The 124,852-nt window shown below is 29.7% G+C and overlaps 7 protein-coding genes across 9 annotated transcripts; 2 read left to right on the plus strand and 5 right to left on the minus strand.

The window, feature by feature from the left end:
* Positions 1-207: 207 nt before the first annotated feature.
* Positions 208-30,640, minus strand: LOC129908529 (epsin-2-like). The gene is made up of 12 exons (XM_055985101.1): positions 30,041-30,640; positions 10,928-11,028; positions 10,316-10,404; positions 7,661-8,319; positions 7,441-7,600; positions 6,919-7,374; positions 6,734-6,854; positions 6,461-6,672; positions 6,195-6,287; positions 4,382-4,915; positions 3,503-3,689; positions 208-911 (listed from the first exon to the last, which is right to left on the minus strand). Coding segments are annotated over exons 2-11 (2,394 nt in total). The 5' UTR covers positions 10,929-11,028; positions 30,041-30,640; the 3' UTR covers positions 208-911; positions 3,503-3,620.
* Positions 30,641-33,882: 3,242 nt separating this feature from the next.
* LOC129908543 (uncharacterized) lies at positions 33,883-37,653 on the plus strand. Its single transcript, XM_055985121.1, has 3 exons — positions 33,883-34,202; positions 36,905-37,110; positions 37,175-37,653. Exons 1-3 carry the CDS (start codon positions 33,994-33,996, stop codon positions 37,351-37,353), a joined length of 594 nt encoding a protein of 197 aa, XP_055841096.1. The 5' UTR covers positions 33,883-33,993; the 3' UTR covers positions 37,354-37,653.
* A 72-nt stretch (positions 37,654-37,725) lies between these two features.
* LOC129908526 (protein suppressor of underreplication) lies at positions 37,726-46,038 on the minus strand. Of its 2 annotated transcripts, XM_055985095.1 has the most exons (5): positions 45,007-46,038; positions 41,438-41,631; positions 41,194-41,372; positions 40,822-40,948; positions 37,726-40,758 (listed from the first exon to the last, which is right to left on the minus strand). In XM_055985095.1, the coding sequence occupies exons 1-5, from the start codon at positions 45,371-45,373 to the stop codon at positions 37,933-37,935; spliced, it is 3,693 nt and encodes a 1,230-aa protein (XP_055841070.1). In that variant the 5' UTR covers positions 45,374-46,038; the 3' UTR covers positions 37,726-37,932. The 2 variants fall into 2 exon arrangements, with proteins under 2 accessions (XP_055841070.1, XP_055841069.1); XM_055985094.1 differs by having other exon boundaries at positions 37,726-40,948.
* An 8,911-nt stretch (positions 46,039-54,949) lies between these two features.
* LOC129908540 (nudC domain-containing protein 3) lies at positions 54,950-56,200 on the minus strand. The gene is made up of 4 exons (XM_055985119.1): positions 55,989-56,200; positions 55,836-55,917; positions 55,329-55,776; positions 54,950-55,270 (listed from the first exon to the last, which is right to left on the minus strand). Exons 1-4 carry the CDS (start codon positions 56,087-56,089, stop codon positions 54,999-55,001), a joined length of 903 nt encoding a protein of 300 aa, XP_055841094.1. The 5' UTR covers positions 56,090-56,200; the 3' UTR covers positions 54,950-54,998.
* A 3,401-nt stretch (positions 56,201-59,601) lies between these two features.
* On the minus strand, positions 59,602-60,765 carry LOC129908541 (nurim homolog). The gene is made up of 3 exons (XM_055985120.1): positions 60,361-60,765; positions 60,105-60,275; positions 59,602-60,010 (listed from the first exon to the last, which is right to left on the minus strand). The coding sequence occupies exons 1-3, from the start codon at positions 60,685-60,687 to the stop codon at positions 59,741-59,743; spliced, it is 768 nt and encodes a 255-aa protein (XP_055841095.1). The 5' UTR covers positions 60,688-60,765; the 3' UTR covers positions 59,602-59,740.
* Positions 60,766-63,163: 2,398 nt separating this feature from the next.
* LOC129908535 (proton-coupled amino acid transporter-like protein CG1139) lies at positions 63,164-73,657 on the plus strand. Of its 2 annotated transcripts, none has more exons than XM_055985113.1 (10): positions 63,164-63,270; positions 65,387-65,465; positions 65,537-65,602; positions 71,972-72,122; positions 72,189-72,310; positions 72,368-72,594; positions 72,657-72,787; positions 72,848-73,026; positions 73,087-73,262; positions 73,330-73,657. In XM_055985113.1, the coding sequence occupies exons 2-10, from the start codon at positions 65,446-65,448 to the stop codon at positions 73,569-73,571; spliced, it is 1,314 nt and encodes a 437-aa protein (XP_055841088.1). In that variant the 5' UTR covers positions 63,164-63,270; positions 65,387-65,445; the 3' UTR covers positions 73,572-73,657. The 2 variants fall into 2 exon arrangements, with proteins under 2 accessions (XP_055841088.1, XP_055841089.1); XM_055985114.1 differs by lacking the exon at positions 63,164-63,270 and adding an exon at positions 63,279-63,300.
* Positions 73,658-76,640: 2,983 nt separating this feature from the next.
* LOC129908533 (proton-coupled amino acid transporter-like protein CG1139) lies at positions 76,641-111,870 on the minus strand. Its single transcript, XM_055985111.1, has 8 exons — positions 111,447-111,870; positions 81,659-81,869; positions 81,319-81,591; positions 81,078-81,246; positions 80,822-81,013; positions 77,580-77,758; positions 77,340-77,515; positions 76,641-77,276 (listed from the first exon to the last, which is right to left on the minus strand). Exons 2-8 carry the CDS (start codon positions 81,829-81,831, stop codon positions 77,023-77,025), a joined length of 1,416 nt encoding a protein of 471 aa, XP_055841086.1. The 5' UTR covers positions 81,832-81,869; positions 111,447-111,870; the 3' UTR covers positions 76,641-77,022.
* Positions 111,871-124,852: the final 12,982 nt, after the last annotated feature.

The following is a 124,852-nucleotide window of genomic DNA, read 5'->3' on the forward strand; positions in this document are numbered from 1 at the left end:
CCACTTTCATAATCATGGGCACATATTCTTTTCTTTAAAAATATAAAAATAAAAACAAGCTACGCCTATAATTAAAGCTTTAATTTTTGTTTTTTTTTTTTTTAATTTATTTTTATTTTTTTATTAAATGATAATTTGTTTCAGTGTTTAGTTAAATCTTTTACATAAATTATTCTTAACATGTTTAAAATATTAAAATATATATGCTTTTGTTTTTTTTTTATATATAAATATTGAATGATTAAAAAAAATCTATATACTTTACAATTGGTTTTATTGATTTTTTTCTCGTTTCGTTTTTTTTTTTTTATTTGTATTTTAAAATATTTGTTTTTCTTTATGTTTTTTGTTAATATAAAATTGATTTTGGAAAAGTAATAAAATATATTATATTTCTTATAAATTTATTCATCTTAATTACTCATATAGACTTTGACATAATAATTATAATTTATTTTGAATGATTTCAGTTTCACTGTTTTTTTTTTTACTTGTGTCTTAATCTGTATGTATTTTTTTTCTTTACATTCGCCCCCTGGGTAGATAGTATAGTCAACCTTATCCGATTCAAAAGTATTGATTTTATAAATTTAAAACAAAAAAAATATATAACTTTTTAGAAAAATAATTTTTTCTCATTCTTGTTTTTTTTTTAATAAAATAAATGTTACAATTTAAAATTTAGTACATTATATAATATGAGCGAACAATGTTGTTGTGTATAATGTGTTGTGTATGTGTGTGTGTTGTGTGCAGTATGATGAGGGGACTAACTAAAAAGCTGCCGGGACAAATGATTAACGATTTCGTTTACTCAATATAAAAAGGGCACTTTGGTGTCCTCGTTTTTTTTTTTTTTTTTGTTTGTTTTTTTTTTTTTCTTCTGGTTTGTTTTAGTTTAAAATTTTTATCTGAAAGAAGAAAAAAATGTATTTCATATAAAATTTTATTTGGATAAATGGGTACTTAGGTTAAGTTTTTTTTTATGATAATGTACAATTTGAAAACACTAAAATCAGAAACCAATCCAACTGACATATTTATCGCTACTTGTTAGTTGTAAACTTTTTAGGTGGAACAACATCCACACATTGTGTGACCACAAAACAAATATAGGCAGCTTTAAATCATAACCGCAAGAAAAGGGTTGTCTCTGAACAGACATTACATTAGCTTACTAGTAGATGTCATAAGACAACACTGCCTTATCGGGAGGCACGCTCTACAAATTCTGCAGAAACTTTATGAACCAGGATGAAGAGGATACGATTCCACTTCTTATCTGTGACATGTGATTTAGTCAACACCAACATTTAAAATCTATTCCGCTTCATTAAAAGATTTAGATGATTCGACAAGTAGGAAGATACTAAAGATTCATGTGTTATGATGTGGCCATTCTCTAGACTAAGTGTGCCGATATCACAATCGTCAGCCACTTTTACCTAACCTTGTATAAGAAGCCTTAATCTAACCATACTTTTCTAAAAGATTTTCGTGGGCTGATTCCGAATATAAATTATAATTGCACTGGCACGTCACGTTTTTGATATATTACTCATGGGTGAAAGAGTGTTTTTCGCTGTGGTGAAAAAAATTGTTTGTGGAATATCATCATATGACACATGTTTTTTAATGTATTTTTTGATGCTGAATCTAATGACATAAAAATAAAGTCAATACGATTGCTCTAAGAAAAGTTATTGCCGTAAAAAACAAGGGTACTTGTTTTTGACTTCAACATTTAAAACATTATCGAAACCCATGTGAAAAACCTGATGAAATTCGAGATGAAAGGTAGGTTTCATAAAGGTCTTAAAAATATTTTTGGTGAAAGGGTGTTTTTTGATGAGTTGAGTTTGTTTGTTGTACGAACTAAGAATCTACACAGTATACAAAATTATCTTGAGTGAAAGGGTGTGTTTTTTTTTCAAGAAATGATGAAATTGGTACCACAAAAACTGGGACTAAAATGTTACACCAATGAAAATTAGTTCGTTTCATTTATAACAGAAACCAAGAATCAAAGCAGTCTATTCAAATATATTAGGCGAAAGGATGTTTTTTTCTTTTGGAAATAAGCTAAGTCCGGTAAAATCAATAGTATAGAAGTAACCCTTACGAAGTTTATTCAAAATGTTTTCTTTCCCATGAGAATTACGAATAAAATAAATTTATACATTTTTTTTTCATGTGAAAGGGTGTTTTTTTAGGTTAAGAGAAAATGTGGGTGTATTGGAAAAGTAAGTAATATTAGTGGTACCTATTGAAATTCAGCAATTATGTTACTTTTGAGATTAGAAACAAGAATCTAAAGTGCCTATAAGAATATCATGGTTTAAAGGGTGTTTTTTTGATTAAAAACAAAAATGATGGGCCAATTTAATAAAATTTGGCAGTAAAAACGTTGGCTTTGGGGTTGGAAGCAAAAATAAAGAGTTTTCATAAAAAAATTTAGGTGAAAGGGTGTTTTTTTCGAAGAGATAATAAAATCTGTAATCTGTCCCAAAAAGCCAATGTCAACATGACATTTCAATTTTTCAAAATTCTATAATTATTGGATTAGGCCCGGGAGCGTATTGAAGTTAATCAATCTTTTTGAAGAATCTGAACCCTCAGATCTGCTTTAATTCGTCTATAATAAGTCGCCTGCTGTGTTATGTGAACGTTAGAAAAATTCACCATCGACCAATTTATTCAACATTCGATTTTGAAAAAAAAAAAAAAAAAAACAGCAACTCATCATCGATTTTAAAACCGTGTATGACAGAATGACAGTGCCAGACTTTGTCTCTATCTAGGGACTGTTATAAAACCAACGCCAAAATAAAGCAATTAATCTTGCCCACCGGTGCTACTTTGGTCTGAAAAGCCAATGAATCCTTTTGCTTCAGCAGTTCATCAATGTTGGAAAAACCTGCCACTATGCCAGCCTAATAATGAAGTTGTTATTTTTTTTACGTGAAATTTCAAAATTCGTACCTAACGAAATGTAATGGCGTTTTCGATTGGTTTCACTCAAGAATTCACTCATTCTGAAATCGAATGGAACAGGTCAAGTTGCTTCCACTCAATTCTGTTTTTTTATTTTGTGTTTGTGAAATTTCAAATGTCAAATATTGATATTATTTTTTTTTCAAACGAAAAAATTATAAAAATTATAAATCTGAAGACGACGGAAGAAGAAAATGTTAAAAAAAATCATTCCACTGCATTAAGGTACCCATTTTAATCTTTTTATTAATTTTAATTTTAATTTTAATTTAATTTTAATTTTTGAATGACAACAAAAAAAGAATGATTGAGTATTTTTTTTGTTGACATTTTAGTGTTCATGTATTAGTGCTTCTGATTTTAAATCGAGAAGAGAATTTCTCTTCTGAGAAGCGTTCTGTCTGTCAGTTTTGTGCGAATAAAACACTTTCAGAAGGCTTCTGAATGATTCCGGACGCTTCCGGAGAGCCAATCGAAAACGCCATAAGTAAAAATTCTGTTCACTTACCGTTTGTATAGGTTAGTTGTATATCCACATCCCATTCGAAGAACATGTTTTACATTAATAATACTCTTAGTTTAATTTTTTTGTTTTGTTGTTTTTAATCAATCTCTATTTTCCCGAACTATAAAAATGGGTTTGATGCTGCTGCTTCTGGTTTTATCCAAGCCAAATTGTTGTTATTATTATTGTTCTGTAAAATATTTAACAAAATAGGATTAATTATCGAAAATCAAAAAAAAAATTAATTTTTGAACACACTTACAATGTGTTTCTATTTACATGGAATAATAAATATATATTTATCAAAGGTTAGTATGGTGGGTTTCATGCGAGTAAAGCTTTCAAATCTACACAAAATATCTACAAATTTATTTAATTCTAATTTTGATTATCATAATTTAGAGAGAGAAAAGGTGTGTGTGGGGATTAAAAAGGATAGATTTTAGATTTATTGTTTTTTTTTTTTAGTTTACATGCAAAATATACAATTTCAGTTAACAATTTTGGATTATAACAATCAAGTATTATGGTAGAGGAGTTTTATTTTTACCCATTATTTAAGCGTCCAAGCCTCCATTGTTGGCTACAAGGATAACATGGAGAGCACAGCATTATTAATGTAGTTAAAATATAAAAATGTTAAAAATTATAAAAAAAAAATTAAAATCTAAAAAATCTAAATGAAGTTCAAAAATAACAACAAAAAAGAGCTCAAAAAATTATTATGCTTTTTTGTTTAGCAATACAAAGGTTTTTGTCGAGTTTTGATATTTTTGTTTTCTAAGGAGATTGATTTTTGAAAGGAATCTTTGGACATATTTAAATGTCCCAACCAACTGGATAAAATGATTGTTTTTGAATTAAATATGCTTAATTACTCACTCCCGCCAGCTGAAAAGATGAAGCAAACATATTACTCGGATTCATGCTTTGGTTAGGAGTATCGAAATATCCATAACTGAAGAGATTACCATTATAGGCATTGAAATTTGAATAATTGTAGTTTGGAGCATTGGAATTCATATACGGAGGAGGATCATTATTAACGTAACCAGTACCAAGCACTGATAGATAGCTGGTAGGTGGTAGTGGTGGTGGTGGATGACTGGGTGGTGGATTGTTTGCTGGCGGCGGCGGCGCATAAGTAAGATTGCAAATAGTTGGTGGTACAATAAATGGATCATAACTATCAAATACGCTTGTAATGTCGTCGTTGTTGTTGTTAATTAGATTATATTTATTGTTATTGTTATTTTTGTTGTTGTTGTTGTTTTGGTTGGTTGTAGAGAAAGATTCATCATTGTTAATACTACGATAGTTATTGTTATTGTTTGATTCAAATTGACCCGCATAGATAGAATTGCTAGTACAAACAGTTATTTCATCAGAATCATAGTCAATTAAATATTCGTCGCACTAAACATGCAAACATAGAAAAACAAAACAGATTTTTAATTTTTTTTTTTTTAATCAGAAAAAAAAAGGAAAAAACAAACAAAAAAGACAAAAAAGACATTTGAAAAAAAAAATTATTGGGAATAAGAAACAAGATACTTTTTGTATGTTGGCGGTTTTTCTAAATTCTAAGCCCACGTGCGTTTGCTTCTGTTTAATAATCCTAAAAATCTTTGATAAACCTCAAATACTACTTAACTTTTCAAAGTTATGTATTTCAAACTAATTATACAGTTTTGTTCTCAACGCTCAATTTAACAATTCATGTTCAATTCATGTCTATCGCAGAGAAAAATAACGAGAATCGCTGAATAAAAGGAGAATATTAACACATAATTATATTATGCGCTGACAAAAGCCATCTATTATTCGGAATTGAAGCCATGACATGAGGACCTCGAAACGAAGAACAAAAGCATTATCATACAACATTTCTGTACGATCGCAGGTCTCAGAACTCCTTAAAGAAGGCAAAGCAAAGGCATTAGCATTTAATCAATTATCCAAACCCTAGTCAACCCGGTCAAACCCTAGTGTTCGAAATAAGGAGGAAGCATAATGATTTTCCAAAGTTTCCATCGAAATTTATTTATGTCTAAAAAAAAAAACTTGTAAGCAATTTCTTTGGAACTTTTTATTCCCTGAAGATAAAATTCGAAAGAAATTTGTGATAGAAGAACGAATTTTGGGGGAATCAGGGCAAAAACATGTTTGATTCTCTATTCGTTTGTTCGTTACATATTTTTCTACATTTTTTTAATGTGCCAAAAATAGAACTTTCTTAATTCTAAATGTTGGTCATAACTCCACTTTACTATTCATCGACAAACCTAAAGATCCTTCTATGGCTATTTTATTGATCAAATCTCTTTTTTAAGAAAGTTGGAAAATCATTTAAAAAAAAATCATTCAATCCATTTTTTCCTTTAAAAAGAGATCGCGTAAACGTTGAACGAAATTTTGAGAACTTTCTTAATTTTAATATTCTCTTGAAGTTAAGTTTTTTAAACCCATTTATTCTTAGAAGTCGGTAAATATGTATTTTATAACTTTTTTCGTATATTGATCCTTTTTGTAAGTTAGTTATTAACTTTAACCTTGAAGCGCTTTGAAAAATAAGATACCTTTGTTCAACCCTTAAAACCGTTTTGTCTTGCCTTCATATTATTATTATTTTTGTTTTAATTCAAGAAAAACCAAGAGTTATTTGCAACTTGCAAGATCATCATAACAAATTTACCTGTGGCGCTGCATTACTAACTGGTGCCCAAGGATCTTGATTTAAACTAATTGCAAAAGGCTGTTGTTGCTTGAGTTGATTTATGGACGGAACCTATGAATTCATTGTTTAAAAAGATTACTCACATGAACCTCAGAGATCAAGTAGGTACATATTTAGATTGAATATTTTTTGTTTCAATAAACAAGATTACTTATGTTTTTTTGTTTATAAAATTCGAAATTCAAAATTTCGAATAAAATACAAATTAAAACAAATAAACTTACAGGCGGCTGTTGTTGTTGGAATAGATTTGTTTTAGGTGGAATTGTATCACTAAATGGATTGTACGCTGCACTGCCAATTGTATTGCTCGGCGCAACTGGTTTAATTAAATTGTCCAAATTCACTAACGCTGAGTTTTCACCCAAAAACGATTGTGGTGTTTTCAATGATGGCTTCTTGCTCGATAATGGATCTAATTCATCCAAAAGTGATGCTAAATTCAAGTTTTTAAGTTAGTACAAGGAATTAATTTTAAAATACAAATTCTTTTATACCATTGTTATTGTTTGAGCCAAGTGTCGTACTTTGAACCTCTAGTAGTCCTCCAGTCTTATTACGATTCGTGATTATATCAAAGTCATCCAAATCAGGTGAAACCTTTGCCACTGCCGATGCCTAAATTTGTTTAAATTGAGTTCGTAAATAAATTTAATTAAAGTATTTACACATTTTGGAATACCTCATTTCCAGTTCTCTTCCATGGATCGCCATTATTAGCCGAAATCGGTTGAGCTTTTGGTGCCCATGGATCTTCAGGTCCTAACGAGGTTTTCTCCAATGATTTTGCTTCATCTCCAGGCAGCCAAGGATCAACCGAACCACTGCTGGAATTTTGAACTAATGGTAGAGATGGTAATGATGGTGGAGGAGCTGCAGCTGCTGCTCCCATAGCTGAAGTCTTCGATAACCAAGGATCAGATAGTGAGGATGATGAATTGCCATTCATGGTGCCATTTGAAAGGATGTTGCTCTGCAGCCAACCTTCATTGGAGGAACCAGATGCTACAGATGGTGATTGCGTACGTTGTGTGAGCCATCCTTCAGCGCCGCCAGCCGCGCCACCAGATGCTTTAGGAACATTTGCATGCCAAGGATCGATTTGTGGTGACGATGTACCTGACCATGGATCAGAGAGCTAAAATAAAAAGAAAGATAGTGTTAAATAAATTGAAGTATTTGAGCTAATTTATGTATGACTTACTTGACTTGCAGCTCTAGCTGGAGTTCCCCATGGATCAGAGCCACCAACAGCTCCAGCGCCAAGTGGCGGGCTCGATATACTTGTGGCTCCCAATGATATATCCAACAAATCCAGCAAATGGCTCTGTTGCGGTTCATTACCCTTGGGTTCTGGTTTAACTCTGCAAATACAAAAAGCGTATAGACACAATCATCAACTATATTCATTTCTCTAATCTTACTTAAAATCATTTTCACTTTGACTCAATGCCAATTGCAAACGCACATCATCACTGCGACGTTTGGCTTCCTCTTGTTCGGCCTCTTCTCTTGACATTGCCATTGCCAGTTGCAATTGTAATTCTTCTTCGCCAGCTGTCTGTGGACGTACAAATTCCAAATCAGACACAGGCTTTGGTTCTTCTTGCCAATCGGCTGGTTGATTCTCTCGATTGACTGGCCCATCTATGTAACCATCACTGCCAAAGCCACTGGCATTTTGAGAGAAACGTTCTTTTGCTTTGAGCGCTTTGATGCGTTCGTTTTTCAGTCGTTCGTCATCTTTCAATAAATTTACCAATGTTTTTGCTTTCTCTCGGACATGTGTTCCTTGATCTTTGCCCTCTTCAAAGTAAGTAAAGTCACGAAGTGTTTGTATGGCAAATATATTTTCTTTGCACTGTTGGGCGACCTTTTCGGTGCCAGTTTTAATCAAGTACTCAAGGAGAATGAGTGCCTTGTAAACGTGGCGCCAGTTTTTGCCATGATCATTTAAGCGTTTCCAAATCATTTGCATGATCTCGGAAAATGCCACCACATTGTAGGTGAGATCGGCAACTTCGGCCATAATGGTTGCTGATGGTCCCCATGGATCATTGGAAGTTGCCTCGCGTACTTTAACCTGTAACGATGCAATAAAATTGTGGATGGTTTAAGTTTTGTGTGGATGCTTGACGGAAAAATAAATCAGTTGGAGTTCAAGATTGTAAAAAAGATTTACAAAACCTGACCGAAATGTTAGATTTTCTTCAATTTTGTGGACAAATAATTATAATTTAGTTAGGAAACCGTTTTTTTTTTTTTTTTTGATACCAACAGGTTGAATGTTTCTGTTATATTTGTATGAAAGAACCACCAAGAGATTTAGAAGTTGGTGCTCTATTTAAGATAAGTAAAAAAAATTTAGTTCAGCTTAAGTTTTGGAGTGAAATTTGTATGAAGAGTAAAATTTAGTAAGCATGCATTCTAGACTTAGATTAAGTATGTCAAATCGCATACGAACTTTAAATTTCCCATTTTAAATGGCAACTTTAAATTTAATAGAGAGTGAATAAATTGGGCCTTAAAGGGAGGCGTAGTATGGCAAAATATGTGGAAAAGTAGAAGGGATTTTCTGTGAGTTCAAAAATGAAATTCCTAAGAAATTTAAGCTAAGTCACAAAAGTACTGTGAAGCTCAAAGACCTTATCAAGAAAAATAACATTAAAGGATTATATCATCGCATTTCACAGCAATGTTTTACTATATTATCGTTTGAATGTACATAAATTGTGTATTGTTCAAAATGTGAGAGTTCAATGACACTGAATCATCAACTTTATTTGAATTTTTTTTTTTGTTCTTGTAAAGATGAAGTCATTGGTAATTAAAAATGGTCACAAAGTTTCAACCTTTGTGTGTTTGCAAAGTAAAAATATAATTAGTACCTTATGCTCTATAGACTTGAAATAAAGTATTTATGGTAAATATGTACATATTATGTAGACTTATTGTTAAGTAGGTATTAAAGCCTATTGAATAGACCCTTTTGAATGGAAAGCCATATTTTTAAATTCGAAAAAAATGTAATAATTGGTTAGTTTAGACTTTTAAAGTAAACATAGCTTGAGGGATAGAATAAATATGAGCCAAGTATCACAAAAAAAATTTGATTGCATCCTTTTGGCCTTGTGTGCAATTTTGTGTATGTGCATTTTTATAAATACGGATCGAATGGATGGACGGACAGTCATTAGCTTTGGTCTATTGCATAGAAAAATATTTAATACCAACTCTTTTGCTGTTTTCAATGGCCTGAAAAACAGTTCTTGTAAAATCAAGGACCAACGAAAAGTTTCTCTTGAAAAACGACAAAATTGTCAATGAGTTTTAAACAAAATAGCCCAGGCAAATTAGTAAATCAAATCGCATTTTTCGCGGGTCAACATTTTTTTCATGGAACGTGTGCGGGTGTATGTCCTTCCTTATCGTAAAAGTCAATTTGTTGGGATGATAGGACATCGGGGACAGCCGCCATTTTGAAAACAGGTTCGGTGCCGTTTTTATTTCATAACTCCATTTATACTCATTTAAAACAAAAATGTCCAAGTACAGACTTATTCACAATAAAATTATTTAAATTTTTAAAAATTAAATTTACAAAATTGTATTACCCTAAAAATTATGAACAGTTTTAAGAATTTCTTTCTTGTGAATAAGCTATTTATCTTCAAGCTGATAAAAATAAAATGTATGAACTTATCTCAAAAATATTCTTAGTAAAAAACCTAAATATAAAATTATCGCATAGCAAATCGGGGTGAAACCAGATAACGTGTGATAATTAACTGTCACAGTTTTTATTAATCGTTTTTGATTTTTTGAGTTGATCACTTAACGAATCTTCTAATGAGTTTTTTACTTAATTTTATTTGCTGTCAATACTCTTCTACCACATTTTATTTTTTAAGGTATAATAAGAAGATATGAGACGGAAAGTGATCGTGAAATTGATAGTAATTAATCATCTAGCATGAAACAAAAATGTTTATTTTGACTATCACACAGTACATTTTTTTTTTTTATAAAAAATTGAAATTGCTTGACGGAAAAAAAATAACTTAAAAACAACATCTTACCTGAGCATCTGAGTAGTTGTGCGCTAGATTCTTAATGTTTCTTCGAATGCCGGCGACATTGACTTGCATATCGTCCTTTTGTTTTCTCACTTTGCATTAGAAAATAAAAGTACAAATCGAAATTATTATTTTTAATTTTTTTTAGGTACATATATAAAATTAAAACAAAAGATTAATAACAAATATTAATTTAGTAGTAAAACCAACTTAAACTGAAATTATTAAAAATGATTTTTGGTTATTTTGATGCTTTCCAAGAAATTATTACATTCCTTTATTTTTATTAAAATTAAATAATAATGTTTAATTATTTTTTTGTTGTTAAGTTGTTAGGATGAGAAATTGATAAAAAAATGTTGGTTATTTGTAAGGAAATTGTCATTTTATTTAAGCTCTTTTTTTGTAGTGCAATTTTGCAGCACATACATTAAGTAAAAGTCTTAAGACATAACATCATTCGTTAAATTTTATTTTTTAGGCACACGGAAATAAACACGACAATACAAAAAAAATGAATATGAAAAAAAAAAAGAATTATTATTTGTTTTTAATGAATGAGAAACAAAAAATTTAAGAAAAACAAACATTTAAAACATTTAATATGAGACTTACTTTTGAAATTCGATATTTGATTGTTTTTTTGTTTTTATTTTTTTGGGGAATTTAGAATTTGTTTTTTGGTTTTGTTTATGTTGAATGTGCTCCAAAGCAAGCTATGAGTAATACAATGAAAAGAATTTTTTTTATATTTTAATTTAATTTGTTTTTGTAATCAATTCAAGTAATAATATAAATATTTTTTTTAAATTTAATTAACTTCAATAAAATTTAATTTTTTTAATAATACATCTAATAATTAAGAAACAATTTTAACAAAAAAAAAAAAAAAATGGGGCAGCAAAAAGCAACGAAAAAGCAATGAAAACAAATGAATAAAGTTAAAATGCAATCATGTTGAAATGATTGTATTATAAAAATAAATAAAAGAAACAAATTTATAACTCTATTTGTTGGGTTTAAAATTTTGCAAATTAAAATACATATGTTCAATAAATTCAGCATTCGAACTTATTTTCTTTTTAAATGATTGCATTTTTTTTTATGTCCTTTAAAACTACTTTTTTGAATTAAGGCTTGTGAGTGTAAAAGAGATAAAGTAAAATGTTGTGATACTGCTGTTTAAATTGCTCGAAACAAAGTGTAGAGTGTATAATTTTTGTACATCATTCGTGGAAAAAGAATTTTTTTATGTGTAGAAGTATTTTAAAAAACTACATTGATATTGCACTATAACACGGAATTATTTTTACCATGGTTTGTAAGAATAACACATCTAATCCATACAATTGAAAGGTCTATCTAAAGATACCAAACATTTATGCTAACTCTAAAATCCAAAAAATTAAAAATATAATTTAATTCCAGTAACATTGGTATACTAGAGCCTCAATGTTAAAAAAAAGGGCTCGCATAATACGATTTTACTATAGTTTAATTTTTGTTGCAAGTGTTTTTTCAAAAAAATTGAAATTAAAACAAAGCTATTGAAACCAACAACATAAACAGGTAATGAAAACTGTTTTTATAGAAAAATTCGCTCCTTCTCTCTAAGAATTTTATCACCTCTTTCTAATAAACGCATTTTATGTAAAGTACCATGTAAGCAAAGAATAATATATAATTAAATTAGCCGTCAGCGGAACAGAAAAATAGTTTGTGGAAAACATGTTTTTTTTTCCAGCTCATGGACGACAATTTAAAAATAAAAATAAAAAAAGCCCTAATACGCGACACTACATAATATGCAGTTTTGTGCAATAAACAAAACATGTTATGGTTTCCACGCAGTGTGAGTCTGGGTTGCAAAATTCGATACGATTGTTCTTTTTTCGATACACTTGGCTTGGCTAAATTACACAAATACACTATTACTATTTTTGATACAGTTTTGTCCTTCCGTAATGTAATAGGGCTGCCAGACGTCCCGATTTTGGCGGGACAGTCCCGGCATTTTGACCCTGTCCCGATATCTCTCCCGATTTACAAAATGGCCCGATTTTGTCCCGACAATCCGTTTTCATTCGAAAACTTTGGGGAATAAAATCAAAGTCACTGCTATATGAACATTTGATATTTCCTTACTAGGAACATGTGTGAAAGTAAAATGATTGGTCCATTATTTTCTTGACTTTCGTGCATTAAAATTTTAAACATAAAAAGCTTTAAGCTTCAATTTATTCATTCTCAATTATTTAAAAAGTCCACATTAAATTTAAAAAAAACTGTCAAATCGCATAAAATTTTTAAAACTCCTTTCAAAAGGGAACGTTAAAAAGAATGGAAATTGGTGCTGGTACCTAAATTTATTAAAAGATCCATCACTTGATAGTTTTTATTTTTTATGGATGAAGACTTTGTTATTTTTCTTTAAGTTTAGTTTTCAAAACATGAAATTTTTACCAATGGAAAAGTTTGGAATCACACTGGTCTATTACTTTTTTATTTCTTTTTATTTTTATAAATTTTCGGTTTCATGTATTTTTTTGCTGTCCCGATTTGTCCCGACTTTTAAGACCTGTTGTCCCGACATTAATAAAATTTTATCTGGCAGCTCAATATGTAAAAGGTATTCTGGATAAATTTTTTCTTTTCGATTTTTCTAAGATATTGTTAAAACTGCAATATAAGTCAATTACACTTTTGTTTGGAATAGAACATTCAACGGTCAAGGGTGAATTTAAAGTCTTTATTTAATTTTCTTGGAAGAAATAAAATTTTCTTCTAAGGACATTAATTTTTTCTTAACATGTGAGATTTATTAAAAAAAATTGGCACAGGTTAGGTTTTTTTAATTTTTTAATTTACCTCAATTTTCGTAGCCATTGACGATAAGATTAAGATAAGATTACACCTGCAATAATTCTTTTGGAGTTGTAAACGACCTATTCCTTATCACAGTAACAAGGAACAAAATCAAAAATGGCCTCAAAAGTTTTTCTGATCTTTTTGAAAAAAAAAAAAAAAAATAATTTAGTTTTTGGTTTATCTTAAAGTTAATCGTTCATTAAAAATAAATTTTTCGAAATAAAATTTGAAAGATTCAAGAAGTACAATTCGATACACTTTTTATGTCACTTTCGATACAATGCTCAAAGACGATTTTTCATCCCTGGTGTGAGTACTTTGTTTACTCTCAGCCAGTTCTTCACTTCATTAAACTGTGATCATGTTTGTAGGGATAGTGATGGTCGCACTGATTGCGAAAACGGAATGAAGAATCTTCGATAAACCCTCAAAATCTGGATTTAGTACCAAAAACTGTTTTTTGAACTTTCACTCGTTTTGACTTTTCCAATGATGTACCGTTAACTTACTCTACTTTTCGGTTTAATTTTAGAAAAAAACTTTTTTCATTATTTATGGTCCACTTTTTTTTAGTCTTCTTCTTCTCCATTATTGACGATAGTCTTGATCTCGGATGGGGTCACAACTCTCCCACTCTACTGCTTCACACTACGGCTCCGCATGGTGGGGTTCGTTCACTTTTTTTTAAGTAAGTTGAAAAATGAAGTTAAGTTGGCTAGGTTACTTTGGTGTACCTGATTTTTGAAAATCATGTTTACTCGGTTTCCAACTCAATTTTGTTTCTAAATAGGAACTAAATATTTGTCTGAGAAATTAAGTGTATTGATTAAGAGAGATTCAAATCTGTTTTTATAATAAATTAAACACCGATTTAAGGAACTTTTACACAAAACCAAGTATGCAGTTTGATTTCTTGCATAAAAAGGAATTTTTAGAAAAAAAAACTTCGAAAGTCGTTAGAGCCGTTTTTGAAAAAAATATTTTCTTATATATAATAATTTTATAACATTTTTCAAAAAAAAAATGTTGGTATGCCATTTTTAAGGAAATATTATTTAACGAAAATTCGATAAAATTCATTGACCCGTTTTCAAAAAATCGATTTTTCAAACAAAAATTTTGAAATTTTTTTTCAAAATCCAAAAATGTGTTTTTTGAAAAATTTTTAAAGTTTTTAAATAAGGTTTTTGTATAAACGTTTTGGTTGAAATCTGTTTTGTCGTTTACTAGATATTCATAAATCAAAAAAACCGTTCTATGACAGGTACCGTTATTAACGGTACCAAAAATATTTTTTTTATTTCAAAAGTTGGCTCTTATGTGTAAAACTACAAAAATTTTATTCAAAATCGGTAGAGCCGTTTTTAAAAAAAAATCAACTTTTCTATTTGCGTTATATGACAGGTACCGTTAGTTTTGGTCCTAAAAAAAAATTTCAATTTGTTCTCTATTCTTTGTTAACTACCAAGTTTGAAGAAAATAGCTCCAGTAGTTTAGGCTGTAGCTCGAGGTGCATACAGACGGACAGACAGACAGACAGAATTGCCAGACCCACTTTTTTGGCATTGTCATCGTAATGTCATGTCTGATTGTTATCTCGAGTTCGATTTTTTTTTTCGAATCCTAAACTTGCCCTATAGGCTATTATAGTACCTTTGTATATCGCAAGTAATAAAGAAACATTTGCTCATGTTCTTTCCAAATGTCCTTTTAAAGCATTCCATTTATTAAGAATAAAAAGGACCTACAATTTAACGCCGAGTCAGAAAGGCTAAGCAGAGATACACTTTTTTTTGTATGGTGGCGGTTGGGAATCGATTCCAGACCTCTGCATATGCAACAACTTTTAATCCATCCTTTGTCAAGCTAACTAAAAGAGCAGAAAGGATTCTACCTTGCGGTGTCTCTGCTGACTTTTTGTTTTTCTTTTTTTTTTCAGAAAATCATCCTTGAGTTAATGATCTTGGTTTTTATATAACATGAGATTTATTTTATGATTTTGTTCCTACTTTTTCGCCGCTGTTGAAAAAAAAAAAAAATCGTTTGCTCAATAAAAGTTTTTGAATAAAAAAGTTCGATCATTTATTAAAATAACCACAGACATTTATTGTCCAAAATATTTTCACTTTATTTTTATTTTATTTTTTTTTTTTATTGATATCCTTATAAGAACACATTGTTCATTATTCCAAAAATTAACTGAACCATATCACTATAATTGAAAATGTTAAAGTATCTCGCAAAAAAAAAAAAAAGTTCAAGAAATTCCCTGACCTTTTTATAGAAATTTACAACAAAAGAAGAAGAAAAACACATTTCCTTGATGAATTGGTTCAATAACAATCCTTTATAAGAAGCCACAACTCAAGTGCAACTATATATTGATTTTTTTTATTTATTCTATTTGAGTACACACAGTTGCATGTCAATTACCCACATATTCAAGTACCTACATACTTCTTGTATACTCTTGTAGGTTACAACAAAAAATGAAGAAAATTTTCATTTCAATATTAACTACGCTATGAAAATACTACACAATTTGATTTATTAGTGTACATCATAGAGTACAAATTTACCACTCAACAATGAACTTCTTTTTTTTGTTTTAAAGTGCGCTTTAATTTTTACACACACATGCACACATAACAGCTATTACACTATACTTGAAGTTGTAAGGACCCCGTTCAATGATTTTTCTTTTTTTTTTTTCGTTTTTTCAATTTATTTCTGTATAAATAACGGTAGTGGCATTGGTTTCAAGTTCGCTATAAAACTAAAGGCCATAACTGTTTTTAAACACTGCATTTACTCATTGCTTTGGGTATTATAATTAAATTTGCACCAAAGGAAGCCCAACAAATTGCCTTGTCTTTTCATATACAAAATGATGTACTCGCACCTACGTTCCGTTCCCGTTCAGGTTGATAATATCTAAGAAAACAAAAAAAAGTTATAGAGTCAAGCTTTATTTTTAGTAACACAAATAAATTTATGCTTTAAAATTTCAAAAAAAAAAAAAAAGAAAAAAAAGTGATGTATAATTGATTACATTTTATAAATAAATTTAATAGTAAATTGCATTTATGTATGAAAAAAATAATAAATAACATTTTGTGAGTCAATTTTATTCGCACAGATGTTTGAATAATTCAATGACGTACCTCTGCATAATTTTGTATAGAGTGAATGGCAAATGGAAGCTTTGTAGCTTTGCGGGGACTTAAGCTTATATTAGTAAAACATTGTATAGGGATTGTGTTCAATTATATTACATATTATTATTATTATTGACGTTTTATCAAGACGGCCGGCGGCAGTGATGGTAGCGACATACTGTCCATTAAGGGGACATTGATTATGTGTAAATGAATAATAGCACGCCCCCGCCACAAAGCACATGTTGATGTTTTTTTGTTGTTGTGTGCATTTGCATGTGTTGGTTGATTTTCTCATTGTTTCATAATTGAACATAATAAATCATTGATTCTACGAATCAAATTATTTACCCCTATCTTAAATCCATCGTAATCGGTAATCCCATAATACGAGTAGGTACCTATACAAAATAAAATGCACATTTACGTGGAATTTCTTCGTGGTGGGAAATTTACTTATTATAGGTATGGATGACCTTCAATGAAAGAGTTAATTTTTCGATTTCGGAATGTTATTGTTTTTTATTTAAAAATAGACAGAATTACATTGATTAGGTACTAACTTTTTCGTCATATGAGTTATTATTATACATTTTCAGCCCTAATTATAAACTCATCCAGCCCTATTTATAAACTCGTCATAGACAGTGCATAGCATTATGTACTCTTTATAATGTCTTTAAACAAAAAATTGTTATTTATAATATTTATGCAACGTTTAATAGAGGTTGTATAAGCTAAACACGTTTTTAGGTTGTTTAGAGCCTGAATAAGAATATATTTTGCTTAAATGTCAGTTGAACATCACATCAGTGTCACAAAAAGAAAACACAACAATGATTTGTATAATTTTTATTGACGAAATTAGTTTTCCTCTTTCTTTTTTTTTATTTCATAATCAAAAGTGAACAACGAAATAGAAAGAAAGGTAGGCCTAAAAACTCCTGGTACAAGCAAATGCAAAACCACCAGCATTCAGTTGGCCTTAGAAATGGAACAATACAAAACCGGGAGGCTTGCCGCCGATTTCTGAGGTCAACCCGGCGAACCCCACAGGCGGATCACTAGTGTGAAGCAGTTACGTGGGATAGTTATGATCCCCTCGACATCGAGATCATAACAGCGCCGAGAAAAAGGAAGAAGAAGAAAAGTGAACAATTTGTAATGAACTAAAATAATAAATTGTGTTTTTTAGAGTTTTCCTGATATGAATTCTTACGAGGACTTTTGCCCGCAGTAGACAAATGTGTGTTTTCATTTTTCATCTTTCTCTTTTTAAGCCTTTTGTTTTTTTTTTGTACACAGAAATGATTAATGTATAATTTTTTTATTGTCAACAAAAAACAAATGAGAAATCGTATTTTCTTTTAGAAGTTTTCTTCCTTAAATATGACGAAAACTTTTGCTCACGTTTTTGTTTTTTGTTTATTTTCGAATCAGATGAAGTTATTTTATCGACAGATGGAATTGGTTGTCGTTGAGATGTTCCGGTCTGGAATCACCCAAAATCCCCATTTTTTTTTTTTTAACATTTTGTGTGTAAAAACATTTTCAAAGAAAAAATTGGAATGCCATTCAAAAAAAATAATTACATAATAGAAACATGAAAAAAACAAGTCTCAAAATATTTCTTGGAACCGTTTTCAAAAAACTGATTTTTCAAAAATTGATTTTTTTTAATCCAAAAATCAAAAATTTTAATTTTTTATTTTATGGTTGCTAAAACTCTTATATATAAAAATTTCCATTGAAATCACGCACCTTAAAATTGATACTCTTCTCGTCTTTTTTTCAGCTTCACATTTTTTTACTCTGATATAAAATTACGAAAGTAAATTTTGCTTAATTTTTTAATTCAAAATTGGCACTCTTTAATTATATATCGAGTCCTTATTATATTTAGCTTTTACGCCAGTTTAACGTTAGAGCCAAAGAGCAAACATTTTGAATTATGAAAAACATTTGATTCAAATTTTCTAATAAGAACGAATAGAAAACGATTTTTTCCCCTTTTACATATGTACCTATTTAATTAGAGACTGTCAAAGAGGTACAAAAAGTATGTGTGTTTTTAATGTTTAAATGTCACATTAAATTTGTTTTTGTAATTTTGTACTTTTTACCTTTTTGTACTTTTTTTGATATTGTGTTTTGATGTAGTTTTAGCTTAAGGATCGATTTGTAGGAGGGAAAAATCTCACATTTTTGTATAAACATATTTCTAAAATAAAGTGGGTAATAAATACACAAGGAAAAAGTGAAATTATTTCTCACAGGTGGAGTTATTTCCCATGTAAAGGTATAGTTCCTGTGAAGTTAGTTTTCTGCAGCGACAAGTACTTTTAATAAATAACTTTTAAAGTAAGACCTTATTTGCAAAAGCTCACTCAACTATTTTTAAAGGTTATTCATTTTTTAAACAGCTCGTTATTGCTTCTAGAGCCCAAAGAGACCTGTCAGAAATTTAAATTCGGTATTATGCGTTGTCAAACTTTGATTTATCAAAAATATGACGCCGGCTCTTAGACAAAGAGTTTTTCAAATCCAACAAAATACTATCTAAAAATATGAGATGTTTAATACTTATTTTAATGATTTAACTAGAATCAAAGAAGAATAGAAAACAAAATTGATCTTATATCCGTTTAATTCAATGTCAAAAATTCAATTATCAAATATTTTATTTCCTTCCTAATAATATTGTACAAAAAAAGCAGTTTAATTTCTTAAACAGCTTTCAATATGCGACCGTGAAATAGATTCATTAGTATTCCTTTGCGATAATTTATATCTACACACTCTGTAAATAACAAATCACGAATCTAATTGTAGGTAAAGAACGGGTTGAAAAAAAAAAAAATACCCCAACCTTAAGTACCACAAACGTGCAGTAATAAATAATAACAAAAGCTAAATTAGCAATGGAATATTTCCCTCAGTTGATAAAAAAACATATTTCTTTCATTTTTCAGTTGTTTTCAAAAAAGATTTCCATTTAATACGATTATCTTTACTGAGATATGACACGATTTACTTCTTTAATATACAATAAGAATACTTAAATAGAAATTTACCAAGAAGCCACGGGAAGTACCTATCATCTTATCAACTCATAAACAAAAGTGTAAACCCACTTGTAAGTTACCCACAAAAAACAACAAAAAACCTACACAAAATATCTTAGTCTCCAATCAATATTTTCCTACAAAGACAAACCTGAAGAGGATATTAACGCACAAATCCAAATACCTTGTCATGTCTTCACATTAATTATTATTATAAACTTCAATATGTGTTTCCATAGATTTCCATGATAAGCTTTTAAACTGCAAGAAAATTCAATATTTCCTCTTATCTAATCTAGACAAAAGACTTGAATTAAAAAAATCAACAAAAGTAACAAGAAAAAAGAAAATAAAAAGTCTCTGTTGTCGTCGTCGTCTTAGAGCTGTTGTGGCAGAAAATCAGAAAAGCTTTTTCAATGTTGTTATAAATTTATAGTCTTGAAGGTACTGTTGTGTTTTAAGTCAGGTTTGAGGTCTTTTGATATAGCTTAGCCTAACGATGAAGTTATGTTGACAAAGAAAGTGTAAAACACAATTTGATCAATTAATAGTATTTTGCTGGCCTTTTGGGAATAGAGCACTTGAAATCCGAAAAGTAGAAAACCGGTTTTTCAAACTTTGATCTCTTGTAACTTGTTTAATTTCCATCCGATTGAGATAGTCAGTATGTCTTTGGTTAAAGGGTTGTGAATTCTTGAGAACCCTTTACAAAAATGGAGATTCATCGTAGTATATAATGTTTTTGCTCATAACTCGAACTTTTCAAGTTCAACAACAACAAATTAACCTAAAAAGTTATTTTTGTAGGTTTTGTTCTTGTAAATAAGTGTAATTTTCCTTGTCTTCAATTCTATCAGCAACATAACTTCCTAGATTATAGTTGTCGTCTTTGTACACATAACATACACGCTCCAAGAAATGTGATGTGAGCAAACACTGACTTAAATACCCTGCCTACATACTATACATACTTTGTATATATCTGCAAAATGCGTATAAGGTGCAATATATCACAAAGTCTTTTAAAAAAAGAAAATGAGTGACAAAATGCCGGATACTTTTTGTTTATTTATTCGTCGACATTTCTGGTATATATTTCTTTTTCATTATATAGATTTCTTGCATACACAGAACACACAATTGAAGTTTGTTTTTTTTTTTTGCGTTTTTAGTTGATGCACTTTGAGGTCAAGATTGCATTTTTTTGTAAGAAATTCAACCTCGAGCTTTAAAAATTACAATCATGGGTTTGATTATGAAACTCCTATCAGATTGAAGTGGAGCTAATTGACCAAAAAAGATTAAGAGCGACAACTTTCTCAAATGTAATATTTTTCATTCTTCGACTTTGTTAACCCGTAGCTTTTATCAGTAACTTTAAAGTTATGAAAGTCAAGTTAATGAGCATTTGTTGTCTGCATACGTAATGAACATCAAATGGAGCAATATTTTGTTTTTTATATGTATCTTCCGTCATGCCATCAAGTAGCAACAACAATACTTTATTAATGAAGAAGACTGGCATTCAAAATCTCTTGAGCACTGACCCAAAGAATCTGACAAACATCAGCTTCTAAAGGTGCAGAGTGTCTTTGTAGATAAGATGAACCTGCCAAAAAGGGGTTAACAGTTGTCATGAAGTATAGTTAATACCAAATCAACCCATCAAAGAACAAAGAACACTGTATGACCATTAAGGCCGGATACCAGGCGCTCACCCCAATTCAATGGATTCGTTGCCATTAGAAAATTGCTGTTCAAAATCAATTCTTCTCCTCTAAACGAGGCCTTCAAATAGTTCAGTAACATTTGATTGTGCTTCAAATCGATCTTGCACATATGATTATTTAAAACAATTTACTTAATGTTTGCTTAGTATTCCAGATTAACTTGTTTATCGCTAACAATTTTGATAAGACAAGAAGTTGTTTGTTTAAATAAAACCCCGACCACAAATAGTAATCATTGTGTGTATTTTTATTTGTACTCATTTTTTGTCTAAGAATGACGTTAGTTGCTCAGGATCGATAAGCATAATGGTTTTTATTCAAATGCATGGATTAAATCGAGTGTAGATGTGTGTTCTACATGAGCAAACAAAATGAATAAGAAAAAAAAAAAAAAAACCGGCGATGTCATGTGTTTAATTCAAACAAAGAACAATATAATAAATGATTGAGGTCATTGTCAATGTATCATTGTTTCAACTTTTATAAATAATTCACTTTCTTTTGGATTGGTACAAATTCCAATTCAAATATCATGCACAATGATATTTAAGTTTTCTTTATTTTTTATTTGTTTTTAATCCAGACGCATACACAGAAGTGAAGAAGGTTTGAATATTCATCGCCTTCATCGTCACTGCCGCCGCCGCCATCGTCTGCTCTCTCACGTCTCACAATTATTATTATTGCTTCAAGACGTTTTAAGGTCAATGGTCGCCCCTTTGGATATATTTATTATATTTGAAAAATGTTCGTTGTGTTTTTTTTTGCAATAATTTTTATTACATATTTGCATTGAAAGCGAAAAAATGTGTAAATATAAATAAGAAAAAAATATAAAACCAACATAAAATGAAAAAATTATTCCACACACTTGACGTGTTTTATTATTTTGAGTGAGTGTGTATTAGTATGTTTATTTAATTTCTGGAATTATGTACTTAACTTAGTCAATGTTTGATGATTTATCGATAACAGCTTAATTTTAATACAAAAAAAAACACTCTGCATACTGCATCAAGTTCAGATAGATACATTTGTATATTTATTTTTTTGTTTTGTAATTAATACAAGCGTAAGACTCAACATGCAAAGCTGTCATTGCCAAAAACTATCCTACCAAAATTGAACTTATAATTGAAAGTAATTTTTTTTTAAGCAGGAGCTTAATCAACTTATGCGGCAGACGATATAATTTGATCTCATTTTAAAAATTATTTTCAAAACAAGTTAAAAAGTGTATTTTTTCACAATTGATATTTGGAAAATCCTACTGCGGATAGCACCAAAGATCACGCATAATTTCTACTCATACGATTTCTTCAGAAGGTGCATTCGTAAAAGGAATAAACAATTCCGAAGCGTCTTGATGCATGTACTGTTTATCCCAAACACTTAAAATACATGTATATAAATACATAATACTGAAATAAGTTGTCTTTAACGTCTCATCAAAAGTTTAAATTGGAACAGTTTTCCTAGATACAAAAACCACATTTTCAGAAGGCCCAAATCTGACTTTTGATGTGACTGATTTAATATACCAAACAAACATGTCAGTAAGACAGTCATCACAAAAGGATCCTTGAGAATTGAATCTTTTATTTTAAAAAAGGGTTATAAGAACTTGCAACACGACAATAACAGTTTGGTGAATATACTTTACAAACTTAGCTATATTAATTTTTTAATACATCTGAAAAAAATTTTTAAAATGGACTTAACTCCTTTTGAAAATAAAGAATTCAATTGAAGGCTTGTGCTGAATAACCAGATCCCTTTTTTGTTCACTCTTCTGTTCTGTTTTCTTTGTTGACCTCTTTCCTACCTATGCAGAAATTGTTGTCCACTTTCCATTGGTTATATTGATACCTTTTACTTGATAATGATTAACAAAATCCATTCCTTATCCCAAAAACTTGTACCCATGATTTTTTCCAGAAAAAATCATCTTCAATTATGCACCATTGTTTTTTTTCAATCCCCGTAGTCTCTTAGTCATAACTTGAAAATAAATTTTATCCTAATTTTGGGAGAGACCATTCATCTGTTTTAAACCAAACTTGGTATAATTTTTCCTAATGAATGTCCAAACAATACGAGGTAAATAAAATTCCTTCATTGCTTCTTCAATCCCTTCATTCGGGGGTTTTTGACCACCTCTATTTAATCGTAAATTTCACAATGATAAAAATGTTGTTTTACTTAACGTTTTTATATTAAAAGTTTGGTCATTGGTATAAGGGTTCGCTCACAATGACAATTTTAACAAATAAATTCCCAATTAGAACTTTTTATACAATAATTGACAGTCGAACGTTCGACTGGTGAGTCATAATAGGGCCCTTAATGTCAATTTTTGAATTTTTTTTATGACCAAAACTAACGGTACCTGCCATATAACGGAAATAGAAAAGTTAATTTTTTTCAAAAACGGCTCTAACGATTTTCATTAAAATTTTCATGTGTAGTATTACACATAAGCGCCAACTTTTGAAATAAAAAAAATATTTTTTGTACCGTTATTAACGGTACCTGTCATAGAACGGTTTTTTTGGTTTCTGAATATCTCGTACAAAATTAATCCAATTTCAGCAAAAATTTTTATGCAAAACGCGTTTAGATAAAGGTAATATCAAAATTTTAGAAAATTTTCAAAAAGTGCATTTTTGGATTTTTTAAAAATATTTCAAAATTTTTTTTTGAAAAAAACAATTTTTTGAAAACGGGTTGGTGAAAAATTTTGAAATTTCGTTTTTATGTGTAAATTAAATTTGTTCTTTACAATGGCATACCAACTTTTTTTTTTTAATGTTAGAAATTTTTTATATATAAAAAATTATTTTTTTAAAAAACGGCTCTAACGATTTTGGAAAATTTTTTTCTAAAAATACCTTTTTATGCAAGTAATAAAATGGCATACTTGGTTTTTTGTAAAACATAATTTAAAACGGTGTTTTTTAAATAAAAAGCTTTAACATTAGAGTTACTTTTAGCATAAGAGCAACTACGTGCGACCCCAGTCGTGCGTTTTATTTTATTAACCTTCGGATCATTTTGTTCATTTTATACAAATGCAAGCATTTTCATCTTGGAATTATTTTTGTTCAGTTAAATTTAAAAAATAGGCGTGATTTTTTGGCAAGGCTTTGGGCAGTAGGATTTCCCAAATATTCACACTGAACAAAAATATATGTATATGCAAGCACGAAGCACACTTTGTCAAAATTCTATCCGCAGCTTGGTTTAGCTTCTATTCTTATTGGCAGCTGCGTGTTGCTTTTGTAATACACAGCTAATATGATTTGGATATGTAAAGCTCTCATTTGCGGCTTTTCTTATATTCTTTCGTATATTGAATCCGTACGAATTGAAAACGGTTGTTTTGATTTCTATATTGTTTTCCGGTAGCAAATTGTTGCTTGTTCGTTTTTTGAAACACCTATGCCAGGGATGGCGAACCTTTTTAGAGCCTCGTGCCATTTAAAAAAAAAATGTTTATTTGAGGTGCCTTCGGCGTGCCATACAGTTTTGATCTAGTTTATTTTTGTGACCACTAGAAGCAAAAATAATTAATTTCAAACTATTAATTTAAATTTGAAAATAACAAATTTATTCGTGTAGTTCGTTTTAATACAAAAAAAAAAAAACAAAATTTCAGATTAAAGGTATAACTACAACGGACACTTTTTGCAAAAAGTGAAAACTTTCAAACTCATTTTGTGACAGTTTTTCCGACCACAAAATTAAAAATAAATGATGCAGAAAGCTTTTTTTTTTTTTGATTTAATAAACAATTTCTGTAGCTTTTTCCAAAAACAATTAACTCTAGAAAGAAATAAAAAAAAATTACTTATGTAAATTTACCACTTTTTCACTTTTTAGGTCAGTGTGGTTAAGGCTTAAAGGTATAACTAAATGGCCACTTTTTGCAAAAAGTGGGAGATTTACAAAATTATTATTTCTTCATAGCGCTATTTGTTTTTGAAAAAAAAAACTACAAAAATTGTTTTTGGAACCAAAAAAAAAGCTTTCTGCATCATTGTTTCAAATTTTCCGTTCGGAAAAAATTTTTCACTTTTTAAATTTAAGATGTACCTTAACAAAATAAAACAAAGAAACAAAAAATAAAAAGTGAAAGAAATACATATTGTAGTGTGCTTCTCTTGTTGTGAACTCGATGCCAAGTAGTTTATATCAGGGCTACATTTCGTCACTTTAAGCAAAATGCAGGCTGAACTGAAAGATAAAGTTGGAATCATCTGACAATCTGCTTCTAAGCGAATCTTTAATGTTATTCATTTGGACAAATTATGCCTCGCAGGCGTAAGTAGAGGAAAATATTGGCAAGATCTCCAACTTTTCCAATTTTATTTTTCCATTAATTTGGAATTGTTCTTCGTATTGACCTCCACCCTCTCTAGTTCGATTGATTCCAACTCTTTCCTCGTTTCGACTAATTTTTGAGTCGATATCGGACAAGTTTGAAATTCGTTCAGCTACATTTCAATTACTTTAATTTCCAACCAGTAAAATTTAGACATGTTAAGTTTATCAAAGGATGTCGTATCAGGATCCATAGTAGACCTAGCATTTCCGATAATTCTTTAATTTGTGAAAACCTAATTACCTACCGATAAAAAACTGTTAATTTTACTTCTTTTGGTTTTTCATGTAAATTTAATCCGTTGTTCAGAACGTGAGTATCTTCTTCTAAGAAGAAAAGATTTTTACAGTTTTACAAAATCTCAAGAAAAATTTTACTGGAAAAATCGTTGAATGTCGCTCAAATGGCAATTGGATTACTTAATTGGTGGCGTGCCGTAAATATTCTACTACGTGCCACTAATGGCACGCGTGCCATTGGTTCGCCATCCCTGACCTATGCATTCGCAAAATATGTTCGATAACGGAATTCGGAGCAGCTAAAATTTGAAAACGGCAGAAAATAGAATTCGAACAGAAATCAGAACAGCCGTGATTGTCTCAATTCTGAAGTAAACTGTAGATATGAAGTTAGTATTTTACAGTTACGGGAACCAAAAAGTTTTTATGACAACGATATCGATTGTTATTTTAAAAACTATGGAGTTCACCGCCATAAAATATATCAACCTATTGAGATAATAATAATAGAGTTTCTGGAACCATCTCGGCGTAAGCCAAGAGTACCTATCTCTGCATTGCATGAGATTAGGCTCTGTTGTGTGCCCTAGATCCTAAAATACTCAGTATATGAGGTTAGAAAACCTTTTTGAACAAAACATAATGTATTAATCACAATTTTTTATATGAAGAATAAGTTTGTTTTTGAAAACATTTATACTTAGCTCATTTTTTAATTCACTCGGAAGGCCATTAAATGAATTAAAACCCATGTACATTAATGAATCCTGAGTGCTGCTTCTGTTGCACCTATTTGGTCTTAAGTTTTCGCAATTGCGCAAATTATATGGTTGCACATCTCCGACGTTGATAATATTACCTTGTAAATACTCAGGAACCATATTATTCTTCATTTTATAAATTAATACCATAGCACTATATTTTAGTCTTTGTTTAACACTCATCCAATTTAACGCATCCAACATAACACTTATAGGGGTATAAACATTCACTCTCAATATCACTCGCATTGCTTTATTCTGAAGTATTTGCAGCCTATTTACAATCTCTTGTTGACAAGCATACAATACCGTTGCACAATAATTAAAATGGGGTAGCACAATAGCGTTATATAGCAGCAAAGTACTCTCAAACGTCAAGTCTCTTCTAACTCTTCTCAGGAAACCAACTTTTTTTGCAATTTTTGCACACACATATCTGCCATGCTCTTTAAAATTTAACTTTGAATCCAACACAACTCCAAGATATTTAAAACTATCTACACACTCAATCCTCTCTCCATCCATACACACATTTATTGGTTCAGTCACTTTAAATTTCATACATTTTGTCTTTTTCACGTTTAATTTCATTTTATTCATTTGAAGCCATCTATTTATGCTGTCCAAGTCCTCATTTAAACATTGTACCATATATTCAACATTCTTTCCACTTACATATATCAAGGCATCATCCGCAAACAACACAATTTTGCAAAATCGCAACACACACTTAATGTCATTTATATATAAAAGAAAAAGCAACACACCCAAAACTGATCCCTGAGGTACTCCCAGTTCCACTCCCATTGTATTTGATATAGTATTTCCAACTTTTGTTCGTTGAGTCCTTCCTGTAAGGTAAGACTTAAACCAGTTCAACTCATTGCCTCTAACTCCATACATTTCCAGTTTTTGCACTAATATACTTCTCTCGATAGTTTCAAACGCACGCTTGAAATCCAAAAACACTGCTATTACGAAATTTTTGCAGTCAATCTCTTTTTTCCATTCATATATTAAACAATTCAACGCGGTTTCACAAGAGTGTCCTTTTCTGAACCCAGATTGTTCTTGCACTAAAATTTTGTTATTCTCCAAATAGTCTTGAAGTTGATTTGCCACATAACGCTCCAAGATCTTCTCAAATGTTGGGAGCATATTTACAGGACGAAACTCTTCGCATTTAACGGTATTTACCACTTTTTGAATAGGAACTACAATAGATTCTTTCCAATTTTGGGGAAATATTCCTGAGCACAAAGAATTATTAATAATTTTTAAAAGTACGGGGCCAATAATTTCAATGGATTTAAAAATAATGTCTCTGTTAATACCACTACAGTCTTTTTTATTGTTTAATTTTTTAACGAGAACACACAATGATTCCACGCTAGCATACCGAAAGTTGAAAACACAATTTAGTTGTATATTTGGTGAGATATATTGCTGTAAGGGAATTGAATTATTAATTTCAATCACACTGTCAATAAAATAAGAATTGAACCTATTCGCAATTTGATGTTCAACATTTAAAGATTCATCACCGAATTTAACGTTAGTGATATCCTTACTTTCATTGTTTTTCATTATTAGAGTCTTGATTACTTTCCATATACCGACTTGATTACCACTATAATTTTGTATTTGCAGACGAATGTACTCATTTTTTGCTTCTGAGACTGTTGTTTTATATTTATTTCGAATTTGTTTATATCTCTGCCAGCTTTCGACGTTGTTGCTGTAAATTGCAACTCTAAATGCTGCAATTTTTTCTTGCTTCAATCTCCATAGACTACTATTATACCACTGACAGTCAACATTCACTCCAACCACTTTCTCAATGCTTTGGCTTCCAAATAAAAGATTTCAAGGATTCCAAGAAAAAGTTTTTCCAACAAGAAAAATATATTTGATTTAATAAAAACGATGTTTTTGTTACAGAGTTTAGATTCAGAATGAAAAATTATTTAAATGAAAATTGAAAGCTAATAACAAACAAAAAAATCGATTGCTACAATTTCAATACAACCTCATGATCACAATTCTTTTAGATTTAATAATTTACACACATAAATCCAATGATAACATTTCTAGTTTGTTTACTACTTTGCTCCTAACATGTATTGATTAAAAGATATTTATGTAATATTTTTTTGTTTGTTTTATTTTAAAATTCTAAACAAAAAATCATTAAATACCACCATAAGAGTGCCGCTTAAACAATAACAAAAAAATATTTACATTTTTTTTTTTTTTTTCCTAAAAATAGACATGTCATTATTCTCCATAAAAATAAAAATGTTATCTAAACAAAACTGAATCATCATCGTCTTTGATGTCAATATAAGTTTATAAACCACTTCATTATACTTCTTACTAAATTAAAGGTATATTTCCCCGAATTGATCATTTCAACGTAGGTATGCATAGTGTATACTAAAGCTTTTCCCAGCTAATATTTAATAAACTCATAAACAAATCGTAGATTACTTATATCATGGTAAATATGTGATATCTTTAAAATTGATTGTTTTAATTAAAATCAATTTAACTTCGATAGGGCACAACAAAACAAAACTCCAATTGGAAATTGTTCCAGTGTGTCCTAACAGACAAAGTGGGTATTTATATTCTTTCGATTAAATTCAAATAAAATTGTTTCTAAAACAAAAGATTTGTGTTTCTTACCAAAAAAAAATAGACAAAATAGAAAATTTGAAAACAATTTATTAGTGATAAGCAAAACAATCTAATTCTTGAGCAAAAATAAAGATAAACATTCCCATATGTGTTTTGTATTATAGAACGCAAGGCTAACGATATGGCCAATGGAAATGACGACAAGACGAGGTTGGTGATAATGAGACGACCGACGATGACTAATGTGGGTGCTTTCTAAGCTAAAAGCAACAGCAACTATAGCTTATATAGGCTATAGGTGTACCTTTAAAGTAGCCACTAACTAAACTTGGCAACGCAACAAAGAATTGAGAATCGAGCTGCAGAGGCTGACTGTCAAAGCAGAAGGCAAGGCCCACCCTGGAGGCTCATAAAAAACTACACATTTTGTTAAATGAAATAAAAACATTTACAACAACTAAACTTATGGTTTTCTATATTTTTTTAATCAACTTTGAGGAAGAAAAAAAAGCAACATGCAATAATCAGGTGCAATATGCTTTTTTCTTAATTAATTTATTTAATAAAATTGCATGGAGAAGAAAACCAACAAATTGTACAACAATTTTCACCACAAAACGAAGCAAAAACAGCAGAGGAACAAACAACAGCAACACAAAACAGCAGCACCTAATTCAACTATTTTACACACTCGCTCTTCGCTATTGACTATTTAATCAGAAAACAGGAAGTTGCTATTTTTTTAACTTTTTTTTTCTTATAAACTATTTCATCAATCCTTCGCTGTTGGAAGGTTATTTTGTAGCAAAAATAAAAACAATAAAAAAAGAAATTGATATTGAATAAAAAAAAAAGTTGAAAAGAATAAAAAAAAAGTACTTACCTGAATGCGTTGGAGGAGTTTTTATTTTTTTTTTTAAAGGAGGAGGAGGAGAAGGTGCAGCTCTCAGTTACAATAAAAAACTAAATTACTGAAAAACCAGTTCAATCTTTGATTTATTTATTTTTCTTAAGAGTACAAAAAAAAAAAATACTTTGCTGGAATTGAATTTTTCTTTCTTTTTCAATATTTTCTTTCTCCAATTTGTTTTTTATTTATTTCAATTGGAATTTTTTGTACAGGAAATAAAAAATACAACAAAAGAAATTTATTAGACTTTTCGCTGCTTTCTTTCTTTTTTTCTGGGTGTTTTGCACTTTCTACACTTTTTTAAATATTTTTTTCTATGACATGGGACGTAAAAGAAACGAAACACACAAAATAAAAAAAGACAATTTTCAGACACTTTTTTCAAGTCGTTTTGAATTGAAGACAGATAAATAAACTTTTCTTATTAGTTTACCCAAAATTGAATTGATAATTGATGTTTTTTTTATTTCAATTTGAATATTGATGATTTTTTTTTATTATTATTAATTTAAATTTAATAAAAATCACTCCGACGGACGATGACGACAAAATAGAATCAAGATGTTGTAAGTATGAAGTCTAGGTGACATTTCTCATACAAAAATGGAGAAGAAATACGTGTGACATGGAATGAGAGAGATAGAACTTTTTGTTTTGTATTAAAAAATTATATGGTTGATTCATTTGCTCTTGGAGAAAATTTGTGAACTCATGACAGTTGAGGAATGATGTGGAGATGAAATGGTCTAAATTAAAAGGAAGTGTTTGGAAAATTGAATTTTCTTATGGGAAGATTACATTGTAGTTGAATAACGGTGTATTGCAATAACTCCCATGAGGATTTTCCAATTCAAAAGAAAATTAGACTTACGGATTTTTGTTGGTCCTCAAATTGTCAATTAAACCGATTTATGGTTATTGACTCTTTAAATTGGTTATTGCCTGGTACCAGTGAACTAAGTTCAAAATTGAATTTAGTTTCGACTAGACCCAAAATGAGCTAATTGAGGAAGTTTCCAAAAAAAGTGTTTCATTGTAAATTACCTCATTTCGGAATATTAACCCTCTGTAGGCACACCTCTTTTTTGCGAATTTGGTTTATACTTTTTCATGGCGCTAGAACTTTTTTCGGTCTCTCTATTTTATGGAGAATCATACCTATATGATATTGATGTAGAATTTTCCGAGGAATTCGAATACTGTATTCACGATTCCAAAAAAAATGTATTTTCACCATTATAAAGACACTTTTCTGTGACCACTTTTCATTTTTTACCTGCCAAATTCGCACCCGGGTGCCGACAGAGGGTTAAAAGCTATTGCGAGTTTCACCAGAGGGGTATCAACATTTTCCGCTTAACTGGTTTTTTGTTCTTCACCAAAATTTAACTGAGAAAAGAGTTGTCGGTTAACTTCGCATGTTACATGAGAAAGGGCAATGTTGAGCCCAATCACACTTACATTTTCTAAGAACAAACGTCAAAAAGATTAATATTCTCACGCTTATGCTTAGGCGATTGAAAAATCACCGTGTAGCCCGGCACAAAAAGATCAAAAAGCTGAAATCTTTCAAAACGTGAACAAGTTTTCACCCGGAACTCACAATAAAGAAAAAGTGAAATTCGATTTTCTGGGTGGAATCTTGATCACGTGATACTCACAATATGGCAGCATATTCAAAGGACGTAATTTTCTAAATGCAACTCCAATGGAAAATAGTTTACGAAATTATTTCATTTGATATTCAAAATGAGAATTATTTACGAAATTATAGAATTATAGTTTTTTCAACTAAAACTTTTTTAACACGTGTAGACTTACCACTAACACGTAAAATGACAACTGAATCGTTTATTTCAGAAACGACATAAGTCCATGAGCATAAACTTTTCAATAGCAACAAAAAACTGATTTTTACTTAAAATTACACAACACTTCAAATTTAGAGTACCTATGCCGAGTTATAATATAGCCTAAGATGCATTTAGAAACCTTTAAAATATAAACTTTTTTTTATGTCTTAGCATGTTTTTTATAAATAAAATAGCAGTAGAAATTAAATCTACTTTATTACTCTATCTATATCTATTAAATTCATTAAAATTGAACTCAGGGTTCAAAAGTTATAGCCAGATTTCTCGCGGTGGCAGCATTTTTAACTCTTGAATTATATGGCATTTTACCAGTTTTAAATTATTTTGGCAAACATCATGACACGCAAGCCTTTAAGTTATACATTTATAAAAAGGTAAAGATTTACTCTATCTACTGCTATTTGATTTATTAAAATCGAAAGCTGGGTTCGAAAGCCATAGCTAAATAAAAACAAAAGTTTTTGAGCAGAAACGACAAAGTCCAGCGACTTTAAAGGCTTAAAAACCCGCTAAGACTTGCAAAAAAGTTAATATTTTTAAGGTTTTTAAATGTGTCTTTAGCTAGATTATAACTCGGCATACTCTAAATTTGAAGTGTTGTGGAGTTTTAACATAAAAAAAAACAGTTTTTTGTTGCTCCTGAAAAGTTAGTGCTCATGGACTTATGTTGTTTCTGAAATAAACGATTCAACTGCTTTCGATCCCGTCAATTTAGCAAAGCAGTACGGTAGAAATAGATTTTTCAGGTCGAACTAAATTTTTATAAAATATTTGTGGAGCAAAGAGAAAAAATAATTATGTATCTATGTATTTTAATTTTTAAATTGTCATTATTGACTATTTTCTCAAATAATCATTTTTTAAACTATTTTAGTAGTTATACCGCGAATATTAACTATTTTGTTTCTGAGTATAGAAACAAGTAGATAGTATAAAAAAATACATATTCAGTTGGTCGTATATGTAGGTACTTGCTATTTTCAAATATTTTTTTTTTTTTTCAATGAAAGTATGAAAAGTATGTATCAAATGATGTCGTCCCTGCCAGGCCAGAAGCATGAATGTGCAAAATTTATAATTTCAAGTTGGATTGGTTGGTTGGGCTAACCATTTTATGAAAATTTAGAATTTGCAGAAAGCAAGGAAAACGCATTATTTCAATATTTATTTCTTCGTCTTCATCATAAAAACTGCATAAAAATGCATTTGAAATTAAAAAAAAATATTAGTTGCAACCAAAAAAATTTTGCATTAAAAAAATGTTTTGATTAATTAATTGTTCCTAATTGTTAGACAATGGCCCGTATGCATAAGAAAAAGTAAATACCAGCAATATGAAATTAATAAGTATAAACTAGGTTTGATATGCACAAAATATGGATAAAAAACGTCCATACTTTACAATTTTTCAAGTAAAAGCATTTACTATTTTTTATGCATATATGACCCAATGTTTAAGTGAAAGAATTTTGAAAAACGAAAATCAATTATGGGCGGAGGAAGTAAAATACTGTTGCAAAGTAGGGATTTTTCGCAATTTCACAAAAACTGCATTAAATCGAAAACCGTAAGGATTTGGGATGAACAAGTTATCAAATTCAGAGAGCCCTTAAGTTGGCCTATTTCTTTGGAACCATTACTTTTGGGAAACCCTGTAAACTACTATTTATTTTAATAATTCTTTATTTTTTGCTGATTTAATTCACGCGTTTCTATATTTTTAATTTGTATTATTCACGATCCTTATCGTTTTTTTTTTTCTTCTTTTCTTTCAATTTCTATCCTAAAAACAAGCCTCTTAAATCCCTTTAGAACTACTACGTATCTTTCATGTTTCTTTTCTTCTGATAAAAAATGTATCCAAACTTCCATATGATAGATACCAATGCCATGCATGGACTCCCACAATTCCACTTCACAACTATTTAAATTTTATTCTGACCTGACAGTCTCTTTTCACTACTCGAATTGTTAAGTTGTTCATTATTTATTCTTCTCGTGTCCACATTCCATCACTTTTGTGAATTTCTTGTATTTAATATTGATATATGTATGATTTTCCAAAATAAAATGTCTCCAACACGCTGGAATCGAAAGCGTTTAGCTATCACCAGCATAAGTATATTAATTCTATACGTTCTCTTCTTCTCAAATGGCTATCATCATTATCAAATCGACTCTCTTATCCCCGAATCCCGACCGGAAGACGTATGGGAATATGTTGCAGACTTTAGAAAAATGCGATCACTTAATCCGACAATGTGAGTAGATATAACTGCCATGTGAGTAACCATATTTTCTGCAGATACATTACATTTTATTACTTTAATTTAACAAAAAATTACAAAGAGCAAAAACAGTTTTGTTAGGAATAACAATATTCCTTGTTGGCGTGTGTAAACAAAAAATTCTAAAAATAGATACACGATCGGCCGGCATATGAGATGGATATGTTGTTCTTTCTGTGTTGCTTGCCGCATTTGAAATTGTTGTTTGAAATTTTTGTTTGACGGAAACGACGAAAAAGAAGATCGATAAGTACCCAGTACCCACAAATATATTTTAGTTGTTAAAATGGATTCATTTGTAATTCATAGTAGTATAGAATGGATATTATCAGCTTTGTTTTCCAAAGTCATAAATGGCTTGTAATTGTCTTCAAAATTAAAACTTAAATTATTTTTGGAGTTATATGCACTTCTTTTGGCACTTTGTTGAGAGTAATAATTGAGAGTAATAATTGAAAAATGAATCTACAAGAGTCACCAAAAGGCTCCAGCGCTAAGGCTCTAATACATTTCCCAGAACCCGTAGGTAACAGTGAATTTCAATTCTAAGAAACCAAAGAATAAAATTCGTTTTTCAAAGTAAAAAAAATATCTGAAATTTAATTGAGCAAGTAGAATAGAATAGAACAAGTGTGTGGATTAGAATCAAAACCCATTTTATCCACTTTCAGAGATTTCGAGTAAATCGAGAAAAACAAAATTAGAAAATCAAAAAATGTATGGATTTTGCTATTTTCTACATATTTTAAAGTCTGATATCTTGGCCATAAAATAGAATTTGGGATTGAAACTTGGCCCACGTATGCATTAGAATAATAAGAACAAAACCTCATACCTAAGTCATTTTTTTTGAAAAGTGGATATAATGGGTTTTGATTTTGATCCACACAAGTATTCAATTGAATTTCTTTTATTAAGATTCATTTTTGAAAAAAATATTAATTTTTTTTTTTGTAATAATTTTTTGAAAAAAAAAAAATTAAACAAAATTGTATGCCATTTTATAGAAATAACTAACGTACTTTTCAAAAAAATCAATTTCCCGTTTTCGAGAATTTTTTTTTAGATCCAAAAAATTATATTTTTCAAAATTTTGTTTTTTATTCGTTGGAATTGAATCAGTAGTTTGGCAGAAAATCAGATTTGAAAAAAAAACCGTTCTATGGTAGGTACCGTTAATAACACAACCACACAAAATAAAAAATCTTAACCTGGGGTTGCGACTATGTTTTTCATATATGAAGTTTTTGGGTCGCTGAAACCGAACCCGAAAAAAATGTCAAGAAAAAAATTTTTTTTCTCTGATCTGGATGTGCGAATATGTTAATCATATAGTTTTAAAGTCGCTCAATCCAGACTCGAAGTCAATTTTGCCCTATCACGTCAGGTTTCCGAGATATTCTCAAAAAAATGTCAAAACCGAAAGTCTGGGGGTGCGAATATGTTAGTCGTATGTTTTTTGGGTCGCTAAAACCGAATCCGAAGTCTATTTTGCCGTAATTTTGAATTATCATCAAAAAATGTCAAAATCAAAAAAAAAAAGTTCTTATCTGACATTTTTTGAGGATATTTTTTTTGTGACATTTTTTGACGTTATCTCGAAAACCTGACGCCATGGGCAAAACGAAATTCGGATTCGGTTTCAGCGACCCAAAAACTATATGAAAAACATATTCGCAACCCCAGGTCAAAACTTTTTTTTTGTGGCTGTGTAATGATTTTCGAAAAAAAATTTGTTCGTAAAAAAATAGCCCTTGCCAAATAACTAAAATCGTTATAGCCGTTTTTGAGAAAATTAAACTTTTCCGAAATTGGTATATGACAAGTACCGTTAGTTTTGGTTCAAAAAAATTTATTCCAAAATCCTTTCCGGAGTCTCCAAAAAATGCTACATAACAAGTTTGATGTTAATGAGTCCATCCTTTTAGGCTGGAGCTTCTTATTAAAACCTACTGACAGACATACAGATGTACGAATCACTAATGCATAAATTGTTAGTAACTAACAAGCCAGTAAAAAACGTTGTTCAAATGTCTTGAGTTCAAATAAGATGCTTGTTAGTCCTTTTAGGCTTTAATGCTCTAAGTCAAACTTGCATAAGCCTTTTCCTCACTAACCTTGAAGAAATTAAATTCCTTTTATTTTGACTGTAGCTCGACACAGATTGTTTCCTTAAATCCACCAATATCTTGAACTGATTCCGACTTCTGTGCAGCAACAAAAAAACGATCTTCCACTGGGTCGTCTTCTTGACAATATTTGAACGACTTTTTGCTGCATAGTGCAAAAAAAACCCCGTAGCTATCATAAATTTCAGAACTGCGCTCCAAAAGGATACAATTATTAAACACACTGGAGACTGAAGTATTACAACACTTGCGGTTAGGAAAAAAGCACCACATCATGAGTTGAAAGAGATTATGAAATTACACTAAAATGCAACGGTTTTTGTTCAAAATTTCTGCACGTTATTTCCTATACGCCATTGGATATAAACATTAAACAAGTTAAACTAATTGAAAGCATTCACGATGTACTCAAAATTATATTCAAATACATACATATTTGATTAAAAAATAAAATTTTTAAGATGGTCCGTTTTATGACCGCAGGAAATACTAATTCCAAATGTTTTTCTGCAAAACTCCATTTTATTTTTTATTATTTTTTTTTAGATTGGATTTCAAAATCACCTCTGATGAAGGTAATCGTGATCATTGGAAATATTCTGTTGAATATCACGAACATCTATCACATTGGCCATATTGGAAGAGTACAGCATTTGCTGATTATTCAGTAATCAAACATCTACCAGGACAAAGTGAATCATATTTGATTCAATCGAATCACAAAACATGTTTCTTTGGTGGTTTATATTGTTGTAAGTTAAAAAATAACTAACATCTGTAGAAAGTATTTAAACTCACCCTTTTTCATTTTAACAGTGCGATCTGAAAGTGATTTCAAATTCAGTCCTCTCGGCAAGGACACTTATTGTGCGGAAAGAGTCAGCTACCAATGTCCACCATTCCTAGGTTCAGCATGTCGACGAGAACTTGAATTTCAACGTAAAGCTGTTATGAATAACTTAACAATGTTCTTTTCCAAATCAAGAAAAAACTAAAAAATTAAAATAAATTGATTTGGTATATACAACGCCAATCCTTGATAGAACATTTTTCTGTAATGAATCTCTTCTCCTAAAATTTAAAGAAACAGTAAAAAAAAAACATTCTTTTTCTGTATTCCATAAAATTTTTCATTTAAAACATTTTTTTATTCAATAAAAATTAATCTAACAATAAATTGTATTTTTTATAATAATTATTATTATTTATTTTTAAAAATGATTATAATGTTAAACCTCATTTATGAAACAAGAACTTTTTTTTTAATTATTTGTTAAATTTACTAAAAACTGTTATTTGTTGATTTTTTTCTCTCTTTTCTTTTCGAGTTTTTTTTTCATTTTTTTTTTTTATTAATTTGTGTTAAATTCAAATTATTCTAACTACGTGGGGATTGGGGCGGAAGCATCTAATTATTTTAAAAAATAAAACATTTTCTTTTTAGTTCAACATTTGAAATGTTTGAATAATTATATAAACTCTCAACTTAACCATCTTCATTAGGTTTTTTTCTTAGTGAGTCTATGTTGTATTTATTCTTATATCTAAGATATAATTAGGTAAAAATTGTTATGTTATTTATCAGGGAAGGATAAATCTAAACGTCTTCTTTTAGATGATTGTGGTTTTCCTGGTGATTCTTTAACCTGTGCATTCGAGTTTTTCACTAACCATTGGGTTAGTTTCGTTGATTGCGATTTTCCACCACCTGTCATTCCAGTTGAAAGAGGCCTTGGGGAACGTTTAACATTTCCAGACAATGACTTCCGTCGCTTTGGTGTTTTCGGCAAAAGGTCAGTTACCTCTTCCAATGATGAAAATGATGGCTGAGCTAAACTGCTCAAATGCTGACTATTGCTGATCAGGTAATTGGTAATTCTGTTCTTGGGATGAGCCGAAGCAGGTGGTGTTGATTGACTTTTATTACGTATGGGAGACATTTCGCCATTAGAGTTTACCCTAAGTGTATTGCCAAATGTGCCATTGGCAGTTATCTCAAACATTGCATCTTCATCTTCCATACAGTGCTGATGGGAAGGGGTTTTTGGCTTCTCTTGTGTCGGTGTTGGGGTTGGTGTTGTTTTCTTTCCAGCCACTATGCCACTCCGAGGTTCTAGCATTCGCTCGAGAATATCTAAGCATGATCGTTGTTGTTTTACAGGTGGTTGCCGTAGCTCTGAACCAAAGATTTTAAATCCTTCGAATTGGGTTTTATTGGTCTGTTGTTGTGAACACGGCAGACTCAGGTCACTACAAGTACTAAAGAGATCTGGTGATTTGGCTTTGCTAAACATTGGCCTGTGTATGGTTACCATTGGCGGTTTGACAGCAGTTGTTTTCCGACGTGATACTGTACTCTTGGGTGGTTCCATTTCATGGTCGTTAGTTGATGAACCTGTGAGTACAATAACTTCTTGATTGTTGCTAATTTGCGAGGCAATTTGACACTCTGAATCAGATGTTTCTCTGTCCAGCATTAATGGAAAGTGATAGTTGAAATTTCTTGGCGCTGGTGTAATCACTTCTGGTACCAAGAAATTATTTGTTGGTTCAAGAGCCTGACCAAGCTGCATACTTTCCGCGGGACTTGGACTTAATACCGACGGTGTTGGCGATGGTGGTTTGGTATGTTTTTCCTTTGGAGGAACTTTCCTCACAACAACAATTGATCGACGACGTCGAACTAATCGTTTGGGTGTGGTTTTTTTGGCTGTGGAAACCTGTGCAATTGCTACTTTCATGTATTTACTGGTGACTGGATTTGATCGAGTATGACGTTGCATTCCTCGAGTTGATATGCTATGCACACCGATTGGTGTTAATTCCGTCACTGGCAGGCATTTTGATTTTGAATTAGCCGATTTGTTTTTAATATTGTTTGTAGTTTGCTTTGTTGTTTCTTCTTTTGGAGACTTTTGTGCCTTTTGTGGAGTTTGCTTATTTGTTTCTTTTGGAGACTGTGGGGACTTTTGTGCAGTTTCCCTTTTTGTTTCTTTTGGAGAGTGTTGGACCTTTTGTGTAAATTGCTTATTTGTTTCATTTGGAGACTTTGGAGACTTTTGTGCAGTTTGCTTACTTGATTCTTTTGAAGGTTGCTGGGTACTTTGTGTAGTTTGTAGATTTTTTTCTTTTGGAGACTGTGGACACTTCGGAGCATTTGAAGGAGAAACACTTTTCTTTGGACTTTCTTCAGCTTTCTTTGTTACTACAATAACTTCTGGTACTTCAAGTTTGTTGGCTCGGCTCTTTACGTTCTCGGATTTCTTTACTCGTCTACCAATATTTTCATTCCTTACAAACTTTTGGGCCTCTTCAAGCATAATAGCAATATTAGATTTTAAGTTTTTGGGAATAATTATTTTTTTTATTTCTCCTGGTTTGTTGTCTTTGTCGTTTTTCGTTTCTTTGACTTTTTCGTTGCTTTTTTCTTTAATGGGAGTAGTTTTGTTATGGCTATCAATAACAGAGGTACAATTCTCTAATTGATTTAGAACTTTTTTCTCATGTTTCTTAAATTCCTCTGTCAAATTCTTCGGTTTCTCCAATTTATCATACCTGCTTTGTCGGAAGGATCTCAATTTAACCTTAGGTGTTCTCGTTGGTGTTTGTGTTTCCTGGATTTTTTCGGATTTGTCTGAATTCGTTGTACTCTCAGTTCTTGACTCCTTTTGTGCCTTTGAACTTTCTTCAGGTTTTTTCTCCTTTGGACTATTTTCATTCTTTTTAAGGCTTTCATCGCCCTTCGAATTCTTCACCTTGTCTTTATTTTTCTCTTCTTTATCCTGCTTCGGATTTTCTTGGGTTTCTTTAATTTTTGTATTACTAACCTCTTTATTTTGTTTTGTCTTTTCTTCTTCTTTCTGACTAACTGTCTTAACTTTTTCTTGATTTTTAAGTCGCTTTTCTGTTTCTTTGTCTTTGTTTTGCTTTTCATTACCATCAACCTTAACTCTCTCAGTCTCCAAGGATTTTCTAGATTTAGTTCGTAAAGGAAGAGGCTTTTTAGGACTTGTCAGCGCCCGAGATCTAAGATTTTTGCTATCATCCTGATGCATAGTATTATTGCTTTTCGACAGAGTCTTTGTAGGCTTTTTAGATTTTCTTCGATTCGTTACTGAGGTATTTTCAGAATCTCTTTTCGATGTTTTCTTCTCATCATCATTTCTCGTTTTCTTTTCCTCACTATCGATTTCTTCAATAAATTGACTATTTCGGTCATTATTTTGAATTTGTGTTTGATCATCATCAGATTCTGATTCCGATACCAAAAGCAATGGAGACATAACAACAACATCATCTGAGCTATTTGCTGTATCTTCATAATCCATGACACTAGGTAATTGTTCATTGTATTGTTGTACTTCATAATCCAGCCTGCAGATGTCACGTTCTTGTTTAACCTGAAAATATTCTTTGAATAATTCTTCAGTGTCCTTCTCGGATGAAGAACTCATTAGCTTTACAGATCCAGAACTTAAAGAGTTTTTATTTTGGCTTTGCCATTGCTGAAGGTGCCTTTGGAATTCACTGCGTGACACAATTGGGAATTCCTCATCGAATTGATGGCAATAACGTCTTAGGCGAAATTCTCTGTTTCATAGAAAAATAAAATAAACCCGATGGAACCATTAATATCATTTACCAAAGAAATACAAGTTTTAGAAGACAGAAATTAAGTTAGTAAAGAGGCATACCAAATCCTTAGGCATTGTTAGAGGAACTTCCAGAAAATTCCAAAGCTATGCACAATTGTTTATTTGATAGACAAATTTTTAACATTCATTCTAGCGTAAAGTTATTTTTTCAATTTAATTTTTGTATCGAAATTTTCTTACCGGCAAAAGTTAATAACTCTTTCGCGTTTAACGAAATAGTCTTCCAGGTCAACTTTGTTGCTTACACCCTCTTGCAGCTGTGGCAATTGAAATTTGTCTTCAAATATTTTAACATCTGTATATTGGCGATCGAGACGACCACATAATCGCAGTAGAATATGGAGGAGTTTAATATCGGACTGTAAATAGCAAATATTTGAGTTAATGATTGAAAAAGTAATTAATGGTATTTTTGTTTCTTTACCGTAACATCAACACTAGAAATGATAATTGTTGTTTTGTTTTCAAAATACCTCAACAGGATGCCGGTGCAGAATTTGTTATTCAACATTTCTCCACGATTATCGACGATAATGTGATCGAAGTTGATTTTATCAATTTCAATGTTTTTTAATGTACTCCATTTGATAATAAGGAATACCGTGTCGAAGTTGATGTCTGAAAGAAAAAAAAACAGGTTAAATGGAATTTTTGAAGATATTTTTCTCATTTATTTTGAACAAAAGTATAACATAATCCTTTCCTTATAACTAATCTGATAATTTTTTTTTCAGTATTAAGGGATTCGTTTGGAAATTTTCCTATTTCAATGCAATTGTGCTAGAGGTAGCTCTGATAGCAATTTCCACAGGAAAATTGCTTAGATTGCAATCTAAAATAAATCCTTGCGTTTTATCCAATCCGACCCAAGGAAATCCAAAATTTAAAAAATGATTCTTTGTGTTTTTTTTAGAAACTTTTCTATTTAAATGCATGAATGAATACACGTCGTTGTTAATGTTTATATTCAATGTTTACCTATAGATGTGAACAATCGTTTCTAAAATATTATGAAAGCCATTTTATGGTTTTTAGCTGCACAAATTTCTAGTTCTATTAAAGTAACTAACAGATATATTTTTACTAGAGGCTAACTAACTACAAAATTTCCATAACTCAAATCGGCTTTGAGTAAGTTATTTACTTACAGAGTGTGGCCTTGTAAGTTGTAAGAAGTTCTTAATTTTTTTTTGAATGTGGTTTACTGGAAGTATTACTTTCTTGATTTAAAACTTTCGTACTGTACGTTGTTTGTAAGTTGTCTACAAGTATTTTCTATGAAATTTAAAGCAAGTAAAACTTATGTATATTAACCAAGTCAAATATTAATTGTATCAAACTACTAGAATATGGGGACATGTTCATAGTTCTTTCATAAGTTTTCTAAAAATAAGTAATAAATTTTGAAGTAGATTTTGAGTTTGCCTTTCATTAAAAAGGAAGTTTACTCTTGTAGTGAAAAGTTTTATACGCGTAGTACACCATTTTTGGCATAATCTTTCACTAGATTGGCTTAAAAAGTGAAAAAGTATTACAGTATTCAAACTTATTCTTGATTTCCATTTGAAAAACATTTTGTAGAAAATCCAATAAGTGTGGCAAATGGACATTACAAATTTCCCATATAAAAAAATCGGGTCAAAAATTTACAAAAAAAAAAAAATGTTCAAATGCTTCGGTGTGTGTTAAAGTGTGTGTGTTAATCCCATTAAAAATCGAGATTTTAAAAATTTGAACTTGGATAAAAAAAATATTTGGCAAAAAAATGTATAAAAAAAAGTTTTATTTTTTTAGCTTGGTGAGCAAAAAAATGTCCGGAATATAACGTTACATGATAAGACTGTTACGTTATCTTATGCTATTTTATTTCATGGAAAGGACTTAATTAAACCTTAAAAATGGCTCAAATTGCCTATTTTACAATAATTAACATTCTTGGCTGATATAAAATTAAAAAATTTGAAATGCTTAATTCATAGCTTTAAATGCCGGCGAATACAATTTTTTGGGGTTTCGTTCAAAAATGCTAATTTTGAACGAAAAATGCTAATTAAGCATCACTTAATGGTTAAAACTTAAATAATGACCCTTTCTAACCGCGTTCCAGTTAAATTGATCTTTAGATCTGATCAACACTGGCCAACAAGGATTTTGTTACAGAAAGAAAATATAACTTTACTAAAGGTTTTTCGTTTGCTAGGCTCGAATCTGAAGTCAGAAAAATTCTAACAAAGAACATTTTTGAGGCTATGCCCTTGATTAAGTAAATTTGTGACGGTTTCTAAAAGAAATAAATTTCCTCTTTCAAAATTCGTTTAAATTTTTTCGATATCTCTTTTCTACTTCAAGTGTTTGGTATATCGTCTTTATTCAAATAAAAGACACGACTGGGTTGGACCTACTTGCTCCTGCAGTTCAAAGCACATATGTATGTAAACCTTAGGAAACTATTGGAAATCAAAGCTTTTGTTTAGGTTCAAAAGAAAAATACGAAATGAATTTTTTTTCTTAATTTTTTTTTTTTCGAGATTGACTCAATGTATTCACTCTCCATTAAATTTAATGCCATCATTAAAAGAGGGAAATTTTAAAATTTCTATGCGATTTGATTTGGCAGTTTTCTTATTTTTAATGTAGCCTTTTAATTTAATCCTTTGAGTGCCAAGCTTTTTAAGAAACTACAATTTTTCATAATATGTCGTTCAAAAATGGGCGACACTGCGCAGCCGGAAGAGTGAATAAATTGGGCCTTAGTTGATTAACTAAAAAATATGTCAATTTTCTCAAGAAATGGCAACTTCATGTCTTCTTTATCTCTATTTTTAAGAAAAATTAAAAAACGCGGTTTTATTAGAATGACTGAGAACATTACGTATACTAAATTTAATCGAAATCTTTGGAGCCGTTTTTCAGAAAATTTGAATATTTCGAAAACTTTATGGTAGACATTCGTAATGGAGATATCCGTTAAAGGAGATACGCTTAGCAAATCAGCCAAAATTATCTGTATCAAGTTTCAAGCAATTTCATCTATCCGTTTAGAATCCAATTCAGTGTTTTGTAAAAAATTTAAAAAAAAATCGAAATTCATACACGTTTGCCTCCAACATTTTAAACTTACAAATAGGTATGTATGTAGTAATAAATGCCTTGAGGTCAAATACATAGCAAAATAACTCTGTCATCATTGAATATGTGATTTCATGCAAGCTTTTATTGTAAGTTATTGTAAAAATAAGTAACTAAAGATAAAATACTTCATGACCTTATTTGTATATGTGTACCATTTAGATACAAATAATAATATTAATTTTATTTACTTATTGTCAATGTAATGATCACATACAACAAAACAGTAAAAAATTCAAATTATTAAAAATTTCCATAACTTTCCCTTTTTTTAAGAACTTAAAATAAAACCTGTTCTAATAGTAACCCATTTCGTACATATCAGTTAAAAAAGTAGATAACATTTAAACAATTTTCCCGCCACAAAATAACTAAAATTATCAGTCAAAAAATTCAATGTTCTAATTTATTTAGTGCTTGCTAAGACAGACCACAAGAATGCAAACATAATATTTTGTTTTCAAAAAATCCTATCAGACCAATTTGAAGTCTAGAACAAAAAAAATAAATACAAATAACCTAAGAAATAATGACGTCTACAACGAACGTTGTCGATGTCGACTCATAAATTCTATACAAAGAGGTTTCCCTCCAATATTATTTCAATCATCAATCGAGCGAGAGAACAACAAAATTATATTTTATTTATAGGTTCTCCAGCAGCAAATCACATTTTTTATAGCACGCGTTAAGAAAATGCATTCAAATAGCTCGCAGACAGAGAGCTTATTATTTATCTGCTCATAGTGCTTACCCTAAATAGAAAAAAATGCACACAAGTGTAGTTAATTCAATCAACAACCCCCCAGGAGGCAATAGAAGATAGATAATAAGTTAGACTCTATACCTTCCCCCCAAACTTACCACTTGTCTTCTCGATCACTTTATTTGTCAAATGTGTCAGCACACTCAAATGAAATCGCCATTCCTCAATAGCCGATTCATCTCTTACAACAATCAAACACTTTTTCGTTGTGTCATTGGTTAGAATTGATCCTAGAAAAGTTGTCACAGTGACTACTTTTCCCAAACCACTTTCATCATTCAAAATACAAGCTTCTCCTTTTTCATGGTTTTTATAAAGGAATCTCAAACCCTCCAATTGCCAAGGTTTCAGATATTGACACAGTCGACCAGCGACCATGTGCTGCTGGGAGGAGGACGAAGATTGTCCACCCAACATTAGATTCTCTTTAAATTGTTCAGCAATAAAATGATACAATTGTGGCATCCTTACAGTCACACACGCACTTTATTTATTTTGTAATTGTGTGTTTAAAGATTATTTAAATTAATATGATACAAAGTTAAATAAATTGTTAATAAAATATAAAGTAATTTAATATAAAAAAATACTATAAACATGGAGAATGACTCTAAATCAGAGGAGGCCGGTGAATCGAATAATTCTTGACCAATGCGAGTGTTTGTAAATATTGAAATAATGAAATTGAACATTATTTAGTTAAAAGGAGCACAAATTTTTGGCGGATTTCAAAAAGGCTTAAATAAGCGATGTGAATTTATTTGCGAATAGTTCACAACGCAACTTTTTGTGTTGGAAGTGTGAGCATGCACGACGACACACTTGACACTGTCAGCATAATTATATTTTTGGTCGACAGTTTTTTTCAGGGATTTTGGAGAAAGAAAGATGATTTAATAATAATTTTGGATAAGTTCACTGTCCCTTTTGTTGAGATAGATTGGCGCGCACTTTTTTTTTTGGTTGAATTTTGGGGGTTTTTGTGTGGCAAAGAACAAAAAACGTAATAATAGTTTATTAGTTAGTAGAAGTTGGGAGACAGAGTTCACTATTTTTTCATTTGTTGAACAAAAACTGTCTACGCGAAGAAGAGTGTGAAACTTGTAGGTTTTGTAGTTTTTTTTAATTTTTTTTTTTATTTTACTTGACTGACATAGGAATGACAGTTTGCCAAGGTTTTTTGGGGGCAGTGTTCGGAGATGAAGAGGTTTGCGCGGGATTTAATTTAAGTGATGCCAATATATATTGAATTTAATAATTAAATAATTAAGGGGCTATGTACACTTGTGCAGTATTTTATTGTGGAATTGTTTTTTTTTTTTTTTAAAGAATAATTTTTTGTTATATTACGAATTGGTGAAGTAAAAATGTGCTTCCGATGGGAAAAATTGCTATGTAAAAACGGCGACCAAATAGATCAGCCATTTTATATTGAACCAACAATTTTAGCAGCACCGAATATTGAATGAAGTTGTCATATTTTTCGCCTTCGGGTTTTCCTTTTATTTTTCTTGTATGTTTGACAAAGAGATACAAAAATGTATGCTAGCAAAACAAGTTGAATACATTTTGTCATTCCAAACGTCAGTTTTCACGTTTGTTAACAAATTCTAAACAATTTATGAAAAAATAGTTGGGAAGCACAGATTTAAAACTGTTCAAAAAGTTAAGCCCACAGAAGTCTCCGGGCTAAACAAGTAATACCCCGTTTGTGTGTCTGATTTAAGATCGAATTGAATCTGAATCGAAATTTCGATCCAGTGCCTACGTTCTATAACTCAGTTGAGAACTTCTCGCATCGAAAAATTTTGAAACAAAAATTCCAAACGTTTCTCTATTTGGAAAAATAACCTGTGTCTGTAAAAAAAAAGAAAAATTTACATGCCACAACTGTGACTTGAACTCGGTACCCTCCACTCGCTGACCGACTGCTCTACCTTCGGACTACCGAGCCTTGGGATATTCATTATAAAACTATGTCTATATGACCTTTGATGGCCAAAGGTACAAATATTTTCCCTTTTTTTTGACAGTTTCCAATAATTCCAATGGAATAAAAAATGTACAGGGTTGCTTCTCACATCGAGATACAGACACAGGTTATTTTTCCAAATAGAGAAACGTATGGAATTTTTGTTTCAAAATTTTTCGATGCGAGAAGTTCTCGACTAAGTTACAGAACATAGGCACAGATCGAGGAATCGAATAAGCCTATAGCCTATAGTACGCTGCCGAAGCGAAAAGAAATTTTCCATACAAAATTTCGTTAGCGAAATCCTGATCGAAAAATTCCGTTTTGCTTTTTGTTTTTCAGTACGCAGCTGTAGCAAAAAATTGGAGAGTTTTCACTCATTTGTCACTTACTTTTCAATGTCCTGTGCATTTTTCTTGACTGCAAGAGGAGCGTTGACGGTTTTTTCACTTTAAATTTATTTGTTTCTTGCTCTAAAAACTATTTTCTGTTAATTTTTCTTGATTTTAAACCAATTTAAAATTTTTTATTTTGACTTTGACAGAATTCCTGATGATATTTTTTCGTTTTTATTTTCGTTGTCGACTTTGGAGACTTGAACATTTTTCGTTTCGCATCAGCAGCGTACTAGGCTTTAATACGAAGCTCTAAGAAAATTACAAAATGTGTGGAGGTGGAGAGTTTTCATTTGAAGTCTTTTCTTTAAAACTTTTCCTGATGTTTTTCTTGATTTCTATTTAAATTGGATTTTTTAATTTTGACTTTGACAAAATACTCGATGATATTTTTCCGTTAGCATGTTGTCGACTTTGGAATTTTTTTTTGCTAAAGCGAATTTTTGTGAGCGCCAATTGTATAAACACGGTTCAGGAATTTAAATTTCCGGAACAAAGCCAAAACCACGAATCTGCATTTTTGGACATTTTCACTTTAATGCATCATTTAACTTTTTATCGGTCCCTCTATTCACTGCATATTAAAAATCAACAATAACGTGCTGTATCTTTTTGTGAAGCCAAAAACTATGGAGCAAAATTATAAACGATTAAGTAAATTACTAAAAGCCATTTTAGTAAGTTACTAAGCCAAAAAGCATACGGATTTTTAACTTAGTACTAAATGGCCTTACCAATTCACTAAATCGTTTAAAATTTTGCGCTTATGACTTTTAATATGTTTTTAAATAATTTTCAATAAAATTTTCAAAATAAAAATTTGGAAAAATAAATGAAAACAAAAGTTTTGAACTAATTTCTTTCAAAATTTTATCTAATTATGTACTAATTTAGTTTTAAAAATTCAATGTTCTTATTTGTTTTTAAACAAAAACAGAAAAATAGATCCAAAATGCCTTGTCGTTTTCGATAGATTAAAAAAAACAAAACAACTTTTTTTTTTTAAAAAGCCATATTTTTTTTGAAAATTAATTTTTCAAAAACTGGTCCAATAAACAGCTTTATTTAAAAATATGATTCAAGAACAAGTTTTTGGCTATACAAATAGTACATAGGTTATTGTTGGTGTAAACGTTGATTTTTTTAATTTTTCTTCCCAAATTAAGTCAATATTTTAGAATACTGGCTCTTCCAGTTTTTCTTACAAGCGGCAATGAAACTTTCACAGTGGAAAAATATACGTTTTGCTCGCAATTTTAGTGCAAAGCAACAGGATATAACGGCTTGTAGGAAAAAGGATGATTGAATTGTTAATAGAAGTGTTTGGAAAAGAAGAAAGGGAATGTTTATTTCTAGGGAAGTAACTTACTTATTGAGAAGCGCGACTGTGTTTGTGACAAACAGGGCCACGATTTCATTTGTAATGCCTTCTAAATGGAACTTTCATGAAGAATTAATTTTCTCGTTTGATATTCTGCCCTAATATGTGTTGATACTTCTCGCAAATTTTACTTTCGATAGTATTAAGTAACACCGAAATTCCAATTTGCAAACTTATTACTTGGTGTAATAAGTTTGCAAATGGTTAGGAGTGTTATAACAATCGAAAGATGTTATATTATGGGAATTCGCAGGGATTAATATTTAAACAACTCTACTGGTTTACGTATTGAATGAGACTCAACTTGTCTTGTCATTCTGATAGTCGCGAGCCCAACTTCCTCAGTGGATAATCGTCGGCACGTTTAAAGAGTCAGCACAATTCAATTATTGTCTTATTGCACATTGATTGACCCAAAACAATATCCGAATGGACAATCAAAGTGAACATTACAATTGAAGTGTGCTGAGTTCAACGCACGACGATTTCCTCTGGTAGGTATGGAAGAGGGCACAACAGGAGTTGTAAGTCGTGCTCCTTCATTCAGTTTCAGTTCAGTTTAAGATACATTTTTTAACTCTTTCATAAAAATGTTTAAATGGAAACTTAAAGCTATTTCTTAAAAATTGTATATGTATTTGTTTTAATGTTTATTTATTTATTTATTTAGCTTAATACAAGCATACAAGCATAGAAACTTACAACTATTGTTTACAAAAAAAAAACTTAAAACTAGATGATAAAAATACTTAAGACCTAAATTAATTTTAGGGAAGATAAATTAGGGAGGTTCTGGGGTTAAGAAAATATTGTAGAGAGAGGTTTTTAGAGAATGTTTGGAGTGGTGGAAATCAAAAGAGTTATCCACGCTATTAGTGGTACGTAGCATGCGATTCATTGGTTCGTTACATCCATAATTTGTACGGTGATAGTCAAGAACAAAAAGAGAAACAGATCTAAGATTTCTCGGGTTAGTATAGAGGGAGATTTTTTGCAAAAGAGCAGGGCAATCGATATTACCAGTTAAAAGTTGATGGATGAAAACAATGTCAGCAACTTTACGGCGTATATCAAGGGGTTGTAAATCTATGAGTTTTAAACGATCAACATAAGGTGGGAGGTTAAATCTATCAGGCCAGGGAAGACCACGCAGAGCAAATCGAAGAAATCTACGTTGGACGGCTTCTATACGAAGTGAATAAGATGCATAAAATGGGGACCATACCTGGCTAGCATATTCGAGAAGAGGTCTGACAAATGTTAGATAAAGGGTTTTTGTGACATAGAGGTCGGAGAATTCTTTGGACCAACGTTTAACAAAACCAAGTGCGGAGTTTGCTCTATTTATCGAGTTAGTGATGTGGGATCTGAAATTAAGTTCCTTATCACATATTACTCCGAGATCTCGCAAAGAATCCACTTGTGTGACCGGCTCATTATTAATAAAGTAGGTACGAGGGAGAAGTGATGAGCGTTTACGTGAATACGTTATTGCTTGACATTTGCTCACATTAAGCTCAAGGAAGTTCTTCTGACACCAGGTAGAAAATCGGTCTAGGTCACGTTGAAGAAGGAGGGTATCATTAAGGGAGGAGATACTTCTATATATTTTTTTATCGTCAGCGTACACTGAGATTGAAGAATCTTTTATGACACAATCGACATCATTGATTGTTAATATGAAAATCAGAGGGCCGAGATGGCTACCTTGCGGAACGCCAGATGTTGCAAGGATTGGGATTGATTCTGAACCTCTAAAAAGGACATTATACTGGCGTCCATTTAAATATGATTCGATCCATGCAATAAAAGAGGGTTGAAAACCAAGTGATTTTAGTTTGAAGAGAATAAGGGTATGTGAGATTTTATCGAAGGCTTTGCTTAGGTCAGTTGCAACTACATCTATTTCTTTGCCAGCCTCCATGGCACAAATTGAACTGGAAACGAAATCAACTAAGTTTGTGGTAGTTGATCTACCAGTTAGAAAACCGTGTTGATTAGGGGAGAAAATTTGCTTACAATGGAAGAGCATTGTGTCATAGACTATGCTTTCAAAAAGCTTGGGTATGCATGATAGTTTAGCTATGGGGCGGTAGTTAGAGATTTCTTTTTTGGGACCTTTTTTATGGATCGGGATAATGTAGGAACATTTCCAAAGAGAAGGGAAGATCCCTTTTGAGATAGAGAGCTGAAAAAGAGCAGTTAAGGGTTGTAGTAGGTTTGCAGAGCAATTTTTTAAAATTATTGAAGGTAAACCATCAGGACCTCCAGTATATTTAACTTTGAGTTTGTTTATCTTTTCAAGAACGACGGACGAGGGAATAACAATGGAAGTTAATGACGTTTGAGTGCAAGTGGCTAAATATGAAAAATAATCTAAGTCCGGTTGTGAGGAATTATTAGAAAAAGACTGGCTAAAGAATTGCGCAAATAGATTAGTTATTATTTTGGGATCATCCGAGCATGTGTTCAAATAAGCAAGGGTAGAAGGGTAGCTATCCGATTTCTTTTTAGCGTTAATGAAATGGAAGAAGCTTTTAGGATCGGATAGTATGTTGGATTGAATTTTTAAAAGGTAATCATTATAGAGAGAGTTACATAACTCAGAAAACAAAAAGTTCAAGCACTGGAAATTCGAGAAGTCAAAGCCAGAACGAGATTGCAGATATTTGCGCCAGAGTTTATTTCTTCTATTTCTGAGTGACTTGAGTTCATTGTTGTACCACGGAGGACTAGAGGAAATGTTTTTTTGAGGGGCAGTTGGTACCGATTGGCTTATACAATTGAAGACAATGGAATAGAATTGAGAGAGAGAAGTATTAATATCGCGGCTTTCAAGGATACTACTAAAGTTGGCAGCATGTAGTAAGTCATTAAGTTTCGAAAAGTTTGCTTTGCGAAAATTGAAGACATTTGGAAATTCAGATGGAATGACAGTAAGGGAGGAGTTATAGGAAAAGGTGAGAAATAGAGGAGGGTGGTACGAATCTAGGGTCGAAAGAAGGTGATCGCTTGCAGAAAGTATGCAGTTATCTACATCTGATGAGAAGACGAGGTCGAGTTGCCGCCCTAAATTGTTTTTAATTCCACTAAGTTGAAAAAGTCCTAAGTCAGAAACGCAATCGGTGAATAGGATTTCCTTATCTGTTGTGGCATTTGAAGTCAAAAAGTAAGATTCATCATCAGAGGGAGTCCATTGAAGATTTGGAAAATTGAAGTCTCCTAAAACTAAGACAACATCCGACGAGTCGGTGACATCGAAGATAGAGTCAAGAGCATCGACTGCAAGCTGGTATGATTCAATAGGCTGGCAAGGCCGGATATAACAGCAAACTGTGTAGACATTAAATTTGCCAATTTTTGATTTGACGCAGACAAACTCAAAAGAAGGGGAATCAGAAGTTTTAAGGAGTGATGAGTCGAAACGATTATTAATTGCTAACAGAACTCCACGACCAAGGGATAGATCATTACTCAAAGATCCATCAGCTCTAAAAACATTAAAGTCAGGGTTGAAAAGTTCATTATCGTTAATGCTAGGTAGAAGATTGGTTTCAGTGAGTGCAAAAATATCATAGGGAAGTGTTGAAGAATTAAGATAGACATATGAGGTTTTAGTGCGAAGACCTCTGACATTTTGATAATATAAAGACAAACATTCTGGATGATTATTTTGGGATTGAGGAGGTTTAGGGACGAAAAAAATTATTAAAATTGGTCCGACTTCTTTGTAAATGAGAAATCCGATTTGAATTAACATGAGAGGCGAATGACGCAAGATCATTTGCAACATCAGCTGGAGTGAGATTGTACTCTTCATGATATCGGACGTAAATTGATCTTAGCAAATCTGGGTTGGTAGGGAGACCTTCTTGTTGAATGGAAACTATAAGGTTTGTTCTAGTAACCCCATCAACAATAACGGAGTCATGTTTGTCATGTAGGTAAGCAAGGTAAAGGCGAATGTTAGCATAAATTCTACGATCACGAAGACGTGAGAGGACGTAACGACCATCATCGTTAAGGTCAACAAAATGTTTTGTTAACTTGGCTACTGGTGGGGTAAGAGGATCTAAGAAAGGGGGTGAAGATATATGAGGATTATTAAGGCTGGAGGAGTTTGAGACGGAGCAGTTGGGGTACTGTTGTGAAACGTTATGGGTGAGAGAAAGTCCAGACGTTGTAGTGATTGGGGGACAGTAAGAATGAGCTGTTGGACTCAAAGTAGAAGAGGGTGCAGGGTAAGAAGATGAGGAGGTTGTAGAGTATGAAGAAGAGGATGTTGGGTTTAAAACGTGAGATCGAATAAAATTGGGGTAGTTCTTTACCGAGGAGTTTACGGAGTATTTAGGGTTGGGACAGCTACTCGTAGAAGAATCTGAAAGGTCAAAAGAAACACGTCTATTAGGAATTGTTGAAGGCTTTGGTTGAGAGGGAGTGTTTGGAAGGGAAAAGTTGTGGGTAGCATTAAAAGTGTTATGGGAACGAAAAGGATGAACATTGTTAAAGTCAGGATATCTTCCAAGTTTAAGATGCCAGTTCGGATCAGGTCTAAGAGGACGATTGAAAGAAACGCGGGCCTTCTGGGCGGGAGCAGTATTTTTAATTCGACGAAACTCGACACCATCTCGTTCCGTCACGTCGGATCCAGGGGAGAAAAACATCCACTCATATTTTTTAGGCAAGAATGCGTAGAAAGTTGAGGTGTTATATTTATCGGATTGAAAAATCTTCTTGAAACGAGCATTGTGAATTTTAAAATGGGAGGAGAACCACTTGGAGAGCCATTTGACGTCAGTGGATTTGGGTAACCCTTTAATCATGTACTTCTCCATTGGAGATACCATGCACGGTGCAGAAAGGCTAGGAGAAGAGGCAAAAGTTGATGAAACGGGATCTGTTGGAGGATCAGTTGAATGATGGTCGGAAGCCTGGAGCTGAGCAGATGATGAGGATGATGAGTGTGATTGAACTGTATTCAAAGGAGCAGTATGACGAGAGTCAGCCGAAGTAGAAGCTGTAGGTGGTGATATTGTCGAAGTTGTTGGTGCAGAGACAACAGGAACATTGATTGAAGTGCCAGGCATGATAGGTTGAGGTGCAGGTAAAACAGGATTGAGTTCAACGTTGATGGCAAGTATTTCATCAAGGATGGATTTGTTATTTGGCGAGGCCGAATTGTTATCGAACTTGTTGTAGAGGAAACGAAGCTCATCCATAACGCCATCAATCGACTCTTTAAATCCATCCGATTTATTTTTTAGGCATTCCATTGCATTTACTAAATCACCCGTGCGGTGATTAAGTATACCCATTTCTTTATATAATGAGTTCACTGCATCCGAACCTTGGGCAAGAAATCTTTTTAAAATGTCTAGATCATCACTAAAAGATTTATTAGACCGATGATGCGTTTCAATTTTAGTGTCCATTGTTGAAAGCAAGTCAAACATTTTATTGAGTTCTGCTCTGAGTTGAGAGGGGACAGGAACAACCTCACAACGTGATTTCGAGTTGGAATTGTTGTCCAACTTTTCCAAAGAAATGTTGATGTTATCCAAAGTATTGTCAATAGTCGAATTGACTTTACTATTGTAACCACGCACTTCAGCCTTAAGTTCCAAAAAAGAGTCTGATAATGACCGCAGAAGGTCATTATTGCACTTTATTGCCCGCAAGATGTGGGCAGGCGACAGAGATTTGCAATCCTCGCAATAATAACAAAACTTTTCCAAAATCTCCGGAAGATGAGATTTGGTAGTTCTGCTCAAACCAATGCATAACGGATGGAAGCTTAAGTTGCAGATTCCATTGCATTGAATGAGGTCAGTTATATTGCAAGAAATAGTGCAATTAATGTTACCGCACTTTGCTGACATATTTATGATGGGTAGGTCAGGGACAAACGAAAAGTCAGTTAAAAAGCCAAGAAAACTGCAGGGGTAATCGAAAACGTTAAATGGGGTCGATTATCACAATATTCGCGAATATAGTTGGGTTAATCGAAACAGAAACTGCGGAGATAAGCACAATAGGTATTCACAAATGTGGTAGGTTATATGGCAAGAAAAAAGAAAAGAAAAAACTGTAGAGTAAGCACTTTAATTTCTTTTTTAATTTTATTTTGATAAATTGAAGTAGGTCAGATATTATTATGATTAATATTGAAGACACAATTAAAGGGCACTTGAATGAGTTGAATTATTAAGGGGCGAAACAGAAGGAGGTAAATACAAATTAATTATACGGAGCAGAAGTTAATATGCGACTGCACTTGACGACGGTTAAATTCCAATGTTATGAAGTCTTTATAAAAAAGTAAACAAAATCAATGTTTAAGTTCTAATTAAACTTAACCATCGAAGGATCAAATGGTTGTCCTTTAAATGGCGATCCCTCAGCATCCCACGCCTCACGCAATCTCTGCAAATTATTCCTTTCCGCTTCTGTTGGAATACCAGCTTCCTTTTGTTGTTGTTCCCATCGGAGTTTCTCAATGGCAGCTTGTGAGTCTGGTGGTAGTTCATCCATATATTTAGTGCAATCAATTTTACTAACATCAATTGCTGGCTCACCATCAACCAAACGATCCCACCAAGCTTCTTTCATTTTATCTGAAATTGGAATCTAGTCAATCTAAAGACAAGCCAATAAAACAAGTTCGGAGTGTACCTAAAGTAATTTGAAGTTTTCCCTCCGAGATTGTCCATAACGCATCATTATGTTTGCATTTAGCACTCAATACTCCATCGAAAAGTGGAACAGATCCTGGATCCAATTTCGAAATGACTTTAATGTGATTAGGTTCGATTTGAATGCCAATATGCTTGGAAGACTTGATGCCTTCTGGCAAACAGATATGTAATTCGATTTCAGTGGAAGTTTGTGACCAACAATAAGAATCGAAACGAGCTCCATTATGGAACTCGTTTGTCGAAAATAGTTCTTTTTTGTTTGAATCTTTGGGAATTTCTGATTTGCTTCCACTTGCTTCTTTGATTTCTGAATCTGTTTGCATTGGAAGTTCTTCAGTTGTGGTAACTTCGACTTCGGTAATTGCTGGTGAAACTTCCATGCTATCAGTAACATATCGATATTTTGGATCAAACTTTTGCAAGACCTTAAAAAAGAGATGTTTCTTGAAATCACGGAGACAAGAAGTTATCAGAATATTATTACTTTCATAACAATTTGTTCTTTCATTCCAGATGGGAAGCCAATTTTGTCATCTTTATTCTTTTGTTCGTAATAGAAATCCGTACTAATTTTGATATTTTTTTATATTAATTGGGGGAATATAGCTAAAGAAAACTGAAGAAGATTGATTCTTACTTTCTGGATAAGAAGCCGAAAATTGCATCTAAGAAGCCGGCAATAGTTTTGCGGTCTTGGAGGATTTCCATTAACATACCATCGAAGCGTTGTGGATCCATTTTTTTTTACAGAAAATTATTTGATAAATAATTTGTTTAAACTTTAATTAAAAGAAAAAGAAACCAAGAAATGCAGTGATTTTTTTGTTTTTGTTTACAAATTTCTGACATTTTGACAAACAGGCTGGGCAACCTTAAGATAAAAATACAAACAACTTGTTGCGAATTGTTGTGCAACACTACAGTAGTGGAATGAAATAAAAGAACATTTAACAATATATTTGTTCTGCACTTTCAAATAAAAAAAAAATTGCGACAAAGCATTTCGTAGCTTGGATGCTATCTTGTTCAATTTACATTTTTCAAAATTTTCCAGATTTTACTTTCTCTCGATAAAAACAGTAGTGCCAAGGTACTTTATTTGTTGTGTTATAGGTATTTTATACAGAAATACCTTAGGGTCAATGTGGGTAAATGTAAACAATTTCATGTCTTTTTTTTCTTTCGACTTTAGATTTTTTTATGTTTTCACGGAACAACTTGAATGGTATCTACAAATGCAAATATGAAATGATGGCAATTCTTCTTTATAAATATAAACAAATATTTCCCAAATTGTTTACATTACTGTCAAATATGGCATGTTTACAAATACCCCACCATGTTTTTGTTTTTTTGCAAATTTAGAATTTCATCTTTATCATATGGATAACAACTTGAAAAACGTTCAAGAAGGTATTTGACAAAAACTTTTTCAATTCCAATAAAAGTTTTTGTTTTCTTCCTTTGATTCTTTATATAGGCGCCCAATATGCATCCTGAGCAGCTCTGAATGTCATATTTTTTTGTTTTATTACGTCAAAGACCGATTTTGCAACATCATCCACTGAAAATGATGGTGTTGGCTACTTTAAAATGTGACTCCGCGGCACTTTAGCAATAGTAATTGACTAAAAATACGTTATTTTTATTAAAACCAATAATTTCATCAAAAATGTATGTTTATATTTACCCCCAGAATACGTTGTTTACATTTACCCATTATGAAAAATATTCTGGGGTAAATGTAAACACATGCAAATCGACATAAATGTCCTGTATTTTAAAATTTGCTTGTATCACATAGAATCTACATCAAAATTAAAAACAAAAAAGTATTTGCAAATTATACTGACTTAATTGAATCTGCAAAAATATTTAATTTTCCTGAAAGACTAACGACTTGCTTGGCACTTTAAAAAATTATCTTTCACGGAAAATACGCTCGTCGAATGAATTCTTTCTTGACAGCAATGAGCTTGACGTATAAGTTAAAAGATACATGCGTCCGCGATTTGTACTTATGTATGCATCAAATAGATTTAACTGAAGCTTGTTATGAGCCATGTTTTCATTTACCCCTGTTTACATTTACCCACATTGACCCTAAAATATTAACAAACAAAAAAAAAAAAAAAAAAATCCGGAGAAAATGAGGTTTCTCCAAATTGAATTAGGTACAAATAATCAAAAAATTTGTTTGACATGATTGCATTGAAATGTTAATATTTCGGTATATACGCAATGCACTTTTCAAATAAAAGTCTTAAATGGATCCTGATATGATTGTTGAACAAATATATACATAAAATTACGAAAGTTTTTTCGAAAAGTTAGAAATAAAAATAAAAAAGTTTCCACGTTTGATTTTTAAAAAATGGAAAAAAAATCAATATCGTTACCTTCAAACGCTTATAACACAAGAACGACGCAACTAATGTTAATGGTTATGGTCTTAAAATGTAGCTAAGAATATACAAATTTTTGAATTTGAATTTTTTGAATCCATGGCTATACAAATGGTTTTTTTTTTTTTTTTGAGAATTTTTTTTGCATCCAACATGGATGTAATGGCCTTTTTACTTCGGAGTTAAAATAATAAAAAAAAAAAATCAACATTTTTGACAGATAGCTGCCAAAGTGTATGTATAGTGGTGCCAAAAATGTAGATAAACAAAAAAACACACCTAAGGTCCCTTTACTAACCCAAATCTATGTCTATGTTTTTCCAATACGTCAATATTGAGTATGATTTGTTGACGACAGCATTTACTTGATTTTGCAGTTCACCTTCCCAATTCGATGCTCAAGTCTACGAAGAATTTTTTTTTGTTTTAAAAATTATTTTCTAATGTTTTTTCTTGAATTTTTGAAGTGAAAACTTCTTTAGTATCGTAGTGATTTGAAACAAGATGAAACGAAAAAGTGACACGAAAAATCAATTGATTATAAATTTTTTGTTTTAATATTTAGAGGAATGAAATTCATACTGTAAATAGGTAATAGAATTAACTATAATTGTACAAAATTTCAATTAATTCCATATTCAATATCCTGAGATAACGGTAAAAAGATGTTCTTTTTCTATACACGTTATTTTTATTGATCTAGAGCACATATAAGCATTTTATTTGACTTTAATACGTATGCTGATAATATCACCTTTCATAATAACACACAATCTTAAATTGAAAAATACTTCAAAACACCTGTGCAGATCTGTTGCCGATGACCAGCCACCAGTGTGGGAAGTACCGTAATCTCAGTTTGAAATTTCGACATGGTTGGCTTTAAAAAATTCTTAGAAATATGAATGAAGCGTCATATAAAAGGCAATAATAAGCTTTCAGATGATATAAAATTTATTGTAGGTTGTCATATAAAAAAAAAAGTGGATTTAAAGGTGATTTAATAAAAAAGAGATAGACTTTTCGATTTTTTTTTTGCAAGAAAAATGATTTTTTAAGGTTTCACTTCTACCACGTGTGAGTTGCACACATGATTTGTTTTTATTTATATTTTTATTATTTTGAGTTTGATAATACTCTATGTAGTTTTTCGTTAACATGTTCTCTGTTAACTTTGGAGACTTAACATTTTTTTCCGCTGCGTACAAGGGTTCACAGAAGGTCCAGTGACATTATGCTGTGTGTTCTCTGCAATATTATTCATTACTCATTACTTCTATTGCATCCTTCTATTTCCTCCATCGTTCCTTTCTCGTGTTGCTTCTGTTTTTTTATTCTGAAAGGCCTATGTTCGTCAGTTCTTTTCGATTGAAGAACTCATTGACCTGATACTTCTCTAAAGTTCCGCGGCATCTCTTATGGTTATTTGGAAATGCGTTACTATTACACTTTCTGCTGGTGGCTTAGTACTTCTTAAGATGTTTGGCCTTATTATCGAAAATTTGCTACATACGATTACCGAAAAAAATTCACGGAATCCGTTCGTAATGGAAGATTTCATACAAATCGACACTACGATCGGACTTTGTGATTGCTTTTTCGAGAATAGGGGAAAATTTTCGATACGAATGGAATTCGTGTAAAGACCTGGGGTCGAATTACAGCACACGATAACGATCATACGTTAACGTTTTTACTATTTCTTTCTCTATTTAATTATTAGAAAACAATAAGGGCACATAGCAACCAATTCGACCCCTGATAGTCTCGTGTATTCGTAAAGTTATATGCCAAAAGTTCATTAAGCAGCCATAATGTATTTATAAAAATTTACAGGATCACAAAGAACCTTTCAAAATTATCTCCACTTTTTAATTAAGTAATATTTTTACGATATTACATTGATAAATGTTAATATAACTTTTCTTACAGCTACAAAAATGTTAATTTAAACTTAATTTTCTATTTTTTCCGAGATTTCAATTTAATGCATATTGCATTTAAGTTCATTTGATTTCCGTTTAAGTTGACATTTTTGATAAATTATATCATTATGATCTGTTGACCAAGCCACATACATGTAAGTTGTTAACAGAGAAGCCAAAACAAGTCGATCAATTGTCATCAAATTAACAGCCCATAAGATTGTGGTTAGTCCAACAAAAGACGGATGACGAACATGCGAATAAAGATGTCTCAATTCGAATGATTTATATGCCATTGGAGGTGCATACTCTTTCAAGTCGTAATAAGCCTGTTGAATTGAATCTTTAGTAAAATTCTTTAAAAGGAAAACTTAATCTCTTTCAGTGGATAACTGAAAGGCTTTTTGTGTTATCTTGACTCACTTGTTTAAGACCAAGAATTTCTGGTAAATCCATAATAATGCTTCCTCCATAAATCACCATCCATGAAAATCCATGAACCAACATAAAAGTCCACCAAAGCACATTACTCGACGTCACATCAATTTGCCATAAAACAATTGTTTGTGCAGAGTTCCAATTTTTGATCAGGTACTGTAAAAAATCGCCATCAACATCAATTTTGTATCTCAACATTTTATAAATTCGTAATCATGTTGCATAAACAAAATCTACTCACATGTAAACACAGCGATGACGTCAGACTATAAATAGAACGCTCTGCAACACCCAAGCCAATATTTTGAATAATTTTCTTAATAAATGAAGATTTCATAAAACTATGCTGGAATATGAATGCAATTATGTAAAGCGTATCATAAACTATAGCTGGGAAAGCTGTTGCAATTTTTGCATGATTATCAAGCAAATTAAACACCCAAGTGTAAGCCAAAGGGATACTTTTTGGTTGAGATAAAAACATCATTAATTTGCCAATTACATAAAATGAATACACAAAAGTTATTAGAGATAAAAGAAATACAAATAATTGTTTGATTGAAGCCATTATTTTAGAGAATTTATATTAAATAAATTGAGAAATAGAACAAATTTATGCAGAAGGTATTTTTTGTATTTATAGAAAACTTTAAAATGATTTATTGAAGCGTCAAAAAAATGCCCTTGATTTGTTTACAATACACTTTGTAACTTTTTTCTCATTTAGGAACGATGGAAGTTAACTGGTATTTTATACCATTTAAAATGATGTGGTTGAAATTTATGGGTTTACATTTGAGAGTTGCGGGTGTGTTCGAATATATAACTTTTTGTGATACCTAAAGGTAGATATGCATTTGGTTTGTTCAAGAATTTTAATTTAAAGGTACTTTGACACCAAAAGCTTTTTCGATAGCTGAACAGTAGTATTTGGTTTTGCTGCAGGGAAAAACTGCACGTCTGTTTTGTCCATAACTTTGAGTTCCGGTTTGGATGCAACTTGATCAACACATTTAACACACGTTCAAAGCCTACATAAAGCTATGTTCACACTAGGTTCAACATATGTTCCAAATCAACGTATAGCTAAAAATTTCCAAATTATTATAACTGATGCATATAAGACAATGCCTTAAAGACATAATTGAACCTACACATCAAGTGACCAAGTTTGGAAAGGTTTAACTATTCATTATCTCGATTTGGAACGAATGTTGAACGTGTTGATCAACCTACCCTACTAACAATTTTGCTTCTATAATGCTTTACAGAAGCAACAATTGCATCTGTAAAGCTTCATAGAACCAAAATTGTTTGTCGGGTAGTGTGGACCCAGCTTAATGAATGGTTAAAACTTTCCGAACAGAGAACTGATGTATAGGTTCAGATTAGAGCTGTAGCAAATCGTATCTTGAATCTTGAAATGTAGCTTAAGAATGTACAAAAGTTTTTTGGTTTTTCAAAAAAAATTTTCAACTACAAAAAAGCAGAGAAAACGAGGTTTGAAAATCACTCTCAATAGAAAAATGAATCAAAAATTGTTCGACATGGTTGTATTGAAGTGTTGATATTCCGAGGTCTGCGCGATGTATGTACTTTTTAAACAAAGGTCTCTACAGAATTGTGATAAGATTACTGAACGAATATAAACAAAAATTTACCAAAGTTTTGTCAAAAAATTAGGAAAAAAATCAAAAAAGTTTCCACGTTTGATTAAAAAAAAAATCAGTAAAGGTCACAAAAATAATAATTAAGAATTCAAACAGTCTATAAAATTATGTTGAGTGAAAGGGTGTTTTTTTAAAAGAAAAGATAAAATTCGGAATTAAAAAAACGTTTAAAAGATGGTACCAAAGTTAAAATTGGTAAAAAAATTCATTTATCACAGGCACCAAGAATCTGAGGTACATTTTTTTTAAGTTGGAAGGGTGTTTTTTTTTTTTTTTTGTAAATTAATAAGGAAAATTCGCGATAAGTCTAGTAAAATTGAGTTTATAAAAGGTAGAGTTAAGGCGGCATATATCATGGACCATGCGTCTAATATGGATCACCAGACTTTTTTTTTTTCTCTTTTTTGTAAGTGTTTTTATTTTTTTCGGTAACATACCATTATTTAGCAAAAAAATTTTTTTTAAATAAAAAAGGAAGTATATTATTTTAATTTCATAGTAAGGCAGTGTTATTCTTAGCATTGCCGTTTCATTTTTAAATTTTAAACATTATACTGTGGGAAATATGGACCACCATGGGCTTTATGGATTATATCAGTTCATATTACCGCATATTAAAAAACATATTTTCTATATTACTTCACGCAATGAGTTCGAAAACAAAAGAAAATATCCGAAACGAAAGACTTGGGATCCAGAGGCTATAAAAAGAGCGATTGAGATGGTTAGTTCCAAATGATGTGGCTTTTTAAAACCGAAAAATACTCTCATAAGGTTATGCAAAATTTTTTCCAAATCATGAGGCAGTTGCCCAAAACCTTTAAGAGTAAAACAAAAATAAGAAATGAAGTATGGCAAAGAATTTGCAATACTATATAGATATAGAAGGCAGTGTTTAGAGTTAAAAAAATTAAAATGGAGTAACATACGGTAGTGTTCTAAGTCCGATTTTGTAACTTTTGTTTTTTATGTGAAACACACCTCAAAAGGAAGTAAACATCTTGGCAACGTTCATATAACATTATCGAACTCCTTATTTATGAGTTTGTTTTTGTTATATATAAAAAAAAAATATAAGAAAAAATAGGTATTGACGCCTTTTGTTCAAATCAAAATTTCTTTTTTTTTCAAACAAGTGAAATCTTTTCAATTATAAAATTTTTATTCTCCAATCAAAGAAGTAATAAAGTTTATAAAGATTTTTTAGATTATACTTATCTTTATGGTAAGACAGTAATCATATACATTTTTATAACCATCAGTGTTAACCTTATGGAAAAAGAAGTTTATTGTCATATATCTTTTAAAATTTTTATTACAACTCTTGATAATATTGTCTGTTTAAATGAAATTAAAAAACCGTTAGCGGCAGGTTTTTCATTCAGTTTGTTAAATATTGCCTCGTGAAAGACATAAACATTGCGCAGTTATTTTGGAATACCTAAAAATCGCGACTTGATTCGAAATTAAAAGTATTCGAGGTTAAAATATATTTTTTTTTGTATAACAAAGTAAGAGGAAATTTGAAAGGTTCTTCTGTAAAATAACAAAAAAAAAAAACTAACAGAAACATAAAATTTCATTAATTTGATCTAAAAAACATGGACTTTTAAAAATTTAGAAAGAAATTTAATGTAATTTATGTGTATTGTTTGGTGTTAACTAAAAAAAAAATTTAAAAAAATAAATAAACAAAAGGATATGAAATTTTTTTAAAAACTATGTTATATTTGTACAAAAAAAACTCTCTAATGTGAACCTAAAAATACTAGTACTCTACCGCCAGAGTCTTATAAGCTAGTTGCTATTTATGATCTACTTACGTTAACAAGAACTGAGTAATAATAATTTGATAAGAATACATTAAATGATTGAAAATGCATTAAATGATTAAAATTACTTAAGGTTAAGGTGTGTCTTAATGCATTTGTATAAGAATTGAATATAAAAATCTTAATGGACTTTAGAAAATCTTTTGTTTTTAAAATAAAATTCTTTCCTCGCTTTTGTTTCCTTTAAAACTTTATGGTGTTTTGATCTATCAAAGTCTTTGTATTTCTGGTTTTAATAATATTTTAATAATTCTGCTAGAACCAGCGTGAAGTGTGAAGATCACTACATTTAGCGCATTTTAGTATGTTTAAGAGAGTCCATATTTTCTTCATCTTTTTAATTGTATTTAATAGTGTTAATCAAATCTTAAAAAAAAATCTCACTTCAGTAGGCCCTTCGGAGGCAAAAATGAACTTGGACACTTATAAAACTGTTTTGAATTTAAAGAATTTTAAAATACTTTGAACTCCATTTTATGATTTTCTTAAGCTTCTGAATAAAATTCCCTGTGAAAAAACCACACTTTCAGTTTCGCACCAACAACACACTTTCACCCTATTATTTTAATTTTTTTTTATTCTTGGTTTCCATTTTATTTCATCACCAAATAAAATTTATATATTTTTAATATTTCTTTCACACTTTCTTTTAAGATAAAAAAATAGCCTTTGCTTTTCAAATATCATAAAATGTACTCTTTGGTTTTCTGTATTCTATCTAAAATGAAACTCTTCTGCCAATTTTTTTAAAATTTTTAAAGATGTTTTGGCTTATTACGGTTTTTTTTTTTCAATTTTATATATCCCAAAAACTTAACGAGTGCATTAAAAAAACCTTAATCTTCTAAGTGATTACCTAAAACATCAATAAGTAGTGTCACTTGAAAAATTCATTGTTATAGGAAATTTATGGTGGCGCATGATTTTGACATTCCAAGAGTTCAATATTTTTTTTTTTTGATATCTTGAAAGTCAATTGCTCTCAAAGAACTTAATTCTTTTCGTAAGTATGATTACAATGTTAACAGCTGCACTTTGGGTAGTGTTTTCAAAAACACTTGATAGCTTTTATAATACCTGTTGTGAGTAATCACAATTTACAATCAGGAAACAACTTAAAAAACAACTTCATAATATGTTTACATTCTTGTAATATTAGTTAGTATACTTATTACTAATCAATTAATCAACTATTTATGTCACAAGTATTTTGGTTTTCCCAAAAGATAAATCAAAAGTGTAAATGGATTTTTAATGACGAAAAGAGACTTATAATAGAGTAGTTTTCCAATGAGGTCTTAAAGTTTTGAGAATGTTTTTATTACCCAAAAATGAAATACTGAGGGTTCAATTATTTGTTTAAATTAAAGAATTAGTCTATCGTAAAAGACTTTACTACAAAAATATACAAAAACAAAAAAATTAGAGATAGTTTTACATTTCTGATGGGATAATTTATGAACCTATTGTTTTCATTGAATTGACGAAATCTTTCTTTTTTCAAATTTTGTAGGGCTCTTACACTTAAAGTCATAGGTTTAGTAATAATGGTTAAAGATTTGGAAATATTTAATTTGAATTTATTAAATCTTTTAGCCTTAGTTGGTTAAACATTTATAATTTATTGTATTACACTAATATACACTGTGGCGTATACGCAACAAAAAAAAAATATTATCTACATAGATAAGAAAATAAAAGAATGAATTAAAAGATAACAGATGCTTAAAAATGATATTTTAAATGATTTTATCTCACTTTTCAGATATCATTATTAACTTATTTTGAGAGGAAGGTAATGTTGACATTTGAGTAATCGACAAAATGGGTGCCACAAAGAAAGTGTAAGTTCAATGTTAAAACATTTTCTTAATAAAACAAATTCATTGATTTATTTAATCTTTTTCTATTATAGAGACAAAAAACTAGAAGAAAATGATTATGATCCACATGAGCATAGGAATGTCAAAATTCCTACAACGTGAGTAAAAGTATTAGTTTTTCGATGTCAACCTTAATTTTTTACTTGCGATATAGGTACTATTAGTCCGGTCAATTTAGACATCCGAGGTTACATTAATTCCCAGCAAGCTGAAAATTGGTAGGATTGTTGGAAACACCATCATAAATTAAATCTAAAAAGTCCTCATCGATCCGAGGTGTGGAAAAAAATTTACGGGGGGTCAAAGGTCACAAAAACTGCAAAACGGTAAGTCTTATCAAAAAAATTTCAATGCAAGAATTGTAGACCAGATTATTATATATAAAAAGTGTCATGACACTTTTTTTCCTAAGACCCACCGTTTCTTAGGTATAACGATTCAAAAAATTGAAGTTGAGTCGAAATCGTCATAATCAGGCCTATTCTGAAAAAAATCTCCCAACTGAAAAGTTCCTAAAATTTCATTATTTTTTAGCTTGGATTTCGTTCTTCAATGGTTAAGAATATGGGGAAAGCAAAAAAAATGGAAATTTTCACCATTTTTCCGATAGGGGCCCTTCTCCCGAAACCATTTCCTTGAGAATTTTTGTTTAGAATAGGTCTGAATATATACAGGGTGTACGATAGAGAATGGACAGCCCTAAAACGGTTGATAGCTACACTTATGACTGTTCTAAAAACAGATAGAAAAAAGTTCTATCGCAACCAGTTCATAAAATATTGGCTTTTTTTCGTTCAGTGTATTTTAAATTTTATCATCTTATGTTTTCGTTCACTACAACCACGAATGAATGAATTTTATTTATTTCTTTTTTTTTATCATTTTCTACAATAATTGTATGAGTACATAAACGCTTTAAAAACTGCATTGCTATTGCACATTTTCGTAAAAAAAATTTTGAAATCTATTTTTTGATGCAAAATGTAAAAAAAGTATTTTATGAAAAATTTTAAACACCTGTGGTATAAAATAAATCCATAGAAACCTAGGTGGCCAACTTTCTTAAAAACATTCTCGTTTAAGGGGAATATTGTAGAAAATGATAAAAAAAAAGAAATAAATAAAATTCATTCATTCGTGGTTGTAGTGAACGAAAACATAAGATGATAAAATTTAAAATACACTGAACGAAAAAAAGCCAATATTTTATGAACTGGTTGCGATAGAACTTTTTTCTATCTGTTTTTAGAACAGTCATAAGTGTAGCTATCAACCGTTTTAGGGCTGTCCATTCTCTATCGTACACCCTGTATATATTCAGACCTATTCTAAACAAAAATTCTCAAGGAAATGGTTTCGGGAGAAGGGCCCCTATCGGAAAAATGGTGAAAATTTCCATTTTTTTTTGCTTTCCCCATATTCTTAACCATTGAAGAACGAAATCCAAGCTAAAAAATAATGAAATTTTAGGAACTTTTCAGTTGGGAGATTTTTTTCAGAATAGGCCTGATTATGACGATTTCGACTCAACTTCAATTTTTTGAATCGTTATACCTAAGAAACGGTGGGTCTTAGGAAAAAAAGTGTCATGACACTTTTTATATATAATAATCTGGTCTACAATTCTTGCATTGAAATTTTTTTGATAAGACTTACCGTTTTGCTGAAAATCGTGAAAAACCAGTTTTTGTGACCTTTGACCCCCCGTAAATTTTTTTCCACACCTCGGATCGATGAGGACTTTTTAGATTTAATTTATGATGGTGTTTCCAACAATCCTACCAATTTTCAGCTTGCTGGGAATTAATGTAACCTCACCCCCTTATTTTAGTCTAATTTGACCGGACTATATATATCAAGTTATGCATTTGTACAAAAACAAAAAGTTGAGATAGCATTTTTCCATGACATTACGATGGTAGGGAAAGCCAAAAAAGTGGGTCCCGGAAGTCCGTCTGTCTGTCTGTCTGTCTGTCTGTAAACGAAGCTACAGCCTAAACGGAAAGACCGATTGATGTCAAACTTGGTATGTAGCGTTATTTGGCAACTCTCCAGAGGGGTTATTGGAATTAATTTTTTTGGACCAAAAATAACGGTACTTGTCATATACCGATTTTAGTAAATTTGAAATATCTCGAAAACGATTTTCTTTAAAAAATTCAAATGTTGGTTTTAAGGTAAGATCTATCTTTTATTGAAAAAATTTTATTTTGAAAATCATTATTAACGGTACCTGCCATAGAACCGTTTTTTTCAAATCCGATTATCTCCGAAACTGCTTATTCGATTTCAACGAAACTTTTTTGTGAAGAAGCATTTATATAATTTAAATATAAACCAAAAATAAAATTTTCAAAAAAATAATTTTTGGATTTTTAAAAAAAATTTGAAATTTTTTTTTGAAAAATCAAATTTTCGAAAACGGGACATTGAATTTTTTTGAAATTTTGTTTTTAGATGCTGATTAGTGATTTCTACAAAATTGCATACCAATTTTATTTTAAATTTTTTTTTCCAAAAAATTATTTATAACAAAATAGTTTTTTTAAAAAACGGCTCTAACGATTTTGACAATTTTTATTCTAAAAATGCATCTTAATATACCATTTAAATAAATAATTCCCACGCCTCTTTCCCCCCCAGATACCGCACGCGCTGGGGTCCATTTTCACCGAGTACGAAGTCATTTGCGGATGATTATCGTATCGGCACTTTTTAGTGTTTTTTGAAGGTAAAAACAAATTAAAAAGAACTAAATAAGTAAAGAGAATGGTGATACGAATATCAAAGGAAGGTCAAAGATTGGGACTGCTTAGTACAAGCATTTATTATATCTGTGCAAAATAAAAAAAATTTAAAATGAACAAAAAAATAAATTTAATATTTCATGTTTAATTTTCAGAAAGTGTCAAAATTTTAAAACAAAAATGTTTTAATAGTCAAGAGTATTGATAAAAAAATAATTCAATATACATACATATGTACATACAATTAGGTATAAAGACATTAAATGAGAAAAGAATCAGTAAACATTGAACATAAATACAAAAAAAAAGTTTATGAGCGTGGTACACTGGTTTTTAGTATTTTTTTCAGACTAGTTTTATTAATATTAAAATCAAACAGATTAGTATTCAAATTTACAAGCTTACACATGCGAGTTAAGGGCACATGCATACCATAATTAGTACGGTGTTGGGGTAATTTTATTAAATCTAAGCTACGAAAGTTATAAGCACCTCTCCGGTAGTTAAAATTAATAGAATTAAGCAGATCCGGGCCATCAATTACACCCGTTATAAGTTGATGAATAAATACAAGGTCGTTATTTACTCTCCTTTGAGACAAGGTTTGGATCTGCAGTAGGTTGATTCGATGCTCATAGGAAGGAAGGTTAAAAGGGTCCGTCCATGGTAAGCCTTTTAAGGCAAAACGAATAAAATTACGTTGGACTGATTCTATTCTTTCTATATGGATGCTGTAAAAAGGTGTCCAAACTTGAGATGCGTATTCTAAGTGGGGGCGAACTAAGCTGTTGTAAAGAGCTAATGTAACGTAAGGGTCCCTAAACTCTTTCGACCAACGCTTGACAAAACCTAACATAGAATTGGCCTTGTTTACAATCAGGTTTATGTGCTCTGAGAAATCGAGGTTGGAGTTAAAGTTAACACCAAGGTCTTTAAAGCTATGCACACGGAGTAAAGTGTGATGCGATATCTTATAATCGTACAGACTAGGAGTTTTTTTCTTTGAAAAGGTCATCGTCTGACACTTAGTCGGGTTGAGATTTAAACCGTTCCTTGTACACCAAATAGCAAATCTATCAAGATCATCTTGCAAGGATATGCGGTCATTCACAGAGCTAATGCTTTTGTAAATTTTCATATCATCTGCGAAAATAAGAATTTCACTCTTACGTAAACATAACGGTACGTCATTAATAGCTAAAATAAAAAGAAGAGGTCCCAGGTGACTACCTTGCGGGACGCCCGATTTGGCAATGAACGATTTTGAGAAGGTCCCTCTGAATTTCACCTGATATGATCTATTTTTAAGGTAAGAAGAAATCCAAGTGATAAAACTTATAGGAAAACCAAACATTTTTAATTTAAACTTTATGATGTCATGAGAAAGTTGATCAAAAGCCTTAGAATAGTCTGTATAAATGCAGTCGAGTTCCTGTCCACTTTCTAAAGCGAAGGAGCAATTTTGCAAAAATGAAAGTAGATTCGTAACCGTTGATCTTTTTTGCATGAAACCATGTTGTTGATTACAAATAATATTTTTACAGTAGAACGTTAAACTATCACAAATAACTTGCTCAAAAAGCTTTGGAATACATGAAAGTTTAGATATTGGCCTATAGTTAGTTATGTGGGCTTTATCTCCCTTTTTAAAAACAGGAGTAATATATGCGCTTTTCCATATGTTTGGAAATATACCCGATTTAAGAGATAATACGAAAATGTGTTGAAGAGGGAGAGCTAAAACGGATCTACAGTTTTTCAAAACTATCGGAGGAATTCCATCAGGTCCCAGAGAGCAATCATCATGAAGAAGTGAAAGACAGTGTGAGATCTTATCGAGCTCAACTGGAATACTGTTAAATGTAACTTGGGGGTAATCACGTAAATAATGGAAGTAATCTATATCTATATCGATGGGGGTATCAATAAAAGATTGACTAAAGTTATTTGCAAACGCGTCAGAGATCTCAATAGTACTTTTTAAGATATTATTGTTATAATTAAAGTTGACTGGATAGCCGTCAGACTTTTTTAAAACTGCATACTTGGTTTGTGGGGCAATTTGATTTGTTTTATTTAAAAAAAAAATGAATTTTATTTTTTTTCTAAATTTCTATATAAAAGTTTTAAAAATTTAAACAACTTTAAGGCTAGGCACACACATGCGATTTTGATCGCGCGATTATTCAGTCGCAAATTAGATGACAAGAATTTCAATGACTCTAGACACAATTTTCAAATTTTTAATCGCGAGAAGCAAGTGTGTTCACAGTCATTGAAATCCTTGTGATCCATTTTTGCGACTGAATAATCGCGCGACTAAAATCGCATGTGTGCGCCTAGCCTAACTCTAAGAGTAAGTTCTTGCGACTCAGTCGTGCATTTTATTTTACAGTGGTTTACATAAATTCAAATTCTAGTTGTTAGATAGATTGTTAGATAAGTTAAGATAATTTCGCTTCTTCCGTGGTTTTTCAAAAATGGTTCATAAATCCTAAATACTTAAAGAAAAGTTTATAATTGATTTAATTTAATCTGCCACCAAATTAAGTGTAAAAAAAGCTCAACGAAAATTGAACATATTCGTTTTAATAAATTGTAAAGAAACTTATTTTGGTTTTAAACATAAGAAAAGAGTTGGTGTGGAAATGCGTTATTTGTATCTTTTGTTTATATTCGTCTTATTAATAAACACATAGTGGGAACATAAGATCCAGTATTTTTATCTTGATTTGATAGGAACCTTATTCAATATGGACTAATTTAATCTATTTTTTTTTTTTTTTTATTTTTAGAGTTAGAAATAAGTGCATTTTTCTATTAAGGAATACAGTGGAGTAATATCGTTGTGCTCATCTTTATTGACTATTTTGAGCCCTTTGAATTTAGAAATGCGCTGTGTTTAGCTAACATATAAATGAGGTATTGTTTCAGGATATCAAATATGTCTCTAGCTCAATTTTTGATTTTTGGCGCAAACGCCCTTTTTGCTTAGTACGGCACTATAATGTCCCAAAATCAAGTACATGACTACAAAATGCTTGACTTTTGAGTTATGGTTTTGACATTGAAATTGAGCATATCATAACCGTCCGACACATGTCAAATAGGCGACTTTAAATTTGCTCTTTAACGGCAAAATTCTATGCTCTTCGAATAGTTCGAAGATTCAGTTTGGTTATGTGAAAAGCTCAAATATTAATATCAATATGTCGAGCTGACACTTTAAAAAAATCATCTTTTTTATACACTGAAAAAAGTCCAGTTTTACAACACCAACGTTATTTGTGCAGTTTAGTAAGAAATAATCGGTTAAAAGAAACCAAAATGTCTTCATTTTTTTTTACCGACTTCCAAAAAGGAGGAGGTATTCAATTCGCCTGTATTTTTTTTTTTTTATGTTTGTTACCTCATAACTTTGGACTAAGTAAACCAATTTTGATAATTCTTTTTGTATTGGAAAGCTGGTGGCTGCAATTTGGTCCCATTTCAATTTCGTTCAGTTAAAGCCATAGGAACTATTAGAAAAACCATAAAACCCATGGAAGCCGGTTTTGTTTTTTGATAAAAAAGATTATTGGAGATAAACTTTAGATAACATCATTTCTATTTTTTTTGCTTTAGCCATCCCACCATTATATTCATAGAAATACATCATTCACATAACATTTACGATCCCATTTAACTTTTTCGTAAAATTATTCTAATTTTTGATTCTAGAAATACAGAAACCTTTATTCACTTCTTAAAAGCGTCGATCGGCACCGGAGTCTTGGCTATGCCAAGTGCATTTAGCAATGCTGGATACATAAATGGTTTGATTTTAACAGCAATTATCGGATCAATCGCACTTTACTGCCTACATCTTGTGGTAAGAATGTATAATTTGAAAATAAACATTAAAAAAAAAAACTTATATAAACAATTTTTGAAATAGATTAATTCAATGTACGAATTATGCAAAAGGAAACGAATACCATATTTAACTTATCCTGAAGCTATGACAGTAGCATTTCAAGAAGGACCACCTGTCTTAAGGTGTTTTGCTAAAATTGCAACGTAAGTGTCCTTTAAGCTTAAAAAAAAAAGAAAACAAAATAACAAATCATTTTCTAGGCCCTTTGTAGACGGTTTCCTCGCTTTTTATCACTTTGGCATCTGTTGTGTTTATGTGGTTTTTATAGCGGAAAGTATTAAACAAATCGTAGATGAGTACCTTATTGTCCTTGATCTGCGGATACATATGTGCTTTGTTCTGATACCACTTTTCCTAATATTCAGCATCAGGCAGCTGAAACACCTTGTACCATTTTCATCCTTTGCTAATGTTTTGATGTTTGTTGGTAAGTACTTATTTTTTTTTCAGAGATAAACTTTTGTCCTTAAAACTATCATTCATTTCTAGGCTTTGGTGTTGTCCTTTACTATATTTTCGTTCAATTGCCACCAATATCGCAGAGAGAGGCATTTACAAAAGTTACAAGGCTACCACTGTTCTTCGGAACTGTCCTATTTTCTCTAGAAGCTGTTGGAGTGGTAATATTTAAATATGAAGTGGTTTTTTTAATTCAAAATAATCTAAAATATCCCTTCAAGGTTATAGCCATTGAGCAAAATATGAAAACCCCAAAAGCTTATACTGGGAAATTTGGAATTTTAAACCGTGGAATGTTCATTGTTTTGGGCTTGTACATGGGTTTGGGATTTTTTGGTTATTGGAAGTATGGTGAAGAGGCGAAAGGCAGTGTGACCCTAAATATACCACAGGATGAAATGTAAGCTTTAAAAAATCTCAAAATGAACGAAATATCTTTTAATTTTGTTTTTTCTATTAGTCTTGCTCAAGTTATCAAAATATTCTTCGCTGTTACAACACTAATTTCATATGCACTTCAAGGATATGTGACAGCTGATATCATTTGGAATCATTATTTGATAAAAAAGACAACAGAAAAGTCAAATCTTGTTCTCTATGAACTTCTCGTTAGAGCTGGAATAGTTCTTCTTACATGTAAGCAACTTAACTTTAGAAAAATTGAAAAGTATGAATCTTATTGATTTTTTTTTTTTAATTCCAGTCTTATGTGCTATAGCTATTCCAGATCTATCACTATTTTTGTCACTGGTAGGTGCATTTTGTTTATCAATTTTAGGACTTATATTCCCAGCATTATTGGAATTATGCTGCAGATATTCAACAAGTTATGGCAAATTTAAATTCCATTTATTCAAAGATATATTTCTTGTGGTATTTGGAATTTTCGGTGGTGTAATTGGAACCTATGTTAGTATTTCAGAAATAGTCGAAGCTTATAATTAGTTTTATAATTTAAGCTTAATTTTAAATGTATTTGTAGAAATAATTGAAAAAAGCTAATAAAAACAAAGTTGCTAATTTAAACTTAATTTTATAGTTTTGAATATTTTACGTTACAACCGGGCGATGAGAGAACAACAAAAAAAATTTTGTTTTCTTCTGTTTTCATTCAAAGTTAGTTTGAAAATGTGAAGACTTTCTCTTCATTTTAGCTGTTTTTTACTTGCGATATAGGTACTATAAATATATCAAGTTATGCATTCGTACAAAAAAAAAAAGTTGAGATAGCATTTTTCCATGACATTACGATGGTAGAGAATGCCAAAAAAGTGGGTCCCGGAAGTCCGTCTGTCTGCCTGTCTGTATAAGGAGCTACAGCCTAAGCGGATGGACCGATTGACTTCAAATTTGGTATGTAGCGTTATATAACGTTTGTCTACTCTTGTCATATAATGATTTTAGTAAAGTTGAAATTGCTCAAAAACGGCTCCAACGATTTTGTTTAAAAAATTCAAATGTTAGTTTTAAGACAAGGTTTATCTTCAAATGAAAAATTTTTTTTTTGAAAATCATTATTAACGGTACCTGCCATAGATCCGTTTTTTTTCAAATCCGATTATCTCCGAAACTATTTACTCGATTTCAACGAAACATTTTGTGAAAAAGCATTAATATAATTTAAATATAAACCAAAAATAAATGTTTGAAAAAAATAATTTTTGGATTAAAAAAAAATTTTTTTTTTGAAAAATCAAGTTTTCGAAAACGGGACATTGAATTTTTTTGAAATTTTGTTTTAGATGTTGATTAGTGATTTCTACAAAATGGCATACCAATTTTACTTTAAAACTTTTTTTCCAAAAAATTATTTATAAAAAATTTGTTTCTAAAAATGCATCTTAATATATCAATCAAAACTGCATACTTGTTTTGGAGGGCAATTTGATTTCAGATTTTATTTTATTTAAAAAAAAAACGAATTTAATTTAAAAAATTTTTTTTTACCTATATAGTAGGTACCTACATTTTCCAAATTTCTATATAAAAGGTCTTAAAAATTTAAGCAACTTTAACTCTAAGAGCAAGTTCGTGCGACTCAGTCGTGCATTTCATTTTTAACTGGAGTACGCTACCTGCCATTAAATCGTTTTCTTGATATATGACTTAACTGTAAACAACTTAATCGATTTTAATGAAACTTTTTCTACGAAAGTAATTAAGTAATTTTAATATAAATACTAAGTAAAATTTTCAAAAATATTAATTTTAAATTTGAATTAAAATTTGTTTTAATAAGTGTATTAATAATTTCTTGAAAATGGCGGGAGTACAAATTTTTCAATTTAATAAAAATTACTCCTAAAATCTAACAGCTCTTAGTTATAAAAGAAATCTAAATGATTAGTTGAAATATGAAACTATTTAAAAAGTTGTTTTTGTAATTTTAAAAACAACTTTTAATACTATTTAACACTTCTTTTATAGTTAATAATCCTAGACAATTTTAAACTTTAAGATCCCATTAAAAAAAAATTAAAGTTTAAAACTTATTAAAGGAAAAACTTTTGTTTGAAAATAATCCTTGAAAAATGCCTTCTTTTACGACTCGGTCGGGTCCGATTGATACTGATCGAATTTATTTTTAAAATAATGAGAAGAAGAAGAAATAAAAAATGGAAATCAATTTCACTCTTGTGAAAATAAGGTTTCAAAGGACAAAAAAACTTTATTTAAATGGTTTCTTAAAAGTCTTAAATTATTTTGCTTCTAAATGATTGATATAAATATTCTAAAGAACATAAACAAATCGAAATATTTACCAAATTTTAAAATGGTCGAAATCTTGTTTTAAAAATTGTGCTAGTATTGTAGATTAAAAAAAAAGTACTATTCACCTTTAAATCTGTAGTTTTAAGGACAAACAATATATCAGTAATCGCACAATCTTATTGAAAATTGGAATAAAATTAGGGAGTAGCTATTTTAATGATAAAAAAAACAAACTTTAAAAATAAAATGAAATTGAAATTTTTTATAAATTGTCTGCTTGAGTTGGGGCAAAAGATCCACTTCACCTTAAGTGCTTGATAAAAGTAACCATTTTTTCCATCTATTAAAAATTATTTCGCTGTAAAACCTAAGAAAAAGAATTCATTAAACGCGTTTTTTACCTTCTAAAAACCATTACATCGCTCCAGCATACTTATGCTTTTGAATCATGTTTAAAACGAAATAATGGAATCTTCTACAATCTACATTTCTTCAACCAACTCCTCCCCTTTCGAAAGCACGGTACAGAAAAGTCACTTTCCCCACCAGTGGGTAATTTTATGCGAACTTTTTTTCAAAAATTTTGAAGAAAATTCTGAAAAAATGGGAATTGTTTTATGTATTTTTTTTTTAATTTTGCATCTAATAAACGTTGCAACTTGTCTTGTGGTTTTTGATTTTTTATTTGGTAGGTAATATTCTAATTAAGTCTTGATTTTTTTTTGTAAAATTTTCAACAAAACTGAATTTCATAACTCGGACTTTTTAAAATAATCATATCAGGGATACTTTAAAATTCTTGATAAGAATATTTAATCAAAAACTATAAACCAAAATCTATACCTACAAATCAGAATTTTGTATAACTACTACTTAAAATATTATTTCGTCACAGAAAATATATGAAATTAAACAAAATATGTGGCCTGGAGCCATTCGACGAATTGATTAGTTATACTTTCAGTAAAATATAAAAAAAAAAAAATTGTTCAATTCATCAATTTTATTTTATTTAAAATTCTATTATATAACTTAAATATTAAATTAATATTGCAACAAAACTCATTTAAAAAAATTGCAACTTCCTATTTCATACAGGAACGTAACAATACAAAAAACAGTTTTAATTGTACTTTAAACAATTTCTAAAAATATGTATAATATTATTAAAAATTATGAAATCAATTCATAATTTTTAACACAACCTTACGATTTAAAATGGCTTAAATAAAATTAAAATAAAATAAAATAAAAAAGAAATAATACAGAACAAATAGAATAGTTAGAAAAAGAAACAAATTTAGAATTTTTTTATAATCATCATAATGCATTGCCAAAAACCATAACATAATTTTTCTCAAGGATACTAACAACTATACAAATTGATTTTAAATAAAAAAGAAGTAATTAGGAAAACAATTAATAACAAAAATAAATAATAATGTCTTACACGGTGTTTATCACATTTCTCATTATTTAAAGAAATAAAATCAACAAATTACAGTTTAAAAAAAAAAATTAATCCAGCTCTCGAGCCTAATATATAATACTTTTCTATTAACAGGAATGTCTTATTTTGTATAAGTTAATTAAAATTATCTATATTTCACTTTATCCTCTGCTCCAGCAGAGGGCGCTCTTTTTACTTCTACGGAAATCCACTTTAAAGATTTTGTTGGCAATTTTATTCATCTTCGAAGAAGGTTTTTATGATTTCAGCAAGTGACGTGTATGTACCGATAACAAGTCCAAGTACTCCAACAATCACAAGGAAAGAATTGCTTACTACGAGCCACACTTTTGCGGAACCCTTCTTATCGTACCAATGGGTACAGACTTGAATAAGTGCTGGGAAGGCAAGTCCTAAGGCTGACAAACAAAGTGCTCCAAACAGGGAAATGAAGAGTTCCAAATTTGGAATGGCAACAGCTAAAAGAACTGCAAAGAAAATTAAATTTATTAAAAGGACCTTAAAAGGAATTTAAAAAAAAAATCACTTACATGTGACCAAGACAATGGCAGTTCTAACAAAGTATTCCCAAAACAATTTTTTTCGTTGAGGACCCAATTTCTTGGCAACATAGTCATTCCATGTGATATCGATGGCAACATAACAAGCTAAACCGTGAGTGATGAAGATTGCAAATGCCAATAGACCTTTCACACATTGTGCCAAGCTATTAAAGTAAATGAAATGTTAAATTTTTTTTTTAAGTAAAGGTTTTTAGTTATAAAACTTACATTTCTTTGTCAGGTAAATTAAGAGTAATGGATCCTTCAACTTCGGCTCCATATTTCAAATAACCAAATAATCCCATGCCAACGTACAAGAAGACAATCAAAAACATAGAATTGTTCAGTACTCCGCAACTGCCGCCAAAAGCTTTGGGTGTTTTCATTTCATTTTCAAGTGGAAGAATCTGAAAATAAAAAAAATGTTGTTTTATTAAATTAAGAGCAAACGGAGATTAAAAAGAACGAGGACGTTATAAAATCTTATTATTTTGTACTTCAATATCAAATTTCTTGCCGCTTTGTTATTCAGTTTTATTAAACGATTTTTTTTTAATTCGTCTGAAAATTGAGACTGCATAAAAAAATCCTACTAACAAATTTTGTTTATGTCGTCTATTTGTTCTTTAATTCACTTGTTTAAATAAGTTGCAGAATTGAAAGTACATACTCGTACATATGTATTTTAAAATTTCCAAGCTCTTTTATAATTCCAAAAGTTTTGATTGATGAATTTAGCAAAATCGAATTTTGAAAGAATTTGGTTAAAAATAATTTTGAAACCGGCAGAATTTTGCCCTCAAGACATGCTTGTGGGCTGAGCTCTTTTTTGTTAAACTTCGGTAGTCTTGTAGTTGGACAAAACTCTTTAGAGGAGTATTTCTTTAAGAGTCTTAAGAAGAAAAGAAAAGTACCTACATGTGTCAATGAGTATCCTAATTTGATATTTTTTATTAGTATTAATTCGAAAAGTACCAAAACAAAATATTGTTGAAGAAGAAGTTATTATTTCTATGTGTATTTAATTGCTGAATGTATTTTTTTCGCGTGTCTAATTCAACAACAATCCATTAGTTATTAGTTCGACATTCTCCTCTCTTAAAATAGTATAGAACACTCAATAAAGATTAATTTATCTAAATTATATTACGGCCACAGAAAATTTTGTATAGATTTTCAAAATTTCAAAATTTACGGTCACTATGGCGTATGCGTAATATTTTTTTTAAAGAAAATTAATTGGTTAAGATTTTTTTTCTCTTGTTTTACAAATCATAAAAATTCAAAATTTTGCATACGAAGTGTGCTGGTCATGTGTACTATTATAAATATGACGTATGGCTCTACCTTATTGATAGATAATGCGAGATCATTAAAAAAGGGCTAAAACATAACATATTGATTTTTTTAATTTGCTTGCAACGTAGCTGAATCATAATTTTAAAAGTGTTTTTTTTTTTTCTTAATTTTAAGGTTTATAATATTGGGGATCCCAAGTCATCACCTCTACTTTTCTGTAAGTTTGATTTCAGATAACATTTTTCCATGACATTACGATGGTAGACAATGCCAAAAAGTGGGTCCCGGAAGTCTGTCTGTCTGTATAACGAGCTACAGCCTAAACGGATGGACCGATTAATGTCAAACTTGGTATGTAGCGTTATTTGGCGACTCTCCAGAGGGGTTTTTGGAATTAATTTTTTTGGACCAAAAATAACGGTACTTGTGATATACCGATTTTAGTAAAATGGAAATATCTCGAAAACGGCTCTAATGATTGTGTTTAAAAAAATTCAAATGTTAGTTTTAAGCTAAGGTCTATCTCTCTATGAAAAAAAATTTTTTGAAAATCATTATTAACGGTACCTGCCATAGAACCGTTTTTTTCAATTCCGATTATCTCCGAAACTGCTTATAAGATTTCAACGAAACTTTTTTTGAAGAAGCATTTATATAATTTAAATATAAACCAAAAATACAATTTCCAAACAAATAATTTTTGGATTAATTTTGTTATTAGATGTTGATTAGTGATTTCTACAAAATGGCATACCAATTTTATTTTAAAACTTTTTTTCCAAAAAATTATTTATAAAAAATTAGTTTTTTAAAAAACGGCTCTAACGATTTTGAAATTTTTTTTTCTTAAAATGCATGTTAATATATCAATTAAAACTGCATACTTGTCTTGGAGGGCAATTTAATTTCAGATTCTATTTTATTTTTTTTTTAACGAATTTTTTTTTTACAAATTTCTATATAAAAAGTCTTAAAAATTTAAGCAACTTTAACTCTAAGAGCAAGTTCGTTCGACCCAGTCGTGCATTTTATTTCGTTAATAGATGCACTCATTTTGATGAAATCTTAATTGAAAAATCATACCTTTGGCAATAAACTTTAAGACGATATAAAAAAAACGCACTACTTTTTTTGGTCGACAAATTAATAATAAAATCTTTTTGTCATGTTTTTTTTATTTGAAAAAAAGTAGCTTTCAGATACCTATAGACACATTATTTCAAAATTAAAGGTGCACTATAATTTTGAGTTTTTTATATTCAAAGTATTTATACTAGAGCCGAAGGGAGGACAGAAAAGTCGAAATCTTCCAATTTGGGAGTTGCAAAACCCTTTCTAGGTCAAACTCCGACATTATAATATTATTAAAAACTGAAAATTTAATTTTTTAAGTGCGGGATAAAAGTTAAACTTGAGTTAATTCTGGAATAACTATGGTAAAACATCCAGTTCTTGTAAAAATTGTAAAAAATTCAAATCTTAGAAAAAATGTAAAAGAGGAGAATTATTTTTCAGAAAAGTTGACGAACAATTTAATAAACTTTTAATATCAAATAGATTATTATTATCCTTATTTTCATGATCTTTGAAAACAACACTGTCTAATCTAACAATTAGATATTTTGCACATGTTTAACTATCTACAGTAGATATTGCTACTTAACAGCTTTTTATTGAAAGCAATTTTCTAAAAATAAATACACCTCAAACGGTGTAAGCTAGCTGTAGCTGAGCTGACCACATTTCAAATGAAATCGTTTTCATCGATCTAGTATGTCAATATTTAAGTTATCTTTATCGGCCAATCGACGTTAATTGGCATTTTGAATTTGTTTAATGTTTTGACTTAGCAGTGTGACTTTTATTAGTTTTAAAGATTAAAATCTTGAAATGGTATCCACTTGACTCTGGAGATACATGCTTTGATAGAAGTAGGTACTTTAGTATTTTTCCAAGGGGCTTTTTTTTTTGTAAAGTAGGTTGTCAGTAGTTAAATTGATATTATCTTGTAAAGTGGCTCGCAGAATTGGTATATTAAGAGGAATCGTTATGGTTTCATTAGCTAGATTTTAAAACCATTGCATACTTCTAGGATCATCTAGTTAAAAATTATTTTCAACTAAATTTTGAGTTTTTTTTTTTTAATTTTATAAAAAAGAATGATTACTTACCACACCAATAGCTTCCAATGCAAACAACACTGTTCCGAAAAACAATGGGAAAGTTGAGTAATTAGCAAATGCATCTTTTCCTTCCATTGATACACCATCACGGAAAATATAATAACAAATGATTCCAAAAGAAACCATTGTAATTGCATTGGCAATTGTTGAAAATGGTGCCAAATATTTAAGGTTTCGAACCTATAAATCCAGTCAATTAAAGTTATTCTATAGTAAAAATATTGTTGAGTAAAATAAAACTTACCCAATTGATCAAAATTAAAGGCAGTAAAACAAAAACCATGTACATTCTAACATCGATTGGTTCGGAGGTATAAGAATCACATACAGATTTAATGTTGGAAGAAACAAAGACAACATACACGCAACATGTTCCAAGTTGATAGATTAACAGAAATACGTTGACTGTGTGACTAAAATTATCAATAAAATATTATTATAACTTTAGGAACCCACTTTTATATAAGTGCTTGAAAAAAACCTACCCAATATATGGAACCCATTTTTTGAAGAATGGTGGTCCTTCACCAAATCCTGCCTCAGCAACTTCTGGATAACCCATACTGGGTGTTTTTTTCCGCCTACACAATTCATATTCAGCTTTGATAAGCAGGTGAATACAATATGTGCATATTGCTCCAATAACAAGAGTTCCTATTGTTCCAGTGAGCCAGCCAGAATTTCTGAAGGCATTTGGCATAGCTAGAATACCAGTTCCAAGAGATCCCTTCAACAAATGGAACATTGTTTCCGAATTTCTGTTAAAATATAAGAACAAAATTTTATTAATTTAGCAATATAATTTTTTTCGTTTTAAGTTCTTACGTTGTGGGATGCTCCACAGTTCTTTGTGCATAGGGATCGTAATCATTTTGTAAAGAGATTTTACCCTTTTCCGTCAGCTCAAGACTAAAGTGGGGCTTGTCGCCAGCTTGTATTGCTTTGTCACTGTCATTAACAAAAGCCGCATTATTGTGTCCATTTAGATTTCTACTCATCACGTAGGTGTCGTCGTTTTAGGAAATCTGAATAGTTTCTGAAAAATAAATGAACATATTTATAGTTAACGGAATTCTTATTTTTTTTTTTTAAACAAAAATTTTCAGAAATAAATACAAAATCTAATCCTCTTGTTGATTTAACTCCCAAAACCTTTTCTAAAAAACAAAGCTTTCACCTAGTTGATATTTTAAATTGCAAAGCAAACTTTTTACTGCCTATGTTGCATAATAATGCATTTAGTTCACTTTTAGCCAATAAGGTTTTCAAATGCAACTGCTTAACTGTTCGAGTAAGTCATTTAACCTTTGCCGTTGGACATTTTTTTAAGACTTTTAAAAAAATATATAATATATATTTACAAAATTATAAAAACATCTTTTTAATTGGTTTGACCTCAAAACAAACTGCAGTAAATTTTTTTTGTAAAATTTGTTTTTGAAAAGTGAAAGTCATTTAAAAATAGTTTTTTTTTTATGTATAAAAATTCAAATATTTTTGTTAAAATAAAACTTTTTATGGCAATTAAAAGGCAATATTAATTTATAAAAAAAAATTCTAAAAAATTCAAAATTTCAAAAAACTGATAAAAAAATTGATTTTTTTTATAATCCAATAATTCACTGCACAACAAAATTAAGCTTTTTGTATGATGAATTAACCAAACAATACTTTTCCAAAGGTTTTTGGTGTGCTGAACTCGAATCCGAATCCAGAAATATTCTATCAGCTCCCGTTTTTTAAATATTACCGTAAGAAAATGCAAAAACACCTGTCTCTGAAGTTATGCTGCAATGTGTGGGAATTTTTTTCAACACTTTTTGTGAAGGTTTGTATAAGAATTGCCTTTCTTCTTTAAAAATCTGTTTTAATCTTTGCGATATCTTTTTTATAATCCGAGATATTTTAATTTGAAGTTACTGCAGTTTGAAATAACGTTATTGATAAAATAAGCCAAAACACACGTACTTAAACTTAAGATATCTCAGATAATAAAACAGATATCGGAAAGATTTAAACAGATTTTCAAAGAAGAAAAACAGTTCTTATAGAAACCGTTACAAATTTTGCCAAAATAAGGTACCTCACATCAAAGCATAACCTCAAAAACAGCCAAAACACGTTTTTTTCGCAAATTCTAACGGCAATATTTCAAGAACTAGGACCGATAGAATATTTCTGACTTCATATTCGAGTTAAGCATCTCAAAAACTATTGGAAAAGTATAGTTTGGTTTATTCATAATAAAAATAGTAAAATTTTGTTGACCAGAGCTAACAGCCAAAAAACGTGTTTTTGCATTTTCTAATGGCAATATTTCAAAAACTAGAGCTGATAGAATATTTCTGAAACCGGATTCGAGTTCAGCACACCAAAAACCATTGGAAAAGTATTGTATAGTTTATTCATCCAAAACCTTGTTGTGCAGTGAATTTATTATTTTTTCTTAATTTTGACGCTGAAACTGCGAGGCATAATTTTTCACATTCTCTTTTTCACATTCTGCTCTGTCTGATTATAATTATTATAATTATTATCATCGTGAGTTGGTTTTTTTACGAATCAAAATACACTAAAAAAAAAAAAAATTAAAGAAAACATTTTGCCCCTAAGTACCCATACAAAATTTTAAAAACTGTCAAATCGCATACAATTTTTAAAATTGCTTCTTTTAAATGGCAGCTTAAAATTTAATAAAGAGTGAATAAATTGGGCCTTGCTTCTTAAAATAAATTGATTGAAAAATCTCTTTTTCAAAATCTTACACAACAACAATTTTTTTTATTTTCATATTTTGCTCTGTGTTTTCAGAATTTACTGAGCATTAAAAACCTTAAAATAAGCAGATGTGTAACTGTCAACATTTTCAGTTTGAAATTAATTTATACCTAAAAGTTCGAATTTCTGAATCTGGGTTGAAATCGAAGCCAATTTTGAAGTGATTTTCATAAAAAATACCTCGATTGATTGGGAAATAGATATAGTTTTAGAATATATTTTTTAAATAGCATGTTGTTTTGAAAACATATACTTTAAATTGATGCCGAAGTTGGGCAAATGACAAAAAAAATATAATTTTTGATTTTTGAGAGCTTATAAATTCTAAGTGGTTTAACAAATTTACATGTTTTATACATTGTTGAAAATGTATATTTATCTTCTATCAGAAACTGTAAAAAAATCGAAAATGGGTAAAAAATTGACGAAGCTAGAATTTTTCAATGGGTGAAGGTCCAAAAACTCGTTTTTTGCCCGTAACTCCAGATTTTGGGGGTGTTAGGGGATTTTCAAATACCGTTTCGTAATCATTGCGACTAGCTCTACAAAACCTGATAGGTCTCCTCCCGCGTATATTTTGAAACTTAATTTTTGTAACCGTGTATTTATCAAAACGGGTTCCTGAAATTTTCTTTTTATGTGTGGATTAATAATTTTTCTGAAAGCATTCATTTTGAAAATGTAATAACAAAAGCTTTTTCTTTAATTTTTTTTTTATTTTCTGTTATACACAAGAAATCAAATGGCATATTGTGCACTTCGTTAAGAAAATAAAAAACAATTTTAAAAAGTTTTTTCATAATTTTAGAAACATTTATTTTTTTTAAAACTTTTCTTATAAATTGATAACAAAAGTAAACTAAAATTATTCTTATGAATGTTAATTTAAATAGCTTTAACACTCTATGCGATTTTTACCATAAAAGAAAAAAGAAAGTTCGTGCCTCCCTTCCTATTGAAAAATACAATAAGCAAATAAGATAACCACTTATCACTTATCAATATTAGTACAAGATAGAACTTGTAGTGATATGATTTGATTATAAATACATAGATAATGAAAAATCACGGTGATACAAAATATGGAACAAATATTGCCAATTGGATTTTTTAAGAATAATTCCTATAGAAATAAGTCTCAGGTAGCTAGCTATAACAAGAAGATTTTTTGTTATAATTTGAAAAAAAAAAAAAAAAAATCAAGAAAACATAAATATTGGTCTGCTATTTCTATTTTGTTAAAATTTTTTCCCTAACTTTTAATAGTTTCCAACAAATTTCAAATAAAACTAAAATACAATAGAGGCATTACATGAAAATAGTAATTATTGATATCTGTCAAAATGTCGTTGGCCCCTTTTTATAAAGTCTTCCTCTCATTATTCGGCCGAGTTCAAGATCAAATTGAGTAACACTAAATTCCAACATCCAAAAATATCTTATTGTAATGTATTCAGTTATCTACATGTTGAAATGAAAAATCTTGACATACTCCTACACTTTGTATACTATGCGCTGTAAGCCTCATTTAAAACCACCAGAGTCGCATTTTAATTAATTTCAATCCGAGGTCAGTTCGGATTTATCCATTTAATGCCTGTTATTAAAATTTACTTTATCCACTTCCCTCCCATTTCATACCTCGATACAAAACACAATGAAGTGAATCCATGCACACCATGCGCAGACAATCATTTCAATTACACCAATTAAATGAAACACTTTGCTCTGATATATTCATATCCGACTTTCAACGACAACTATACAACTACGATATGACGGCCTGTGCTGATGAAGTCGCGAATAAAAAAGATCACAATCCGTCATTCATTATTGTTGTTGAATATTATTATCTGCCGCGCATCTGATTAACAACAATTTCCGATTTGATTCTATTGTAGGTTATTTTGTTGTTGTTGTTGTTTTTTGTTAGCAAAGAGAGTTGGGGGCGCCTCAAAAACACTATTGAATGAATGTCAAAAAGTATCTGTTGCAATTAATTTTATACAAGATCAGTGATATTGACACAAATAGATTCTTGTTTAATTGAATTTGAATGTCTGGCTGGAAAAAAAGTATCTACAGATGAAAAATAACAACTTACTGCACTAGGAATTTTTTTTTTTTATTGAATGTTATGAAAGAAAGGAAGTAGATTCAATAAAACCTATTAGAGGAATACTTATAAATTGTAATAAACACTCAATTGCATTTTTTAAAATGAATTTTATACAAAGTTAAGTCTAAGCATTTCTTTTCAGGGACTAACCCCCAACAAATACTATAATTTAATATATCAAAATTTGCATCTTTTTACAAGAATGTTAAAAGCGATAGAAATATAAAAGCAGATCGGTACGAGACTAACCTTCTTAAATGATGATTCCAACAAGAGAATATTTCTTATGCAGTAATCCCAAGAGCAAAATTAAATACTTAAATGCAGTAAAATTAAAAAGCCTTTGTTAAAAATATTTTATAAACCTTCATATTTTTAAGTACATACCTACTTTTCAAACCTAGCAGAACAACTGTAAGAAAACTCAACGCTGCGCTGGCTGTCTGAAAGTAACTTGGTATCTTTCGTACTTAAGAGTTTTTCTAAAAGTGGCAAAATAATTTTTTTGACAACTAGTGCGTTGAAGACGTGCTAAATAACATGACCCTGAACTTTGCAGACAATTTAACTGCTGGTCTTTGGACTTCTGCCACTGCCGTAAAACTCAACTGATTTTCAAAACCTTTGCGGGAATCGTAAGTTACGTTAAGTTTTTTAAAATCAGTTGAGTTTTACGGCAGTGGCAGAAGTCCAAAGACCAGCAGTTAAATTGTCTGCAAGGTTCAGGGTCATTAAATAACTGGATTTAGGCAAATGCGCTAATCCAGATTACCTTAAAAAATATCCTTTATAGTCCTGAAAAGTTTTTTTTTTTTTTTACTAGCCAAAACAATGTCGTATAAGCTTTTATATCTATTCTATCATTTTCCTGGCCTATTTTTACTTGCGATATATAGGTACTATATATCAAGTTATGCATTCGTACAAAAAAAAAAAAGTTGAGATAACATTTTTCCATGACATTACAATGGTAGAGAATGCCAAAAAAGGGGGTCCTGGAAGTCCGTCTGTCTGTCTGTCTGTCTGTCTGTCTGTGTAAGGACCTACAGCCTAAACGTATGAACCGATTAATGTCAAACTTGGTATGTAGCCTTATTTGGCGACTCTCCAGAGGGGTTTTTGGAATTAATTTTTTTGGACCAAAAATAACGGTACTTGTGATATACCGATTTTAGTAAAATTTAAATATCTCGAAAAAGGCTCTAACGATTTTGTTTAAAAAATTCAAATGTTAGTTTTAAGCTAAGGTCTATCTTTCAATGAAAAAATTTTTTTTTTGAAAATCATAAGCTGTGTTTTATTGGTACTCAGTATTTTACTGAGTAAACATTTAATGCTGTAAACAACAACAAACGATTACTTTTATTTATTATTAATAATCCTTTAGTGTTGAAGAGACAAAAATGTATAAGTTTAAAAAAAGATTTTTTCTATAAACCAACAAATTAAAAACTTTTGTTTATCCTTAGCAATCATTTGTTGTTGTTTTTCGTACAAAATTTTACTGAGCTAAGTACTGAGTTACCAATAAAACACGCCTATTATTAACGGTACCTTCCATAGAACGGTTTTTTTTTTTCAAATCCGTTTATCTCCGAAAGTGCTTATTCGATTTAAACGAAATTTTTTGTGAAAAAGCATTTATATAATTTAAATATAAACCAAAAATAAAATTTCCAAAAAAATAATTTTTGGATTTTTAAAAAAATCTTGAAAAATCAAATTTTCTAAAACGGGACATTGAATTTTTTTTTAATTTTGTTTTAAGATGCTGATTGGTGATTTCTACAAAATGGCATACCAATTTTATCTTAAAACTTTTTTTCCAAAAAATTAGTTCGGCTCTAACGATTTTGAAATTTTTTTTTTCTAAAAATGCATGTTAATATATCAATCCAAACTGCATACTTGTTTTGGAGGGCAATTTGATTTCAGATTTTATTTTATTTTTTTTAAAAACGAATTTTATTTTTTATAATCTTAAAAATTTAAGCAACTTTAACTCTAAACGCAAGTTGTGCATTTTATTTAATACATACAAGGAAAAGGAAATATCTTAAAGAACGAAAAATTCTATTTGAATTATATTACACTTGTCAGGCCATATTGAAGGTTAAGAATAAAAAACTTATAAAATTTGTGTATACAAAAATTACAGTTGACTTGTGTCGCATAAAATGTTAGAAGTAGACTGTTAAAAGGTAGAGTATCTTTATTCTAATTTAGTTTTAAAGGAATATTTTTTAATAAGGTACAAAATATGATAAAAGCTTTGAAAGAATTAGAATTTTATCTACCGACAAATTATAACTTATATTTATTTAAAATTTAGATACAGTCCAATTTACCCTTCACTAAAATGTTAGGTTAGAGTTTTTTAACACCTCATCAAAACAAATCAGACAGACTTTTGCATTATTAATTATTGTTTATATTATTTTATAGCATTCAACTTTACAGTTGTTTAAGCATTTTATACGTTTTTATTGCATACCTAAAGTTCATTATACTTATTAAGTTAATGATCTCTCAAAAATCTGTTCAGACATACATATATGTACATATTTGTACTTATATTTTTTTCTAAGGATGTAAAGAAATAAATATAAGGATAATATGAAATGATTTATAATATGTGTCAAAAATTTTTTTTGAAATTGACCATTATCAACTATTTTTCGATAACGATTCCATTTCAAATATATTTACTTAAAAAAATTTTATTGTTTTCATCTTTTTTTCATGGACAATTTCATACACATTAAACACATTTTTTAAATCAAATTTACACCTCATTATGATCAATTTACTACATGTTAACAAATTTGTTATGCTCGTACTAAATAAACGTTCACATTTTTAACAATTTATTCAGCCCACGTCAACAAGGTATCATTTTCTTTTTTTATTGAAATTTTAAAGGGTTAGTACTGGTTTTGTTGATAAATTCAAAAATATTGACACAAATTTTAAAGTTTTTTTTTTTTTTTTTAATGTCAAACAAAAAGTTTTTTTTTTGAAAACCGAAAAAGATTACAATTTTGTAGAATTTTGTACAGAATTTATTTTTAATTTATACATAATAAAATACATATTATCACCGCTTTTACTTTTATTTATCTATCATTACCAATATGTTACCATTTTTTTTTTTGTTTCATTTTCTAGTTATTTGTCAAGGCAACAATGTGCGACCAACCCGCATACCTATAATACTTTACAATTTAATTTAATTTGTATATGACATTTTTCGAGTTTCAAATTTCATTGACATTGAATTCTTCGCAGTAAATATTTTTCTGTGAAATTGAGCAGGGCAACAGAGGGTAGAGAGAAGTAGGTGAAGAATTTGTTTTGTTTTCATTTTCCATAGCTTCACACTTTATGCGTTTTCATTTTATTTATTGTTGTTGTATTTTTAACGTTTATTTCTGCTAAGGTCAAATGCTTTAGGAAAAAAAAAAAAAACAATCATTATGTGAATAAAAAACGGCTTGATGCCATTATTATGGACAAAGTGCAAATATTTCGCAACAGGTGTTATATTTCAAAAGTTTAAGTAGAAAATAAAAAAAAAATAGTCGAGTAATAATATTCAAAAGGCTTCTATGAAGTTTGTAAAATGATTACTTTGTCAAGTTTAATATTCATGAAAAAATTACACCTCCATAAGCCATCAAATAGTGAGAAAAAGAAGGGTTTTTTCTTTGAAAAAAAAAAACAAAAATTCATAGAATATTTTATGTTTTTCAAAAATTTCAAAAACCTTATAATATGTATTTTAAAACAAGAAAACAAATTGCATAGAAATTTAATTAATCTCTTCCCACGAATCACGATTTTTTTTTAAATTTTTCTTGGCAAACTAAATCATTAACAACAACAAAAACTTAATGTTTATTTATAAACGTTTTCGGTAGATAATTTATTTTAATTCTTGAATTAAAAATAATTTATTTTATTGTAATTTCTAGTTCTTAAAAATAAAAAAAATAAAATTACATCAAAGAGTGCAATGTCTTCCTATTCATTAAGTTGGCAAGGGTTTTGTAATTTTCCTGCATGCACTATACGATTATCACACTAGAATTGGATGCAAGTTGAAAAACGTGAATAAAATCTAACATGTATTTCGAGTGTAACTATTTGATATAATGACCTACCAAAATACTGTTGACGTTAATTCTGAAATTTTAACTAGGGATTCCGTTGTTTTATTCCAATGCAAATATTTTTCAGTTGCAGCAAGTATTTTCCTACCTATAAAAAAATATGCAAATATTTTCTTCATATATTTTTTTAAAATTTAAAATATTTTTTTTTTTTAAATTTTAAATGTATTTTTTTAAATTAACATTTTTACAATCCAGGTCACCCTACAACTGGACCTTATTTTTAAAAAAGTCAACTCATTTAAAAACTATCTAACCAATTTCATAATTATAAGTGTACTTAATACCGAAAAGAAAAAAAAGTACGTATACGCAACAGTGTACCATGCACATTCTTCTATGTATCTTCATGTATAATTAAATTCACGTGGAAGTCATAAATAATAATGATTGGGTTAGGATCGCTCACCAAATATCAATCATTTTTAAAGAATACATTTTATAAGTTTAAATTATTTTCACTTTTAGTGAGCATAATCTATCTTTTCGCGAACTATAGTTTTGGATCCTGAATTTGGAAACTCAGGAAGTATAAAAAAGAAACCTTTATTTGCCTGTAAAAGGGATTAACTGTTGTGAAACTAAGAAATTTGTTATCCTAAGAATTTATCAAAGTCATGAAGCTGCAACAATTTATTCAAGATATTCATAGTAAACAGAATTGAGTATATTTTTCTCCGAAAACTATAATTTGGATTCAATCATATGGAAAAATTAAATGGAAGTTAAAAATGGTCACGAATAGATTGATTCTATGGGAAATTATTTCGTAACAATTTATTAGATTGCAGATGCAAAACGCTGATAATTTTCATAGCGTCTGAAGAACCTAGAAATTAGATAGATTGGTTTTTAATAATACACCAAGATCTAATAATAATGAAAAACTGCTGTTTTTAATAAAATTTTAAGTTCAAGTTCAAAGTATGTATGTTCAATGGAGAAGAATTCATAAGGCACACAATACAAATGTTTAAATTTTACGTAAAATAGATAAACAATTTTAAATTTCAAACTTTTTTTTTGCATGAAAAAAAAAATCAAAATCTTGAAGATGATTGAATTAAAATTACATTCTTCATTTGACGATGGTTTATAAAATTACAAAATATTTTGATTGATTTGCTACTTTTTGATAGACAAATGTTTTAAAATTTTGACTTCCACCCAAAATTGTTGGCACTCGTGCATCTGGAAATAGGATTCTTGTAAATGCACATTTAAATACTGAAAAGTCTCTTTCATAAAATAATATCAACAAAACTTTATTTTGATTTAATTTAATTTATTTGATTTATTTTCATATATAAATTTCAATATAATTGAAATCATCTATAATGGAAAAATTCAAACAAATAATTTTAACAGATTTATTTTAAATTCTAAGATAAATTTGATTTTACGTCTGATTTAAACATCAATCAATGCCTAACATTTATCCTTGAAAGACTAATTACCGGAATTAATGAGTGCATTTTAAGGGACATCCACACTTACTTTTAAAAATGCTACAAGTCAAATAAAATTAAATTTAAAAAAAAAATTAACCTGAGACTTGTAAACATAAAAGTAAACATAAAAGTGCAAAAGTAAAACTGGACGTAAACATAAACAGTAACACAAACGTAAACGTCAACGTAAATGTTCAGGTAAACATAAACAAAAACGTAACCGTAACCATTACGTAAAAGTTATACATAGCATAAACGAAAAGAGAGAAATAAACGTAACCATAAAAGAAAACGTAAATGTTAAAGTAAACGTAAACATTAAAGTAAACAATAACGTCAACGTAAATGTTAAGGTAAACATAATCAAAATCGTAAGCGTAACCGTTAACGTAACAATAACGTTAACTTTAAACATAAAATAAACGGAAATGTAGAAATAAACGTAATCATAACAGAAAACGTAAACGCTTAAGTAAACGTAAACATTAAAGTTAACGCAAACGTAAACATAAAGTCATTTCTTTTTGGTTTAGGTCTAGCCTAAGATTACACACTAGCAGTACAAAAAACGACAACCAAATGCAGAGAATATATCTTTTTATTTTTAGCAAATTACTTAATTGTTGGCACACATTGTGTAGATCCATCACAAAATTGTCTCTACAGTTTCACGAGATTTAAATCTGCATCAGACGACAGCTAAAACAATTGCGGTGGCGGCGACATCGTCAGCAGCATCTCAGTAGTGGAAAATACCAAAGTCAAGTTCAAGAATATAGTCGGCCACTACGCCAAAAATGTTTATTCAGATGAATCTGTATTCAAAAATAGATAATGCATCTTGTCGCTAAATTAACAGAAAAAAAAAAATTGTCACAAACGTTTGTCGAGTTAGGGATTTTTCCAATTTCCGCAATTTTTCATGTCAATAAAAATTGTTCGATGATGCCAAAAATTTGAGCAAAAAAACGTGTATTTTTTTGGTTAAAATATTTTGACAGTCAACGACTTGAATGAGTAATTTTTGTGTAGGAAAAGTACCTCTGGATTATTGCCAATGTTGCAAATGCAATTTTCATCTTTGTCATTTTTAAGTGCAAGTGAAATGAGAATGAATTTTATTAATCTCATTAAAAATTCATATTTTTTTCTAACTCAGACTTGTGGTTCTAATTTCTCAGAAGAAAATGAGATTCTTTAAAGGTCATTGGCGGTGACGATTGAACACGAACCTTTTGGCAAACATTACGGCGCAATTCGCTGAAAAAGTGAAAGGCATAAAAGTCTTTGAGACCGGACAGTGCTCTCAATAGATTTTTTTTTTGTAACGTGTTCGTAAGTTTTTTGTTGTTGTTGTTGTTGTCTTCAACATACTCCCCATACGCACACTCAAATGATTGATAAATTATGGACAAGTTACTAGTTCTTTCTAAGAGCTATACAAACTACAAAGTTGTTAGACTATAACTTCATTTCAAAGTCAGAAGATACAACAGAGTCTGCAGAGTCGTGAGATAATTTACCTGGAGGCAATTGACTCTGCTGCTGTTGGTGTTGCTGCTGCTGCTGCTGCATCAAGGTGTGCACTCAATTTGGGTCACAAATGACTAGTTGTTGGCTGAGGCAAACCTCGGCAACCAAACCATCCAGATTGACCAAAAAGACTGTGTGGTCTTTAATAAGTTGTTTGGACAACCGTGTGCCGTACATCAATCGATGATAAGTTAAAGGACGTTTAGCTTTGAAACTGAAATTATGGTTATTAATTTTTATGTTACTAATTGAACATGGGCACTTTATCGTAAGCAACATAGTGTTGTTGGTGATTTGATGATATAGCTTTGGGTGTTGAAACTTGTGGATGCAACATTTTTTTTTTTTTTTGTTTGAAAACTTTTCATTAGATGAATGTTCCCATCCATACTTTGAGATAGAAAAAAAATATATGGAAACATTAAGTTTTGCATGAATGATGAAGATAAGATAAGTCTAAGTTGTAGTAATGATGTAAAAGAGTCAATTAAGTGAGCTCATGAATGTGATTAGACAGGATTTTTGAAAAAAATTGCATGTAAAGATGTGATTTTAGTTTGATTTCCTGAAAAAGAAGCTACAACAAATATTTTCAATGGTTTTTGCATTTTGCAAAATTATGTTGTTTGGCTGACGAAATCAAACTGGAATTGACGAAATATGTTTTTTTTCTTTTGAAATCATCTGATATTTTTACTTCTTACTTCTTGCAGCTCAATGGGAAAATGTTACTGCATGGAGAAATAATACCACCTTAAAACAAGCGGATTCCATATTAAATTAAGCGGATTTCTGCATTTTTTTTTTGCCAAGATGACTTTCACCTTAAATTGAGCGGAAAAATCTTCTTAATTTCTTGAATGCGGAAATTTAAAAGAAATGCACTTAATTTAAGTCGTAAATCATTTTATTTCTATGTGAAAACATTTTAATAAACAAAAAACACCACCTAACAACAAGCTGATTCCACTTTAGATTAAGCGGATTTCTGCATGGTTTTTTGTCAATGCCAAGATGACTTCTACCTTGAATTAAGCGGAATAAATTTCTTTTTTTATTGAATCTGAAAGCTAAAAAGAAATCCTCTTCATTTAAGCAGAAAATCATTTTATTTTTATGTGGAAACATTTTAATAAGAAAAAAGACCACACTAAATTAAGCGGATTTTTGCATGGTTTTTTGCTAAGACGACTTCCGCCTTTAATTAAGCAGACAGATCTTTTTATTTCGAAAATTTAAAAGAAATCCACTTAATTTAAGCGGAAAATCATATTATTTGTATGTGGAAATATAGTAATAAAAAAAAAATTTCAGCCACTGGGGACAAACCTACAACTGTTGGGTCTCTAGGCAGGTGCGAAAATTTATTGGAGCTTTTTGATGATGGAAGTGGGTTTCTATTATCCCAGATATAATATCAATATATCCCGCGGAAGCAATAATGGTATTGGGGATCCAAAGCGCTTGCATAATAATGAAGAAACTACCAGCTTTTCTTGTATTTGCACGGACAAAATTAGGTACCTTTAAAATAAGATGATGCCCACTTTAAATCCCATCGTCTTGAAATAATATGATTTCCGCTTAAAATAAGTGGAATCTGCTTAAAATCTGTTATTTTGAATGTGAACCTGATTTCATAATATAAGAGCTTTTATCCTGAAAAAACGACTAAAATGAAAAGATTCAATTTTGTTCAACTTAAATTAAGTGGATTCTTTTAAAATTCCCACGTTCAAGGAAATAAGAAGACTTGCAACCATTTAGGACGGAAGTCGTATGGCAAAAAACTATGCAGAATTCCGCTTAGTTTAATCCGCTTTTTTTTGCTCCCATTTTTTCACTGTGCGGTAGTAAAACAGGATAAACACTTTTCGACCAACGGGTACCATGTTTTAAAACACCAAATAGTAAAAATTTATTAATGTTCACAATAAATATAACTAAAAATAACAATAAAAATAACCCCAATACCAATGAAATAAATTTCTTCTTCTTAACAATTTTTTGCGAAATTATTTCTCATCTAAATCTAAAACAATTAATTTGTCAAAATTTAATTCCATTTCTTTTTTTTTTTGGATTGAGCCCGAAAAAAGAAATCCCCAACACGTGTGAGCTGAATACATTTTTTTTTTCTGTTCACTTCCCATTATTCATGAATCATTTCAATCTTCAATTAATTACTCGTATGTGTTAAACATGCAAACCTCATCAAATTATCTTTCATTTGGAGGTCTTTATCCAGTTAAAACTGCTTTATGCTAATAAATTTTTTTTTTGTATAGATTTGACTATCAATGAACCTATCACATTTAATGGTTTTATGTTTTCTGCAGACATGTGTGCAGTATAAAGTGATATTTATATTTTAAACTTAAACAAATTTGCATTATTTGTTTTTGGAATGAGTCGGTTAATTTTTTTTGTAAAGGAGTTTGACACGTTTTTTTTTATCAGAGGTCAAACGCGTGAACAAATTAACTATTCATAGATAGATTTGAAGATTTTATCTAAATTATGTAAATTAAAATATGGTTATATTTTACAACAAATTAGATCAATAAGGGTTTTGAAGTATTCAGGGCTGGTTCAACATTAGATTTTGTAACAACTGAACTTTGTCAATTGCCAAACCTGACTTGGTGCATTTGTAACATCAAAAAGGAAATATGAAGAAATATAAATGCATGTTGAAAAAAATGCTTTTGGACATATTAAAGTTAAAGATCTTAAGTAGAATGCTGAAGCTAGATGCAATAAACATTTTTTTCGATATAATTTATAGTCTATTGAATAGACCCTTTTGATTGGAACAAATTCGTTCAAGAGTTTTTATTGCTGATTATGATTCCTTGGCATAAATAAATACTCCAGCCAAAAGTGCTACTAAATCCATTGGTGAATTTCTGAGAAAACGGCAAAATTGGTCGGTTTTCAGTTTTTTTGAATTAACTCGAAAACCAAGCCTAACTTTGAAATGATTTAAAGACACTTTTTATAGCAAATTAAATTTTCTGTCCAGTTAAGATGATTGAAAAATTTAAAAAATTATTTTTGACTAAAATTCTAACCTAAAATCAAAGAAAAAAAAGTTAAAAGTATTAAATGTTCTTCTATGCAATATACCAAAGCTAATGGCTCTCCGTCCATCCATTCGATCCATAATCCATAAGGATGCTAATAAATTTGTTTGTTTGTCATATTTAGTTTATATTAAATCAATCCCTCGAAGCCTGTTTACTTTAAAAGTCTAAAAGTTACCAATTAATACGATTTTATCGAGTTTTAAAAACTTGCTTTTAACTAAAAAAGTCAAAAATTTAGAAAAAGTGCTAATTTTTGAATAGGTACATTTAAGTTGTTTCTTGACAAAAAAAATTAAAAATTGCATATTATCAAAGGATTTTACCTCTACTTTATTTCTTTAGTACAAAGTTTGGACGTACCGGCTACATACACAAAATGCCCCTTGATTTAGTAAAAAAAAATAAAATCGTCAATTTTTTAACTTTTTTTTCTTTGATTTTAGGTTAGAATTTTAGTCAAAAATAATTTTTAAAATTTTTTAACCATCTTAACTTGACAGAAAATTTAATTTGCTATGAAAAGTGTCTTTAAATCATTTCAAAGTTAGGCTTGGTTTTCGAGTTAATTCAAAAAAACTGAAAACCGACCAGTTTTGCCGTTTTCTCAGAAATGCACCAATGGATTTAGTAGCACTTTTGGAGTATTCTTTTATACCAAGGAATCATAATCAGCAATAAAAACTCTTGAACGAATTTGTTCTATTTTTGCTTTGGAGCTCCGGTCTATTAAATAGACTATTAATCATTAGATATAATTTAATCATTATTATTTTTAACTTTTGACATTTTGCAACTTCAATAAAATTGTCATTTAAAAAAGGTGTTAATCAAAACTAATTGGAATTAACATTTTTGAAAAAAGGCTGACATCTTAAATAATTTGTTACAGTTCATAAAATATTCATTGTTTTTTATATTTAACCGTAAAATATTATTTTAGTTTGTTTACAATTAAGATTTCAAAATTTAAAGGCTTTTAACAATTACTTGCTAATTTTATTTTACGTTCCGGTTCGAAAGTTATCAAAGGAGAACGTGTTTTTTTTATGAAAATTGATGTATTGTGTTTTTATAACAATGTGCGGAACTTCTCACTAGGTTTTTTTTTTTTTTAATTTGCATAATATAAATTATAAATGTCAAGTACTGGTGAACAAAAATTAATTACCAATTACAATTATTTTTTGTTGACAAGAATAGGAAACTGATAATAATTTATTAATCTAATAGATTGAAACAACTCTATAAAAAATCTATCCCTGTGATTTGGATCATGTTTAAAGTAGAAATAAGCAAATGTGATTTATATCATTAAAAAAAATTGGCTTTAATCATTAAATAATTACTATAAAGAAAAAAGATGTAAGAAAATCAAATTATTAATAATTACTAACTTTCCACATTGAATAATATTTTTCCTGATTTTTATAATCAATCTGGGTAAGGAACTCGTCTCTAAATTACACTGGTCGGCAACGAAAAAAGAGCTTGAACTAAACCATACTTTTCTTAAGGATTTTTGTGTGCTGATTCCGAATCTGAAGTCAAAATTTTACTGGCACGTCACGTTTTTGAAATATTTGAATATTAACAGGTCAAAAACGCGTTTTTTTGGTACTTTCGGCATTGAATTTAATCACCGTTAAATTTTTTTTTTTGCAGAACTACTTATGCAATCTCCAAAAGCCATATTTTATCTTCAGTCTTCATATTTAAATATATGTTAATTATTTTTTTTAATTATTTTTGACGTGATAACGTCTTATAAATCGATGAACCATGGCAGCCACCACAAAAAAGTGACGCCATTTTCTAACGTTACACTCTCGCAATATCGCAGTGCGGCAAAAAATTTCAATTCAAAATAAAAAATAAACTATAAGAGATCCAAAAATCTTTTATAGCTTATTTGAAAGATAATAACCTAAAGCTTAATCCAAATGAAGGATTTTTAAAAATTCCGTCATTTAATAGGGTAAACAGGGGTAAAACGGAAAGATGAAAATCTAAACGCGAAGTCGTAGAGAATTGATTTGGTATAGATAGATGAGATTAATTTAAGAATAACTGCATTTAAGAAAAAAATCTAAAAAATTTTGAAACTAAGCTATAACGTTTTGTTTGAACGTTGTACACGTGTTTGGGCTATTACAAAATAATGATTTTGGGTAAAGGAAATTTTTTTTGACAATTCTAAAGATGCCAGGTGAAAGATGAGGGAAAAAAATTAGGCATCTAAAACGAGTTTTTTTCCAACACTCTGCGTTTCGAAATATGAATTTTTGAAAAACACCTTGTTTTTTAGGGGTATTTTTGGGTAATTTTTGATTTTTAGCTTTTTTTTGGAGTGTTCAAAATCTCAAACTTATAGGACATGTATTTGCCCTTGTGCATACATGTGCAAAAAATTGGAATCGTTTAGTGAGTTTTGACTGAATAACGGAAGAAACAAGTTTTAAAAAAACACGTTTTTTTACCGTTTTTAACCGATTTTTATCGTTTGTTATTTGTATCCCTTTTTTTTATATTAGATACAGGAATAAAGTACATGCAGTAATGATAGACCATGACTACGACTATAAGTGTGCGAAGTTTCAATCATTTTCAATCATTGGTTGACTTTAAAAAATTCTTACTTTTCTTGTAGGCATCTTTGAAATGAGATTGATACGTCATATGAAAGATGAAATAATAAGCTTTCACATGGTATAAAATTTTGTATAGGTTTCATTGAAAAAAAATTGATAAAATAGCGTGAGGACATAAAAATAAATGTTTTTTTTTTTTGATTTTTTTTAATGAAATTTGATCGAGTTCAAAACATTCTAGCTCTTTTTGTAGATGTCTCATAGACCTGATCGATACATATGTTTTGAGCTAAGACAATAAGCTTTCAGATGGTCAAAAATTTTGTATAGGCTGTTGTGGAAAAAAATGGAATTAATGACGTGAGAAGATAAAAATTCATGTTTTTTTTTTCTTTTTTTGATGAAAATGATTGTTTTCCATGAATTATTTTTATACTTTTTGCGCATTGTAAAAATTTAAAAATGGTTTTATTCTTAAGAAGAAATGCTTTGCTTTTAAATTGCATAATTTTATTTGTAAGCTTTTAAAATAAAAAATTAATGTAATGAGAAAATAAAAAAGGTATTTTTTTTTAGCTTTTTCTTGTAAATTATGATTGTTTGAAATAAGTAAACGCTTCAATTGACTCATTTTAAACAAAAGCACACAACCTGTTTTCTGACGACGTTATCACGTAAAATCATCGTCCGTACATCGGCTTTACAGACATCTTCTTTTTTCTAAACGATATTTGATATAGAAGTGAAAAAAGCGGAAAATATATATTTTAGATCAAACGTCAAAAAAACATTTCATTCAAAATTAGTTTTTGGGAGTTTATAGCGAAAATACTGATGAACATAGCTCAAAAACTAGACGTGTTGGAAAAAATCTGTAAACAGTTTTGCCGACTAGTGTTATTAGATTCGAACAAAAGCAACTTATGTTACTAACTAGAAATCATATCGGCCACCTTAGCCTTTCAAAATGTTGTAAAATCTTGATTTTGGGAGTTACGATAGGTTTCCTTATGAGGCCGATGATATGTTAAATGAACATGTGTTGAATGGTGCGTATTTCAGGTAAGTTTATGTCACGGAATGTGTATTTCGGTTTACTCTGGCAAGTATCAAAGATATCGAGAACTACTCAAGTTAATATCACAGGTTGATTCGATATGCATGTTGGATTTTTCACTTAAATATCACAGATTTTCCCAGTTTTTAACACGGATTATTTTAGTAATTTCCACGAAATGCTTCAGTATGTATCAAAAAATACTTTGTAAAGTATCAAAGATTGTCCTTTATAGGTACATATATCACGAAGTACTGTGGTACGTACAAAAGATTCAACATCTCTTTCTTAGGTAAATATCATAAACTCTAAAAATATATCACAGATTACTCCGATAAATATACGCACAGATGTCTGTGATAAGCAAACACAAACTGTGATTGCATAGATTTTGCAAGAAAAATATTGGTTGGTGGTTTGAAATTGTTAAAATTCTAGTTTAATGCCATTTGCATTTTACCAACATATCGTTGTTTTGTTACAGCAATGATGAAAAATTGAAAACAATTGATTTTCAGATTCTTAACTAAAATATCTCTGTTTTACATAAAGCAATATTTCGATGATGATTATGACAATGATGATAACTGTGATCGTCGCAAATTGATGCTGTCAAAAACTTAGATGATTTATCAGTTGCTTTCGAAAAAAAATATTTTCAACATACCTTATAACTTAAGGATATATTTTGAGAAAATTATATTTTGAATGATGTCTTTTTGTTTTCTTGATGATAATTGGAAACTGGCCAGAATTATGAAAAATTTTAGTATGGGATAGATTTTCGGGCTATTAGTTAAATTTTTCATTCAACCAAATCTGCTATTAATTACGTGTAACCTATTAATGTAGTTGAAAAATTGGTATTGTCAAGTTTCAAGATTAAACAAGATTATATTTTGACTTAACCATTATTTAATTCTGTAGATTTATGTTATGAAAAATCTTAAAATAATAAAGACCTGCGAAAAATGTCTAAAATAAAATTTTATTGCAATTCGGAGTAAAAACTTATAAACAGTAAAAAAAAAAAAACAGAACTATTCGAATAAAAATACAAAAATTTTGGTACCGTATGACTTTGGGAAAGTTTAACCCAATTTCCAAATTCAAATGTAAATTTTCAAAATCTAGCAAAGCGAAGGAGATTTTCTGTTTTAGTTTTTGTACAAAAAAGTACTCAAAAAAGTAAAGTAGAAGTTGGATTATTCTAAATTTCTAACAAAAAAAAAAAAAAAACAAATTAAGGCTTAAATGTATTTATTTTTAAATTATTTCAAATCGTCGCCTGAGAATTGTTTTGTCGTATACGCCAATTTTGGAATTTTGGGAAATCGCATTTTAAGGTTTGAGCTTTTATAAAAAAAAAACTGGCCGATAGATTTTTTTCAATTTTTAATAGAATATTTTGTGCGATATCTTCTTTATATTTATGTTTTCAAAATTGTCACATCTATTTTAGTTTTCAAATTATCAAGGTTTTTATCCAAAATCAGTTTGTCGTAAACGCCACCAAAATCAACTTTTTTTCCATCCCGTACACGTACGACAAAGTAGGCGCACGTACAAAATTCCAATACTAAAAAATAAATTAAAAAATTTTCACAGTTCGTTTTTATTTATTAATTAAATATTTAAAAAATAGTTTCTTATTACATAGAAGTAGTATTGGTTTGACTTAGAGGTTCAATTATTAAAATAAATATATCTAAAATAAAGAAAAACCAAAAAATATGACCATAAACACAAAAAAAATTTAAAAAATGTCTTAACAAAAAATAAAAGTCATCCTATGGCTATGAAATATGAAAGAAATAAAATAAAAATAAACCAAGTTTGGTTAAATTAATATATGGTCATAAATAAAAGTAAATTAAATATCAAACTAAAGAATTTATTCTAATTTTTTGATTTGACGCTTCATAATATTCTTGGTCTGATTTAGGCATAAATATGAAAAGGCTTTTAATATAAATAATCTTATCCTTAGTTATCGAGTTAGATTTTTTTAGTAATTTGAAGACATTGGCTGATCAAATTTACAGGAGTTGCTATGGTAGGCTTTTTATATGTTTTAAATATTGATGAGCTTTTATATTCCACTTTTCTACCGCTCGCTTTATAAAATAGTGTAAAAGTATCATCAATTTGCAAAACAATAACGCAAATTTAGCGAAGAACAATGGCGCCTTAAAAAAATAATTTTCGACCAGCAGGTGTTTTTTGCGAGCGGGTGCAATAACAAAACTCACAGCAACCCTTTTTCGCTTCGTTCACGACAACGCGCTTGAACGAAGAGGTGCCACGGGCTCGGCGCTCACGACTACAGTCGTATACAGCAATAAAACAGCAACCTTTTTTTCACTTTACTTCGTTGAAGACAGCGCGCGCGAACGAAGTGACAAGATCAATAAGTGTACAACAATAAAACAGCGACCTTTTTTCACTTCGCTCAAGACAATGCGCTTGAACGAAGCGGCGCCCGCGACCGACTTCTTGATCTTGTGTTCGATATAAGATCAACCAGTGTACATATTTATAAGCGGTACTTGTGACCGAGGATGAGGTCAAGTATCTAGCGGCAGGAACAAACGACAAGAACCATGACAAAATTAAATACAACATTTGAGATGTCTCTCAGATGCACATTTTTCTTCCTTGCACCTCTAGGAATAGTGCAAAACCTCAAGTAGCGCAAAGCTTAATGCAGCCCTTAGTTTTTAATTTCATTGTCCTTATAGCACATGAAGTCCTTATTTTCAATAAATACTTTTCTAGTAGGTTTATTATATTTGTTTATATTCTATTTGGGTCATATACCTACATACATGTAAGACAAAACAAGTTCGAAATTTTCTACCCTATCTGTTTTGTACGACGTACGACAAACCAATACTGAAGAAAAAAAAGCTGAAAAATACATAGAATTTTTGTCGTAAACGCCAAAAGTTGGCGCTTACGACAAACCAACGCTAATCCGATGCTTATTTTGTGGATATACGACAAAATGCACACTAATTATCTCAGTAACGGTAAACGATAGGACAAATCTGATAACAGAAATGAAAAGAGAACGTTCTAAAACCTATTACTACATATCCAGTTTAAAAAAGTGCATTTTGGCGTTTACGACAAAACAACTCTCGGGCGACGAAATATCTATAGTAACTAAACTTCTTGCTTGGTGAATTAAGTTTGTTTTTTTTTGTTGAAAAAATACGTATTGAATTTCAACAACCATCCCTAAACATTTTAGCAAAATTTTAGATACATTTACAAAAAAAGTTCAATATTAAAATCCCTAACCACGAACGAAAGAAAAAAAAATAAAAACATATTTCCAGCAACATGTTGCACTCTCACAATAAACTTTTTTATTATTTTTCTTTAGATACACAAAACAATAAACAGCTGGTTATGTTAACAAGTCAACCACTGAGACGGCTGTTTTTCTTTGGCGATCGATAGTCTACGAAGAAAATGCTCTTCAACATCCAGTACCCATGGTGGTAGTCCGTAAAAGAAACAACAACAAAAAACAACAACAACATGCAAGTAGTAGCAGCACTGACCCCAAGACATAATGATGTTGATTTTCTTCATTTCTGTAGACACTGGCGATGTTAATCTACTTCATAGACCACAAATCAAATTCCCCACCAATAAAATCGTGCGGTGGTTCGCACATGAATTTTATTTGAAATTTAGTCTTTTTTTTTTCTATTATTTTTTTCTTGTTTATTAGCAAATAACTAGTCAAGTGTAAAAGTATCTAAAGCGCAATCGGCCACTATCACAGTCTTCAACAACAACAACAAGAAAAGAGTGGAAGTTTTTTTTTTGTTGTTGGTAAGATGCAAGCAAAGTTAACAACATTGCATCAGGAAATTTTAGATACTTTCAATTCATGAATTTTTTGTTTAAGTTAAAGAAAAAAATAGGAAATGTTTGGTAGAAGGAGAAAAAACTTGGTTTAAAAGTATAACAGAGACTTAAACAAATGTACGAGTAATTTTTTGATGCACTGTATGTTGCTGGTGTCCTATTTCCCAACTCAAAGACATGTGCTTCAATGAATTGTTTTTATTTTATTTTTTTTTTTGTATTTCAAAGTTAATTTCACAAAATGCACTCTATTGTAAACATGTGTAGGATCATAGGTAAAAGATAGGTTACTAGGAATGTTTGCTTTTTTATATGTACTTTTGCTTCCATGTTGAAATTCCTGAAAAAGTTTTTTTTTATTTCAAATTTTACGAAAAAAAAAAAACTATAAGGAAAATAACAAGATATGGGAATGAGGAATTGGACACTTAACAGAAAACATAAGTCAAGCGAAGAAAAAACAAACATTGCCATACTCTTGGTTTTTTGCATTCGAAAAGGAGGAGGGTATAAGAAACGAGCATGTGCCAAAGTCTTGAGCAATTGCATAGTCGTTTCGTTAATCTTGTATTACTGGAATATTTTTTTTTCAAGTTTTTATTTACTTTTTTTTTTATTTCTTTTGTCAATTGCAGAATTTTGTTCGAGATTGATTTTTTTGATATTTATTAATTAGGGAATGACAAGTCTTTTGGTACTTATTGTATTGATATGGTAATAAGATCTAATTGAAATTTTTTTACAATAACACGTTTTTTTTTTATTTTGATCTCGATCAGACACAAAAATATTTGTATTCGTATTTGTGAAAGTTATTATCAAAATTGAATGTTAAAAAGAAATTATTTTTGTTGATATAATTATGACCTTTATATTAAGTTGCTTTGAGACTTGTTTGCAAATAATTTTGATGAATAATTTTTGCAAATAAAAAAAAAAAATTGAGAATTTTAAGTTGAATGCTAAGATTTGTTCATTAATTTGTTATATTAGCTCATGAAAGTATAATTTTTTGGAGTAAAATTCTGGTTATTGAACTGGGATAACAACGTCGTATATATTTTTGGAGATTTCCTAAAAATCATTAGTTTATTTCACCAAATTAAAATACAGAAAAAATCTCTATGATCTTTTCATTGGTATATACATATTTTCGTATTTTTTAATTTTTTAATGCATTCCTTTTAACTTTTATAAGAACTGAAATATATGTTTGCATAAATACTCTCCGATTTTGGTGATTGTTTTTAAACGTCCCGTCCGTAGGTAATTAAAAAAACTTTAACTTCGATAGGTTAAAAATTGCCGGTGTTGCCGTGTTTCTTTCATTAAATTAAAATTAAATTTGTTGTGAACAAAAACTATTTTTTTGATTGAATTTTATAAATTAAATGAAACCATAAAGTTTTCTTGGTAATTTAAGGGAAAAAATATCTTAAATCGTTTAAGCAATAGATGCAATTTTCTCGAAATTTGGCTTCAAACACAAAAAAAAAAAAATATTTTGAGCACAAGACACTTATAAGAACATTAAAATACACATTTTAAGAAAGCTAGAATTTTATTCCTATCTGTTAAATTTATATCAAATAAATTTGATGAAGAATTTTTGAAAAAAAAAATGGTCTTCAAACTCAGAATTTCGAAAAAAAATGTATTAAAAAAAATTTAAATGACTTTTTTCAAATTTTTTCGTAATACCTAAAATATGTTTGAAGTCAAAATTGTATCTATCGGTTAAACGATAAAATGTGGTCCCTCATCTAAATTTTGTTTTTATTTAATTTCATAATACAATCTTTTATTATCATTTAATTTATGAAATTTAAATTTAAGCTAAATTTTAGAAAACAAAATTTTTTTGTTCACACAGCAATTTTTAACCTTTAGAGGTTAAAGTATTTTTAATTACCAACATTTAAAAAAAAAAGATCATCAGAATCGGAGCTGTTTGGTCGGGTTTTATTGTCGTTTTCTTTTTAAATTCAACGGTTCTGGAGGACATGAGAGATGTCTTTTGTATTAGACCGAAATGCTATTTGAGGGTGAAAACAAATTATTTACTTATTTTGACTAGGCATTATGGTGTCTGAGGAGAGATATGGTGTATTAGACACATAAATTAATACGAGTTTAAAAAGTAAGTTAAAAAAGGTCACTGTGGTGTATACGTACATTTTTTGCAGGGAAATTTTATTTTAATCTTTTTATACCACTTAACCTTAGTTATGAATATGTTTGAGATAATATATGAAAATAGCAAAAAGTTAATAAATTTTCTTCAAAAAGTTATTTGTTGAGACACAAATGCTGGTATATTTTTGCTTCAAATTTATTTTGGTCTCCATCTAAAAAAAAAAATATTAAATTTTATTCTAACCAAAGGCAATAACAAGTAAGCATCAGAAATGCACTGTACTAATATTCAAGGTAAACAAGAATATGAATATTTATAAAGTTCAATACATTTAAATAATAAATAATAACAAAATAAAGGCTGTCTCGACTGGGATATTAATTTTGCTAATGTTAAACTGGGTTAAGCTTGATTTGTCCTGAAAACTGAAAGTCTATTGATTTTTATAAAAAATAATTATGGTAGTCTTCGGTAATTAAAAAAATTTCTTTGATGTCGTTCTTATTGATTGGTTAGTAGTGAATTAGTAAGCCGCACTGATCTAGTTACAATTTTTACAGATACCTTTAACTTTATAAGAAAAAATGAGTTATATTTATTTATTATTCTAATTGTTTGTAAACAAATACGCACTTAATTAAAATGCAAAAAAAAAAAAAAAATTACTCATGTGAATTCATTTATTTCATTCACAATAATTACAAACGATATCTAGTACGTCAATTAATGAATCTTTAAGATACTATAACGTCTATATGTTATGATGGATTTTGGATTCAATTGAGTAGTTTCAACGTAATTTGAAGAAAACAAAAACAAAACTTAAATAGGTAACTAACGAAGTAGTCCGTGACTATGCCGTAGACCGTGATTCTTATATGAATATAATTTAATTATGTTTACTTTTTTTTTTTAATTTGCATTACATTGTACACTTTGCAAACTATAGTTACGATAGCCAAGTAAACATTTCATTTTAAAAAAATGCACTCACAATATTATTTTTTTTTTCAGGTTTATTCAAGTGTTAGTCATGGCAAATAAAGTTTTGTAGTGAAAATTATATTTCCGAGAATTTAAGAGAGCTTATTTTAATATTTAAATAAACTTAAATTATTTTATTTTCAATTTTAAAAAAGGAAAGCTAAAAGGACTACCCTTGCACTATCGTGAAATAAAAATAACTAAAATGAATTGAACTACATTTCAAGGTCATACCCTCCTACACAAAAACTGTCGCTAACATGCATGACATGCAATAGGGAAAATGTCATTAAAAATAAATTACACAAAAATTGATTCAACGTTTTGATTTCGATGTGAAAAAGTGAATAAATTAAAACAAATATAAAACAATTAGTGAAATTGTGATTTTTTTAAATTTTAACTTTTTTTTTGTTTGGCAAAAATAATTATGACACGGAGATGAAGATGCACCGTTTTTTAACAAGTATTTTTCTGTTGTACCTCAATTGAAAGGCTACGAAGCGATTTTTTTTTTTTTCAAAATTCAAAGTGATGGATCATGCCCTTTTAATCTTTTTGTAGGATTTTCCAAGCCATTGAAAAATATCCTTAATTTTTCAATTTGATAAAACATGATTTTAATTATTAATTTTTATAACGATTACTGCACCAGATGGATCAATTAAGATATAAGACTGAATAAATATTTGTTTTGAAATTTTTAAAAATTCATTGGTTTTGATGACGTTTATTTTGAAGCAAATGTTAATCACTGTGTCACTGGTTTTCGAAAAATTTCCATAATATAGGTTAAGTATTAATAACACTTGTTTAAATATATTGAGTAAAAGCCTTTGAGTGTATCATTCGTTTTCGTAATTATCGGTTGTTTTTGATAGCGTTAGAAGTTGTTTACTACTTGATAGACTTGAATTTTTTGTAGAAAAATATCAATAAACCTCAGGTGTGTGTCTCGAAATTATTGAATTAATTGAATAAATATTTTAAGTTCCTATAGCAATTTTTGTGCTCAGTTTTATAGCTATACCCGTTTTGGTTAAAAACTAAGCTAATTTAAGTTAGAAGAAAAAAAAAAAATAACTCTAATTTACTGAGCACATTTTGCTTACAAATTCCACTAGCAGAAATTTGTGTTTGGAAAGTAATTTAATGTACAGAAATGCTAATACTTTTAGGTTTAAAAGGTATTTTGACCAGACTTACGAATTGTAGACATTTTTGAATTGATCATCAAGAGTTACTTTTTTAAAACCTTAAAATTTTTATTTATTTATTTTTTTTTTACTACTAATATTAAGTGCAATGTAAAATTACAAATAATAGATACTTTAAAGGTTTTAGCAAAAAAAAAAAAAACCATTAGCCTACAGAAAATTTTTGACGGGTTTACCAAACATATACTTTAATTAAAAAAAATGTTCAAAACAAAATTAAATTTTTCAACTGAATACTTATTTGTTTTTAATTCAAATAGCTAACTTAAATAAAAAAATATTAACAAAAGAAATAAAAATTCTTGCTTCAAGAGCAAACAACATGTCTTGTGTCGGTATTCTATTCAAAAACAATGAAAAATTGAAACATCTTTGTTAAAATTTTGCTGTCAAATATTTATATTTTGGTTTTAAACAATAGTAAGAAATAAACACGCGCCAGTTAAAATTTCGACCTCGATAGCAATGAACGATATGTAAAGTTTAAAGCCATTGTAATATAAACCAAATTTTAAATAGGTATTTTTCCAATACTGTTAGCTATTTGAAAAAATGTTTACATTTACTGTATTTTGTTTTAAAACCTTTCAATTTTTTTTTTCAATTTTTCATTTCATCATTAAATTTCAAGAATCGTTAGTTAAAGAAACGCAATAGGTTCTTATTTTAACTGTTATAGTGACCGATTTTTTTTTTTCAATTTTTCTTTCTTCCTTCGGACGAATTCATGTGTCTTTGAAATTTTGTTTAAGGAAAATATCTTTCGGTGAAATTATAACTCTTTTTCGAATTCGAATTCGGTTATAAGCTTGATGGCAGATCCTCGTGGAACGTTTTATTAGAAAGTACAAAGTTCAGAATTCCAAAGTGATTTATATTTTCAAATATTATGTTATGTTTAATTTTTAGTAGAAAATTGTTTTTTTTTTTTTGTATTATGCATTTTAAATTAAAGACTAAGCTGATTCAATCGAATAGTTATATTCCAGTAATCTTAAAATTTAACGAAATTTTCAAAAATTTTACAAAATTTTACAAAATTTTGAATATGAAATACATTATAATATGTCAAAAATAAATCTCTTCTGCATATTAATGTTTTTTACTAATAGTTTAGAAAAATTATGGGATGTAAAGGTTGATTTCCAGTCATTTTTTTTTCAAATTAAAAACAAAATTTAATGAAAAATTTGCTTGTTTTTACCGATTAAACTTAAAGGCACCTATCTAGAAATGAAATTTGATTTGATAAGAAACCTTTTTTATTTTTATTTTATTCTATCGAACTTACATAAAAAAACGTTCCCGGAACACTTTCACTACTCAAAAACGAAAAAAAAAAAATCAAATTGTATTTAAGTATTTTCTTCGCAGATTTTTACATTCCCTATAAAAAATTTAATATCATCATTTTGTACCATATTTTAATAAAAGCTGTGCAAAAAAATATGATGCAATGTAAAATAGTGTATGTAAAAGCTTGAAAATTTTAATCTTCTAGCGTGCAAATCTCGCTGCAAAAGAGTGCTTTTGTTTTTGTTAAGGTAAACTTATCTTTGGTATTTTTAATTCAGAATCCTGTTGTAGAATGGCTGGAATAAATTCCATCCAAAAAATTATAAAAAAAATCTCTTCTGGTATTTCTGACATGCGATGATTTTTTCTAAGAAATTGATCCTTGAAGGATAAGAATGCATCATTCAAATTCATATTGTTTTTCGTCTAATACTTAGTAATAAATTGAAGAATAGACTTTTTTATGTGCTATCCGATAGCAAAACTGAACATTTGAGCATGAAATTTTTGTCATAAAACAAAGTTGAATATATAAATGATTCAAACGTCAAAACTTCCCACCTTCATGATATTTACTTCCATACATTTGCAAATTGTTATCTTAATTTTTTGTTTCTAAAAATTCTTCTTTATGGGAGAAATAAACAATGTTTTTAGTTTGTAGTCTAAAAAGGTGCTAAAAGTTGTCAAAAAAGAGATGTGTTTTTAAAATATTTCAAATCACATCTTTTAATTTCTAAACTTTTTTAGATACGTACAAAATGAAAATGTGTTTTTTTTTTTAATTTTGCCGGAATCGGTTGATATATGAAGAAGTTATTATGAAAATTTTTGATCAAAATTTTGTCAAGAATACTACATCATTCATTTACTAAAGTTCCAGAGTTGCACCTGAAATAACGTTCATGAAATTGTAACTTTTTGGTCAAACTTTTTTTTTTTGAGGTTATATTGCCTTAGCCTTAATCATTGTTTTCCATAATACATACATTCAAAGAAAAAACATACATTTTATTTTAATCTTTATTCATTAACAAAAATAGTGATTTTGGTGTGTCACTTATTTTTTGAATTAAGCTACTGTATATCAAATTGAAACTCAATTATTTTGCTTAAATATTTATATTTTCTGACTTTTTGTAAAGAATGTTAGTAGGAATTTTTAAAAAATTGTCCCTTATTGATGATAAGAATCGAGTTAATTCATTCTAATGTGTTTCTTGGTCACGTGAATTTTAGTTTAAAAGCTATAGAAGCGTTGCCGTAAAAAAAAACAACAAACCATTTTGAGGAACACAAAAAAAGGTAGTTTTTCTTTAATGGTGTTATCAACCGGAATGCACATATAAGTTTTTAGTAACGTACAGAAAAAATTTGCCTAATTGTTGTTCATTTTAGTAAAAATGATAGTAAAATGATTTTACAGACTATCATTTAAATTATTCCTACTATGTAGGTATTTTTCAAAGACATCATTAATAGAAAATTTAATATAATAGACAAATAAGGTGTTGATGAGATGCAAAGTTTATTTTTTCCATTGAATGTACTATTTTTATATTTCTTGACGACATAATTACAGGAATTAAAATAACACCTATCTAAACTTAAATTTTTATAAAAAAAAAATCAGAAGGTCACGTTTATCATAAAGTTGTTTTAAGTTAAAACCACCTCATGGTCTTGAACCATAGACACAGATTTAATTAATTGATCCCGCAAATTTATAAAATATTTTTAACAAATTTCTATTAAAATTTATCTTGATTTTAAATAAAATATTATAATCTTAATTAAGTTTTTTAACTTTTTTCTAATCTCAAGTATACTTAAGTTTTTTTTTCTATTTAATAAAATAACGAGTTGTTATTAGTCTGTAATATTATTCGCGATCACAATCAGGATTCATGTTAACAGCAACAAAAAAAAAAAAAAAAATACCAACTAAAGGCGCCTGGTAGTTATCAAAAAACAAAAAAATTGTTTCCTGATAAAACAAAAAACAGATTGTCACCAAAAATGTTATTCTTTATCTACCAAAAAAGAAACCTTTATAATATTTAGTAATTTATTAATTGTTTTTTTTTTTTGGCAAAGATTTTAATCTTTTCTCACAATTAACGTCACACAATGATATCGATAAATCGATATCATTATAATTTATTGATAGGCTTTGTGTGTAACCCCACTTTTGGTCCTAGCCTTACGTTCAATACACCCTAATACTTTCAATTTCATTGAAACATTAATAAATACAAAAAAAAAAAACATCTATGAGTTCATGTATCTGTTGTTCCCATAACATACCTTTTATCGAAATAAATATATAAAAAAAAAATCGATTTTTTATTTATCCAACAACTGCAGCCGGTCGGTCTAGTGAAGTTGTATTCCAAAAGAGAAACTATAGTGTCTTCTTGGGTTGTTTTATTTATTTTTTATTGATCTTCTCCTTAAATGCGTATCTATGCACTCAATCGACGATGCTAACGCACAAATCACACACAACTATTAAATACCGTTACGACACTTGTTGAAAATTTTCCACAAAGTGCAGGTAATTTTCCTTTTTTTTTTTTTTGCTTTACTATTTTTGGTATCGGTTGAAAATTTTGAAATTCAAATTTTTAACCGCAATTTGATGTTGATAATCAAAAGAGAAGAAATGATCATAAATTGTATCTTTCTGATACATTTGCATTAGAAATAAAAAAATCGAAAAAATAAACTTTTTGAGAAATAAATAATTTTTTTTTTTATGTTTTCTTTAATTTTGTTTTTTGTATTCAACGAAGTGATCACATTGGCCGCCCGTTAACGACTAACACCTTAAACACAAGGGATACTAGTTTTTAAGTAAACATAACTCACGGTATATGTTCCGGACTAGCACAAAAAAAAAAGTATCCGCACGATCCGACCGTAGCGCGTATCGCTATCGACTTTGATTCAGCAGCAACAGCACTCAGAGCAAGCACTACTCTTCCACCTGTGAAGAGCTGCTAAAGATAATAATAATATGAGTTACACATTTGCACAGCACAGATATTTGGCGGATTGTTGTCTACAACAAACTGTTGTTGGGTTCGGATGAATGATGATGTTGAGATACTTTTGGGTTCAATGTTTCAGATACTTTTTGCTTCTAACGCAGTTTGAGGGCATGTGGATTGTGGTGGATGATAAGCTTTTAACGAGTAGGCGAGTGCCAATTTGTTGTTTTTTTGTTTTTTTTTTTTTTTTTAGGGAAGAATATTATTTTGTGTTGCCATTCTGATTTATTGTTGTAATGTCCATCTTTTTTTTTTTGCAAAAAAAAAAAAATAGATGAAAATTGTGGACCGTAGATACTTATTGTTACATCTGGACACACGTCTACTTCGTCGCTTACTTATGTGATAATTGTGTTTATTGTAGGTGTATTATCATTTTCATTTGAGCAAGTACAATGTAATTGTATTTTTTTTTTTTAATGGAGGAAGTTTGAATTAATTTGAATTATATTGTTCGTATAAGACATTTTGATTAAGTTGTTGTTGTGATCTTAATCGTATGAGTTGATATGATCATTTTTTTAAGGATTTTGTGTGCGTGATCATAAAATTAACTTGAAAAAAGATGTTTTAAAAAATAGACAGTTTAATAGTACCTAACGTGCATAGCAACATTTTTTTAGAACTGTGATTCCAAATATTGATTTAATTTGGGAATGATGGCTTATTGTTTGGTGATTCTTCATATTCTTACTTTTTACTTTTCTTACTTATTGTCTTTTTTTAAATATTTCTTTTAAGATTGCATAAAAGTTCCTATACAAGAGAACATGTTAAATCGGTAACGCGAACTGAGAAGGATGGAAAATAAAAATTTACATATATGGCAGATATCGTTTTTTCTTAGCAAAAATTATTTTATTTTTCAAATTCTAAACTGGATCTTAGGTGTCCCTTTCCAATTAAATAATTTAAAAGTCCAAAGATCGGTCCGCAAAGGTAAACTTGTCTGATTAACTGCTCAAGAATAGAAAGAATTGGATTGACTGTTATATTAAAGAAAAAAAAAAAAGTTACTCATACACCACAGTGACCCTCGAAAATTTTTAATAGGTACGTTAAAAAAATAAAAAAATTTGTACTTGCATCGAAAATCTTTGAAACAATTATTTGTTTTATTGTTGCATAGGGCTATTATAGACTTTTCACATAAAGTTTGTGTAAAACCAACTTTTTTTTTGATAATTTTCAACAATAAATGAAATCAGATAAAACACAAACTTCGGCTTTGGCAGGAAATAAACTTTGACAATTGAGAGCAAAGAGCAACGAAGATCTAATTTAATCACGTTCAAAATTTGTGAAGTAGTTAAATTTTGAGGATCATTTAAGGACTGTGGGATATATTTTCAGTCTTCACTTTAGTTTAAATTTTACATGTTGGGCTCTAAGCTCATGAAACTCTTGAGAACCAATATCACAAGCGCAAATAATAGTCAAGTTTTCTGTTTAATGATATGATAAATACAAATTGTATGTTTGTATTTCCTTTTCGATGGAGGAAAAAATGTCAATCTAAACATATGGCCTTAGACGTCTCAAAAATCTGTAACTTTGTTGTCTTTTGTGATAATTGCTTCAAATTTGGAATATAATGCCTTTGATATATAACGAATCATTCAACTTTTTTTTGAAATAAAAATTGTTTTTAAGCTTTTAAAAATTAGTCAAAGTTCAAAAAGTACGATTTTTGCTTGATTTGGATATTTAAAAATATCTGTAACTTTTTTTTCTCCTGTAATAATTAAACCAAATTTTGAACATATAATCTTTAATGTACCTATCAGAAATCATTAAGCGTAGTTGTTTTTAATTGCAAATTATTTTTGAGCTTTGAAAAGCTAGGAAAGTTCAAAAAGTACAATTTTGGCTCGACTATGGCGTTCCAAAAATCTGTCATTTCTTCGAGTCTGAAAATAATTAACTCAAATTAGAAATATATTACCTGAAATGTTTAATAAACTATTTGACACACTGTTTTTTTTTAGCTAATATTTGTATTTAAGTATTAAACGTTTATTTGTCAATTTTCACGAAAATCCTTCTTAATTAAATACTTTAAACGGCTCTTTTGAAAATCTTGGAGTAAAATCAAAATCAGTAAATAAAATCTCTATGTAACTTTTTCCATAGATGAAATTTTTTTCAACAATTACAATATTAAATTTAAACATTTTTCTGTTACCTTAGACTTTTTATAATAGTACAAATATCTTCAATTTCGGTTGCATATACTAAGCCTAAAATTACATAGAAAATTTTGTGAGTGGAGGTATAACCAAAATGTGAGTATTCGGTTTTATAGTCTTATGCGTTTTAATAACGAATTCAAAAGTCTGGAAGCTTTAAATCGCGGCTTTATATGGTTTCCGGGGGGTTAAATATCGCGAGTTTTCCAATTAATGTGAGTAGGCTAAATTAACACAAAATCACATTCTGAATATAAGGACTGATGCTCTGTCATTTCCCAAAGACTGAAGACATCAATCTTGACAGTGCGATCAATAGAACTCAAGACATGTATTGAAACAGGTCAGGATGCACCAAAATACGTTTTTTTGTACTATGTCTTTCGACATATGTATATCGTTCTCTATCAAAGAAAAGCAGATAAAAGCAGCCAATTCTTTTTGTATTTTTTAGTACATAAACCAAAGAACAAAATTGTGAAAAGTAGACAGCGGAAACATTTAAAACTCAATTCGAAATTAAAAAACTGCAAATTAAAGCTTATTGTGTGAATAAAATAATATTAATTAAAAATATATTTTTAAAAATTTTTTGAGCAATATAAATACCAATTAAAATAAGCTTTCCAACGACATTAAACACTCAGACAAAGTTTTTCAAAAATTTTCAATTTTGTAATAGAGAATATCATTTTAAAAATCAATTTTCAATGAAAACATATACATAGATTGACTTTCCCTTGATTTATTTCCGTAAAGAAATTACCAAAAATTTAAATTTCATAAAAACCATTTTTGATACGCAAATGGTCCTTTGGGCCCATTGTGCGCTACCGGCCGGTTGAAAAAAAAAACATTCTTCAACATGCGATGTACTAAGATTTTGAGATATTATTAATTCCTTTTTTACAATATCTTTGAGGACAAAAAATGAATATATTTAGGACAACAAAATATGGCATTTTGAGATTACATAAGTGGTTTTGCAAAAATAAATAAAGTGATCTATATCGACGTCAAAAGCACCCAAGAAATACGTTTTTGTCTTATTAATATTCAAGTATTTCAAAAACGTTACGTGACAGTTTAATACTAAAATTCATCCCTTGTTTAACATTCATCGAATTAAGTAAATCTAAAAAGTGACCTTTATTTTAATATTTTTTGCGTTCATTTATGACAGTGACAGTACTCTCCGGACTTCATTATGATAAATTCATGTCTAAAAAACTGCTCATTTAAGAATCATGGTTTTATGTTCTTAAAGAGTGTATTAAATAATTTTTAAAATTCAGTTTCAGAACGAATCAATAATGAATACATACATTACAACTAAAATCCTTATATAACCTAAAAATGTTATACGAACTAAAACTTAAAGTTAATTTGTTTTCGAATCATTTTCAATCAATTTCAATTTTTTAATAAAAACAATTTTATATTCTAATTTCCTTTCAAATTCAAACTAGAATAGAATTGTTCAATGAAAGATTCTTAATGCTATTGTATTAAGCGCTAAATTGTTTGGATTTTAATTTTAAACAAACATATGTGCCGGTAGGATCAACTTATTTAAGTTATTTGTTTTGATTAAAATTTGCTTAGTTTGCTTAGATTTCGGCAATTTATCCAACCCAAAAGGCCATCCAAAAAGTCTAAAATAAAACTCAGTTTAATTTTAAGGGGAAGTTAATTCACTGAGGAAATTACCGTGGTACAGAATAAATTCAATTGTCTCCTATGACAATTTCTATTAAACAAACTTATCTCTGACTGTTTGTGCGAATATATTCTAGTTCATTATTTCCTAAAGTGACATTTTTATTTATCTATATAATTTAGTTAAAGCTCTAGTAGATTGAAAATAAAAAATTAAAAAAACTATGTATAAACATATGCAAAATACTAAAAGTGGATCTAAATTGAATGTGAAACTTTGGAATGCTGAGTATTATTAGGTTTATACTAAATTGATGGAGTGACATCTTTGCCACACGTTGGTGGTTGATTTATAAGAGGAAACTAATGAGGTTGACATTGTATTATTGTTTTAATTTTTTGAATCTGGCACGTTTTATATTATTACACGAATATGAAGATATGTTAACTTTAAAAATGCAGGTTAAATCAGTTAATGGATTTAATTTATAATTCTTAGGTAATTTTAAATAAACGAGATAAATAAAAAATTCATGACTGGCAACCATGTTTGCAAATCATTCATTGGGGTGGGTTTAATTTAAATTTAATAAAAAAAAAGTTAATATAATGTGGATAGCAATATTATTAAAAAAAAAACGCAATCTCATTGTAATTTAACCCTTTGTTTTCCGGTGGTTACAATAAGAAACCACCTTTTAAACTCTAATTTTTTACTTTTTGTCCCAATTAAATATATCAGCAAATACCTAGCTCAGAAGTTTACTAATATAATGATATTTACTAGTGCAATGGATATATTTTTTTCTGGTACGATATTCAAGAAATATTTAAAGTTTTTTCAACGTTTTTTTAATTTTTTTGAGAAAAAAATTGATCCGGGCAACAAAGGGTTAAGAAAAACCAAAGATGTGGTTAAGATAAGGAAAAGTTAAAAAAGTTATTAATGTTGCTTAAAACCCTTTTGACAGTTTGAATAACATCCTTTAAGATAAAGGAATATGCACAGGCACACTTATGATCAAATAACACAGGTCGGCAACGAAAATAGAGCTTAAACAAAACCATACTTTTCTAAAGGATTTTTGTGTGCTTATTCCGAATCCGAAGTCAAAATTTCACTGGCACGTCTTCGAAATATTGGAATATTAACATCAGGTCAAAAACGCATTTTATTGGTACTTTTGGCGTTGAATTGCATCAACGTTAAATTTTTTTTTGCAAAACTACTTATACAATCTCCAAAAGCTATTTTTTCGTCTTAAATATGTTTATTTTCTTTTTCAAAACCATTTTTTTTCTAAAAGATATTTGGTATAGAAAAGTTTGATATCTCAAAATCTTGGTGGTTAAGGTAACTTTTGGTTTTTTAAAGAAGATTTAAAGTAAATTCCAGTTTTGGACTAATGATTTGGGTAAAAAAAGCAAAATATTGCCAAAAATAGATATTTTGGATCAAACGTCAAAAAAACATTTCATTCATAGCGAAAATAATGATGAGCAGAGCTCAAAAACTAGACGTGATGGAATAAATCTGTTAACAGTTTTGAATACTTTTGTTTTTTGTCGACCAGTGTAATTAAATCAGTTATTATTTTGAAACGGAAACACTTAACTTTCATAATGACTACAGAGTTATAGTTTAAAAAGAAATTTATAGAATAAAATAGAAATTTTTAAAAAATTTTTTAAGTTAAAAAAAGTCATTTTTCATATTTTAATTTATTGTTGAATGTTAATTCGAAGAAAATTTTTTAATTTTTGCTTTGAAAATGAAATAACCTTAAAATAACCTTTGTTTTTAAAAAAGAAAAATATCGGTCAAGGTCTGAGAGAAACCTTTATTTTGTATTTTTTATGTTTCGGTCAACCAGTGAGATTTATCGCTAAGAGAAAAAAATAAATCTCATCTGCAAATGTATCAATTCCTAGAGACATGGGAGTGGTGATATATGAAAGCTTATAAGCTACCCGATAGTGGTATAATCGGGTTTTGGATTTTTTTTCAAAATTCCGAGAAAATCGCGTTTGAAAGTTGGGGTAAAAAAAGCTAAACCGCTTGCGAGCAATTTTTGGGAGTGATGCCAAATGATAGCTTGTGTCATGGGCCTACGCTTTGCACATTGTCAGTTTTTTAAAAAATCATCTTCCATATTAAACCGCCACATCATGCCTATTTTTTCAGAATCGGGCTTAACTTGTTTTTACCTTTAAGTTCTCCCGGTTTGAGAACGGGTGCACCTACAGCGATAGGAGTTGTACCCAAATGTAGGTTAGAGTCCCCGCTACCTTTTGGTATCAAAAGCTTCTGGAAGCTGAACGCTTTGACCTAGATACTAGAACATTGGTCTCCTGAAATATTCGAAATTGCATTGGTTGTGCTTGTCGTCCCAGCGACTCAAATCACAGTGGAAAACACATTTTCGTCTTTAGATATTACTTTGAACGTAAAGAGATATAATCTTGGGTCTAAAGAACTTTGAGAGTCTATTTAGTTCATACATTATTAAATACATAAACTTAGAAAAAACATCCTTTTCTTATTAATTTTTGCATTATAAAGACATTCTTGACAAATTCGACATTTTAATTTGAATTGAATTGACCACTTTTGATTTATTTTCAACGAAAACGGTTAAAGGTTGACCTTTACCATTTATTTTTTTGTAAAAATCTCAACCATTGAGAGATATTTAAAAAAATAAAAAATAAATCTCAACCGATAACCTTTATTTTTGATTTTTAAAAATAAATCTCAAACCTTAACCGAAACTACTTAAAGTAATGTGGTAACTTTTAGAGAGAAACCGATTGGAAATAAAGATTGACTGTTATTTCTGGTCTCTGCTAATAGGTTCTAATAAATATCTCGTAGAAGTTTTTTGACGATTCCTTCTGCTTTGCTGCATGAATTAACTAAAACTAGATTTTTATTCAGGAAATCTCAAACTATTCATTAAAAAGTGCAAAAGATAAGAAACTTAAAAATATATATATGATAAAAATCTAAAGTTCCAATTTCTTCAAAATGTACATTTTGCCCTTACCTATTTTCATGAAAGTACTTGTGTAAGAAGGAAACAAAATTGCAACTTTTCGGTACTAAATCAAAGCTTGTAATCAATATTATACGAAACAGGTTGCGTTATGTAGGGTAGTTGTTCTACCTACTTTCTTTTTACACTTCCCACTTTAATACTTGCCAAAAAAATATAAAACCTTTTGACCATAACCGATAACCCAGACAATCCCTATACGTAACAGTATTAATGAACTTGTGCAGGTCTAAAAGGTGCACAAATATATCAAGAATATTGTGAAGGTTTTATTTTCTTTTATTTTTGGAAAGGCGCGCAATCATTATGTATGTATGTACTCGTATAATTGCACTTCCGAAAAATAAGGTTACCGATCTTCGGAACCTGTCTTTTGGTATTGTATTGTATCGTGGTCATTAAGATTCTCGCCACGGTTTGTAATTTTGTTTGGTTTTGGTTGTATTTTTATAAATTTTGGAGAACCAGTTCGAACTGGACGGCGAATGAGTGTTAATTTTGCAATCAATTTTTTGTATGTTTGAGAGGTTTGGGGGTATACCCGTGCAGGCAGGTAAAGTCCAAAAAAATCAACATTTTTTCTCAGAATCAGACATTATTAGGAGCAATGAACACTCGAGAGAAGGAATATGAAAAATGTTAAGCTAAAAGGGGAGTTTAATCAAGGCTAAATTTGTATGCATGCGCGCCGATTGATCACGTGATATTGGTGTTTGGGGGAAAAACCGTAAAGGCTGCTTTGTTATAGGGAAATCCTGAATGAGGAGTTATTTAAGATTCATGAATTGTATACAACTGAATTCCAGCCCAGGTGCTTGCTTACTCTTATAAAAAGACTTGCCAAGAAGATTGACTTTGTAAAGCTTATAAAAAGTGTAGTACGTGCAACTTACATCAATTTTTTTTAGAATTATTACAGGAAACAAACGCTTCCTGTTTTCAAAACCATGAAAGTGTTTTGAATGTCAAAATGCTAATAAAAAACAACTCTCACTATCGGAAAAATCTTGGCATGATTTGATAAAAAGTAAACATTACCTCATACTCGTATATTTCGTCATCGACACTGCGGGAGTTCCCAGAATAATTCCTAATAATTGTACCATTTTTTTTACATGTTTTATTGTGATCTAATTAGCACTTGATTTCCATCCAATAGTTTACTACTCTGTCACCTGTCATAAGTTGCTATAAACTTCATTAGCATTCATAGCTCAAAGTTTTAAAGATATGTTAATAAAAAGCTTAAACATATTGCCGCCGCTGCCATATCGCCACTTAATCGATTAAAGTCGTGATTAGATATTCAAGACATGCACTTAAGAGATGTCGATGATGAATCGATACAAATGGTTTGTAATTACAGTGAAAACCCTTTAAACCGGACCTGCTGCTTTTGATGTATGAATTATTTTGAAATGGGTACATTGAATAACTATAAAATGGCGCCCGGGTGAAAATAGAATATAACAAACTTTTATGGAGCGATGTTGATAATGATTTCTAGAGGAGTTATAGAAATTTTACTTTAAAGAAATGAAATTAATGTAATCAAACTTTTTATTTTTGGGATGGTTTTCGGTACAAAACTAAGAGAGATTCGACTGTATTCGAATGTATTAAAGTTAATTTAAAATAGTTAAGGTTAAAGTAAAATTAACTAGACGAGGTTATTTTGTGTCATTGATGTTTTTATTTAAATAAGTTGTTATTTATCAATGGGTAGTAAGTTACTTACACATATTGAGTCATTAAGTGAATAAACTAAATGAAAAATTTGACAAATTCAGGAATTCAAAATACACGTCGGTATAGAAATTCCAAGAGATATTTTTAAGGTAATTTTTTTTTTGTTTGTGCAAATTTTTCCATGGAAATATTTGGATTATAGCCAACATGTTTCCATATTGTCGTTGTCAACTGTTTTTGGATTAACTACGGACTCATTCAAAAAGGTAATCGATACAAGTTTGGTAAAATGCAATAATGTTGTTCAGCTTATGTAATCAATTATCTGCTCATATAGTTAACCATTAACTTAAAAATTTAACAATTTACACTTAAAAGGTAATAGCATTTGAAAAAGAATAGAATTAGATATGAAAATAATAAAAAACTTTTGTCATGGAAAGTAGACTTGAAGACAAATTGACCAATTCAATTGTAGGCCTCTAAGTCTAGTGAAAGATAGCTATATTATATAAGTAGGTACTGCACGGTCAGTGAGGCTGAAAGCTTTTATATCAGCAGGTACTAATAAGGCTCTTGGTAATACCAAGGATAAAATATCTTTCATCCATTAAAATCAAAATGTATGCAGAGACCAGAAATAACAGTCAAACTTTATTTTCAATCGGTTTCTCTCTGAGAGTTACCACATTACTTTAAATAGTTTCGGTTAAGGTTTGAGATTTATTTTTAAAAATCAAAAATAAAGGTTATCGGTTGAGATTTATTTTTTATTTTTTTAAATATCTCTCAATGGTTGAGATTTTTACAGAAAAAATAAATGGAAATGGTCAACCTTTAACCGTTTTCGCTGAAAATAAATCAAAAATGGTCAATTCAAAGGAAAATGTCGAATATGTCAAGAATGTCTTTATATTGCAAAAATAAATATGAAAAGGATGTTTTTTTTTTTAAGTTTATGTATTAAATAATGTTCGAACTAAATAGACTCTCAAAGTTCTTCAGACCCAAAATTATATCTCTTTTCGTTTAAAGTAAAATCTAAAGACGTGTTTTCCACTGTGATTTGAGTCGCTGGGACGACAAGCACAACCAATGCAATTTCGAATATTTCAGGAGACCGATGTTCTAATATCTAGGTCAAAGCGTTCAGCTTCCAGAAGCGTTTTCGCCCGCCCAACTTCAAACGGCTATATCACAGAATTTTGAAAAAAAAGAAAACAAGTTTTTTGATGCAAAAAGGTAGCGGGGACTTTAACCTTCATTTGGGTACAACTCCCATCCATGTAGGTGCATGCGTTCTCAAACCGGGAGAACTTAAAGGTAAAAAAAAAGTTAAGCCCGATTCTGAAAAATAGGCATGATGTGGCATTTTAACATTGAAGATGATTTTTTGTAAATCTGACAATGTGCAAAGCGTAGGCCCATGACACAAGCTATCATTTGGCATCACTCCCAAAAATTGCTCTCAAGCGGTTTAGCTTCCAGGAGCGTTCAAAGATTCGGGGATTTTTCGAAGAAAAATTTTACCCCAACTTTCAAACGCGATTTTCTTGGAATTTTGAAAAAAACCCGATTATACCACTATCGGGTAGCTGAGAATAAAAGCTTTCATATGGCACCACTCCCATGTCTTTAGGAATTGATACATTTGCAGATGAGATTTATTTTTTTCTCTCAGCGATAAATCTCACTGGTTGACCGAAACATAAAAAAAACAAAATAAAGGTTTCTCTCAGACCTTGACCGAAATTTTTCTTTTTTTTTTAAATAAAGGTTATTTTATGACCTTTATTGAAAATGGCGACAAATAAGAGTTATTAAGGAACCTTTCAAAAGGTTGAGATTTATTTCTGATCTCTGGTGTAGAGTAAACTTTTGATTGCATTTGAACGTGGGTATTGTTTAATCTCGGTATTTAGAAAAGATATTTCAAAAATGTAGAAATCCTAATGATTTTCTCTAGACGTGTGTTTTGAAGAAAAAAAAAAAATGTTTTAAGAAAAAAAATTTAATTTTTATTTTTTTGTTGTTGGAGATGATACCCGCTACAACGACCTTCCCCCATCGGCTGCCGCTCTAATTTGTTTCTTTAATTGGACTATTAGCACGTAACAAATTGAGTTATAAACGACAAATTGCAGACAAAAATAATTTCTAAAAGACCCACCTGTATGGGTATCAGAGTTGTAAAAATTCATTTTATTTTTAATGCATTTGCTTTCCATTACAAATTAAAAAAAAAAATATTTATTGCAAACATATTTTGCATTAAAAAAAATTATTGCAAATAAAAAACAAATAGAATTGAAAATAAAATTTTTATTGCAAATAAAAATATTTTGCATTGAATGCAAATAAAAAATGTTCTGCATTGAAAAAAAAAAAATTTAATGCAAAATTTGTGCATTAAATATTTTTTTAATACTCGAAATACAAATTTGATTCTTGACCTTATATTATCTTCAATATTATAGTTGAAAAAGTTTATGTATGGTCAAATAGCCAAATTTGTAAGAAATTCGACGAGTATTAAAAAAAAATATTTTATGCACACATTTTGCGTTGAATTTATTTTTTTCAATGCAGAACATTTTTTATTTGCAATAATTTTTTGTTTTCAATGGGAAATATTTTTATTTGCAATAAAAATTTTATTTTCAATGCTATTTTTTTTTTATTTGCAATAATTTTTTTTTAATGCAAAATATTTTTAGTTGCAATAAATATTTTTTTTTTCAATGCAAATTATTTTTATTTGCAATAAATATTTTTTTTTTTAATTTTAAATGCATTTTTTTTAAATTGATTTTTTTACAACCCAGGTGGGTATTAATGTGTTTTAAAATCTGTGAAAAGTGCTGATGTATCCTTCCTCTGCTGGTTCCGTTAAAGGGGGTCAAAGTCAAAGAAAACTTATACTTTAAAAGGGAAGATTTAAGAAAAAAATATGTAAAACAAGCTTGTATCTAAGAAAATTTTATTAAAAATTTAAGTTTAGTGGTATCCCTTACGGTTATGAAATACCAACATTTTAAATTTTCTTATGTTATTTAAACAACATTGCATACTTTTGTGATTCATATGAAAGTTTGAAATTCTGTTTTTATTTTAAAGCCTATTTTTGGGTGGGAATTTGGTTTTAGTTTTTCATGTCGCTAGAACTTTTTTCGGTCTTAATATTTTATAGAGAATCATACATGAATTGATATAACATTTTCCAAGGAATTCGAAAATTGATTCAAAGTTCCTAAAAAAGCATATTTTTTTCATTTTTATAAAGAGACTTTCTTGTGACCACTTTTTTGAAAAATCGTTATTTTTCTATTTTGTCCTGCCAAATTCGCACCCGTGTGCCGACAAAGGGTTAGTGATGAAATGATAGGTACGAAATACAAAAAACTTTGAATTATAAATTTATGGAAAATTAGCTTAGCTGAAAGTTGGTGGAACATATTTTAGGACTATTCACAGAATTTAAGCATTACCAACATCAAACTCCAATTTTTTCTTGAAAAATATATATTTTTACAGAACTAAGAAGTGGCCCTGGGTCATAATTACGGTAACCATATTTCTAGGAGCGAAACCCGGGACAGATAAAAAATCGTTGAATCGTTTAAAAAAGATTGGTTAAAAAAAAAATATGCAATAAAATACATAAGTTTTCACAATTTTTCCTAATTTTGATATCAAGATTTCTTAAATGATTTGATGGGAACATTTTCGTTGAAATCATTTAGTCGCTTACGAGGAAGGCAGTAATCAAGAAAACGGTTTTATAACAGGTGTTGTTCTCAAAAAAATTTTCTTAATCAAAATTGTGAGAGCTGTTTTTTTTTTTTAATTTTATTTAAATGATTTTGAAATTTTGTAAAATTTAATTTAACTTTTAATATAAATGTTCTAAAGTTTTGAAGTTTTCTCGTTCAGCTTTTCAACCTGACAAGCTGGAACTAAATAATTGACGAAAATTTTTTAAAAACTAATGCTTTTATTCGAAAAAGTAGAAAAACTTTTATTTTCCAACCACTGTTTTCTTGTTTTCCGTAAAAATTTTGAATACA

This window comes from Episyrphus balteatus, chromosome 2, assembly GCF_945859705.1.
Source record: "Episyrphus balteatus chromosome 2, idEpiBalt1.1, whole genome shotgun sequence".
Classification (NCBI taxonomy): Eukaryota; Metazoa; Arthropoda; class Insecta; order Diptera; family Syrphidae; genus Episyrphus; species Episyrphus balteatus.

What these genes read in the sequence shown, in the direction of transcription:
- LOC129908529 (XM_055985101.1), bottom strand. An exon ending in GGAAGAGAACTGGAAATGAG is followed by an intron (nt 6,855 to 6,918) that starts GTATTCCAAAAT and finishes AAACAAATTTAG; the next exon opens with GCATCGGCAGTGGCAAAGGT. An exon ending in TGGCTCAAACAATAACAATG is followed by an intron (nt 6,673 to 6,733) that starts GTATAAAAGAAT and finishes ACTTGAATTTAG; the next exon opens with CATCACTTTTGGATGAATTA.
- LOC129908543 (XM_055985121.1), top strand. Translation starts at nt 33,994, where the DNA reads ATGATTTTCCAAAATAAAATGTCTCCAACACGCTGGAATCGAAAGCGT. An exon ending in CGATCACTTAATCCGACAAT is followed by an intron (nt 34,203 to 36,904) that starts GTGAGTAGATAT and finishes ATTTTTTTTTAG; the next exon opens with ATTGGATTTCAAAATCACCT. An exon ending in CTTTGGTGGTTTATATTGTT is followed by an intron (nt 37,111 to 37,174) that starts GTAAGTTAAAAA and finishes TCATTTTAACAG; the next exon opens with TGCGATCTGAAAGTGATTTC.
- LOC129908526 (XM_055985094.1), bottom strand. Translation starts at nt 45,373, where the DNA reads ATGCCACAATTGTATCATTTTATTGCTGAACAATTTAAAGAGAATCTA. An exon ending in AGTGATCGAGAAGACAAGTG is followed by an intron (nt 41,632 to 45,006) that starts GTAAGTTTGGGG and finishes TTTTTCTTTCAG; the next exon opens with ACATCAACTTCGACACGGTA. An exon ending in TTTCTAGTGTTGATGTTACG is followed by an intron (nt 41,373 to 41,437) that starts GTAAAGAAACAA and finishes TGCTATTTACAG; the next exon opens with TCCGATATTAAACTCCTCCA.
- LOC129908540 (XM_055985119.1), bottom strand. Translation starts at nt 56,089, where the DNA reads ATGGATCCACAACGCTTCGATGGTATGTTAATGGAAATCCTCCAAGAC. An exon ending in TTCGGCTTCTTATCCAGAAA is followed by an intron (nt 55,918 to 55,988) that starts GTAAGAATCAAT and finishes TATCAAAATTAG; the next exon opens with TACGGATTTCTATTACGAAC. An exon ending in AAGAACAAATTGTTATGAAA is followed by an intron (nt 55,777 to 55,835) that starts GTAATAATATTC and finishes CTCTTTTTTAAG; the next exon opens with GTCTTGCAAAAGTTTGATCC.
- LOC129908541 (XM_055985120.1), bottom strand. Translation starts at nt 60,687, where the DNA reads ATGGCTTCAATCAAACAATTATTTGTATTTCTTTTATCTCTAATAACT. An exon ending in CGTCATCGCTGTGTTTACAT is followed by an intron (nt 60,276 to 60,360) that starts GTGAGTAGATTT and finishes GATTTTTTACAG; the next exon opens with TACCTGATCAAAAATTGGAA. An exon ending in AAATTCTTGGTCTTAAACAA is followed by an intron (nt 60,011 to 60,104) that starts GTGAGTCAAGAT and finishes TCAATTCAACAG; the next exon opens with GCTTATTACGACTTGAAAGA.
- LOC129908535 (XM_055985113.1), top strand. Translation starts at nt 65,446, where the DNA reads ATGGGTGCCACAAAGAAAGT. An exon ending in ATGGGTGCCACAAAGAAAGT is followed by an intron (nt 65,466 to 65,536) that starts GTAAGTTCAATG and finishes TTTCTATTATAG; the next exon opens with AGACAAAAAACTAGAAGAAA. An exon ending in TTTACTGCCTACATCTTGTG is followed by an intron (nt 72,123 to 72,188) that starts GTAAGAATGTAT and finishes TTTTTGAAATAG; the next exon opens with ATTAATTCAATGTACGAATT.
- LOC129908533 (XM_055985111.1), bottom strand. Translation starts at nt 81,831, where the DNA reads ATGAGTAGAAATCTAAATGGACACAATAATGCGGCTTTTGTTAATGAC. An exon ending in AAATGGGTTCCATATATTGG is followed by an intron (nt 81,247 to 81,318) that starts GTAGGTTTTTTT and finishes TGATAATTTTAG; the next exon opens with TCACACAGTCAACGTATTTC. An exon ending in AATTTACCTGACAAAGAAAT is followed by an intron (nt 77,516 to 77,579) that starts GTAAGTTTTATA and finishes TTACTTTAATAG; the next exon opens with CTTGGCACAATGTGTGAAAG.